General features: G+C 48.8%; 1 protein-coding gene across 1 annotated transcript; it reads left to right on the top strand.

The window, feature by feature from the left end:
• Positions 1-43,872: 43,872 nt before the first annotated feature.
• On the top strand, positions 43,873-138,318 carry LOC141077387 (uncharacterized). The gene is made up of 12 exons (XM_073564287.1): positions 43,873-44,046; positions 64,857-65,195; positions 69,208-69,534; positions 107,094-107,201; positions 107,899-108,396; positions 109,109-109,465; positions 113,225-113,533; positions 120,953-121,264; positions 125,772-126,080; positions 128,766-129,080; positions 129,210-129,260; positions 137,196-138,318. Exons 1-12 carry the CDS (start codon positions 43,992-43,994, stop codon positions 137,477-137,479), a joined length of 3,264 nt encoding a protein of 1,087 aa, XP_073420388.1. The 5' UTR covers positions 43,873-43,991; the 3' UTR covers positions 137,480-138,318.
• The last annotated feature ends 5,861 nt before the right edge of the window (positions 138,319-144,179 follow it).

Genomic DNA, 144,179 nt, shown 5'->3' with positions numbered 1-144,179 from the left:
CAAGAGCTGACAATCTGAGGAGACAGCAATGCTGAATAACAGTCTACACTGCGTCACTAGATCCTTATACAGGGGTATAATGAGGCCTCACTGTACAGGAGAGACCGGAGCGAGGAGCAGGGGCCTGATCACAAGAGCTGACAATCTGAGGAGACAGCAATGCTGAATAACAGTCTACACTGCGTCACTAGATCCTTATACAGGGGTATAATGAGGCCTCACTGTACAGGAGAGACCGGAGCGAGGAGCGGGGGCCTGATCACAAGAGCTGACAATCTGAGGAGACAGCAATGCTGAATAACAGTCTACACTGCGTCACTAGATCCTTATACAGGGGTATAATGAGGCCTCACTGTACAGGAGAGACCGGAGCGAGGAGCAGGGGCCTGATCACAAGAGCTGACAATCTGAGGACACAGCAATGCTGAATAACAGTCTACACTGCGTCACTAGATCCTTATACAGGAGTATAATGAGGCCTCACTGTACAGGAGAGACCGGAGCGAGGAGCAGGGGCCTGATCACAAGAGCTGACAATCTGAGGAGACAGCAATGCTGAATAACAGTCTACACTGCGTCACTAGATCCTTATACAGGAGTATAATGAGACCTCACTGTACAGGAGAGACCGGAACGAGGAGCAGGGGCCTGATCACAAGAGCTGACAATCTGAGGACACAGCAATGCTGAATAACAGTCTACACTGCGTCACTAGATCCTTATACAGGGGTATAATGAGGCCTCACTGTACAGGAGAGACCGGAGCGAGGAGCAGAGGCCTGATCACAAGAGCTGACAATCTGAGGACACAGCAATGCTGAATAACAGTCTACACTGCGTCACTAGATCCTTATACAGGGGTATAATGAGGCCTCACTGTACAGGAGAGACTGGAGCGAGGAGCAGGGGCCTGATCACAAGAGCTGACAATCTGAGGAGACAGCAATGCTGAATAACAGTCTACACTGCGTCACTAGATCCTTATACAGGGGTATAATGAGGCCTCACTGTACAGGAGAGACCGGAGCGAGGAGCAGGGGCCTGATCACAAGAGCTGACAATCTGAGGAAGCAGCAATGCTGAATAACAGTCTACACTGCGTCACTAGATCCTTATACAGGGGTATAATGAGGCCTCACTGTACAGGAGAGACCGGAGCGAGGAGCAGGGGCCTGATCACAAGAGCTGACAATCTGAGGAGACAGCAATGCTGAATAACAGTCTACACTGCGTCACTAGATCCTTATACAGGGGTATAATGAGGCCTCACTGTACAGGAGAGACCGGAGCGAGGAGCAGGGGCCTGATCACAAGAGCTGACAATCTGAGGAAGCAGCAATGCTGAATAACAGTCTACACTGCGTCACTAGATCCTTATACAGGGGTATAATGAGACCTCACTGTACAGGAGAGACCGGAGCGAGGAGCAGAGGCCTGATCACAAGAGCTGACAATCTGAGGACACAGCATTGCTGAATAACAGTCTACACTGCGTCACTAGATCCTTATACAGGGGTATAATGAGGCCTCACTGTACAGGAGAGACCGGAGCGAGGAGCAGAGGCCTGATCACAAGAGCTGACAATCTGAGGACACAGCATTGCTGAATAACAGTCTACACTGCGTCACTAGATCCTTATACAGGGGTATAATGAGGCCCTCACTGTACAGGAGAGACCGGAGCGAGGAGCCGGGGCCTGATCACAAGAGCTGACAATCTGAGGAGACAGCAATGCTGAATAAAAGTCTACACTGCGTCACTAGATCCTTATACAGGGGTATAATGAGGCCTCACTGTACAGGAGAGACCGGAGCGAGGAGCAGAGGCCTGATCACAAGAGCTGACAATCTGAGGACACAGCAATGCTGAATAACAGTCTACACTGCGTCACTAGATCCTTATACAGGGGTATAATGAGGCCTCACTGTACAGGAGAGACCGGAGCGAGGAGCAGGGGCCTGATCACAAGAGCTGACAATCTGAGGAGACAGCAATGCTGAATAACAGTCTACACTGCGTCACTAGATCCTTATACAGGGGTATAATGAGGCCTCACTGTACAGGAGAGACCGGAGCGAGGAGCAGGGGCCTGATCACAAGAGCTGACAATCTGAGGACACAGCAATGCTGAATAACAGTCTACACTGCGTCACTAGATCCTTATACAGGGGTATAATGAGGCCTCACTGTACAGGAGAGACCGGAGCGAGGAGCAGTGGCCTGATCACAAGAGCTGACAATCTGAGGAGACAGCAATGCTGAATAACAGTCTACACTGCGTCACTAGATCCTTATACAGGGGTATAATGAGGCCTCACTGTACAGGAGAGACCGGAGCGAGGAGCAGGGGCCTGATCACAAGAGCTGACAATCTGAGGAAGCAGCAATGCTGAATAACAGTCTACACTGCGTCACTAGATCCTTATACAGGGGTATAATGAGGCCTCACTGTACAGGAGAGACCGGAGCGAGGAGCAGGGGCCTGATCACAAGAGCTGACAATCTGAGGACACAGCAATGCTGAATAACAGTCTACACTGCATCACTAGATCCTTATACAGGGGTATAATGAGACCTCACTGTACAGGAGAGACCGGAGCGAGGAGCAGGGGCATGATCACAAGAGCTGACAATCTGAGGAGACTGCAATGCTGAATAACAGTCTACACTGCGTCACTAGATCCTTATACAGGGGTATAATGAGACCTCACTGTACAGGAGAGACCGGAGCGAGGAGCAGGGGCCTGATCACAAGAGCTGACAATCTGAGGAGACAGCAATGCTGAATAACAGTCTACACTGCGTCACTAGATCCTTATACAGGGGTATAATGAGGCCTCACTGTACAGGAGAGACCGGAGCGAGGAGCAGGGGCCTGATCACAAGAGCTGACAATCTGAGGAGACAGCAATGCTGAATAACAGTCTACACTGCGTCACTAGATCCTTATACAGGAGTATAATGAGACCTCACTATACAGGAGAGACCGGAGCGAGGAGCAGGGGCCTGATCACAAGAGCTGACAATCTGAGGAAACAGCAATGCTGAATAACAGTCTACACTGCGTCACTAGATCCTTATACAGGGGTATAATGAGACCTCACTGTACAGGAGAGACCGGAGCGAGGAGCAGGGGCATGATCACAAGAGCTGACAATCTGAGGAGACAGCAATGCTGAATAACAGTCTACACTGCATCACTAGATCCTTATACAGGGGTATAATGAGGCCTCACTGTACAGGAGAGACCGGAGCGAGGAGCAGGGGCCTGATCACAAGAGCTGACAATCTGAGGAGACAGCAATGCTGAATAACAGTCTACACTGTGTCACTAGATCCTTATACAGGAGTATAATGAGACCTCACTATACAGGAGAGACCGGAGCGAGGAGCAGGGGCCTGATCACAAGAGCTGACAATCTGAGGAAACAGCAATGCTGAATAACAGTCTACACTGCATCACTAGATCCTTATACAGGGGTATAATGAGACCTCACTGTACAGGAGAGACCGGAGCGAGGAGCCGGGGCCTGATCACAAGAGCTGACAATCTGAGGAGACAGCAATGCTGAATAACAGTCTACACTGCGTCACTAGATCCTTATACAGGGGTATAATGAGACCTCACTGTACAGGAGAGACCGGAGCGAGGAGCAGAGGCCTGATCACAAGAGCTGACAATCTGAGGAGACAGCAATGCTAAATAACAGTCTACACTGCGTCACTAGATCCTTATACAGGTGGAGAATGAGGCCCTCACTGTACAGGAGAGACCGGAGCGAGGAGCAGAGGCCTGATCACAAGAGCTGACAATCTGAGGAGACAGCAATGCTGAATAACAGTCTACACTGCGTCACTAGATCCTTATACAGGGGTATAATGAGGCCTCACTGTACAGGAGAGACCGGAGCGAGGAGCAGGGGCCTGATTACAAGAGCTGACAATCTGAGGAGACAGCAATGCTGAATAACAGTCTACACTGCGTCACTAGATCCTTATACAGGGGTATAATGAGGCCTCACTGTACAGGAGAGACCGGAGCGAGGAGCTGGGGCCTGATCACAAGAGCTGACAATCTGAGGAGACAGCAATGCTGAATAACAGTCTACACTGCGTCACTAGATCCTTATACAGGGGTATAATGAGACCTCACTGTACAGGAGAGACCGGAGCGAGGAGCAGGGGCCTGATCACAAGAGCTGACAATCTGAGGAGACAGCAATGCTGATAACAGTCTACACTGTGTCACTAGATCCTTATACAGGGGTATAATGAGACCTCACTGTACAGGAGAGACCGGAGCGAGGAGCAGGGGCCTGATCACAAGAGCTGACAATCTGAGGAGACAGCAATGCTGAATAACAGTCTACACTGCGTCACTAGATCCTTATACAGGAGTATAATGAGGCCTCACTGTACAGGAGAGACCGGAGCGAGGAGCAGGGGTCTGATCACAAGAGCTGACAATCTGAGGAGACAGCAATGCTGAATAACAGTCTACACTGCGTCACTAGATCCTTATACAGGAGTATAATGAGGCCTCACTGTACAGGAGAGACCGGAGCGAGGAGCAGGGGTCTGATCACAAGAGCTGACAATCTGAGGAGACAGCAATGCTGAATAACAGTCTACACTGCGTCACTAGATCCTTATACAGGGGTATAATGAGGCCTCACTGTACAGGAGAGACCGGAGCGAGGAGCTGGGGCCTGATCACAAGAGCTGACAACCTGAGGACACAGCAATGCTGAATAACAGTCTACACTGTGTCACTAGCTCCTTATACAGGGGTATAATGAGGCCTCACTGTACAGGAGAGAGCGGAGCGAGGAGCAGGGGCCTGATCACAAGAGCTGACAATCTGAGGACACAGCAATGCTGAATAACAGTCTACACTGCATCACTAGATCCTTATACAGGGGTATAATGAGGCCTCACTGTACAGGAGAGAGCGGAGCGAGGAGCAGGGGCCTGATCACAAGAGCTGACAATCTGAGGACACAGCAATGCTGAATAACAGTCTACACTGCATCACTAGATCCTTATACAGGGGTATAATGAGGCCTCACTGTACAGGAGAGACCGGAGCGAGGAGCAGGGGCCTGATCACAAGAGCTGACAATCTGAGGAGACAGCAATGCTGAATAACAGTCTACACTGCGTCACTAGATCCTTATACAGGGGTATAATGAGGCCTCACTGTACAGGAGAGACTGGAGCGAGGAGCAGAGGCCTGATCACAAGAGCTGACAATCTGAGGAGACAGCAATGCTGTATAACAGTCTACACTGCGTCACTAGATCCTTATACAGAGGTATAATGAGACCTCACTGTACAGGAGAGACCGGAGCGAGGAGCAGGGGCCTGATCACAAGAGCTGACAATCTGAGGACACAGCAATGCTGAATAACAGTCTACACTGCGTCACTAGATCCTTATACAGGGGTATAATGAGGCCTCACTGTACAGGAGAGACCGGAGCGAGGAGCAGGGGCCTGATCACAAGAGCTGACAATCTGAGGAGACAGCAATGCTGAATAACAGTCTACACTGCGTCACTAGATCCTTATACAGGGGTATAATGAGGCCTCACTGTACAGGAGAGACTGGAGCGAGGAGCAGAGGCCTGATCACAAGAGCTGACAATCTGAGGAGACAGCAATGCTGAATAACAGTCTACACTGCGTCACTAGATCCTTATACAGAGGTATAATGAGACCTCACTGTACAGGAGAGACCGGAGCGAGGAGCAGGGGCCTGATCACAAGAGCTGACAATCTGAGGACACAGCAATGCTGAATAACAGTCTACACTGCGTCACTAGATCCTTATACAGGGGTATAATGAGGCCTCACTGTACAGGAGAGACCGGAGCGAGGAGCAGGGGCCTGATCACAAGAGCTGACAATCTGAGGACACAGCAATGCTGAATAACAGTCTACACTGCATCACTAGATCCTTATACAGGGGTATAATGAGGCCTCACTGTACAGGAGAGACCGGAGCGAGGAGCAGGGGCCTGATCACAAGAGCTGACAATCTGAGGAGACAGCAATGCTGAATAACAGTCTACACTGCGTCACTAGATCCTTATACAGGGGTATAATGAGGCCTCACTGTACAGGAGAGACCGGAGCGAGGAGCAGGGGCCTGATCACAAGAGCTGACAATCTGAGGAAACAGCAATGCTGAATAACAGTCTACACTGCGTCACTAGATCCTTATACAGGAGTATAATGAGGCCTCACTGTACAGGAGAGACCGGAGCGAGGAGCAGGGGCCTGATCACAAGAGCTGACAATCTGAGGAAACAGCAATGCTGAATAACAGTCTACACTGCGTCACTAGATCCTTATACAGGAGTATAATGAGACCTCACTGTACAGGAGAGACCGGAGCGAGGAGCAGGGGCCTGATCACAAGAGCTGACAATCTGAGGAAACAGCAATGCTGAATAACAGTCTACACTGCGTCACTAGATCCTTATACTGGGGTATAATGAGGCCTCACTGTACAGGAGAGACCGGAGCGAGGAGAAGAGGCCTGATCACAAGAGCTGACAATCTGAGGAAACAGCAATGATGAATAACAGTCTACACTGCGTCACTAGATCCTTATACAGGAGTATAATGAGACCTCACTGTACAGGAGAGACCGGAGCGAGGAGAAGAGGCCTGATCACAAGAGCTGACAATCTGAGGAAACAGCAATGCTGAATAACAGTCTACACTGCGTCACTAGATCCTTATACAGGAGTATAATGAGACCTCACTGTACAGGAGAGACCGGAGCGAGGAGCAGGGGCCTGATCACAAGAGCTGACAATCTGAGGACACAGCAATGCTGAATAACAGTCTACACTGCGTCACTAGATCCTTATACAGGGGTATAATGAGGCCTCACTGTACAGGAGAGACCGGAGCGAGGAGCCGGGGCCTGATCACAAGAGCTGACAATCTGAGGAGACAGCAATGCTGAATAACAGTCTACACTGCGTCACTAGATCCTTATACAGGGGTATAATGAGACCTCACTGTACAGGAGAGACCGGAGCGAGGAGCCGGGGCCTGATCACAAGAGCTGACAATCTGAGGACACAGCAATGCTGAATAACAGTCTACACTGCGTCACTAGATCCTTATACAGGGATATAATGAGGCCTCACTGTACAGGAAAGACCGGAGCGAGGAGCAGGGGCCTGATCACAAGAGCTGACAATCTGAAGAGACAGCAATGCTGAATAAGAGTCTACACTGCGTCACTAGATCCTTATACAGGGGTATAATGAGGCCTCACTGTACAGGAGAGACCGGAGCGAGGATCCGGGCCTGATCACAAGAACTGACAATCTGAGGACACAGCAATGCTGAATAACAGTCTACACTGCGTCACTAGATCCTTATACAGGGGTATAATGAGGCCTCACTGTGCAGGAGAGACCGGAGCGAGGAGCAGGGGCCTGATCACAAGAGCTGACAATCTGAGGAGACAGCAATGCTGAATAACAGTCTACACTGCGTCACTAGATCCTTATACAGGAGTATAATGAGGCCTCACTGTACAGGAGAGACCGGAGCGAGGAGCCGGGGCCTGATCACAAGAGCTGACAATCTGAGGACACAGCAATGCTGAATAACAGTCTACACTGCGTCACTAGATCCTTATACAGGAGTATAATGAGGCCTCACTGTACAGGAGAGACCGGAGCGAGGAGCCGGGGCCTGATCACAAGAGCTGACAATCTGAGGACACAGCAATGCTGAATAACAGTCTACACTGCATCACTAGATCCTTATACAGGGGTATAATGAGGCCTCACTGTACAGGAGAGACCGGAGCGAGGATCCGGGCCTGATCACAAGAGCTGACAATCTGAGGAGACAGCAATGCTGAATAACAGTCTACACTGCGTCACTAGATCCTTATACAGGAGTATAATGAGGCCTCACTGTACAGGAGAGACCGGAGCGAGGAGCAGGGGCCTGATCACAAGAGCTGACAATCTGAGGACACAGCAATGCTGAATAACAGTCTACACTGCGTCACTAGATCCTTATACAGGAGTATAATGAGGCCTCACTGTACAGGAGAGACCGGAGCGAGGAGCAGAGGCCTGATCACAAGAGCTGACAATCTGAGGACACAGCAATGCTGAATAACAGTCTACACTGCGTCACTAGATCCTTATACAGGGGTATAATGAGGCCTCACTGTACAGGAGAGACCGGAGCGAGGAGCAGGGGCCTGATCACAAGAGCTGACAATCTGAGGACACAGCAATGCTGAATAACAGTCTACACTGTGTCACTAGATCCTTATACAGGGGTATAATGAGGCCTCACTGTACAGGAGAGACCGGAGCGAGGATCCGGGCCTGATCACAAGAGCTGAAAATCTGAGGAGACAGCAATGCTGAATAACAGTCTACACTGCGTCACTAGATCCTTATACAGGGGTATAATGAGGCCTCACTGTACAGGAGAGACCGGAGCGAGGATCCGGGCCTGATCACAAGAGCTGACAATCTGAGGAGACAGCAATGCTGAATAACAGTCTACACTGCGTCACTAGATCCTTATACAGGGGTATAATGAGGCCTCACTGTACAGGAGAGACCGGAGCGAGGAGCAGGGACCTGATCACAAGAGCTGACAATCTGAGGACACAGCAATGCTGAATAACAGTCTACACTGCGTCACTAGATCCTTATACAGGGGTATAATGAGGCCTCACTGTACAGGAGAGACCGGAGCGAGGATCCGGGCCTGATCACAAGAGCTGAAAATCTGAGGACACAGCAATGCTGAATAACAGTCTACACTGCATCACTAGATCCTTATACAGGGGTATAATGAGGCCTCACTGTACAGGAGAGACCGGAGCGAGGAGCAGGGGCCTGATCACAAGAGCTGACAATCTGAGGAGACAGCAATGCTGAATAACAGTCTACACTGCATCACTAGATCCTTATACAGGGGTATAATGAGGCCTCACTGTACAGGAGAGACCGGAGCGAGGAGCAGGGGCCTGATCACAAGAACTGACAATCTGAGGAGACAGCAATGCTGAATAACAGTCTACACTGCGTCACTAGATCCTTATACAGGAGTATAATGAGGCCTCACTGTACAGGAGAGACCGGAGCGAGGAGCAGGGGCCTGATCACAAGAGCTGACAATCTGAGGAGACAGCAATGCTGAATAACAGTCTACACTGCGTCACTAGATCCTTATACAGGGGTATAATGAGGCCTCACTGTACAGGAGAGACCGGAGCGAGGAGCAGGGGCCTGATCACAAGAGCTGACAATCTGAGGAGACAGCAATGCTGAATAACAGTCTACACTGCATCACTAGATCCTTATACAGGGGTATAATGAGGCCTCACTGTACAGGAGAGACCGGAGCGAGGAGCAGGGGCCTGATCACAAGAACTGACAATCTGAGGAGACAGCAATGCTGAATAACAGTCTACACTGCGTCACTAGATCCTTATACAGGAGTATAATGAGGCCTCACTGTACAGGAGAGACCGGAGCGAGGAGCAGGGGCCTGATCACAAGAGCTGACAATCTGAGGAGACAGCAATGCTGAATAACAGTCTACACTGCGTCACTAGATCCTTATACAGGGGTATAATGAGACCTCACTGTACAGGAGAGACTGGAGCGAGGAGCAGGGGCCTGATCACAAGAGCTGACAATCTGAGGAGACAGCAATGCTGAATAACAGTCTACACTGCGTCACTAGATCCTTATACAGGGGTATAATGAGGCCTCACTGTACAGGAGAGACCGGAGCGAGGAGCAGAGGCCTGATCACAAGAGCTGACAATCTGAGGACACAGCAATGCTGAATAACAGTCTACACTGCGTCACTAGATCCTTATACAGGGGTATAATGAGGCCTCACTGTACAGGAGAGACCGGAGCGAGGAGCAGGGGCCTGATCACAAGAGCTGACAATCTGAGGACACAGCAATGCTGAATAACAGTCTACACTGCGTCACTAGATCCTTATACAGGGGTATAATGAGGCCTCACTGTACAGGAGAGACCGGAGCGAGGAGCAGGGGCCTGATCACAAGAGCTGACAATCTGAGGAGACAGCAATGCTGAATAACAGTCTACACTGCATCACTAGATCCTTATACAGGGGTATAATGAGGCCTCACTGTACAGGAGAGACCGGAGCGAGGAGCAGGGGCCTGATCACAAGAGCTGACAATCTGAGGACACAGCAATGCTGAATAACAGTCTACACTGCGTCACTAGATCCTTATACAGGGGTATAATGAGGCCTCACTGTACAGGAGAGACCGGAGCGAGGAGCAGGGGCCTGATCACAAGAGCTGACAATCTGAGGAGACAGCAATGCTGAATAACAGTCTACACTGCATCACTAGATCCTTATACAGGGGTATAATGAGGCCTCACTGTACAGGAGAGACCGGAGCGAGGAGCAGGGGCCTGATCACAAGAGCTGAAAATCTGAGGACACAGCAATGCTGAATAACAGTCTACACTGCGTCACTAGATCCTTATACAGGGGTATAATGAGGCCTCACTGTACAGGAGAGACCGGAGCGAGGAGCAGGGGCCTGATCACAAGAGCTGACAATCTGAGGAGACAGCAATGCTGAATAACAGTCTACACTGCATCACTAGATCCTTATACAGGGGTATAATGAGGCCTCACTGTACAGGAGAGACCGGAGCGAGGAGCAGGGGCCTGATCACAAGAGCTGACAATCTGAGGAGACAGCAATGCTGAATAACAGTCTACACTGCGTCACTAGATCCTTATACAGGGGTATAATGAGGCCTCACTGTACAGGAGAGACCGGAGCGAGGAGCAGGGGCCTGATCACAAGAGCTGACAATCTGAGGACACAGCAATGCTGAATAACAGTCTACACTGCGTCACTAGATCCTTATACAGGGGTATAATGAGGCCTCACTGTACAGGAGAGACCGGAGCGAGGAGCAGGGGCCTGATCACAAGAGCTGACAATCTGAGGAGACAGCAATGCTGAATAACAGTCTACACTGCGTCACTAGATCCTTATACAGGGGTATAATGAGGCCTCACTGTACAGGAGAGACCGGAGCGAGGAGCAGAGGCCAGATCACAAGAGCTGACAATCTGAGGAGACAGCAATGCTGAATAACAGTCTACACTGCGTCACTAGATCCTTATACAGGGGTATAATGAGGCCTCACTGTACAGGAGAGAGCGGAGCGAGGAGCAGGGTCCTGATCACAAGAGCTGACAATCTGAGGAGACAGCAATGCTGAATAACAGTCTACACTGCGTCACTAGATCCTTATACAGGGGTATAATGAGGCATCACTGTACAGGAGAGACCGGAGCGAGGAGCAGAGGCCAGATCACAAGAGCTGACAATCTGAGGAGACAGCAATGCTGAATAACAGTCTACACTGCGTCACTAGATCCTTATACAGGGGTATAATGAGGCCTCACTGTACAGGAGAGAGCGGAGCGAGGAGCAGGGTCCTGATCACAAGAGCTGACAATCTGAGGAGACAGCAATGCTGAATAACAGTCTACACTGCGTCACTAGATCCTTATACAGGGGTATAATGAGGCCTCACTGTACAGGAGAGAGCGGAGCGAGGAGCAGGGGCCTGATCACAGGAGCTGACAATCTGAGGAGACAGCAATGCTGAATAACAGTCTACACTGTGTCACTAGATCCTTATACAGGGGTATAATGAGGCATCACTGTACAGGAGAGACCGGAGCGAGGAGCAGAGGCCAGATCACAAGAGCTGACAATCTGAGGAGACAGCAATGCTGAATAACAGTCTACACTGCGTCACTAGATCCTTATACAGGAGAATAATGAGGCCTCACTGTACAGGAGAGACCGGAGCGAGGAGCAGAGGCCAGATCACAAGAGCTGACAATCTGAGGAGACAGCAATGCTGAATAACAGTCTACACTGCGTCACTAGATCCTTATACAGGGGTATAATGAGGCCTCACTGTACAGGAGAGAGCGGAGCGAGGAGCAGGGTCCTGATCACAAGAGCTGACAATCTGAGGAGACAGCAATGCTGAATAACAGTCTACACTGCGTCACTAGATCCTTATACAGGGGTATAATGAGGCCTCACTGTACAGGAGAGAGCGGAGCGAGGAGCAGGGGCCTGATCACAGGAGCTGACAATCTGAGGAGACAGCAATGCTGAATAACAGTCTACACTGTGTCACTAGATCCTTATACAGGGGTATAATGAGGCCTCACTGTACAGGAGAGAGCGGAGCGAGGAGCAGGGGCCTGATCACAAGAGCTGACAATCTGAGGACACAGCAATGCTGAATAACAGTCTACACTGCGTCACTAGATCCTTATACAGGGGTATAATGAGGCCTCACTGTACAGGAGAGACCGGAGCGAGGAGCAGGAGCCTGATCACAAGAGCTGACAATCTGAGGACACAGCAATGCTGAATAACAGTCTACACTGCGTCACTAGATCCTTATACAGGGGTATAATGAGGCCTCACTGTACAGGAGAGAGCGGAGCGAGGAGCAGGGGCCTGATCACAAGAGCTGACAATCTGAGGACACAGCAATGCTGAATAACAGTCTACACTGCGTCACTAGATCCTTATACAGGGGTATAATGAGGCCTCACTGTACAGGAGAGACCGGAGCGAGGAGCAGGAGCCTGATCACAAGAGCTGACAATCTGAGGACACAGCAATGCTGAATAACAGTCTACACTGCGTCACTAGATCCTTATACAGGGGTATAATGAGGCCTCACTGTACAGGAGAGAGCGGAGCGAGGAGCAGGGACCTGATCACAAGAGCTGACAATCTGAGGAGACAGCAATGCTGAATAACAGTCTACACTGCGTCACTAGATCCTTATACAGGGGTATAATGAGGCCTCACTGTACAGGAGAGAGCGGAGCGAGGAGCAGGGGCCTGATCACAAGAGCTGACAATCTGAGGACACAGCAATGCTGAATAACAGTCTACACTGCGTCACTAGATCCTTATACAGGGGTATAATGAGGCCTCACTGTACAGGAGAGAGCGGAGCGAGGAGCAGGGGCCTGATCACAGGAGCTGACAATCTGAGGAGACAGCAATGCTGAATAACAGTCTACACTGCGTCACTAGATCCTTATACAGGGGTATAATGAGGCCTCACTGTACAGGAGAGAGCGGAGCGAGGAGCAGGGGCCTGATCACAAGAGCTGACAATCTGAGGACACAGCAATGCTGAATAACAGTCTACACTGCGTCACTAGATCCTTATACAGGGGTATAATGAGGCCTCACTGTACAGGAGAGACCGGAGCGAGGAGTAGGAGCCTGATCACAAGAGCTGACAATCTGAGGACACAGCAATGCTGAATAACAGTCTACACTGCGTCACTAGATCCTTATACAGGGGTATAATGAGGCCTCACTGTACAGGAGAGACCGGAGCGAGGAGCAGGGGCCTGATCACAAGAGCTGACAATCTGAGGACACAGCAATGCTGAATAACAGTCTACACTGCGTCACTAGATCCTTATACAGGGGTATAATGAGGCCTCACTGTACAGGAGAGACCGGAGCGAGGAGCAGGAGCCTGATCACAAGAGCTGACAATCTGAGGACACAGCAATGCTGAATAACAGTCTACACTGCGTCACTAGATCCTTATACAGGGGTATAATGAGGCCTCACTGTACAGGAGAGAGCGGAGCGAGGAGCAGGGGCCTGATCACAAGAGCTGACAATCTGAGGACACAGCAATGCTGAATAACAGTCTACACTGCGTCACTAGATCCTTATACAGGGGTATAATGAGGCCTCACTGTACAGGAGAGAGCGGAGCGAGGAGCAGGGGCCTGATCACAGGAGCTGACAATCTGAGGACACAGCAATGCTGAATAACAGTCTACACTGCGTCACTAGATCCTTATACAGGGGTATAATGAGGCCTCACTGTACAGGAGAGACCGGAGCGAGGAGCAGGGGCCTGATCACAAGAGCTGACAATCTGAGGACACAGCAATGCTGAATAACAGTCTACACTGCGTCACTAGATCCTTATACAGGGGTATAATGAGGCCTCACTGTACAGGAGAGACCGGAGCGAGGAGCAGAGGCCTGATCACAAGAGCTGACAATCTGAGGACACAGCAATGCTGAATAACAGTCTACACTGCATCACTAGATCCTTATACAGGGGTATAATGAGGCCTCACTGTACAGGAGAGACCGGAGCGAGGAGCAGGGGCCTGATCACAAGAGCTGACAATCTGAGGAGACAGCAATGCTGAATAACAGTCTACACTGCGTCACTAGATCCTTATACAGGGGTATAATGAGGCCTCACTGTACAGGAGAGACCGGAGCGAGGAGCGGGGGCCTGATCACAAGAGCTGACAATCTGAGGAGACAGCAATGCTGAATAACAGTCTACACTGCGTCACTAGATCCTTATACAGGGGTATAATGAGGCCTCACTGTACAGGAGAGACCGGAGCGAGGAGCAGAGGCCTGATCACAAGAGCTGACAATCTGAGGACACAGCAATGCTGAATAACAGTCTACACTGCATCACTAGATCCTTATACAGGGTTATAATGAGGCCTCACTGTACAGGAGAGAGCGGAGCGAGGAGCAGGGGCCTGATCACAGGAGCTGACAATCTGAGGAGACAGCAATGCTGAATAACAGTCTACACTGCGTCACTAGATCCTTATACAGGGGTATAATGAGGCCTCACTGTACAGGAGAGAGCGGAGCGAGGAGCAGGGGCCTGATTACAAGAGCTGACAATCTGAGGACACAGCAATGCTGAATAACAGTCTACACTGCGTCACTAGATCCTTATACAGGGGTATAATGAGGCCTCACTGTACAGGAGAGACCGGAGCGAGGAGCAGAGGCCTGATCACAAGAGCTGACAATCTGAGGACACAGCAATGCTGAATAACAGTCTACACTGCGTCACTAGATCCTTATACAGGGGTATAATGAGGCCTCACTGTACAGGAGAGACCGGAGCGAGGAGCAGGGGCCTGATCACAAGAGCTGACAATCTGAGGACACAGCAATGCTGAATAACAGTCTACACTGCGTCACTAGATCCTTATACAGGGGTATAATGAGGCCTCACTGTACAGGAGAGACCGGAGCGAGGAGCAGGAGCCTGATCACAAGAGCTGACAATCTGAGGACACAGCAATGCTGAATAACAGTCTACACTGCGTCACTAGATCCTTATACAGGGGTATAATGAGGCCTCACTGTACAGGAGAGAGCGGAGCGAGGAGCAGGGGCCTGATCACAAGAGCTGACAATCTGAGGACACAGCAATGCTGAATAACAGTCTACACTGCGTCACTAGATCCTTATACAGGGGTATAATGAGGCCTCACTGTACAGGAGAGAGCGGAGCGAGGAGCAGGGGCCTGATCACAGGAGCTGACAATCTGAGGACACAGCAATGCTGAATAACAGTCTACACTGCGTCACTAGATCCTTATACAGGGGTATAATGAGGCCTCACTGTACAGGAGAGACCGGAGCGAGGAGCAGGGGCCTGATCACAAGAGCTGACAATCTGAGGACACAGCAATGCTGAATAACAGTCTACACTGCGTCACTAGATCCTTATACAGGGGTATAATGAGGCCTCACTGTACAGGAGAGACCGGAGCGAGGAGCAGAGGCCTGATCACAAGAGCTGACAATCTGAGGAGACAGCAATGCTGAATAACAGTCTACACTGCATCACTAGATCCTTATACAGGGGTATAATGAGGCCTCACTGTACAGGAGAGACAGGAGCGATGAGCGGGGGCCTGATCACAAGAGCTGACAATCTGAGGACACAGCAATGCTGAATAACAGTCTACACTGCGTCACTAGATCCTTATACAGGGGTATAATGAGGCCTCACTGTACAGGAGAGACCGGAGCGAGGAGCGGGGGCCTGATCACAAGAGCTGACAATCTGAGGACACAGCAATGCTGAATAACAGTCTACACTGCGTCACTAGATCCTTATACAGGGGTATAATGAGACCTCACTGTACAGGAGAGACCGGAGCGAGGAGCAGGGGCCTGATCACAAGAGCTGACAATCTGAGGAGACAGCAATGCTGAATAACAGTCTACACTGCGTCACTAGAGCCTTATACAGGGGTATAATGAGGCCTCACTGTACAGGAGAGACCGGAGCGAGGTGCGGGGGCCTGATCACAAGAGCTAACAATCTGAGGACACAGCAATGCTGAATAACAGTCTACACTCCATCACTAGATCCTTATACAGAGGTATAATGAGGCCTCACTGTACAGGAGAGACCGGAGCGAGGAGCAGGGGCCTGATCACAAGAGCTGACAATCTGAGGAGACAGCAATGCTGAATAACAGTCTACACTGCGTCACTAGAGCCTTATACAGGGGTATAATGAGGCCTCACTGTACAGGAGAGACCGGAGCGAGGAGCAGGGGCCTGATCACAAGAGCTGACAATCTGAGGAGACAGCAATGCTGAATAACAGTCTACACTGCGTCACTAGAGCCTTATACAGGGGTATAATGAGGCCTCACTGTACAGGAAAGACCGGAGCGAGGAGCGGGGGCCTGATCACAAGAGCTGACAATCTGAGGAGACAGCAATGCTGAATAACAGTCTACACTGCGTCACTAGAGCCTTATACAGGGGTATAATGAGGCCTCACTGTACAGGAGAGACCGGAGCGAGGAGCGGGGGCCTGATCACAAGAGCTGACAATCTGAGGACACAGCAATGCTGAATAACAGTCTACACTGCGTCACTAGAGCCTTATACAGGGGTATAATAAGGCCTCACTGTACAGGAGAGACCGGAGCGAGGAGCAGGGGCCTGATCACAAGAGCTGACAATCTGAGGACACAGCAATGCTGAATAACAGTCTACACTGCGTCACTAGAGCCTTATACAGGGGTATAATGAGGCCTCACTGTACAGGAGAGACCGGAGCGAGGAGCAGGGGCCTGATCACAAGAGCTGACAATCTGAGGACACAGCAATGCTGAATAACAGTCTACACTGCATCACTAGATCCTTATACAGGGGTATAATGAGACCTCACTGTACAGGAGAGACCGGAGCGAGGAGCAGAGGCCTGATCACAAGAGCTGACAATCTGAGGAGACAGCAATGCTGAATAACAGTCTACACTGCGTCACTAGATCCTTATACAGGGGTATAATGCGGCCTCACTGTACAGGAGAGACCGGAGCGAGGAGCAGAGGCCTGATCACAAGAGCTGACAATCTGAGGAGACAGCAATGCTGAATAACAGTCTACACTGCGTCACTAGATCCTTATACAGGGGTATAATGAGGCCTCACTGTACAGGAGAGACCGGAGCGAGGAGCAGAGGCCTGATCACAAGAGCTGACAATCTGAGGACACAGCAATGCTGAATAACAGTCTACACTGCGTCACTAGATCCTTATACAGGAGTATAATGAGGCCTCACTGTACAGGAGAGACCGGAGCGAGGAGCAGAGGCCTGATCACAAGAGCTGACAATCTGAGGAGACAGCAATGCTGAATAACAGTCTACACTGCGTCACTAGATCCTTATACAGGGGTATAATGCGGCCTCACTGTACAGGAGAGACCGGAGCGAGGAGCAGAGGCCTGATCACAAGAGCTGACAATCTGAGGAGACAGCAATGCTGAATAACAGTCTACACTGCGTCACTAGATCCTTATACAGGGGTATAATGAGGCCTCACTGTACAGGAGAGACCGGAGCGAGGAGCAGAGGCCTGATCACAAGAGCTGACAATCTGAGGACACAGCAATGCTGAATAACAGTCTACACTGCGTCACTAGATCCTTATACAGGGGTATAATGAGGCCTCACTGTACAGGAGAGACCGGAGCGAGGAGCAGGGGCCTGATCACAAGAGCTGACAATCTGAGGACACAGCAATGCTGAATAACAGTCTACACTGCGTCACTAGATCCTTATACAGGGGTATAATGAGGCCTCACTGTACAGGAGAGACCGGAGCGAGGAGCAGGGGCCTGATCACAAGAGCTGACAATCTGAGGAGACAGCAATGCTGAATAACAGTCTACACTGCGTCACTAGATCCTTATACAGGGGTATAATGAGGCCTCACTGTACAGGAGAGACCGGAGCGAGGAGCAGGGGCCTGATCACAAGAGCTGACAATCTGAGGAGACAGCAATGCTGAATAACAGTCTACACTGCGTCACTAGATCCTTATACAGGGGTATAATGAGACCTCACTGTACAGGAGAGACCGGAGCGAGGAGCAGGGGCCTGATCACAAGAGCTGACAATCTGAGGACACAGCAATGCTGAATAACAGTCTACACTGCATCACTAGATCCTTATACAGGGGTATAATGAGACCTCACTGTACAGGAGAGACCGGAGCGAGGAGCAGAGGCCTGATCACAAGAGCTGACAATCTGAGGAGACAGCAATGCTGAATAACAGTCTACACTGCGTCACTAGATCCTTATACAGGGGTATAATGCGGCCTCACTGTACAGGAGAGACCGGAGCGAGGAGCAGAGGCCTGATCACAAGAGCTGACAATCTGAGGAGACAGCAATGCTGAATAACAGTCTACACTGCGTCACTAGATCCTTATACAGGGGTATAATGAGACCTCACTGTACAGGAGAGACCGGAGCGAGGAGCAGAGGCCTGATCACAAGAGCTGACAATCTGAGGACACAGCAATGCTGAATAACAGTCTACACTGCGTCACTAGATCCTTATACAGGAGTATAATGAGGCCTCACTGTACAGGAGAGACCGGAGCGAGGAGCAGGGGACTGATCACAAGAGCTGACAATCTGAGGACACAGCAATGCTGAATAACAGTCTACACTGCGTCACTAGATCCTTATACAGGGGTATAATGAGACCTCACTGTACAGGAGAGACCGGAGCGAGGAGCAGAGGCCTGATCACAAGAGCTGACAATCTGAGGACACAGCAATGCTGAATAACAGTCTACACTGCGTCACTAGATCCTTATACAGGAGTATAATGAGGCCTCACTGTACAGGAGAGACCGGAGCGAGGAGCAGAGGCCTGATCACAAGAGCTGACAATCTGAGGAGACAGCAATGCTGAATAACAGTCTACACTGCGTCACTAGATCCTTATACAGGGGTATAATGAGACCTCACTGTACAGGAGAGACCGGAGCGAGGAGCAGAGGCCTGATCGCAAGAGCTGACAATCTGAGGAGACAGCAATGCTGAATAACAGTCTACACTGCGTCACTAGATCCTTATACAGGGGTATAATGAGGCCTCACTGTACAGGAGAGACCGGAGCGAGGAGCAGGGGCCTGATCACAAGAGCTGACAATCTGAGGACACAGCAATGCTGAATAACAGTCTACACTGCGTCACTAGAGCCTTATACAGGGGTATAATGAGGACTCACTGTACAGGAGAGACCGGAGCGAGGAGCAGGGGCCTGATCACAAGAGCTGACAATCTGAGGACACAGCAATGCTGAATAACAGTCTACACTGCGTCACTAGATCCTTATACAGGGGTATAATGAGGCCTCACTGTACAGGAGAGACCGGAGCGAGGAGCAGGGGCCTGATCACAAGAGCTGACAATCTGAGGAGACAGCAATGCTGAATAACAGTCTACACTGCGTCACTAGATCCTTATACAGGGGTATAATGAGGCCTCACTGTACAGGAGAGACCGGAGCGAGGAGCAGGGGCCTGATCACAAGAGCTGACAATCTGAGGACAGAGCAATGCTGAATAACAGTCTACACTGCGTCACTAGATCCTTATACAGGGGAATAATGAGGCCTCACTATACAGGAGAGACCGGAGCGAGGAGCAGGGGCCTGATCACAAGAGCTGACAATCTGAGGACAGAGCAATGCTGAATAACAGTCTACACTGCGTCACTAGAGCCTTATACAGGGGTATAATGAGGACTCACTGTACAGGAGAGACCGGAGCGAGGAGCAGGGGCCTGATCACAAGAGCTGACAATCTGAGGACACAGCAATGCTGAATAACAGTCTACACTGCGTCACTAGATCCTTATACAGGGGTATAATGAGGCCTCACTGTACAGGAGAGACCGGAGCGAGGAGCAGGGGCCTGATCACAAGAGCTGACAATCTGAGGAGACAGCAATGCTGAATAACAGTCTACACTGCGTCACTAGATCCTTATACAGGGGTATAATGAGGCCTCACTGTACAGGAGAGACCGGAGCGAGGAGCAGGGGCCTGATCACAAGAGCTGACAATCTGAGGACACAGCAATGCTGAATAACAGTCTACACTGCGTCACTAGATCCTTATACAGGGGTATAATGAGGCCTCACTGTACAGGAGAGACCGGAGCGAGGAGCAGGGGCCTGATCACAAGAGCTGACAATCTGAGGAGACAGCAATGCTGAATAACAGTCTACACTGCGTCACTAGATCCTTATACAGGAGTATAATGAGGCCTCACTGTACAGGAGAGACCGGAGCGAGGAGCAGGGGCCTGATCACAAGAGCTGACAATCTGAGGAGACAGCAATGCTGAATAACAGTCTACACTGCGTCACTAGATCCTTATACAGGGGTATAATGAGGCCTCACTGTACAGGAGAGACCGGAGCGAGGAGCAGAGGCCTGATCACAAGAGCTGATAATCTGAGGAGACAGCAATGCTGAATAACAGTCTACACTGCGTCACTAGATCCTTATACAGGGGTATAATGAGGCCTCACTGTACAGGAGAGACCGGAGCGAGGAGCAGGGGCCTGATCACAAGAGCTGACAATCTGAGGAGACAGCAATGCTGAATAACAGTCTACACTGCGTCACTAGATCCTTATACAGGGGTATAATGAGACCTCACTGTACAGGAGAGACCGGAGCGAGGAGCAGGGGCCTGATCACAAGAGCTGACAATCTGAGGAGACAGCAATGCTGAATAACAGTCTACACTGCGTCACTAGATCCTTATACAGGGGTATAATGAGGCCTCACTGTACAGGAGAGACCGGAGCGAGGAGCAGAGGCCTGATCACAAGAGCTGACAATCTGAGGAGACAGCAATGCTGAATAACAGTCTACACTGCGTCACTAGATCCTTATACAGGGGTATAATGAGGCCTCACTGTACAGGAGAGACCGGAGCGAGGAGCAGAGGCCTGATCACAAGAGCTGACAATCTGAGGACACAGCAATGCTGAATAACAGTCTACACTGTGTCACTAGATCCTTATACAGAGGTATAATGAGGCCTCACTGTACAGGAGAGACCGGAGCGAGGAGCAGAGGCCTGATCACAAGAGCTGACAATCTGAGGAGACAGCAATGCTGAATAACAGTCTACACTGCGTCACTAGATCCTTATACAGGGGTATAATGAGGCCTCACTGTACAGGAGAGACCGGAGCGAGGAGCAGAGGCCTGATCACAAGAGCTGACAATCTGAGGAGACAGCAATGCTGAATAACAGTCTACACTGCGTCACTAGATCCTTATACAGGGGTATAATGAGGCCTCACTGTACAGGAGAGACCGGAGCGAGGAGCAGGGGCCTGATCACAAGAGCTGACAATCTGAGGAGACAGCAATGCTGAATAACAGTCTACACTGCGTCACTAGATCCTTATACAGGGGTATAATGAGACCTCACTGTACAGGAGAGACCGGAGCGTGGAGCAGGGGCCTGATCACAAGAGCTGACAATCTGAGGAGACAACAATGCTGAATAACAGTCTACACTGCGTCACTAGAGACTTATACAGGAGTATAATGAGGCCTCACTGTACAGGAGAGACCGGAGCGAGGAGCAGGGGCCTGATCACAAGAGCTGACAATCTGAGGAGACAACAATGCTGAATAACAGTCTACACTGCGTCACTAGAGACTTATACAGGAGTATAATGAGGCCTCACTGTACAGGAGAGACCGGAGCGAGGAGCAGGGGCCTGATCACAAGAGCTGACAATCTGAGGAGACAGCAATGCTGAATAACAGTCTACACTGCGTCACTAGATCCTTATACAGGGGTATAATGAGGCCTCACTGTACAGGAGAGACCGGAGCGAGGAGCAGAGGCCTGATCACAAGAGCTGACAATCTGAGGAGACAACAATGCTGAATAACAGTCTACACTGCGTCACTAGAGACTTATACAGGGGTATAATGAGGCCTCACTGTACAGGAGAGACCGGAGCGAGGAGCAGGGGTCTGATCACAAGAGCTGACAATCTGAGGAGACAGCAATGCTGAATAACAGTCTACACTGCGTCACTAGATCCTTATACAGGGGTATAATGAGGCCTCACTGTACAGGAGAGACCGGAGCGAGGAGCAGAGGCCTGATCACAAGAGCTGACAATCTGAGGAGACAACAATGCTGAATAACAGTCTACACTGCGTCACTAGAGACTTATACAGGAGTATAATGAGGCCTCACTGTACAGGAGAGACCGGAGCGTGGAGCAGAGGCCTGATCACAAGAGCTGACAATCTGAGGAGACAGCAATGCTGAATAACAGTCTACACTGCGTCACTAGAGACTTATACAGGAGTATAATGAGACCTCACTGTACAGGAGAGACCGGAGCGAGGAGCAGTGGCCTGATCACAAGAGCTGACAATCTGAGGAGACAGCAATGCTGAATAACAGTCTACACTGCGTCACTAGATCCTTATACAGGGGTATAATGAGACCTCACTGTACAGGAGAGACCGGAGCGAGGAGCAGGGGCCTGATCACAAGAGCTGACAATCTGAGGAGACAACAATGCTGAATAACAGTCTACACTGCGTCACTAGAGACTTATACAGGGGTATAATGAGGACTCACTGTACAGGAGAGACCGGAGCGAGGAGCGGGGGCCTGATCACAAGAGCTGACAATCTGAGGAGACAACAATGCTGAATAACAGTCTACACTGCGTCACTAGAGACTTATACAGGGGTATAATGAGGCCTCACTGTACAGGAGAGACCGGAGCGTGGAGCAGAGGCCTGATCACAAGAGCTGACAATCTGAGGAGACAACAATGCTGAATAACAGTCTACACTGCGTCACTAGAGACTTATACAGGGGTATAATGAGGCCTCACTGTACAGGAGAGACCGGAGCGAGGAGCAGGGGCCTGATCACAAGAGCTGACAATCTGAGGAGACAACAATGCTGAATAACAGTCTACACTGCGTCACTAGAGACTTATACAGGGGTATAATGAGGCCTCACTGTACAGGAGAGACCGGAGCGTGGAGCAGAGGCCTGATCACAAGAGCTGACAATCTGAGGAGACAACAATGCTGAATAACAGTCTACACTGCGTCACTAGAGACTTATACAGGGGTATAATGAGGCCTCACTGTACAGGAGAGACCGGAGCGAGGAGCAGGGGCCTGATCACAAGAGCTGACAATCTGAGGAGACAGCAATGCTGAATAACAGTCTACACTGCGTCACTAGATCCTTATACAGGGGTATAATGAGGCCTCACTGTACAGGAGAGACCGGAGCGAGGTGCAGGGGCCTGATCACAAGAGCTGACAATCTGAGGAGACAGCAATGCTGAATAACAGTCTACACTGCGTCACTAGATCCTTATACAGGGGTATAATGAGGCCTCACTGTACAGGAGAGACCGGAGCGAGGAGCAGGGGCCTGATCACAAGAGCTGACAATCTGAGGAGACAGCAATGCTGAATAACAGTCTACACTGCGTCACTAGATCCTTATACAGGGGTATAATGAGGCCTCACTGTACAGGAGAGACCGGAGCGAGGAGCCGGGGCCTGATCACAAGAGCTGACAATCTGAGGAGACAGCAATGCTGAATAACAGTCTACACTGCGTCACTAGATCCTTATACAGGGGTATAATGAGGCCTCACTGTACAGGAGAGACCGGAGCGAGGAGCAGAGGCCTGATCACAAGAGCTGACAATCTGAGGACACAGCAATGCTGAATAACAGTCTACACTGCGTCACTAGATCCTTATACAGGGGTATAATGAGGCCTCACTGTACAGGAGAGACCGGAGCGAGGAGCAGAGGCCTGATCACAAGGGCTGACAATCTGAGGAGACAGCAATGCTGAATAACAGTCTACACTGCGTCACTAGATCCTTATACAGGGGTATAATGAGGCCTCACTGTACAGGAGAGACCGGAGCGAGGAGCAGGGGCCTGATCACAAGAGCTGACAATCTGAGGAGACAAAAATGCTGAATAACAGTCTACACTGCGTCACTAGATCCTTATACAGGAGTATAATGAGGCCTCACTGTACAGGAGAGACCGGAGCGAGGAGCAGGGGCCTGATCACAAGAGCTGACAATCTGAGGACACAGCAATGCTGAATAACAGTCTACACTGCGTCACTAGATCCTTATACAGGGGTATAATGAGGCCTCACTGTACAGGAGAGACCGGAGCCAGGAGCAGGAGCCTGATCACAAGAGCTGACAATCTGAGGAGACAACAATGCTGAATAACAGTCTACACTGCGTCACTAGATCCTTATACAGGGGTATAATGAGGCCTCACTGTACAGGAGAGACCGGAGCGAGGAGCAGAGGCCTGATCACAAGAGCTGACAATCTGAGGAGACAGCAATGCTGAATAACAGTCTACACTGCGTCACTAGATCCTTATACAGGGGTATAATGAGGCCTCACTGTACAGGAGAGACCGGAGCGAGGAGCAGGGGCCTGATCACAAGAGCTGACAATCTGAGGAGACAGCAATGCTGAATAACAGTCTACACTGCGTCACTAGATCCTTATACAGGGGTATAATGAGGCCTCACTGTACAGGAGAGACCGGAGCCAGGAGCAGGAGCCTGATCACAAGAGCTGACAATCTGAGGACACAGCAATGCTGAATAACAGTCTACACTGCGTCACTAGATCCTTATACAGGGGTATAATGAGGCCTCACTGTACAGGAGAGACCGGAGCGAGGAGCAGAGGCCTGATCACAAGAGCTGACAATCTGAGGAGACAGCAATGCTGAATAACAGTCTACACTGCGTCACTAGATCCTTATACAGGGGTATAATGAGACCTCACTGTACAGGAGAGAGCGGAGCGAGGAGCTGGGGCCTGATCACAAGAGCTGACAATCTGAGGACACAGCAATGCTGAATAACAGTCTACACTGCATCACTAGATCCTTATACAGGGGTATAATGAGGCCTCACTGTACAGGAGAGACCGGAGCGAGGAGCAGGGGCCTGATCACAAGAGCTGACAATCTGAGGACACAGCAATGCTGAATAACAGTCTACACTGCGTCACTAGATCCTTATACAGGGGTATAATGAGGCCTCACTGTACAGGAGAGACCGGAGCGAGGAGCAGGGGCCTGATCACAAGAGCTGACAATCTGAGGAGACAACAATGCTGAATAACAGTCTACACTGCGTCACTAGATCCTTATACAGGAGTATAATGAGGCCTCACTGTACAGGAGAGACCGGAGCGAGGAGCAGGGGCCTGATCACAAGAGCTGACAATCTGAGGACACAGCAATGCTGAATAACAGTCTACACTGCGTCACTAGATCCTTATACAGGGGTATAATGAGGCCTCACTGTACAGGAGAGACCGGAGCCAGGAGCAGGAGCCTGATCACAAGAGCTGACAATCTGAGGAGACAGCAATGCTGAATAACAGTCTACACTGCGTCACTAGATCCTTATACAGGGGTATAATGAGGCCTCACTGTACAGGAGAGACCGGAGCGAGGAGCAGAGGCCTGATCACAAGAGCTGACAATCTGAGGAGACAGCAATGCTGAATAACAGTCTACACTGCGTCACTAGATCCTTATACAGGGGTATAATGAGGCCTCACTGTACAGGAGAGACCGGAGCGAGGAGCAGGGGCCTGATCACAAGAGCTGACAATCTGAGGAGACAGCAATGCTGAATAACAGTCTACACTGCGTCACTAGATCCTTATACAGGGGTATAATGAGGCCTCACTGTACAGGAGAGACCGGAGCCAGGAGCAGGAGCCTGATCACAAGAGCTGACAATCTGAGGACACAGCAATGCTGAATAACAGTCTACACTGCGTCACTAGATCCTTATACAGGGGTATAATGAGGCCTCACTGTACAGGAGAGTCCGGAGCGAGGAGCAGAGGCCTGATCACAAGAGCTGACAATCTGAGGAGACAGCAATGCTGAATAACAGTCTACACTGCGTCACTAGATCCTTATACAGGGGTATAATGAGACCTCACTGTACAGGAGAGAGCGGAGCGAGGAGCTGGGGCCTGATCACAAGAGCTGACAATCTGAGGACACAGCAATGCTGAATAACAGTCTACACTGCATCACTAGATCCTTATACAGGGGTATAATGAGGCCTCACTGTACAGGAGAGACCGGAGCGAGGAGCAGGGGCCTGATCACAAGAGCTGACAATCTGAGGACACAGCAATGCTGAATAACAGTCTACACTGCGTCACTAGATCCTTATACAGGGGTATAATGAGGCCTCACTGTACAGGAGAGACCGGAGCGAGGAGCGGGGGCCTGATCACAAGAGCTGACAATCTGAGGACACAGCAATGCTGAATAACAGTCTACACTGCGTCACTAGATCCTTATACAGGGGTATAATGAGGCCTCACTGTACAGGAGAGACCGGAGCGAGGAGCAGGGGCCTGATCACAAGAGCTGACAATCTGAGGAGACAGCAATGCTGAATAACAGTCTACACTGCGTCACTAGATCCTTATACAGGAGTATAATGAGGCCTCACTGTACAGGAGAGACCGGAGCGAGGAGCAGGGGCCTGATCACAAGAGCTGACAATCTGAGGAGACAGCAATGCTGAATAACAGTCTACACTGCGTCACTAGATCCTTATACAGGAGTATAATGAGGCCTCACTGTACAGGAGAGACCGGAGCGAGGAGCGGGGGCCTGATCACAAGAGCTGACAATCTGAGGACACAGCAATGCTGAATAACAGTCTACACTGCGTCACTAGATCCTTATACAGGGGTATAATGAGGCCTCACTGTACAGGAGAGACCGGAGCGAGGAGCCGGGGCCTGATCACAAGAGCTGACAATCTGAGGACACAGCAATGCTGAATAACAGTCTACACTGCGTCACTAGATCCTTATACAGGAGTATAATGAGGCCTCACTGTACAGGAGAGACTGGAGCGAGGAGCAGGGGCCTGATCACAAGAGCTGACAATCTGAGGAGACAGCAATGCTGAATAACAGTCTACACTGCGTCACTAGATCCTTATACAGGGGTATAATGAGACCTCACTGTACAGGAGAGACCGGAGCGAGGAGCAGGGGCCTGATCACAAGAGCTGACAATCTGAGGACACAGCAATGCTGAATAACAGTCTACACTGCGTCACTAGATCCTTATACAGGGGTATAATGAGGCCTCACTGTACAGGAGAGACCGGAGCGAGGAGCAGGGGCCTGATCACAAGAGCTGACAATCTGAGGACACAGCAATGCTGAATAACAGTCTACACTGCGTCACTAGATCCTTATACAGGGGTATAATGAGGCCTCACTGTACAGGAGAGACCGGAGCGAGGAGCCGGGGCCTGATCACAAGAGCTGACAATCTGAGGAGACAGCAATGCTGAATAACAGTCTACACTGCGTCACTAGATCCTTATACAGGGGTATAATGAGGCCTCACTGTACAGGAGAGACCGGAGCGAGGAGCAGAGGCCTGATCACAAGAGCTGACAATCTGAGGAGACAGCAATGCTGAATAACAGTCTACACTGCGTCACTAGATCCTTATACAGGGGTATAATGCGGCCTCACTGTACAGGAGAGACCGGAGCGAGGAGCAGGGGCCTGATCACAAGAGCTGACAATCTGAAGAAACAGCAATGCTGAATAACAGTCTACACTGCGTCACTAGATCCTTATACAGGGGTATAATGAGGCCTCACTGTATAGGAGAGACCGGAGCGAGGAGCAGGGACCTGATCACAAGAGCTGACAATCTGAGGAGACAGCAATGCTGAATAACAGTCTACACTGCGTCACTAGATCCTTATACAGGGGTATAATGAGGCCTCACTGTACAGGAGAGACCGGAGCGAGGAGCCGGGGCCTGATCACAAGAGCTGACAATCTGAGGACACAGCAATGCTGAATAACAGTCTACACTGCGTCACTAGATCCTTATACAGGGGTATAATGAGGCCTCACTGTACAGGAGAGACCGGAGCGAGGAGCAGGGGCCTGATCACAAGAGCTGACAATCTGAGGACACAGCAATGCTGAATAACAGTCTACACTGCGTCACTAGATCCTTATACAGGGGTATAATGAGGCCTCACTGTATAGGAGAGACCGGAGCGAGGAGCAGAGGCCTGATCACAAGAGCTGACAATCTGAGGAAACAGCAATGCTGAATAACAGTCTACACTGCGTCACTAGATCCTTATACAGGAGTATAATGAGGCCTCACTGTACAGGAGAGACCGGAGCGAGGAGCAGAGGCCTGATCACAAGAGCTGACAATCTGAGGAGACAGCAATGCTGAATAACAGTCTACACTGCGTCACTAGATCCTTATACAGGGGTATAATGAGACCTCACTGTACAGGAGAGACCGGAGCGAGGAGCAGGGGCCTGATCACAGGAGCTGACAATCTGAGGAGACAGCAATGCTGAATAACAGTCTACACTGCGTCACTAGATCCTTATACAGGGGTATAATGAGGCCTCACTGTACAGGAGAGACCGGAGCGAGGAGCAGGGGCCTGATCACAAGAGCTGACAATCTGAGGAGACAGCAATGCTGAATAACAGTCTACACTGCGTCACTAGATCCTTATACAGGGGTATAATGAGGCCTCACTGTACAGGAGAGACCGGAGCGAGGAGCAGGGGACTGATCACAAGAGCTGACAATCTGAGGACACAGCAATGCTGAATAACAGTCTACACTGCGTCACTAGATCCTTATACAGGGGTATAATGAGACCTCACTGTACAGGAGAGACCGGAGCGAGGAGCAGGGGCCTGATCACAAGAGCTGACAATCTGAGGAGACAGCAATGCTGAATAACAGTCTACACTGCGTCACTAGATCCTTATACAGGGGTATAATGAGGCCTCACTGTACAGGAGAGACCGGAGCCAGGAGCAGGAGCCTGATCACAAGAGCTGACAATCTGAGGAGACAGCAATGCTGAATAACAGTCTACACTGCGTCACTAGATCCTTATACAGGGGTATAATGAGACCTCACTGTACAGGAGAGACCGGAGCGAGGAGCAGGGGCCTGATCACAAGAGCTGACAATCTGAGGAGACAGCAATGCTGAATAACAGTCTACACTGCGTCACTAGATCCTTATACAGGGGTATAATGAGGCCTCACTGTACAGGAGAGACCGGAGCGAGGAGCAGGGGCCTGATCACAAGAGCTGACAATCTGAGGAGACAGCAATGCTGAATAACAGTCTACACTGCGTCACTAGATCCTTATACAGGGGTATAATGAGGCCTCACTGTACAGGAGAGACCGGAGCGAGGAGCAGAGGCCTGATCACAAGAGCTGACAATCTGAGGAGACAGCAATGCTGAATAACAGTCTACACTGCGTCACTAGATCCTTATACAGGGGTATAATGAGGCCTCACTGTACAGGAGAGACCGGAGCGAGGAGCAGAGGCCTGATCACAAGAGCTGACAATCTGAGGAGACAGCAATGCTGAATAACAGTCTACACTGCGTCACTAGATCCTTATACAGGGGTATAATGAGGCCTCACTGTACAGGAGAGACCGGAGCGAGGAGCAGGGGCCTGATCACAAGAGCTGACAATCTGAGGAGACCGTAATGCTGAATAACAGACTACACTGCGTCACTAGAGCCTTATACAGGGGTATAATGAGGCCTCACTGTACAGGAGAGACCGGAGCGAGGAGCAGGGGCCTGATCACAAGAGCTGACAATCTGAGGAGACAGCAATGCTGAATAACAGTCTACACTGCATCACTAGATCCTTATACAGAGGTATAATGAGGCCTCACTGTACAGGAGAGATCGGAGCGAGGAGCAGGGGCCTGATCACAAGAGCTGACAATCTGAGGAGACAGCAATGCTGAATAACAGTCTACACTGCGTCACTAGATCCTTATACAGGGGTATAATGAGGCCTCACTGTACAGTAGAGACCGGAGCGAGGAGCCGGGGCCTGATCACAAGAGCTGACAATCTGAGGAGACAGCAATGCTGAATAACAGTCTACACTGCGTCACTAGCTCCTTATACAGGGGTATAATGAGGCCTCACTGTACAGTAGAGACCGGAGCGAGGAGCCGGGGCCTGATCACAAGAGCTGACAATCTGAGGAGACAGCAATGCTGAATAACAGTCTACACTGCGTCACTAGCTCCTTATACAGGGGTATAATGAGGCCTCACTGTACAGGAGAGACCGGAGCGAGGAGCAGGGGACTGATCACAAGAGCTGACAATCTGAGGAGACAGCAATGCTGAATAACAGTCTACACTGCATCACTAGATCCTTATACAGGGGTATAATGAGGCCTCACTGTACAGGAGAGACCGGAGCGAGGAGCAGGGGCCTGATCACAAGAGCTGACAATCTGAGGACACAGCAATGCTGAATAACAGTCTACACTGCGTCACTAGATCCTTATACAGGGGTATAATGAGGCCTCACTGTACAGGAGAGACCGGAGCGAGGAGCAGGGGCCTGATCACAAGAGCTGACAATCTGAGGAGACAGCAATGCTGAATAACAGTCTACACTGTGTCACTAGATCCTTATACAGGGGTATAATGAGGCCTCACTGTACAGGAGAGACCGGAGCGAGGAGCAGGGCCCTGATCACAAGAGCTGACAATCTGAGGAGACAGCAATGCTGAATAACAGTCTACACTGCGTCACTAGATCCTTATACAGGGGTATAATGAGGCCTCACTGTACAGGAGAGACCGGAGCGAGGAGCAGGGGCCTGATCACAAGAGCTGACAATCTGAGGACACAGCAATGCTGAATAACAGTCTACACTGCGTCACTAGATCCTTATACAGGGGTATAATGAGGCCTCACTGTACAGGAGAGACCGGAGCGAGGAGCAGAGGCCTGATCACAAGAGCTGACAATCTGAGGACACAGCAATGCTGAATAACAGTCTACACTGCGTCACTAGATCCTTATACAGGGGTATAATGAGGCCTCACTGTACAGGAGAGACCGGAGCGAGGAGCAGGGGCCTGATCACAAGAGCTGACAATCTGAGGACACAGCAATGCTGAATAACAGTCTACACTGCGTCACTAGATCCTTATACAGGGGTATAATGAGGCCTCACTGTACAGGAGAGACCGGAGCGAGGAGCAGGGGCCTGATCACAAGAGCTGACAATCTGAGGACACAGCAATGCTGAATAACAGTCTACACTGCGTCACTAGATCCTTATACAGGAGTATAATGAGACCTCACTGTACAGGATAGACCGGAGCGAGGAGCAGGGGCCTGATCACAAGAGCTGACAATCTGAGGAAACAGCAATGCTGAATAACAGTCTACACTGCGTCACTAGATCCTTATACAGGGGTATAATGAGACCTCACTGTACAGGAGAGACCGGAGCGAGGAGCAGGGGCCTGATCACAAGAGCTGACAATCTGAGGAGACTGCAATGCTGAATAACAGTCTACACTGCGTCACTAGATCCTTATACAGGGGTATAATGAGACCTCACTGTACAGGAGAGACTGGAGCGAGGAGCAGGGGCCTGATCACAAGAGCTGACAATCTGAGGAGACAGCAATGCTGAATAACAGTCTACACTGCGTCACTAGATCCTTATACAGGGGTATAATGAGGCCTCACTGTACCGGAGAGACCGGAGCGAGGAGCAGGGGCCTGATCACAAGAGCTGACAATCTGAGGACACAGCAATGCTGAATAACAGTCTACACTGCGTCACTAGATCCTTATACAGGGGTATAATGAGGCCTCACTGTACAGGAGAGACCGGAGCGAGGAGCAGGGGCCTGATCACAAGAGCTGACAATCTGAGGACACAGCAATGCTGAATAACAGTCTACACTGCGTCACTAGATCCTTATACAGGGGTATAATGAGACCTCACTGTACAGGAGAGACCGGAGCGAGGAGCAGGGGCCTGATCACAAGAGCTGACAATCTGAGGAGACAGCAATGCTGAATAACAGTCTACACTGCGTCACTAGATCCTTATACAGGGGTATAATGAGACCTCACTGTACAGGAGAGACCGGAGCGAGGAGCAGGGGCCTGATCACAAGAGCTGACAATCTGAGGAGACTGCAATGCTGAATAACAGTCTACACTGCGTCACTAGATCCTTATACAGGGGTATAATGAGGCCTCACTGTACAGGAGAGACCGGAGCGAGGAGCAGGGGCCTGATCACAAGAGCTGACAATCTGAGGACACAGCAATGCTGAATAACAGTCTACACTGCGTCACTAGATCCTTATACAGGGGTATAATGAGGCCTCACTGTACAGGAGAGACCGGAGCGAGGAGCAGGGGCCTGATCACAAGAGCTGACAATCTGAGGACACAGCAATGCTGAATAACAGTCTACACTGCGTCACTAGATCCTTATACAGGGGTATAATGAGGCCTCACTGTACAGGAGAGAGCGGAGCGAGGAGCAGGGGCCTGATCACAAGAGCTGACAATCTGAGGAGACAGCAATGCTGAATAACAGTCTACACTGCGTCACTAGATCCTTATACAGGGGTATAATGAGGCCTCACTGTACAGGAGAGACCGGAGCGAGGAGCAGGAGCCTGATCACAAGAGCTGACAATCTGAGGAGACAGCAATGCTGAATAACAGTCTACACTGCGTCACTAGATCCTTATACAGGGGTATAATGAGGCCTCACTGTACAGGAGAGACCGGAGCGAGGAGCAGAGGCCTGATCACAAGAGCTGACAATCTGAGGAGACAGCAATGCTGAATAACTGTCTACACTGCGTCACTAGCTCCTTATACAGGGGTATAATGAGGCCTCACTGTACAGGAGAGACCGGAGCGAGGAGCAGAGGCCTGATCACAAGAGCTGACAATCTGAGGACACAGCAATGCTGAATAACAGTCTACACTGCATCACTAGATCCTTATACAGGAGTATAATGAGGCCTCACTGTACAGGAGAGACCGGAGCGAGGAGCAGGGGCCTGATCACAAGAGCTGACAATCTGAGGAGACAGCAATGCTGAATAACAGTCTACACTGCGTCACTAGATCCTTATACAGGGGTATAATGAGGCCTCACTGTACAGGAGAGAACGGAGCGAGGAGCAGAGGCCTGATCACAAGAGCTGACAATCTGAGGAAACAGCAATGCTGAATAACAGTCTACACTGCGTCACTAGATCCTTATACAGGGGTATAATGAGGCCTCACTGTACAGGAGAGACCGGAGCGAGGAGCAGGGGCCTGATCACAAGAGCTGACAATCTGAGGAGACAGCAATGCTGAATAACAGTCTACACTGCGTCACTAGATCTTTATACAGGGGTATAATGAGGCCTCACTGTACAGGAGAGACCGGAGCGAGGAGCAGGGGCCTGATCACAAGAGTTGACAATCTGAGGACACAGCAATGCTGAATAACAGTCTACACTGCGTCACTAGATCCTTATACAGGGGTATAATGAGGCCTCACTGTACAGGAGAGACCGGAGCGAGGAGCAGAGGCCTGATCACAAGAGCTGACAATCTGAGGAAGCAGCAATGCTGAATAACAGTCTACCCTCATCACTAGATCCTTATACAGGGGTATAATGAGGCCTCACTGTACAGGAGAGACCGGAGCGAGGAGCAGAGGCCTGATCACAAGAGCTGACAATCTGAGGAGACAGCAATGCTGAATAACAGTCTACACTGCGTCACTAGATCCTTATACAGGGGTATAATGAGGCCTCACTGTACAGGAGAGACCGGAGCGAGGAGCAGGGGCCTGATCACAAGAGCTGACAATCTGAGGAGACAGCAATGCTGAATAACAGTCTACACTGCGTCACTAGATCCTTATACAGGGGTATAATGAGGCCTCACTGTACAGGAGAGACCGGAGCGAGGAGCAGGGGCCTGATCACAAGAGCTGACAATCTGAGGACACAGCAATGCTGAATAACAGTCTACACTGCGTCACTAGATCCTTATACAGGGGTATAATGAGGCCTCACTGTACAGGAGAGACCGGAGCGAGGAGCAGAGGCCTGATCACAAGAGCTGACAATCTGAGGACACAGCAATGCTGAATAACAGTCTACACTGCATCACTAGATCCTTATACAGGGGTATAATGAGACCTCACTGTACAGGAGAGACCGGAGCGAGGAGCAGGGGCCTGATCACAAGAGCTGACAATCTGAGCAGACAGCAATGCTGAATAACAGTCTACACTGCGTCACTAGATCCTTATACAGGGGTATAATGAGGCCTCACTGTACAGGAGAGACCGGAGCGAGGAGCAGAGGCCTGATCACAAGAGCTGACAATCTGAGGACACAGCAATGCTGAATAACAGTCTACACTGCGTCACTAGATCCTTATACAGGGGTATAATGAGGCCTCACTGTACAGGAGAGACCGGAGCGAGGAGCAGGGGCCTGATCACAAGAGCTGACAATCTGAGGAGACAGCAATGCTGAATAACAGTCTACACTGCGTCACTAGATCCTTATACAGGAGTATAATGAGACCTCACTGTACAGGAGAGACCGGAGCGAGGAGCAGGGGCCTGATCACAAGAGCTGACAATCTGAGGAGACTGCAATGCTGAATAACAGTCTACACTGCGTCACTAGATCCTTATACAGGGGTATAATGAGGCCTCACTGTACAGGAGAGACCGGAGCGAGGAGCAGAGGCCTGATCACAAGAGCTGACAATCTGAGGAGACAGCAATACTGAATAACAGTCTACACTGCGTCACTAGATCCTTATACAGGGGTATAATGAGGCCTCACTGTACAGGAGAGACCGGAGCGAGGAGCAGAGGCCTGATCACAAGAGCTGACAATCTGAGGAGACAGCAATGCTGAATAACAGTCTACACTGCGTCACTAGATCCTTATACAGGGGTATAATGAGGCCTCACTGTACAGGAGAGACCGGAGCGAGGAGCAGAGGCCTGATCACAAGAGCTGACAATCTGAGGAGACAGCAATGCTGAATAACAGTCTACACTGCGTCACTAGATCCTTATACAGGGGTATAATGAGGCCTCACTGTACAGGAGAGACCGGAGCGAGGAGCAGGGGCCTGATCACAAGAGCTGACAATCTGAGGAGACAGCAATACTGAATAACAGTCTACACTGCGTCACTAGATCCTTATACAGGGGTATAATGAGGCCTCACTGTACAGGAGAGACCGGAGCGAGGAGCAGAGGCCTGATCACAAGAGCTGACAATCTGAGGACACAGCAATGCTGAATAACAGTCTACACTGCGTCACTAGATCCTTATACAGGGGTATAATGAGGCGTCACTGTACACGAGAGACCGGAGCGAGGAGCAGAGGCCTGATCACAAGAGCTGACAATCTGAGGACACAGCAATGCTGAATAACAGTCTACACTGCGTCACTAGATCCTTATACAGGGGTATAATGAGGCGTCACTGTACAGGAGAGACCGGAGCGAGGAGCAGAGGCCTGATCACAAGAGCTGACAATCTGAGGACACAGCAATGCTGAATAACAGTCTACACTGCCTCACTAGATCCTTATACAGGGGTATAATGAGGCGTCACTGTACAGGAGAGACCGGAGCGAGGAGCAGAGGCCTGATCACAAGAGCTGACAATCTGAGGAGACAGCAATGCTGAATAACAGTCTACACTGCGTCACTAGATCCTTATACAGGGGTATAATGAGGCCTCACTGTACAGGAGAGACCGGAGCGAGGAGCAGAGGCCTGATCACAAGAGCTGACAATCTGAGGAGACAGCAATGCTGAATAACAGTCTACACTGCGTCACTAGATCCTTATACAGGTGTATAATGAGGCCTCACTGTACAGGAGAGAGCGGAGCGAGGAGCAGGGGCCTGATCACAAGAGCTGACAATCTGAGGAGACAGCAATGCTGAATAACAGTCTACACTGCGTCACTAGATCCTTATACAGGTGTATAATGAGGCCTCACTGTACAGGAGAGACCGGAGCGAGGAGCAGGGGCCTGATCACAAGAGCTGACAATCTGAGGAGACAGCAATGCTGAATAACAGTCTACACTGCGTCACTAGATCCTTATACAGGGGTATAATGAGGCCTCACTGTACAGGAGAGACCGGAGCGAGGAGCAGAGGCCTGATCACAAGAGCTGACAATCTGAGGAGACAGCAATGCTGAATAACAGTCTACACTGCGTCACTAGATCCTTATACAGGGGTATAATGAGGCCTCACTGTACAGGAGAGACCGGAGCGAGGAGCAGGGGCCTGATCACAAGAGCTGACAATCTGAGGACACAGCAATGCTGAATAACAGTCTACACTGCGTCACTAGATCCTTATACAGGGGTATAATGAGACCTCACTGTACAGGAGAGACCGGAGCGAGGAGCAGAGGCCTGATCACAAGAGCTGACAATCTGAGGAGACAGCAATGCTGAATAACAGTCTACACTGCGTCACTAGATCCTTATACAGGGGTATAATGAGGCCTCACTGTACAGGAGAGATCGGAGCGAGGAGCAGGGGCCTGATCACAAGAGCTGACAATCTGAGGACACAGCAATGCTGAATAACAGTCTACACTGCGTCACTAGATCCTTATACAGGGGTATAATGAGGCCTCACTGTACAGGAGAGACCGGAGCGAGGAGCAGAGGCCTGATCACAAGAGCTGACAATCTGAGGAGACAGCAATGCTGAATAACAGTCTACACTGCGTCACTAGATCCTTATACAGGGGAATAATGAGGCCTCACTGTACAGGAGAGACCGGAGCGAGGAGCAGAGGCCTGATCACAAGAGCTGACAATCTGAGGAGACAGCAATGCTGAATAACAGTCTACACTGCGTCACTAGATCCTTATACAGGGGTATAATGAGGCCTCACTGTACAGGAGAGACCGGAGCGAGGAGCAGAGGCCTGATCACAAGAGCTGACAATCTGAGGACACAGCAATGCTGAATAACAGTCTACACTGCGTCACTAGATCCTTATACAGGGGTATAATGAGGCCTCACTGTACAGGAGAGACCGGAGCGAGGAGCAGAGGCCTGATCACAAGAGCTGACAATCTGAGGAGACAGCAATGCTGAATAACAGTCTACACTGCGTCACTAGATCCTTATACAGGGGTATAATGAGGCCTCACTGTACAGGAGAGACCGGAGCGAGGAGCAGGGGCCTGATCACAAGAGCTGACAATCTGAGGACACAGCAATGCTGAATAACAGTCTACACTGCGTCACTAGATCCTTATACAGGGGTATAATGAGGCCTCACTGTACAGGAGAGACCGGAGCGAGGAGCAGAGGCCTGATCACAAGAGCTGACAATCTGAGGAGACAGCAATGCTGAATAACAGTCTACACTGCGTCACTAGATCCTTATACAGGGGTATAATGAGGCCTCACTGTACAGGAGAGACCGGAGCGAGGAGCAGAGGCCTGATCACAAGAGCTGACAATCTGAGGAGACAGCAATGCTGAATAACAGTCTACACTGCGTCACTAGATCCTTATACAGGAGTATAATGAGGCCTCACTGTACAGGAGAGACCGGAGCGAGGAGCAGGGGCCTGATCACAAGAGCTGACAATCTGAGGACACAGCAATGCTGAATAACAGTCTACACTGCGTCACTAGATCCTTATACAGGGGTATAATGAGGCCTCACTGTACAGGAGAGACCGGAGCGAGGAGCAGAGGCCTGATCACAAGAGCTGACAATCTGAGGAGACAGCAATGCTGAATAACAGTCCACACTGCGTCACTAGATCCTTATACAGGGGTATAATGAGGCCTCACTGTACAGGAGAGACCGGAGCGAGGAGCAGGGGCCTGATCACAAGAGCTGACAATCTGAGGACACAGCAATGCTGAATAACAGTCTACACTGCGTCACTAGATCCTTATACAGGGGTATAATGAGGCCTCACTGTACAGGAGAGACCGGAGCGAGGAGCAGGGGCCTGATCACAAGAGCTGACAATCTGAGGACACAGCAATGCTGAATAACAGTCTACACTGCGTCACTAGATCCTTATACAGGGGAATAATGAGGCCTCACTGTACAGGAGAGACCGGAGCGAGGAGCAGAGGCCTGATCACAAGAGCTGACAATCTGAGGAGACAGCAATGCTGAATAACAGTCTACACTGCATCACTAGATCCTTATACAGGGGAATAATGAGGCCTCACTGTACAGGAGAGACCGGAGCGAGGAGCAGAGGCCTGATCACAAGAGCTGACAATCTGAGGACACAGCAATGCTGAATAACAGTCCACACTGCGTCACTAGATCCTTATACAGGGGTATAATGAGGCCTCACTGTACAGGAGAGACCGGAGCGAGGAGCAGGGGCCTGATCACAAGAGCTGACAATCTGAGGACACAGCAATGCTGAATAACAGTCTACACTGCGTCACTAGATCCTTATACAGGGGTATAATGAGGCCTCACTGTACAGGAGAGACCGGAGCGAGGAGCAGGGGCCTGATCACAAGAGCTGACAATCTGAGGACACAGCAATGCTGAATAACAGTCTACACTGCGTCACTAGATCCTTATACAGGGGAATAATGAGGCCTCACTGTACAGGAGAGACCGGAGCGAGGAGCAGAGGCCTGATCACAAGAGCTGACAATCTGAGGAGACAGCAATGCTGAATAACAGTCTACACTGCATCACTAGATCCTTATACAGGGGTATAATGAGGCCTCACTGTACAGGAGAGACCGGAGCGAGGAGCAGAGGCCTGATCACAAGAGCTGACAATCTGAGGACACAGCAATGCTGAATAACAGTCTACACTGCGTCACTAGATCCTTATACAGGGGTATAATGAGGCCTCACTGTACAGGAGAGACCGGAGCGAGGAGCAGAGGCCTGATCACAAGAGCTGACAATCTGAGGAGACAGCAATGCTGAATAACAGTCTACACTGCGTCACTAGATCCTTATACAGGGGAATAATGAGGCCTCACTGTACAGGAGAGAGCGGAGCGAGGAGCAGAGGCCTGATCACAAGAGCTGACAATCTGAGGAGACAGCAATGCTGAATAACAGTCTACACTGCGTCACTAGATCCTTATACAGGGGTATAATGAGGCCTCACTGTACAGGAGAGACCGGAGCGAGGAGCAGGGACCTGATCACAAGAGCTGACAATCTGAGGAGACAGCAATGCTGAATAACAGTCTACACTGCGTCACTAGATCCTTATACAGGGGAATAATGAGGCCTCACTGTACAGGAGAGAGCGGAGCGAGGAGCAGAGGCCTGATCACAAGAGCTGACAATCTGAGGAGACAGCAATGCTGAATAACAGTCTACACTGCGTCACTAGATCCTTATACAGGGGTATAATGAGGCCTCACTGTACAGGAGAGACCGGAGCGAGGAGCAGGGACCTGATCACAAGAGCTGACAATCTGAGGAGACAGCAATGCTGAATAACAGTCTACACTGCGTCACTAGATCCTTATACAGGGGTATAATGAGGCCTCACTGTACAGGAGAGACCGGAGCGAGGAGCAGGGACCTGATCACAAGAGCTGACAATCTGAGGAGACAGCAATGCTGAATAACAGTCTACACTGCGTCACTAGATCCTTATACAGGGGTATAATGAGGCCTCACTGTACAGGAGAGACCGGAGCGAGGAGCAGGGGCCTGATCACAAGAGCTGACAATCTGAGGACACAGCAATGCTGAATAACAGTCTACACTGCGTCACTAGAGCCTTATACAGGGGTATAATGAGGCCTCACTGTACAGGAGAGACCGGAGCGAGGAGCAGAGGCCTGATCACAAGAGCTGACAATCTGAGGAGACAGCAATGCTGAATAACAGTCTACACTGCGTCACTAGATCCTTATACAGGGGTATAATGAGGCCTCACTGTACAGGAGAGACCGGAGCGAGGAGCGGGGGCCTGATCACAAGAGCTGACAATCTGAGGACACAGCAATGCTGAATAACAGTCTACACTGCGTCACTAGATCCTTATACAGGGGTATAATGAGGCCTCACTGTACAGGAGAGACCGGAGCGAGGAGCAGGGGCCTGATCACAAGAGCTGACAATCTGAGGAGACAGCAATGCTGAATAACAGTCTACACTGCGTCACTAGATCCTTATACAGAGGTATAATGAGGCCTCACTGTACAGGAGAGACCGGAGCGAGGAGCAGAGGCCTGATCACAAGAGCTGACAATCTGAGGAGACAGCAATGCTGAATAACAGTCTACACTGCGTCACTAGATCCTTATACAGGGGTATAATGAGGCCTCACTGTACAGGAGAGACCGGAGCGAGGAGCGGGGGCCTGATCACAAGAGCTGACAATCTGAGGACACAGCAATGCTGAATAACAGTCTACACTGCGTCACTAGATCCTTATACAGGGGTATAATGAGGCCTCACTGTACAGGAGAGACCGGAGCGAGGAGCAGGGACCTGATCACAAGAGCTGACAATCTGAGGACACAGCAATGCTGAATAACAGTCTACACTGCGTCACTAGATCCTTATACAGGGGTATAATGAGGCCTCACTGTACAGGAGAGACCGGAGCGAGGAGCAGGGACCTGATCACAAGAGCTGACAATCTGAGGAGACAGCAATGCTGAATAACAGTCTACACTGCGTCACTAGATCCTTATACAGGGGTATAATGAGGCCTCACTGTACAGGAGAGACCGGAGCGAGGAGCAGGGGCCTGATCACAAGAGCTGACAATCTGAGGAGACAGCAATGCTGAATAACAGTCTACACTGCGTCACTAGAGCCTTATACAGGGGTATAATGAGGCCTCACTGTACAGGAGAGACCGGAGCGAGGAGCAGAGGCCTGATCACAAGAGCTGACAATCTGAGGAGACAGCAATGCTGAATAACAGTCTACACTGCGTCACTAGATCCTTATACAGGGGTATAATGAGGCCTCACTGTACAGGAGAGACCGGAGCGAGGAGCGGGGGCCTGATCACAAGAGCTGACAATCTGAGGACACAGCAATGCTGAATAACAGTCTACACTGCGTCACTAGATCCTTATACAGGGGTATAATGAGGCCTCACTGTACAGGAGAGACCGGAGCGAGGAGCAGGGGCCTGATCACAAGAGCTGACAATCTGAGGAGACAGCAATGCTGAATAACAGTCTACACTGCGTCACTAGATCCTTATACAGAGGTATAATGAGGCCTCACTGTACAGGAGAGACCGGAGCGAGGAGCAGAGGCCTGATCACAAGAGCTGACAATCTGAGGAGACAGCAATGCTGAATAACAGTCTACACTGCGTCACTAGATCCTTATACAGGGGTATAATGAGGCCTCACTGTACAGGAGAGACCGGAGCGAGGAGCAGGGGCCTGATCACAAGAGCTGACAATCTGAGGACACAGCAATGCTGAATAACAGTCTACACTGCGTCACTAGATCCTTATACAGGGGTATAATGAGGCCTCACTGTACAGGAGAGACCGGAGCGAGGAGCGGGGGCCTGATCACAAGAGCTGACAATCTGAGGACACAGCAATGCTGAATAACAGTCTACACTGCGTCACTAGATCCTTATACAGGGGTATAATGAGGCCTCACTGTACAGGAGAGACCGGAGCGAGGAGCAGGGGCCTGATCACAAGAGCTGACAATCTGAGGACACAGCAATGCTGAATAACAGTCTACACTGCGTCACTAGATCCTTATACAGGGGTATAATGGGGCCTCACTGTACAGGAGAGACCGGAGCGAGGAGCGGGGGCCTGATCACAAGAGCTGACAATCTGAGGACACAGCAATGCTGAATAACAGTCTACACTGCGTCACTAGATCCTTATACAGGGGTATAATGAGGCCTCACTGTACAGGAGAGACCGGAGCGAGGAGCGGGGGCCTGATCACAAGAGCTGACAATCTGAGGACACAGCAATGCTGAATAACAGTCTACACTGCGTCACTAGATCCTTATACAGGGGTATAATGAGGCCTCACTGTACAGGAGAGACCGGAGCGAGGAGCAGGGGCCTGATCACAAGAGCTGACAATCTGAGGACACAGCAATGCTGAATAACAGTCTACACTGCGTCACTAGATCCTTATACAGGGGTATAATGAGGCCTCACTGTACAGGAGAGACCGGAGCGAGGAGCAGGGGCCTGATCACAAGAGCTGACAATCTGAGGAGACAGCAATGCTGAATAACAGTCTACACTGCGTCACTAGATCCTTATACAGGGGTATAATGAGGCCTCACTGTACAGGAGAGACCGGAGCGAGGAGCAGAGGCCTGATCACAAGAGCTGACAATCTGAGGAGACAGCAATGCTGAATAACAGTCTACACTGCGTCACTAGATCCTTATACAGGGGTATAATGAGGCCTCACTGTACAGGAGAGACCGGAGCGAGGAGCAGGGGCCTGATCACAAGAGCTGACAATCTGAGGACACAGCAATGCTGAATAACAGTCTACACTGCGTCACTAGATCCTTATACAGGGGTATAATGAGGCCTCACTGTACAGGAGAGACCGGAGCGAGGAGCAGAGGCCTGATCACAAGAGCTGACAATCTGAGGAGACAGCAATGCTGAATAACAGTCTACACTGCGTCACTAGATCCTTATACAGGGGTATAATGAGGCCTCACTGTACAGGAGAGACCGGAGCGAGGAGCAGAGGCCTGATCACAAGAGCTGACAATCTGAGGACACAGCAATGCTGAATAACAGTCTACACTGCGTCACTAGATCCTTATACAGGGGTATAATGAGGCCTCACTGTACAGGAGAGACCGGAGCGAGGAGCAGAGGCCTGATCACAAGAGCTGACAATCTGAGGAGACAGCAATGCTGAATAACAGTCTACACTGCGTCACTAGATCCTTATACAGGGGTATAATGAGACCTCACTGTACAGGATAGACCGGAGCGAGGAGCAGGGGCCTGATCACAAGAGCTGACAATCTGAGGAAACAGCAATGCTGAATAACAGTCTACACTGCGTCACTAGATCCTTATACAGGGGTATAATGAGGCCTCACTGTACAGGAGAGACCGGAGCGAGGAGCAGGGGCCTGATCACAAGAGCTGACAATCTGAGGAGACAGCAATGCTGAATAACAGTCTACACTGCGTCACTAGAGCCTTATACAGGGGTATAATGAGGCCTCACTGTACAGGAGAGACCGGAGCGAGGAGCAGAGGCCTGATCACAAGAGCTGACAATCTGAGGACACAGCAATGCTGAATAACAGTCTACACTGCGTCACTAGATCCTTATACAGGGGTATAATGAGGCCTCACTGTACAGGAGAGACCGGAGCGAGGAGCAGGGGCCTGATCACAAGAGCTGACAATCTGAGGACACAGCAATGCTGAATAACAGTCTACACTGCGTCACTAGATCCTTATACAGGGGTATAATGAGGCCTCACTGTACAGGAGAGACCGGAGCGAGGAGCAGGGGCCTGATCACAAGAGCTGACAATCTGAGGACTGTGGCAAACGGATTAATATTAAAAAAAGAGCCGGCTCTTTATGGTGAGCGGAGCCGAATGAGCCGGATCGACAAAAAGAGCCGAACTTCCCATCACATACCAGTAGGTGTCAGACTTATTCTTATATTTAGAAGTGAAAGTGAAACCGCAGCGTGTGAGGGAGGAGTGTGCACAGCGGCCATTACGGGAGGAACCTGCTGCTCTCCGGACTACAGAGTTATGAACGGTCTCCTAAATCCCCTCTGTATACTGCTGTCATCACTGGTGACCTCAGGTTAGTGTCAGTGTCGGGTCATCACCGGTGACCTCAGGTTAGTGTCAGTGTCGGGTCATCACCGGTGACCTCAGGTTAGTGTCAGTGTCGGGTCATCACCGGTGACCTCAGGTTAGTGTCAGTGTCGGGTCATCACCGGTGACCTCAGGTTAGTGTCAGTGCCGGGTCATCACCGGTGACCTCAGGTTAGTGTCAGTGTCGGGTCATCACTGGTGACCTCAGGTTAGTGTCAGTGTCGGGTCATCACTGGTGACCTCAGGTTAGTGTCAGTGTCGGGTCATCACTGGTGACCTCAGGTTAGTGTCAGTGTCGGGTCATCACTGGTGACCTCAGGTTAGTGTCAGTGTCGGGTCATCACTGGTGACCTCAGGTTAGTGTCAGTGTCGGGTCATCACTGGTGACCTCAGGTTAGTGTCAGTGTCGGGTCATCACCGGTGACCTCAGGTTAGTGTCAGTGCCGGGTCATCACTGGTGACCTCAGGTTAGTGTCAGTGTCGGGTCATCACCGGTGACCTCAGGTTAGTGTCAGTGCCGGGTCATCACTGGTGACCTCAGGTTAGTGTCAGTGTCGGGTCATCACCGGTGACCTCAGGTTAGTGTCAGTGTCGGGTCATCACTGGTGACCTCAGGTTAGTGTCAGTGCCGGGTCATCACTGGTGACCTCAGGTTAGTGTCAGTGCCGGGTCATCACTGGTGACCTCAGGTTAGTGTCATTGCCGGGTCATCACTGGTGACCTCAGGTTAGTGTCATTGCCGGGTCATCACTGGTGACCTCAGGTTAGTGTCAGTGTCGGGTCATCACTGGTGACCTCAGGTTAGTGTCAGTGTCGGGTCATCACTGGTGACCTCAGGTTAGTGTCAGTGCCGGGTCATCACTGGTGACCTCAGGTTAGTGTCAGTGTCGGGTCATCACTGGTGACCTCAGGTTAGTGTCAGTGTCGGGTCATCACTGGTGACCTCAGGTTAGTGTCAGTGATGGGTCATCACCGGTGACCTCAGGTTAGTGTCAGTGATGGGTCATCACCGGTGACCTCAGGTTAGTGTCGGTGTCGGCTCATCACCGGTGACCTCAGGTTAGTGTCGGTGTCGGCTCATCACCGGTGACCTCAGGTTAGTGTCGGTGTCGGCTCATCACCGGTGACCTCAGGTTAGTGTCGGTGTCGGCTCATCACCGGTGACCTCAGGTTAGTGTCGGTGTCGGCTCATCACCGGTGACCTCAGGTTAGTGTCGGTGTCGGCTCATCACCGGTGACCTCAGGTTAGTGTCAGTGCCGGGTCATCACCGGTGACCTCAGGTTAGTGTCAGTGACGGGTCATCACTGGTGACCTCAGGTTAGTGTCAGTGATGGGTCATCACTGGTGACCTCAGGTTAGGGTCAGTGCCGGGTCATCACTGGTGACCTCAGGTTAGGGTCAGTGCCGGGTCATCAATGGTGACCTCAGGTTAGTTTCTGTGCCGGGTCATCACCGGTGACCTCAGGTTAGTGTCAGTGCCGGGTCATCACCGGTGACCTCAGGTTAGTGTCAGTGCCGGATCATCATTGGTGGCCTCAGGTTAGTGTCAGTGCCGGCTCATCACTGGTGACCTCAGGTTAGTGTCAGTGCCGTGTCATCACTGGTGACCTCAGGTTAGTGTCAGTGCCGTGTCATCACTGGTGACCTCAGGTTAGTGTCAGTGCCGGGTCATCACTGGTGACCTCAGGTTAGTGTCAGTGCTGGGTCATCACTGGTGACCTCAGGTTAGTGTCAGTGTCGGCTCATCACTGGTGACCTCAGGTTAGTGTCAGTGTCGGGTCATCACTGGTGACCTCAGGTTAGTGTCAGTGTCATCACTGGTGACCTCAGGTTAGTGTCAGTGTCGGCTCATCACTGGTGACCTCAGGTTAGTGTCAGTGGCGGCTTATCACTGGTGACCTCAGATTAGTGTCAGCTCATCACTGGTGACCTCAGGTTAGTGTCAGTGCCGGATCATCATTGGTGGCCTCAGGTTAGTGTCAGTGCCGGCTCATCACTGGTGACCTCAGGTTAGTGTCAGTGCCGTGTCATCACTGGTGACCTCAGGTTAGTGTCAGTGCCGGGTCATCACTGGTGACCTCAGGTTAGTGTCAGTGCTGGGTCATCACTGGTGACCTCAGGTTAGTGTCAGTGTCGGCTCATCACTGGTGACCTCAGGTTAGTGTCAGTGTCGGGTCATCACTGGTGACCTCAGGTTAGTGTCAGTGTCATCACTGGTGACCTCAGGTTAGTGTCAGTGTCGGCTCATCACTGGTGACCTCAGGTTAGTGTCAGTGGCGGCTTATCACTGGTGACCTCAGATTAGTGTCAGCTCATCACTGGTGACCTCAGGTTAGTGTCAGTGCCGGGTCATCACCGGTGACCTCAGGTTAGTGTCAGTGCCGGGTCATCACCGGTGACCTCAGGTTAGTGTCAGTGCCGGGTCATCACCGTTGACCTCAGGTTAGTGTCAGTGCTGGGTCATCACTGGTGATCTCAGGTTAGTGTCTGTGCTGGGTCATCACTGATGACCTCAGATTATTGTCTGTGCTGGGTCATCACTGGTGACCTCAGGTTATGACACTGTGTGTCACAACCAGGGGGCAACGAGGGGTCCGTATGACACAATGTGGCCCACAACCAGGGGGCAACGAGGGGTCCATATGACACAATGTGGGCCATAACCAGGAGGCAATGAGGGGTCCGTATGACACAATGTGGGCCACAACCAGGGGGCAACGAGGGGTCACCTGTTGTGAGTTCATTCTCTGGTTCACCAGTTGTGAGTTCTCCTTCCAGACTCCCTCTGGTGGTAACAGGAGGTAGTGAGGTTGGTTTGATCGGTGGAGATCTGCCACCTGAGAATGAGGATGACGATTGGACCTCGGGAGTCTCAGATTGGATTTAAGACAGCCGACGCCCTATTCAGTTGCTGGTGACTCCTTCTGGCTTGTCAGCTCTTGGTTTTCAGCTCTGTTCCAGTCATCTAAAGCTAAGTTTTTCTGCTAATGTTCACACTTGATTTTGTTGGTCTACTCAGTTTTTTGTGTGGTCTGTCAGCCCCGGCGGGGGGCTGTGCTGATTTTCCACTCTTATTTATCAGTATTTTGCCAATTGGCTTTTGCTCCCTTACTAGTTCGGTCTCTTTTTGCTCTGTCTCAGAATATTTCAGAGTGCTGATATAGTGGGAGAAGTCTAGTGCCTTCAAGGTTAATTTTGCTATCAGAAGTGTTGGACATTATTTTGTAGGGTTTTTTGCAGGTTGCAGACGGTGTCTTCCCTTCCCTTTCCTGTCTGGTTGGTTTGGGCCCCATCGTTTGCTCAGCCTGTTTTCCTGCCTGTGTTTGTGCCTTCATCTTGTTTCACCGTCAATACATGTGTGCTGGCTGTCTATTCCTTTGGGGTCTGCTCTGGGGCAGTTAGTTTTCCCTTTTCTTGCTTTAGGCTTATTTATCCCTCCGTGTTATGAATGAGTCACCGAAGGAGGAAAAAACAAAAATACAAGCTAAGTCCAGAAAACCGGAGAGGTTGGTAGCTATCTGATTGCAGACCCCTGATCCTATCCACAACAACTAACAGTAGCCGTGGGGGGTTCCTACGATGCCCTAGACCCTTCGATCACAGCCGGAGAACTAAATAGGCCTAAAGAATGAAAGGGGAAATCTAAACTGCCCCAGAGCAGACCCCAAAGCAATAGGCAGCCCCCAACATATAATGACGGTGAAGCAAGATGAAAACACTAACACAGATAGAAAGATAGGTTGAGCAAACGATGGGGCCCAAGCTAACTAAAAAGGACAGGATAGAAAAGCTGCTGTCTGCAATCCGTAAAAACCCTACCAAAAAATGTCCCAACCGTCTGATAGGAAAAACAGGCCCTGAAGTCGCTAGGACTTCAAAATGACTATATCAGCACTCAGGTAAATTCTGAAGACAAAGCAAAGAGACAAACTGATCAGAGACAAAAATGGAACTCAGCACACCCCCGACCGGGGATGGCTGAACTCCAAAAAACAAAGTAAACAAAACTAATAAGTTCAATAGCAGAGCAAAAAATTATCTTTGGGAAGCAGGAACCAGACTGGTCTCCAAGAATCCAGCAGAGAAATCACCAGCGACTCAGAAGGGCGTCGGCTGCCTTATATCCAGTCAGAAGTTCCTGTTACCCAGTCATCATCTACCAGCTCAGGTGTTTGGTAATCAGCATCACTACCTTCCTTCACCAGAAGAGGGAGTTCATCAGACATCGACGGTGAAGGGGAAAATGAACTCACAACAGTACCTCCCCCTTGAGGAGGGGTCACCGAACGCTCATCCACGCCACCAGGGCGATCAGGATGGGCCCGATGAAAGGCACGAACCAATCTTTCGGCATGAATATCGGATGCAGAGACCCAAGAATTATCCTCCTGGCCATAACCCTTCCATTTAACCAAATACTGGAGTCTCCGTCTAGCCAGGCGAGAATCCAGTATCTTCTCAACCTCATATTCCACATTACCTTCAACCAATACCGGGTCAGGAGGTGCCACCCCAGGAACTACTGGCTTAACAAACCTCTTTAACAGAGACTTATGAAACGCGTTATGGATCTTAAATGTAACAGGAAGAGCCAATCGAAAAGAGACTGGATTAAGAATCTCCTAAATCTTGTAAGGTTTAAACTTTGGAGAAGCCACCTTCATAGCGATATTCTTTGATGACAACCAAACCATATCATTCACCTTAAACTGGGGACCAATAGTCCTATGCCGGTTGGAAAACCGCTGGGCCTTTTCCTGAGAGAGAGAACTTATCCACCACTTGGTCCCAGATCTGGTGCATTCTCTCCACCACAGTGTCAACACCTGGGCAGGCAGAAGGCTCCACCTGCCCTGAAGAGAATCGAGGATGAAACCCAAAGTTACAAAAAAAAGGTGACATCAAAGTGGCAGAACTAGCTCTATTATTTAAAGCAAATTCGGCCAAGGACAAAAATGAAACCCAATCATCCTGATCAGCAGAGATAAAACATCTCAAATATGACTCCAAGGTCTGGTTTGTTCTCTCCGTCTGCCCATTGGTCTGAGGGTGAAACGTAGAGGAGAAGGACAACTGAATTCCCAGCTTGGAACAGAAAGTCTTCCAAAATCTAGACACAAACTGAACTCCTCTGTCAGATACAATGTTCTCAGGAATCCCGTGCAAGCAAACCACCTGTTGCAAAAACAGGGGCACCAACTCTGAGGAAGATGGCAACTTAGGGAGTGGTACAAGATGGACCATCTTAGAGAATCTATCACAAATCACCCAAATAACAGTCATTCTGTGAGAGACAGGCATATCAGAGATAAAATCCATTGAAATATGGGTCCATGGCCTCCTGGGCACCGGCAAAGGCATCAACAACCCACTAGAGTGAGATCAAGATTTAGACCGAGAGCAAGTCCCACAGGACTGCACAAAATTCCTGACATCACGAGACAAGGCGGGCCACCAAAAAGACCGACGCACAAATCTCTAGTACCAAAAATACCTGGATGACCAGCCAATGCAGAGCAATGAACTTCAGACATCACTCTCTTCCTCCACTGGTCAGGAACATACAATTTTCCAATGGGACAACGCTCAGGTTTGTCCTCCTGAAACTCTTCCAGAGCACGTCTCAAATCGGGCGAGATGGCAGAAAGAACTACCCCCTCACCTAAGATGGTAGCAGGCTTGGTCACAACAGGAGAATCAGCAAAGAAACTCCTAGAGAGGGCGTCTGCCTTGACATTCTTAGTGCCCGGAAGAAAAGAGACCACAAAATCAAAACGTGTGGAAAACAAGGCCCACCTAGGCTGTCTAGAATTCAAGCGTTTGGCCGACTCCAGGTAAATCAAATTCTTGTGGTCAGTGAGGACCACGACTTGATGCTTAGCTCCCTCCAACCAAATGTCTCCACTCCTCAAATGCCCATTTCATGGCCAACAGTTCCCTATTCCCCACATCATAGTTACTTTCGGATGGGGAGAACTTTCAGGAAAAGAAAGCACAGGGATTCATTTTAGATGTTACAGGATCTTTTTGGGACAAAACAGCTCCTGCACCAATCTCAGAAGCGTCCACCTCTACCTGAAACGGGAGTGAGACATCAGGTTGCCGCAAAACCGGAGCAGAAGTAAATCCCAAAAATGAAATCCTCTGTACACCAAAAAGGCATTTTGATCCTTTGACATACAGGGAATTCTCCCTCAAAGTCCGGAACACAGTCCGAACATGTTCCACATGAGAGTCCAATCCTTGGAAAAGATCAAAATATCATCCAGATAGATGATCAAAAATTTATCCACCAAGTCTCGGAAAATATGATTCATGAAGCACTGGAAGACAGAAGGGGCATTAGTGAGCCCAAAAGGCATCACCAGGTACTCAAAATGTCCCTCCGGAGTATTAAACGCCGTCTTCCATTCATCCCCTTGCTTAATGCGAATAAGATTATACGCCCCCTGAGGTCAAGCTTGGTAAACCAGCAAGCACCTTTAACTCTGGAGAACAGATCAGAAATCAGGGGTCACGGATACTGATATTTAACAGTAATTTTGTTGATGGAACGATAGTCAATACAAGGCCTTATTGACCCATCTTTCTTAGCCACGAAAAAAAACCCAGCACCTAAGGGTGAAGAGGATGGTCTAATATGACCCTTTTCCAACGACTCCTTAATATAGGATCGCATAGCCTCGTGCTCGGGTACAGATAAATTGAAAAGTCGACCCTTGGGAAATTTACACCCAGGGCTCAGCTCAATTGCACAGTCATAACTCCTATGAGGAGGCAAAGACGCAGACTCATTCTCACTAAATACATCATAAAAATCATCCAAATAGTCAGGAACATCATGCGACTGGGGAGAGGTGGAGAAAACAGGAGCATCACTAAGGGCACACCGACAACCCCAACTCACCACAGACACAGATTTCCAATCCAAAACTGGATTATGGATTTGCAACCAGGGAAACCCCAGAACAATGGTATCATGCAAATTATGCAACACCAAAAATCTGCAATTCTCTTGATGGTCTGGGGCGACCCGCATTACCACCTGGGTCCAAAACTGAGGTTTATTCTTCGCCAAAGGAGTAGCATCAATACCCCTCAAAGGGATAGGCGTCCGCAGAGGTGTCATAGGAAATCCACAACGCTTAGCAAAATCCAAGTCCATTAGGTTCAGAGCTGCTGCCGAATCCACAAAAGCCTTAGCGGAAAATGTGGACAGGGAGCAGATCAGAGTAATTGCCAGAAGAAACTTAGGTTGAACACCACCCACAGCAAATGTGTGTGCAAAACGTTTCTCTCGTTTAGGGCAGACAGAAATAATATGCGAGGCATCACCACAGAAGAAACACAGCTTATTATGCCTTCTGAACTCCCGAAGTTGCGCCCCAGACAAAACTATCACATTGCATAGGTTCAGACATTTGTTCAACAGGTGGCAACACCTCTCGTGCGGTTTTGCGTTCACGCAAACGCCGATCAACCTGAATGGCTAATGACATAGAATCGTCAAGACCAGAGGGAACAGGAAATCCCACCATAGTATCTTTTACGGTTTCTGACAAACCCTTCCGAAAGAGAGCTGCCAAGGCACCATCATTCCAGGTAGTAAAGACCGCCCACTTTCTGAATTTTTGACAGTACAACTGTGCAGAATCCCGACCCTGGCTCAATGCCAATAGGGCCTTTTCAGCCTGATCAATAGCATTAGGTTTGTCACACAACAACCCCAAGGCTTGAAAAAATGCGTTCACATTAGTAAGAATAGGATCATCAGGTTTCAAAGAAAACGCCCAATCCTGGGGATCGCCGCGCAGCAAAGAGATGACAATTTTAACCTGCTGCGCGGAGCTCCCCAACGAGTTAGGCTTCAAGGCAAAAAATAATTTACAATTATTCTTATAATTCAAAAATTTAGACCGATCCCCAAAAAACACATCAGGAGTAGGGATCTTTGGTTCAGCAGCATGTGAATGAGCAAGATAGGCGGAAATTCCCCGCACTTCATCAGTGAGCTGCTCCACACGATCAGACAATTGCTTCATCTCCATTGAGCAAGAAAAAAAAAAAATTCCCCCCATGGCCTCAGAGACAGAGGAAAAAATATACACACAAAAAAAAAAATAATTCTGACAAACTCTTTTTTCTTTTTTTTTTTTACAATTCTTTCCTGCTATTGAGTACCCTAGGATCTGCGGTATGGCTGGTGATTCTGTTATGAATGAGTCACCGAAGGAGGAAAAACAAAAATACAAGCTAAGTCCAGAAAACCGGAGAGGTTGGTAGCTATCGGATTACAGACCCCTGATCCTATCACAACAACTAACAGTAGCCGTGGGGGGTTCCTACGATGCCCTAGACCCCTCGATCACAGCCGGAGAACTAAATAGGCCTAAAGAAAGAAAGGGGAGATCTAAACTGCCCCAGAGCAGACCCCAAAGCAATAGACAGCCCCCAACATATAATGACGGTGAAGCAAGATGAAAATACTAACACAGATAGAAAGATAGGTTGAGGAAACGATGGGGCCCAAGCTAACTAAAAAGGACAGGATAGAAAAGCTGCAATCCGTAAAAAACCCTACCAAAAAATGTCCCAACCGTCTGATAGGAAAAACAGGCCCTGAAGTCGCTAGGACTTCAAAATGACTATATCAGCACTCAGGTAAATTCTGAAGACAAAGCAAAGAGACAAACTGATCAGAGACAAAAATGGAACTCAGCACACCCCCGACCGGGGATGGCTGAACTCCTAAAAACAAAGTAAATAAAACAAAACTAATAAGTTCAATAGCAGAGCAAAAACTTATCTTTGGGAAGCAGGAATCAGACTGGTCTCCAAGAATCCAGCAGAGAAATCACCAGCGACTCAGAAGGGCGTCGGCTGCCTTATATCCAGTCAGAAGTTCCTGTTACCCAGTCATCATTTACCAGCTCAGGTGTTTGGTAATCAGCCTCACTACCTTCCTTCACCAGAAGAGGGAGTTCATCAGACATCGACGGTGAAGGGGAAAATGAACTGACAACACCTCCGGCCGTGACGAGGCATCTAGGAACATCGTAGGAACGCTCCACTGCTACTGCTAGTTGTGTGGTAAGATCAGGGATCTGCAATTTGCATAGTTACCAACCTCTCCGGTTTTCTGTGGCTTAGCTTGTTTTGCCTTTTTCTCCTCGGTGACCCATACATAACAGAATCACCAGCCATACCGCAGGTTCTAGGGTACTCAAAAGCAGGAGGGAGTTGTTAAAAAAAAAAAAAAAAAAAAAGTGTCAGAATTTTTTTAATATATTTTTTCCTCTTTTTTCTCTGGGGCCGTAGGAGGATTTTTTTTTTCTTTTCCTAATGGAGATTAAGCAATTGTCTGATCGTGTGGAGCAGCTCACTGCTGAAGTGCAGGGAATTTCCACCTACCTCGCTCATTCACATGCTGCTGAACCTAAGATCCCTACTCCTGATGTGTTTTCTGGGGATCGGTCTAAATTTCCGAATTTTAAGAATAATTGTAAATTATTTCTTGCTTTGAAGCCTAACTCATCGGGGAGCTCTGTGCAGCAGGTTAAAATTGTCATCTCCTTGCTGCGTGGTGATCCCCAGGATTGGGCTTTTTCTCTGACACCTGAAAATCCTATTCTGACTAATGTGGATGCATTTTTTCAGGCCTTGGGGTTGTTGTATGATGAACCTAATGCTGTTGATCAAGCTGAGAGAACCCTGCTGGCATTAAACCAGGGTAAGGATCCTGCAGAGTTATACTGTCAAAAATTCCGAAAGTGGGCGGTCCTTACTACATGGAATGATAGTGCATTGGCAGCTCTCTTTCGGAAAGGTTTATCAGAGACCGTAAATGATATTATGATGGGATTTCCTGTTCCCTCTGGTCTGGATGGCTCTATGTCATTAGCCATTCAAGTTGGTCGGCGTTTACGTGAACGTAAAAGTACACGGGAGGCGCTGTCACCTTTTGAACAAATGTCTGAACCTATGCAATGTGATGGGGTTTTGTCTAGGGCGCAATGTCAGGAGTTTAGAAGGCGTAATAAGCTGTGCTTTTTCTGTGGAGATGCCTCGCATATTATTTCTGTCTGTCCTAAATGAGAGAAACGTTTTGCACACACATTTGCTGTGGGCAGTATACAACCTAAGTTCCTTTTGGCAATTACTCTGATCTGCTCCTTATCCACGTTTTCCACAAAGGCTTTTGTGGATTCAGGAGCAGCTCTGAATCTGATGGATTTGGACTTTGCTAAACATTGTGGTTTGTCCATGACGCCTCTGCGGACGCCTATCCCTTTGAGGGGTGTTGATGCCACTCCTTTGGCGGAGAATAAACCTCAGTTTTGGACCCAGGTGATAATGCGAGTTGCCCCAGACCACCAAGAAAATTGTAAATATTTGGTGTTGCATAATTTGCATGATACCATTGTACTGGGGTTCCCCTGTTTGCAAACTCATAATCCAGTTTTGGATTGGAAATCTGGGACTGTGGTGAGTTGGGGTTGTCAGTGTGTTCTTAGGGACGCTCCTGTTTTCTCCACCTCTCCTCAGTCGCATGATGTTCCTGACTATTTGGCTGATTTCTCTGATGTATTTAGTGAGAGTAAGTCTGCGTCTTTGCCTCCTCATAGGAGTTATGACTGTGCAATTGAGTTGATGCCTGGGTGTAAATTTCCCAAGGGTCGGCTTTTCAACTTATCTGTACCCGAACATGATGCTATGCGATCCTATATTAAGGAGTCGTTGGAGAAGGGTCATATTAGACCATCCTCTTCACCTTTAGGTGCTGGTTTTTATTTGTGGCCAAGAAAGATGGTTCAATAAGACCGTGTGTTGTGAGTTCATTTTCCCCTTCATTACTGAGGCCCGAGGAACTCCCTCTTCTGGTAAAGAAAGGTAGTGAGCCTGATTATCAAACACCTGAGGCTGATGATGATGACTGGCTGAGTGGAGTTACTGACTGGATATAAGGCTGCCGACGCCCTTCTGCCCTGCGGGTGATTTCTCTGTGGGATCCTTGGAGACCAATCTGAATTCCTGCTCCTCTAAAGCTACGTTTGCTGCTCGGCCTTTTGCATTGGTGCTTTGACTTTGTTTTGCTTTGTTTTTCTGGATTTCTGCCATTCCCTGCTGGGGTGTGCTGAATTCCTTTATCTCTGTCTTCTGAAAATACCTGAGTGCTGATTTAGTTTTTGAAGCCTAGCTGCTTCAGGGCCTTTTTCATATCAGCTTGTTGGCTTATGTCTTTGATAGGGTTTTGCAAGATTGCAGGCAGCAGCCTTCCTGTCCTTTCCTATCTAGGTAGTTTTGGGCCCCGTCTTTGCTCAGTCTATCTTTCTGTCTGTGTTAGTGTTTTCATCTTGCTTCACCGTCATTATATGTTGGGGGCTGCCTATTGCTTTGGGGTCTGCTCTGGGGCAGTTTAGATTTCCCCTTTCTTTCTTTAGGCCTATTTAATTCTCCGGCTGTGATCGAGGGGTCTAGGGCATCGTAGGAACCCCCCACGGCTACTGCTAGTTGTGTTGATAGGTTCAGGGGTCTGCAATCTGATAGTTGCCAACTTTTCTGGTTTTCTGGACTTAGCTTGTATTTCTGTTTTTGCCTCCTACGGTGACTCATTCATAACAGAATCACCCGCCATACCGCAGATCCTAGGGTACGCAATAGCAGGAAAGAATTGTAAAAAAAAAAAAAAGTGTGTATATTTTTTCCTCTATATCTCTGAGGCCGTAGGGGGAATTTTTTTTTCTCTCAATGGAGATAAAGCAATTGTCTGATCGTGTGGAGCAGCTCGCTGCGGAAGTGCGAGGAATTTCCGCCTATCTTGCTCATTCACATGCTGCTGAACCAAAGATTCCTACACCTGATGTATTTTTTGGGGATCGGTCTAAATTTTTGAATTTCAAAAATAATTGTAAATTATTTTTTGCCTTGAAGCCTAACTCGTCAGGGAGCTCCGCGCAGCAGGTTAAAATTGTCATCTCTTTGCTGTGTGGCGATCCCCAGGATTGGGCGTTTTCTTTGAAACCAGATGATCCTATTCTGACTAATGTGAACGCATTTTTTCAGGCCTTGGGGTTGTTGTATGACGAACCTAATGCCATTGATCAGGCTGAAAAGACCCTGTTGGCATTGAACCAGGGTCGTGATTCTGCAGAATTGTACTGTCAAAAATTCCGAAAGTGGGCAGTACTTACTACCTGGAATGATAATGCCTTGGCTGCTCTCTTTTGGAAGGGGTTGTCAGAAACCGTAAAAGATACTATGGTGGGATTTCCTGTTCCCTCTGGTCTTGACGATTCTATGTCATTAGCCATTCAGGTTGATCGGCGTTTGCGCGAACGCAAAGCTGCACCAGAGGTGTTGCCACCTGTTGAACAAATGTCTGAACCTATGCAATGTGATAGAGTTTTGTCTAGGGCGCAACGTCAGGAGTTCAGAAGGCGTAATAAGTTGTGTTTTTTCTGTGGAGATGCCTCGCATATTATTTCTGTCTGTCCTAAACGAGAGAAACGCTTTGCACACACGTTTTCTGTTGGGGGTGTTCAACCTAAGTTTGTTCTGGCTATTACTCTGATTTGCTCCCTGTCCACATTTTCCGCCAAGGCTTTTGTGGATTCGGGAGCAGCCCTAAACCTAATGGACTTGGATTTTGCTAAACGTTGTGGATTTCCGATGACACCTCTGCAGACGCCTATCCCTTTGAGGGGGATTGATGCTACTCCTTTGGCTAAAAATAAACCTCAGTTTTGGACCCAGGTGGTAATGCGGGTCGCCCCAGACCATCAAGAAAATTGCAGATTTTTGGTGTTGCATAATCTGCATGATACCATTGTTCTGGCGTTTCCCTGGTTACAAATTCATAATCCAGTTTTGGATTGGAAATCTGTGTCTGTGGTGAGTTGGGGTTGTCGGTGTGCCTTTAGTGAGGCTCCGGTGTTTTCCACCTCTCCTCAGTCGCATGATGTTCCTGATTATTTGGCGGACTTTTATGATGTATTTAGTGAGAATGAGTCTGCGTCTTTGCCTCCTCATAGGAGTTATGACTGTGCAATTGAACTGAGCCCGGGGTGTAAATTTCCCAAGGGTCGGCTCTTCAATTTATCTGTACCCGAGCACGAGGCTATGCGATCCTATATTAAGGAGGCGTTGGAGAAGAGTCATATTAGACCATCCTCGTCACCCTTAGGTGCCGTTTTTTTTTTTTTTTGTAGCCAAAAAGGATGGATCATTAAGACCTTGTATTGATTATCGTGCCCTCAACAAAATTACTGTTAAGTATCAGTATCCGTTACCCCTGATTTCTGATCTATTCTCCAGAGTTAAAGGTGCTTGCTGGTTTACCAAGCTTGACCTCAGGGGGGCGTATAATCTTATTCGCATTAAGCATGGTGATGAATGGAAGACGGCGTTTAATACTCCGGAGGGACATTTTGAGTACCTGGTGATGCCTTTTGGGCTCACTAATGCCCCTTCTGTCTTCCAGTGCTTCATGAACGATATTTTCCGAGATTTTGTCGATAAATTTTTGATTATCTATCTGGATGATATTTTGATCTTCTCCAAGGATTGGGATTCTCATGTGGAACATATTCGGACTGTGTTCCGGATCTTGAGGGAGAATTCCCTGTATGTCAAAGGATCTAAATGCCTTTTTGGAGTACAGAGGATTTCTTTTTTGGGATTTATTTTGTCCCCGTCAACTATTGAAATGGACCCGGCCAAGGTACAGGCCATTTACGTTTGGATTCAGCCCACTTCTTTGAAGGCCCTCCAGAAGTTTTTGGGTTTTGCTAATTTTTATCGGAAGTTTATAGCAAAATTTTCTAGTATTGCCAAGCCATTGACTGATTTGACTAAGAAAGGTGCTGATGTGTTAAATTGGTCTCCGGAGGCTGTTTCTTCCTTTCAGGAGCTGAAGCGAAGATTCACCTCCGCCCCGGTTTTGCGGCAACCTGATGTCTCACTTCCATTCCAGGTAGAGGTGGATGCTTCTGAGATTGGTGCAGGAGCTGTTTTGTCCCAAAAGGATCCTGTAACATCTAAAATGAATCCCTGTGCTTTCTTTTCCCGAAAGTTCTCTCCATCTGAACGTAACTATGATGTGGGGAATAGGGAACTGTTGGCCATGAAATGGGCATTTGAGGAGTGGAGACATTGGTTGGAGGGAGCTAAGCATCAAGTCGTGGTCCTCACTGACCACAAGAATTTGATTTACCTAGAGTCGGCTAAGCGCTTGAACCCTAGACAGGCTAGGTGGGCCTTGTTTTTTTACACACGTTTTGATTTTGTGGTTTCTTTTCTTCCTGGAACGAAGAATGTCAAGGCAGACACCGTCTCTAGGAGCTTCTTTGATGATTCTCCTGTGGTGACCAAGCCTGCTACCATCTTAGGCGAAGGGGTAGTTCTTTCTGCCATCTCGCCCGATTTGAGACGTGCTCTGGAAGAGTTCCAGGAGGACAAACCTGAGCGTTGTCCCAGTGGAAAGTTGTATGTTCCTGACCAGTGGAAGAAGAGAGTGATGTCTGAAGTTCATTGCTCTGCTTTCGCTGGTCATCCAGGTATTTTTGGTACTAGAGATCTGGTGAGTCGTTTTTTTTGGTGGCCCTCCTTGTCTCGTGATGTCAGGAATTTTGTGCAGTCCTGTGGGACGTGCTCCCGGTCTAAATCGTGTTCTCGCTCTAGTGGGTTGTTGATGCCTTTGCCTGTCCCCAAGAGGCCATGGACCCATATTTCAATGGATTTCATCTCTGATATGCCTGTCTCTCAAAGGATGACTGTTATTTGGGTGATTTGTGATAGGTTCTCTAAGATGGTTCATCTTGTACCACTCCCTAAGTTGCCGTCTTCCTCTGAGTTGGTGCCCCTGTTTTTACAACAGGTGGTTCGTTTGCACGGGATTCCTGAGAACATTGTATCTGACAGAGGAGTCCAGTTTGTGTCTAGATTTTGGAGAACTTTCTGTTCCAGGCTGAGAATTCAGTTGTCCTTCTCCTCTGCTTTTCACCCTCAGACCAATGGGCAGACAGGGAGAACAAACCAGACCTTGGAGTCATATTTGAGATGTTTTATTTCTGCTGATCAGGATGATTGGGTTTCATTTTTGCCCTTGGCCGAATTTGCTTTAAATAATAGAGCTAGTTCTGCCACTTTGATGTCACCTTTTTTTTGTAACTTTGGGTTTCATCCTCGATTTTCTTCAGGGCAGGTGGAGCCCTCTGCCTGCCCAGGTGTTGACACTGTGGTGGAGAGAATGCACCAGATCTGGGACCAAGTGGTGGATAAGTTATCTCTCTCCCAGGAAAAGGCCCAGCGGTCTTCCAACCGACATAGGACCATTGGTCCCCAGTTTAAGGTTGGTGATATGGTGTGGTTATCATCAAAAAATATTGCTATGAAGGTGGCTTCTCCTAAGTTTAAGCCTAGATTTATTGGACCTTACAAGATTGTGGAGATTATTAATCCGGTCTCTTTTCGTTTGGCTCTTCCTGTCACATTTAAAATCCATAATGTGTTCCATAAATCTTTGTTGAAGAGGTTTGTTGAACCTGTTGTTCCGGGGGTGGCACCTCCAGACCCTGTATTGGTTGAAGGTAACATGGAATATGAGGTAGAGAAAGTACTGGATTCCCGTCTGGCTAGACGGAGACTCCAGTATTTGGTTAAGTGGAAGGGTTATGGTCAGGAGGATAATTCCTGGGTCTCTGCCTCTGATATTCACGCCAAAAGATTGGTGCGTGCCTTTCATCGGGCTCACACTGATCGCCCTGGTGGCGTAGTGTAAGGTTCAGTGACCCCTCCTCAAGGGGGAGGTACTGTTGTGAGTTCATTTTCCCCTTCATTACTGAGGCCCGAGGAACTCCCTCTTCTGGTAAAGAAAGGTAGTGAGCCTGATTATCAAACACCTGAGTCTGATGATGATGACTGGCTGAGTGGAGTTACTGACTGGATATAAGGCTGCCGACGCCCTTCTGCCCTGCGGGTGATTTCTCTGTGGGATCCTTGGAGACCAGTCTGAATTCCTGCTCCTCTAAAGCTAAGTTTGCTGCTCGGCCTTTTGCATTGGTGCTTTGACTTTGTTTTGCTTTGTTTTTCTGGATTTCTGCCATTCCCTGCTGGGGTGTGCTGAATTCCTTTAGCTCTGTCTTCTGAAAATACCTGAGTGCTGATTTAGTTTTTGAAGCCTAGCTGCTTCAGGGCCTTTTTCATATCAGCTTGTTGGCTTATGTCTTTGATAGGGTTTTGGCAGATTGCAGACAGCAGCCTTCCTGTCCTTTCCTATCTAGGTAGTTTTGGGCCCCGTCTTTGCTCAGTCTATCTTTCTGTCTGTGTTAGTGTTTTCATCTTGCTTCACCGTCATTATATGTTGGGGGCTGCCTATTGCTTTGGGGTCTGCTCTGGGGCAGTTTAGATTTCCCCTTTCTTTCTTTAGGCCTATTTAATTCTCCGGCTGTGATCGAGGGGTCTAGGGCATCGTAGGAACCCCCCACGGCTACTGCTAGTTGTGTTGATAGGTTCAGGGGTCTGCAATCTGATAGTTGCCAACTTCTCTGGTTTTCTGGACTTAGCTTGTATTTCTGTTTTTTGCCTCCTACGGTGACTCATTCATAACAACCGTGTATTGATTATCGTTCCCTTAACAAGATGACGGTTAAATATCAGTACCCGTTACCTCTGATGTCTGATTTATTCTCCAGAGCTAAGAGTGCCTGCTGGTTTACTAAGCTTGACCTCAGGGGGGCGTATAATCTTATTCGCATCAAGCACGGGGATGAATGGAAGACGGCGTTTAATACTCCGGAGGGACATTTTGAGTACCTGGTGATGCCTTTTGGGCTCACTAATGCCCCTTCTGTCTTCCAGTCCTTTATGAATGATATTTTCCGAGACTTTGTGGATAAGTTTTTGATCATCTATCTGGATGATATTTTGATCTTTTCAGTGATTGGGATTCTCATGTGGAACACGTCTGGTCTGTGTTCCGTATTTTGAGGGAGAATTCCCTGTTTGTTAAGGGATCGAAATGCCTCTTTGGTGTACAGAGGATTTCATTTTTGGGATTTATCTTGTCTCCATCGACTATTGAAATGGACCCGGCCAAGGTACAGGCTATTTATGATTGGGTTCAGCCTACTTCTTTGAAGGTCCTCCAGAAGTTTTTGGGTTTTGCTAATTTCTATCGTAAATTTATAGGTAATTTTTCTGGTATTGTCAAACCACTGACTGATCTGACCAAGAAGGGAGCTGATGTGCTGAATTGGTCTCCTGAGGCTGTCTCAGCATTTCAGGAGCATAAGCGGAGATTTACTTCAGCTCCAGTTTTACGGCAACCTGATGTCTCACTTCCATTTCAGGTGGAGGTAGATGCTTCTGACATTGGTGCAGGAGCTGTTTTGTCCCAAAAAGACCCTGTGACTTCTAAGATGAATCCCTGTGCCTTCTTTTCTTGAAAGTTCTCCCCTTCTGAATGCAACTATGACTTGGGGAATCAGGAATTGTTGGCCATGAAGTGGGCATTTGAGGAGTGGAGACATTGGTTGGAGGGAGCTAGACATCAATTTGTGGTCCTCACTGATCACAAGAATCTGATTTATCTGGAGTCGGCCAAACGCTTGAATCCTAGACAGGCTGGGTGTGCCTTGTTTTTCACGCGTTTTAATTTTGTGGTCTCTTTTCTTCCGGGCACTGAGAATGTTAAGGCAGACGCCCTTTCTAGGAGTTTCTTTGCCGATTCTCTTAGTGTGACCGAGCCTACTACTATCCTAGGTGAGGGGGTAGTTCTTTCTGCCATTTCGGCTGTTTTGAGACACGCCTTGGAGGAATTTCAGGAGGATAAACTTGAGCGTTGCCCTATGGGAAAATTGTATGTTCCTGACCAGTGGAGAAAGAGAGTGATGTCTGAAATTCATTGCTCCGCATTGGCTGGTCATCTAGGTATTTTTGGTACCAGAGATTTGGTGAGTCGGTCGTTTTGGTGGCCTGCCTTATCTCGTGATGTCAGGAATTTTGTACAGTCCTGTGCGACTTGTTCTCGGTCTAAACCCTGTTCTCGTTCTAGTGGGTTGCTGATGCCCTTGCCGGTGCCCAAGAGGCCATGGACCCATATCTCAATGGATTTTATTTCTGATCTTCCTGTCTCTCAGAGAATGACTGTTATCTGGGTGATCTGTGATAGATTTTCGAAGATGGTCCATCTTGTACCACTCCCAAAGTTGCCATCTTCCGCTGAGTTGGTGCCCTTGTTTTTACAACAGGTGTTTCGGTTACATGGGATTCCTGAGAACATTGTGTCCGACAGAGGAGTCCAGTTTGTTTCCAGATTCTGGAAAGCCTTTTGTTCCAATCTGGGAATTCAGTTATCCTTCTCCTCCGCGTTTCATCCCCAGACCAATGGGCAGACTGAGCGAACAAACCAGACCTTGGAGTCTTATTTAAGATGTTTTATATCTGCTGATCAGGATGATTGGGTCTCATTTTTGCCCTTGGCCGAATTCGCACTAAACAATAGAGCTAGTTCTGCCACTTTGATGTCACCCTTTTCCTGTAATTTTGGGTTTCATCCTCGATTCTCTTCAGGGCAAGTGGAATCTTCGTTCTGCCCAGGTGTGGACACTGTGGTTAAGTGAATGCAGCAGATATGGGACCAAGAGGTGGATAAATTGTCTCTCTATCAGGAAAAGGCCCAGCATTTTTCCAATCGGCATAGGACCATTGGTCCCCGGTTTAAAGTGGGTGATATGGTTTGGTTGTCGTCTAAGAATATTCCTATGAAAGTTGCATCTCCAGAATTTAAGCCAAGATTTATTGGTCCTTATAAGATTTTGGAAATTCTTAATCCTGTTTCGTTTCGATTGGCTCTTCCAGTTACGTTCAAGATCCATAACGTATTTCACAAATCTCTGTTGAAGAGGTTTGTTGAGCCAGTGGTTCCTGTGGCAGCACCTCCTGACCCTGTGTTAGTCAAAGGCAATGTGGAATATGAGGTAGAGAAAATATTGGGTTCTCATTTGGTTAGACGGAGACTCCAGTATTTGGTCAAATGGAAGGGTTATGGTCAGGAGGATAATTCTTGGGTCTCTGCCTCCGATATTCATGCCAATAGATTGGTTTGTGCTTTTCACCGGGCACATCCTGATCGGCCTGGTGGCGTGGATGAGGGTTCGGTGACCCCTCCTCAAGGGGGGGGTACTGTTGTGAGTTCTTTCTCTGGTTCACCAGTTGTGAGTTCTCCTTCCAGGCTCCCTCTGGTGGTAACAGCAGGTAGAGAGGCTGATTTGATCGGTGGAGATCTGCCACCTGAGAATGAGGATGACGATTGGATCTCAGGATTCTCAGATTGGATTTAAGACAGCCGACGCCCTATTCAGTTGCTGGTGATTCCTTCTGGCTTGTCAGCTCTTGGTTTTCCGCTCTGTTCCAGTCATCTAAAGCTAAGTTTTTCTGCTAATGTTCACACTTGATTTTGTTGCTCTATTCAGTTTTTTGTGTGGTCAGCCAGCCCCGGCTGGGGGCTGTGCTGAATTTCCACTCTTATTTATCAGTATTTTGCCAATTGGCTTTTTGTCCCTTACTAGTTCGGTCTCTTTTTGCTCTGTCTCAGAATATTTCAGAGTGCTGATATAGTGGGAGAAGTCTAGTGACTTCAGGGTTAATTTTGCTATCAGAAGTGTTGGACATTATTTTTGTAGGATTTTTTGCAGGTTGCAGACAGTGTCTTCCCTTTCCTGTCCTTTCTAGTTAGTTTGGGCCCCATCATTTGCTCAGCCTATTTTCCTGCCTGTGTTTGTGCCTTCATCTTGTTTCACCGTCAATACATGTGTGGGGGCTGTCTATTCCTTTGGGGTCTGCTCTGGGGCAGTTAGTTTTCCCTTTTCTTGCTTTAGGCTTATGTAGTCCTCCGGTTGTGACGAGGCATCTAGGTTCATCGTAGGCGCGCTCCACGGCTAGTTGTGTGGTAGGATCAGGGATCTGCAATCTGCATAGTTACCAACCTCTCTGGTTTTCTGTGACTTAGCTTGTTTTGCCTTTTTCTCCTCGGTGACCCATTCATAACAGTCACCCCTTCCTCCTGTACAATGGCTGATCACAAACCATTCATAATACATTATGTCACAGCTCACCTCCTCCTCCTGTACAATGACTGATCACACACCATTCAGAATACATTATGTCACAGCTCACCTTCTTTCACAGTTACCTTTTGTCCAGTAGTTTGTATGTTACATGTTGGGGTAGGTATCGGATCAATGGGGGTGCACTCAGCTGTTGTCGGGTGTCCTCCTGGGTGGGTCTGCAGTGCCCCACTATAAAGGTGACTGATCTGGGTAGGTCGGCCCCAGGACTGAGCACATCCGGCTGCCGCCACCAGCACCGCTCACGGCTGATCGGCACCCACTGATCTGACATAACTTTCCGGGTCTTAGACCTTCTGTACATAGAACCAGACAAACCGTTTGGTGGACAATCTTCTGCCCGTCCCCTAGAGACCAGCGAGGAAGGAGATGGCTCTGCTCAGTTGCTTCCACTCTATAAAGCAAAGCTGAGTAGTTAGCTGTGAAAACCAGGAGACGCACGGGCAGAGAGCCTGATTGTTGTCACGTGTGTGGCCTCTGACATGTTCTGGTCCCTGTGGACGGTGAGCCCTCGCGGGCAGGGTCCCCGCTCCTCCTGTACTCGTGTGTCCCTCGTCTTACACATGTTTATTATACTTGTCTATGTTCCCCCTTTTCACATGTAAAGCGCCATGGAATAAATGGCGCTATAGAAATGCATAATAATAATAATAATTTCTTCTTCTGTAGATTGCCTGATTGTCACCATGAAGAAGACGCAGATCTCAGCGATCAGAGGGGACCATGTCACCATCCCATGTGAATTCTCCGAATTTTCTCCTAATAGAATCATTAATGTGCATTGGACAAAATCGGAGAATGGAAAATCTGTGGGAGTTTACAACTTCATCCCCGGGAAACCTGAGGCCTTCAGAGAAGGATGTTACATGGAGCAGGAGCGCGACATAGAGCGAGGCAACGCCGCACTGCACGTCCCACGGGCGCAGTTCAGTGATGACGGAGAGTACACATGTACTGTTATAGTGACCCCGGAGTCCAAGGAAGGGAGAAGCATCCTGCAGGTGTCAGGTGAGCCACGTGCCGGTGTCAGGGGAGCAATGTGTGTGTGGGTGTCAGGGTAGCCACGTGCTGGTGTGAGGGGAGTCATGTGTGTGGGGGTGTCAGGGGAGCCACATGCTGGTGTGAGGGCAGTCATTTGTGTGGGGGTGTCAGGTGAGCCACGTTCTGGTGTCAGGGGAGCCATGTGTGTGGGGGTGTCAGAGGAGCCACGTGCTGGTGTGAGGGGAGTCGTGTGTGGGGGTGTCAGGGGAGCCACGTGCTGGTGTGAGGGGAGTCGTGTGTGGGGGTGTCAGGGGAGCCACGTACTGGTGTGAGGGGAGTCGTGTGTGGGGGTGTCAGGGGAGCCACGTACTGGTGTGAGGGGAGTCATGTGTGTGGGGGTGTCAGGGGAGCCACGTGCTGGTGTGAGGGGAGTCATGTGTGTGGGGGTGTCAGGGGAGCCACGTGCTGGTGTGAGGGCAGTCATTTCTGTGGGGGTGTCAGGTGAGCCACGTGCTGGTGTCAGGGGAGCCATGTGTGTGGGGGTGTCAGGGGAACCACGCGCTGGTGTGAGGGCAGTCATTTGTGTGGGGGTGTCAGGGGAGCCACGTGCTGGTGTCAGGGGAGTCATGTGTGGGGGTGTCAGGGGAGCCTGTCAGGTGAGCCATGTGTGTGGGGGTGTCAGGGGAGCAACGTGGGTGGCAGGGGAGCCATGTGTGCAGTGGTATCAGGGGAGCCATATGTGCACGGGTGTCAGGGAACCACACAAGGGTCAGGGGAGCCGTGTGTGGGGGGTGTCAGGGGAGTCACACAAGTGTCATGAACTCAGGATCAGTAATGTAAGGTATGTACACAGTGACTGCACCAGCAGAATAGTGAGTGCAGCTCTGGGGTATAATACAGGAGGTAACTCAGGATCAATAATGTATGTCCACAGTGACTGCACCAGCAGAATAGTGAGTGCAGCTCTGGGGTATAATACAAGATGTAACTCCGCATCAGTAATGTAATGTATGCACACAGTGACCGCTTCAGCAGAATAGTGAGTGCAGCTCTGGAGTATAATACAGGATGTGACTCAGGATCAGTAATGTAATGTATGTACACAGTGACTGCACCAGCAGAATAGTGAGTGCAGCTCTGGAGTATAATACAGGAGGTAACTCGGGATCAGTAATGTAATGTATGTACACAGTGACTGCACCAGCAGAATAGTGAGTGCAGCTCTGGAGTATAATACAGGAGGTAACTCGGGATCAGTAATGTAATGTACACAGTGACTGCACCAGCAGAATAGTGAGTGCAGCTCTGGAGTATAATACAGGAGGTAACTCAGGATCAGTAATGTATGTACACAGTGTGTGCACCAGCAGAATAGTGAGTGCAGCTCTGGAGTATAATGCAGGATGTAACTCAGGATCAGTAATGTAATGTATGTACACAGTGACTGCACCAGCAGAATAGTGAGTGCAGCTCTGGAGTATAATACAGGAGGTAACGCACGATCAGTAATGTAATGTATGTACACAGTGACTGCACCAGCAGAATAGTGAGTGCAGCTCTGGAGTATAATACAGGAGGTAACTCGGGATCAGTAATGTATGTACACAGCGACTGCACCAGCAGAATAGTGAGTGCAGCTCTGGAGTATAATACAGGAGGTAACTCAGGATTGGTAATGTAATGTATGTACACAGTGTCTGCACCAGCAGAATAGCGAGTGCAGCTCTGGAGTATAATACAGGAGGTAACTCACGATCAGTAATGTAATGTATGTACACAGTGACTGCACCAGCAGAATAGTGAGTGCAGCTCTGGGGTATAATACAGGAGGTAACTCACGATCAGTAATGTAATGTATGTACACAGTGACTGCACCAGCAGAATAGTGAGTGCAGCTCTGGAGTATAATACAGGAGGTAACTCGGGATCAGTAATGTATGTACACAGCGACTGCACCAGCAGAATAGTGAGTGCAGCTCTGGAGTATAATACAGGAGGTAACTCAGGATCAGTAATGTAATGTATGTACACAGTGACTGCACCAGCAGAATAGTGAGTGCAGCTCTGGAGTATAATACAGGAGGTAACTCAGGATCAGTAATGTATGTACATAGTGACTGCACCAGCAGAATAGTGAGTGCAGCTCTGGGGTATGATACAGGAGGTAACTCGGGATCAGTAATGTATTTACACAGCGACTGCACCAGCAGAATAGTGAGTGCAGCTCTGATGTATAATACAGGAGGTAACTCAGGATCGGTAATGTAATGTATGTACACAGTGTCTGCACCAGCAGAATAGTGAGTGCAGCTCTGTGGGGTATAATACAGGAGGTAACTCACGATCAGTAATGTAATGTATGTACACAGTGACTGCACCAGCAGAATAGTGAGTGCAGCTCTGGAGTATAATACAGGAGGTAACTCAGGATCAGTAATGTATGTACACAGTGACTGCACCAGCAGAATAGTGAGTGCAGTTCTGGAGTATAATACAGGAGGTAACTCAGGATCAGTAATGTATGTACACAGTGACTGCACCAGCAGAATAGTGAGTGAAGCTCTGGAGTATAATACAGGATGTAACTCAGGATCAGTAATGTAATGTTTGTACACAGTGACTGTACCAGCAGAATAGTGAGTGCAGCTCTGGGGTATGATACAGGAGGTAACTCAGGATCAGTAATGTAATGTATGTACACAGTGACTGCACCAGCAGAATAGTGAGTGCAGCTCTGGAGTATAATACAGGAGGTAACTCAGGATCAGTAATGTAATGTATGTACACAGTGACTGCACCAGCAGAATAGTGAGTGCAGCTCTGGAGTATAATACAGGATGTAACTCAGGATCAGTAATGTAATGTATGTACACAGTGACTGTACCAGCAGAATAGTGAGTGCAGCTCTGGGGTATGATACAGGAGGTAACTCAGGATCAGTAATGTAATGTGTGTACACAGTGACTGCACCAGCAGAATAGTGAGTGCAGCTCTGGAGTATAATACAGGAGGTAACTCAGGATCAGTAATGTAATGTATGTACACAGTGACTGCACCAGCAGAATAGTGAGTGCAGCTCTGGGGTATGATACAGGATGTAACTCAGGATCAGTAATGTAATGTATGTACACAGTGACTGTACCAGCAGAATAGTGAGTGCAGCTCTGGGGTATAATACAGGAGGTAACTCAGGATCAGTAATGTAATGTAATGTATGTACACAGTGACTGCACCAGCAGAATAGTGAGTGCAGCTCTGGGGTATGATACAGGATGTAACTCAGGATCAGTAATGTAATGTATGTACACAGTGACTGCACCAGCAGAATAGTGAGTGCAGCTCTGGGGTATGATACAGGAGGTAACTCAGGATCAGTAATGTAATGTGTGTACACAGTGACTGCACCAGCAGAATAGTGAGTGCAGCTCTGGAGTATAATACAGGAGGTAACTCAGGATCAGTAATGTAATGTATGTACACAGTGACTGCACCAGCAGAATAGTGAGTGCAGCTCTGGAGTATAATGCAGAATGTAACTCAGGATCAGTAATGTAATGTATGTACACAGTGACTGCACCAGCAGAATAGTGAGTGCAGCTCTGTGGTATAATGCAGAATGTAACTCAGGATCAGTAATGTAATGTATGTACACAGTGACTGCACCAGCAGAATAGTGAGTGCAGCTCTGGGGTATAATACAGGAGGTAACTCAGGATCAGTAATGTAATGTATGTACACAGTGACTGCACCAGCAGAATAGTGAGTGAAGCTCTGGAGTATAATACAGGAGGTAACTCAGGATCAGTAATGTAATGTATGTACAGTGACTGCACCAGCAGAATAGTGAGTGCAGCTCTGGGGTATGATACAGGAGGTAACTCAGGATCAGTAATTTATACCGTGACTCTGCCTTACACTCTGTATAACAGATAATATGGGGCAAGACATGGACAAGTCAAACACTAGTGGGAACTACGCTGACGTAGTGTTGTGTGAATGGAGATGCTGTGATATTACTGTTGGCTGGTCTCTTTTCCAGCTGCGCCCTCCGCTGTCCTGACGCCTGGAGATGCTGTTACTGTGGAGCTGGGAAGTGAGAAAGTCGTGTCGTGTGAAGTCACCAACTTTTATCCTAAAGATGTTACTATTCGTTGGGTGCGACATGAGAAAGATTCGAGATGCGTGGCCCTGGAGCGAGGAACCTGCACCGGTGACGCCGTCAGTAACCCGGACGGGACGTTCAATGTCACCAGTCACCTGACCCTGTATCCCACCCTGCAGGATGCCGGCTACAAATATTCATGTCTGGTGACGCACCGGTCTCTGCACCAGGAGCTGATGACGAACTTCACCCTGACGGTCACAGGTGAGTCCTAAATCCTCCCCAAAATGTAGAAATGTAATGTGTGTCAGGTGTGGGCAGAGGCTCCGGAGACCTCACCAGCATCGGCTTCTGTGGCCGATATTCTAGGTCATCTCCAATAGTAACTGCAAAATGTCCTGAACTCCAGGGACTGAAGACCGAGGGTAGACATAAGGAGAGAAGAGATGAGCGAATATTTCAATGTTCGGTTCGGATTATGATCTCCGAATTTGCAATATTCGCCGAACATAACCGACCGGCATTCACATCAATGAGAGGCAAATACAAACGCAGCACAACACCTTATAACGGCCCCAAATGCTGCCAAAACCCATCAGATGAGGGGCAGGCACCGGGAAAGTGGCCTCAGTTCACCCACAGTACAGACTGTAGCATGAGGGATCGGGGTCTGGGACGCAGCTTTCCAAGGTGGGTGAGGGATCGGTGTACGGCCCCTGTGCTGGGAGCCCTGATACCACATGCAGCACCTCGACCTGCTGTCATGCTCAGCTGCACTCAGGTGGCACAAATATCAGTTTTGTAGACTGCAATTGTCAGAAAAAAGTAACGATAGTAACACGGGTAGTTGAGTTCAAGGAAGTGGAGGCCTGGTGGTGTCGGAGGCCAACTGCTGCAGGCAACACGCATGAAGGAGACCCAACCAGGAGTCTACACATTTACAAAAATTATTGGCAGACACCAACAAAGTGGCATCAATTTCACCACAGTAGACACCAGGGCTGTGGAGTCGGAGTCGTGGAGTCGGAGTCGGTGCTCATTTTGGTGGAGTTGGAGTCGGTGCTCATTTTGGTGGAGTCGGTATAAAATGGACCGACTCCGACTCCTAAAATATATAATAAATTGGGTACAGTAATTCAATGCAGGATGTGCTGAATATTTTTTCATAGGAATTTGGGAAAGTAATGAAATGTCCTATAAATGACTGTTCTATTCCTGATCTAAGGCTACATTCACACACAGCATTTTTTGAGGATACGTTTTTCAGCTGCTAAAGCCGATCAGCTTTTTAAAAAACCGCATCACCTGAAAGGTTTTTCATAGAATCATAGAATCATAGAATCGTAGAGTTGGAAGGGACCTCCTGGGCCATCTGGTCCAACCCCCTGCTCAAAGCACGATTCGCTAAATCATCCCAGTCAGATGTCTGTCCAGCCTCTGTTTGAAGACTTCCATTGAAGGAGAACTCACCACTTCTCGTGGCAGCCTGTTCCACTCATTGATCACTCTAACTGTCAAAAAGTTTTTTCTAATATCTAATCTGTGTCTCTTCCCATTCAGTTTCATCCCATTGCTTCTAGTCTTTCCTTGTGCAAATGAGAATAAAGTTGATCCTTCTACAATGTGACAGCCCTTTAGATATTTGTAGACAGCTATTAAGTCTCCTCTCAGTCTTCTCTTTTGCAAACTAAACATCCCCAAATCCTGCAACCTTTCCTCATAAGACAGGGTTTGCAGACCGGTCACCATTCTGGTCGCTCTTTTCTGAACTTGCTCCAGTTTGTTGATGTCTTTTTTAAAATGTGGCGTCCAAAACTGGACACAGTATTCCAGATGAGGTCTGACCAAAGAGGAGTAGAGGGAAATAATGACTTCACGTGATCTAGACTGTATGCTTCTGTTAATACATCCTAGAATTGCATTTGCCTTTTTTGCTGCTGCATCACACTGTTGACTCATATTCAGTCTGTGATCTATTAGTATACCCAAGTCTTTTTCACATGTGCTGTCACTTAGCCCTATTCCTCCCATTCTATATATGCTTTTTTCATTTTTATTGCCCAGATGTAGTACTTTGCATTTCTCCCTGTTAAAAACCATTCTGTTAGTTGCTGCCCACTTCTCCAGTTTATTTAAATCTTTTTGAATCCTCTCTCTCTCTTCTCTAGTATTAGCTATCCCTCCTAGCTTTGTGTCATCAGCAAATTTAATCAGTTTACCCTCAATTCCTTCATCTAAATCGTTGATAAAGATGTTGAACAATACAGGGCCCAGGACAGAGCCCTGTGGTACCCCACTTGAGACATTCTTCCAACTGGATGTACAGCCATTTACGACCACTCTTTGGGTCCGATCACTAAGACAGTTATGAATCCACCTAACAGTTGCCTTGTCCATTCCATACTTAGTCATTTTTTTAATAAGGATTGTGTGAGAGACTTTGTCAAATGCTTTGCTGAAGTCAAGATATACTATATCTACAGCATTTCCTTGATCCACCCAATCAGTGATACCATCATAGAAGGAAATTAAGTTAGTCTGACATGACTTATTAGTTAGAAACCCATGCTGACTCTGTTTAATCACTTCATTCTTATCCAGGTATTGACATACATGTTGTTTAATAATTTGTTCAAAGATCTTTCCTGGTATAGAAGTCAGACTCACCGGCCTATAGTTGCCTGGGTCCACCTTCTTCCCCTTTTTGAAGATAGGAACAACATTTGCTCTTCTCCAGTCTTCTGGCACTTCTCCTGTTCTCCAAGAATTTTCAAAGATTATGGAGAGGGGTTCAAAAAATTTCTTCTGCTATCTCCTTCAGTACTCTGGGGTGTAATTCATCTGGACCTGGAGACTTGAATTCATTTAGGTTAGCTAAGTGTTTCCTCACTATCTTTCTGTTTATAGATATCCTGGATTCTTCTATTCCCTTAATAGGACAGTGAATAACAGTTTTGAGCTCATAATGTTTTCAATAGCAAAAGCAGATTAGAAATCTGCTCTATCTATATATCCATTTATCCATCTCTGTCTCCATATCTTATCTGTACCAAAAAGAATGAAAGCCGGATAGCACACAGACTAACACTCCCTTTTTTTAGCACCAGTCAGGTGAACCTCATAGCTGCCCAAAAGGACGCCCAGGACAGGCATTGCTCGTCTTCAGTAACATCAACATCAACTGATAGTTGGAATAAATAGACTGCATTCACCACCACATCTTCTTAAGGTGCAGGCTTTATTTTCAAGTGTAGGGGTGGGAAGTATGAGGTTCTGCAGCAGCTGAGGTGTGCAGTATGCGATTCTGCAGAACAGTATGAGATTCTGCCCCCCCCCCCCCCAGGTTTGATCCTGGCTACGCCCATAGTGTGAATGTAGCCTGAGGATCTAGGCTTTATCTTAGCCGAGATAAGTCATAGTGTGTGTATATATATATATATATATATATATATATATATATAATATATATATATACACACACACACACACACACATTCACACACACACAGTACAGACCAAAAGTTTGGACACACCTTCTCAATCAAAGCGTTTTCTTTATTTTCATGACTATGAAAATTGTAGCTTCACTCTGAAGGCATCAAAACTATGAATTACCACATGTGGAATTATAGAATTAACAAAAAAGTGTGAAACAACTGAAAATATGTCTTATATTCTAGGTTCTTCAAAGTAGCCACCTTTTGCTTTGATTTCTGCTTTGCACACTCTTGGCATTCTCTTGATGAGCTTCAAGAGGTAGTCACCGGAAATGGTTTTCACTTCACAGGTGTGCCCTGTCAGGTTTAATAAGTGGGATTTCTTGCCTTATAAATGGGGTTGGGACCATCAGTTGTGTTGTGCAGAAGTCTGGTGGATACACAGCTGATAGTCCTACTGAATAGACTGTTAGAATTTTATTATGGCAAGAAAAAAGCAGCTCAGTAAAGAAAAACGAGTGGCCATCATTACTTTAAGAAATGAAGGTCAGTCAGTCCGAAAAATTAGGAAAACTTTGAAAGTGCCCTCAAGTGCAGTGGCAAAAACCATCAAGCGCTACAAAGAAACTGGCTCACATGAGGACTGCCCCAGGAGAGGAAGACCAAGAGTCACCTCTGCTGCGGAGGATAAGTTCATCCGAGTCACCAGCCTCAGAAATCGCAGGTTAACAGCAGCTCAGATTAGAGACCAGGTCAATGCCACACAGAGTTCTAGCAGCAGACGCATCTCTACAACAACTGTTAAGAGGAGACTTTGTGCAGCAGGCCTTCATGGTAAATAGCTGCTGGAAACCACTGCTAAGGACAGGCTACAAGCAGAAGAGACTTGTTTGGGCTAAAGAACACAAGGAATGGACATTAGACCAGTGGAAATCTGTGCTTTGGCCTGATGAGTCCAAATTTGAGATCTTTGGTTCCAACCACCATGTCTTTGTGCGACGCAGAAAAGGTGAACTGTTGGACTCTACATGCCTGGTTCCCACCGTGAAGCATGGAGGAGGAGGAGGTGTGATGGTGTGGGGGTGCTTTGCTGGTGACACTGTTGGGGATTTATTCAAAATTGAAGGCATACTGAACCAGCATGGCTACCACAGCATCTTGCAGCGGCATGCTATTCCATCCGGTTTGTGTTTAGCTGGACCATCATTTATTTTTCAACATGGCAATGGCCTCAAACACACCTCCAGGCTGTGTAAGGGCTATCTGATCTGACCAAGAAGGAGAGTGATGGGGTGCTACGCCAGATGACCTGGCCTCCACAGTCACCAGACCTGAACCCAATCGAGATGGTTTTGGGGTGAGCTGGACCGCAGAGTAAACGCAAAAGGGCCGACAAGTCCTAAGCATCTCTGGGAACTCCTTCAAGACTGTTGGAAGACCATTTCTGGTGACAACCTCTTGAAGCTCATCAAGAGAATGCCAAGAGGGTGCAAAGTAGAAATCAAAGCAAAAGGTGGCTACTCTGAAGAACCTAGAATATAAGACATATTTTCAGTTGTTTCACACTTTAGTTATATAATTCCACATGTGGTAATTCATAGTTTTGATGCCTTCAGAGTGAATCTACAATTTTCGTAGTCATGAAAATAAAGAAAACTCTTTGAATGAGAAGGTGTGTCCAAACTTTGGTCTGTACTGTATACATGTACATGTATACAGTGTATTACATATTTACAATTTATTGCAGTTTTTTGTGTTCTAAAGTTGTATTCCAATAAATAGATATTATGTTCTATCTAAATATCTTGATTATTGGATCATAGAAATGATTAAATGTCTGATGTTCACATTGTACTGCAATACATATATGTCGGAGTCATGGAGTCGGAGTCGGTGTAAGGGAAATTGAGGAGTCGGAGTTGGAGTCGCAGGTTTGGCTTACCGACTCCACAGCCCTGGTAGACACAGTGTAATAGGGACCAACAGGGCTATCACTGCACCCAATTCGGCAGATGGACGCCCAAACAGGAGTGTTAATATTTCCAAAAATTATTGGCTGACACCACAGAAGTGAAATACCTGTCACGAGAATAGAAATGTCATGGCTAAGGACGGGATTCCCTTCCCCATCCTGGACTTGTTGGGGTTAACTCTGTATGGCCTCCCTTTGGTTTGGGAGTCCACTGTGCTGGACTCTTTGTCAGTGATACTTCCGTTCTCGGCTGAGCAGCTGACCTAAGTGATACTTGTGTATACCACTTGTTCGAAAACCTCAAAAAAGAATGACTAAGGGGTTCCAAAATCAAATATTAAACCAGAGAGCACAGCAAGGAAAAACCCCTAAAATATAACTTTTAATTCAATAATTAAAAAGAAACACACACATGTAGAATCGCACACAATACCAGGGGTCCAAAAGAGAAATCTACATGTATTCCAAATATGGTTGAATATAAATCGCAGAAGGGGCAATAAAAAACTATAATGCCCGAGACAGCCCTAATGAGGCCCTTCCTGACCGCGGAGGTGGGCACCCTAGTTGTTGACGACATGGCGCCCCCGCTCAACGCCGGCGTCCCTAGTAATGCCCTAGACCACCCTGCGTATACAAAAAGGGGGACACAAAAAACAAAAACACACACATACACCACAATTCCGAAAAAACTAATGTAAAGTGCTGTAAACTTATCTCGTAGTAAGCACACTCAGAAAAATTTCTTCTTATCTCGGAGTAATACCAGAAAAATGAGCGGTAAGGGCAGCTTATCGACACTTATCTCGTAGTCAAAGCCATATTGAATGCTGCTACCGGGCAGATGTGTGATTCGGTATGCCTCAAAAAAAACGTCTACAGCAAAAGATGTGGCAATAAAGCACTCAATGAAACCTCAGGACAAGCCTGTGTCATCAAGCACACTGTGAGAGCCAGAGATATGCAGAGTATGTAAGTAACCCACCTAGAAAATCGGGGTATGTCCCAGTCATACATTTTGGGACAGGGGTGATGAGACCGCTTTGTTCTGACCCCTGATGAACCCTCAGCTATCCAGAGGGGAAACGCGTTGGGCTGCGCGATCATCAATGGCTGATAAGTATAGTTACTTTTTGCACACTGTATGTGGCAGACTGTGATATTATACCTTGTAGCACCATGGAGGTTAATGGAGGGACCGTATGAGACGGTCTTTTCAAGCATTTGCTATGTTCATGTGGAAACTGTGCATATATAGTCCACTGGGAAAGATTATATGCTGCTGTGGACCTAGCCTCTTGCTACATAGGGTCATTGGTACCCCTGTCCCTAAATTTATGACTGGGACATAAACGCTGTACCCCCAGGTGGAGGACGTGAGCCATGCAAGGCATGTGTGTGAGCTTTCCTTGCCGTAGCGCTGCCACTAGGCTCGCACCTTTATCGGACACGGCCTTCCCTGGATGCAGGTTCAGCGGAGACAGCCATTGATCAAACTCAACCTGGAGAGCTGTCTACAACTCTTGAAATGTACGACTGCAAACTCCAAGGCATATCAATTTTAACACTGCCTGATTGCGGTGAGCCCTGGCTGCGCAGTACGGAGGTGGTGGGGGTTCACTCTGCACTGTTGGAACTCGTGTCTCATTAAGGCAGGAGTTGAGGGCGCAGGTGGAGGCCCTAGAGGAGATAGAGGGGGCAGAAGCAGTGGAGGAAGTGTTAAATGTAGAGGTTTGTCCTGCAAGCCTTTGGGATTTCAGTCCCCACAGACACCAGAGTCACCCAGTGCTCAGTCAGCGAGATGTAACGCTCTTGGCCGTGCTTACTCGTCCAAGTGTCTGGGGTGAAATGCACCCTGGCAGACAGAGATTTAGTCAAGGAGCGGGTGATGATGTCTGCTACATGCTGGTGTAGCGCAGGCACAGCTTTCTTAGAAAAGTAATGGAGATTGGGTAATTGGTACTGGGGGACTGCGACGGCTATCAGCTTTCGGAAACCATCTGTATCTACCAGGCGGAAAGGCAGCATTTCCGTGGCCGACAGATTGGAGATGGGGGAGTTCAACCTCTTAGGTTTGTCATGTGTAGAAGGAAACAATCTTTTCAATGACCACAACTGTTGAACCGTGGGCTGGCTGTAGTGCTGAGATAGGGTGGAGTACGGTGAACCGGACAACCTGCGGGACCGTGAGAGAGGTGCAGGCGGAGATGTTACGGTTGATTGAGAAACTTGTGGTGTCCTCGTTTTCTGAGATCGTTCAAAAACAGCAGGCATGTCAGCTTCCTTTACAGCTGAAGGCGGCCTCTCAGTCAGCGTGACTGGAGCGGGTAAAATACCTGAGGTTATGCGGTCGAAGACCTGCGTCACAAAACTTGACACTGGAAGAGGAGGAGGAAGGAGCAGCAGATGTGATTGATGGGGTGGCTGATGGTGGTTGAGGTCCGCTGGTCCACATTTTTGCGCAGTGGGATTCCCACAGTAATGCATGTTGCTTGCACATTTGAAGGTTCATGCACGTAGTAGTCAAATTATTGCACTTTTTTCCTCTACTCAATTTTTTTGCAAAGTTGGCAGATTGTGAGTTGGCTCATCCTCTGCAGTGTCAAAAAAAGCCCAGGCTAGGCAACCCTTACCACCTCTGCGAGCTGCAGACCCGCGGACGCTGCTGGTCACAGGCACAGTTGTGGCTGAGGATGCATTGCTCGTCGTGGCTGCATCACTACATGTCTGCGATGTACAGTGCAATGTAACCTCCTCGTCTTACTCCTCAGGTAGACCTACTCAGCTGTGTGCCTCTATGTTCACGCATACTGGGATCTATCACCTCATCATCATCCTCTGTGTTATCACATTCCTCGCCCTTGGAGTTACCCTCCTCCTCTTCTTGCCCTGACAGCACAGTACAGTCCACATGAGCCTCAGATATGAGTCTCATCAGGATCTCCTCCCCTTCCCCAGTGGTTAACGTCTGATGATGAGGGTCTGGATGCTGCTTGGACCCGACTTCGTCCTGCCCCGTATCCAAGCTAAAAAATTTGGGTATCTGTGAAGATTTCCTCCTCTTGACTCTGTGAAGCTTTTGAGTACACTTCTGATGACCAAGGCATAGAATGTGTGAACAGCTCTTCAGAATCACCCATCTGTGTTTCCGTACAGTCAGTTGTACGGTTGTAGAGTTGGGATGAGGGGGGAAGCAAGAGGAATTTGGGTACCACCTCTGTGGACTGTACTGGGTGTGATGTTGAGACGGAGGAAGAGAAGAGGCCACTTGAAGCTGTACTTGCCATCCACTCGAGCACATGCTCTTTCTTTGCCTCATCAACAAGGCATAACACTGTGCATCTGCCAAAAAAAAGTAGCCCGTCCAGTAACATAAGTTGTCTTTGCATAGGACGTGACGTTGCTTCACTAGTGTTTTCACAAACATTACCACCTACCTCTCATCCACCTTGAACACCAAGCCTAATTTTCCTTCCACCACGACCTCGCTTTTTCCCGGGCATGTTGCTCAGATAGTGTGGTAGGAGCATTTAACTGCACCACCTCTCCAAACAGCTGAATTTCAGCAGCAGTAAATGACAAGGTCAAATATGGCGTGCTGTATCATGTTAGTCACAGAAGAATTATTTGAGTATGGATGAGGCCGGTATGACAAAGAATAGATGTATAACATCCCTGCCGGCATCATTGCATGGCTTCCCATCTTACTCACCACTCCGGGCCGTGCTGTGAGTTCAGTCCTCTGCATGCTCCATGTTGTGGGCCTCATGTCCTTGCTTGCTGCATACTTAGTGCTCACCCCTAATTTGGTCCTAGCCTATTGCCAAGAGGTATCGGGTACTTAAGGCATCTCCACCCATAGGGACGTGCCGGAGCAACAAACTCTCCCAGTCTGTATTCTGCTATTGAGTTGCCAGGTCCTGTCCTGTTTTCCGCCTCCCCCGAGGGCTGCATATTCAGGCCCGTGTTTGTGCTCGTTGTGTCTTGTTTTCTGCCTCCCTGGGGGCTGCATATCCAGGCCTGAATCCTTTGTCATGAACTTGTTCCCGTGTCCATCCTTGTCTGTACTAAGTCCATTTGTACCTGTTAGTATCCTTATCTGTGTGTAGCCTTGTGTCTACTCCTTCGCTCCGCACCCTGCAGCTCTGCTCTTCGCTCTGCACCCTGCGGCTCTGCTCTGCACCCTGTGGCACTGCTCTGCTCTTCGCTCTGCACCCTGCGGCACTGCTCTGCTCTTCGCTCTGCACCCTGCGGCTCTGCTCTGCTCTTCGCTCTGCACCCTGCGGCTCTGCTCTGCTCTGCTCTTCGCTCTGCACCCTGCGGCTGTCATGATCACGTGTGTCAGGACGCAGATGTTTCCGCAAGGCGAACCCATGTGACACACGTGACCCTGGATACACCGCCTCCAGTGGGGCGCATTTAAATAATAAAACGTGCAGGTGGATACGCCGCCTCCACCTGGCGAATTTGGGTATTACACGTTATATACAAAATCTGGAAACCCCGCCTCCAGTAGGGCGAATTTAAATAATAAAGGGGAACCTGGGAAACTTTAACAATGGTGGGCCCTGCGATAGGGAATGGGGGACGTGGAGACCTCCTAAGCTCCCCTGAGCCAGTGTCCCTGCACTCCTTACATTCCCTATACAGGCTCCGAACCTGTCGCCGCACGCGTACCTTAACGCCCTTGCTCACCCTGACCCTAAACCCTCACTAGGGAATGGGTCGGTGCGGAGACTAATCCCACCACTGCACTAATAACACACATGAGGAAAGTGACAATACAGGGGAAACACCACTTAGCTTTGCTCTGTTGCGTGCGCTCCTAGCAACAGAGCCCACCACCTGCGTGCGTCTTCTCCTCCACCTGGATCCATCACCATAACAGGATCCTTCACCTTAGTGCAGCCTTGGAGCAGAGTTCACCACCAGTTGCAGCTGCTTAGTACCAGAGTCCCAAGGAAGTGTTCAGCTTCTGCCACGAAGTCAAGCATGCTTGAGTCCAGCTCAGCAACCAAGTCCCACATGGTGAGTGCCACTCTCCATAGTCGCCACTCCACCAGCCCATGCAGACACTTCCCGCTGACACCATTACTGCGACCCCACCACGCCATGCCAGCCCTTCGTCCAGACACCATAGCTGCAACACGTCCCCCCTGGCTAAGCTGCGCAGGACTCCTCACCAGCTCCATCCTTCCTCCAGGCTCTCCAACTCAAAGTGAACACAATCTCACAATATCACAGGCAGTGATTGCACACCCCTAGTACACCTTTATAGGGTGTCACACCTGATCCCTAATTAAGTGCACAAAAACCTAAAGTGCAATACACCTACCCACCACCGGGGACAGTCAAGAGACCTTGGAACTTTCCAAAGTAAAAAAAGTTCACCCAGTGCAATTTAAAACTGTCAGATCATGACAGTGGCTCTGCTCTTCGCTATGCATCCTGCGGCTCTGCTCTTCGCTCTGCACCCTGCAGCTCTGCTCTGCTCTTCGCTCTGCACCCTGCGGCTCTGCTCTGCACCCTGCGGCTCTGCTCTTCGCTCTGCACCCTGCAGCTCTGCTCTGCTCTTCGCTCTGCACCCTGCAGCTCTGCTCTGCACCCTGCGGCTCTGCTCTGCACCCTGCGGCTCTGCTCTGCTCTTTGCTCCGCACCCTGCCGCTCTGCTCTTCGCTCCGCACCCTGCTGCTCTGCTCTTTGCTCCGCACCCTGCGGCTCTTTGTCCTTCTAGCCTGAACTGGATCCTAACAGTTCCTGTCCCTCCAGTCTGAACTGGTTCCTACCTGCTCCCTTGTCCTACTCGTACCTGCCTGTGTTCCTGCCCTACCCGTGACGGTTCCGATTCCTCCAGTCTGAGCCGTGCCCCCCTGCCTGAGTGCTAGCCGTGCCCGCCTGCCTTCCAGAGTGCCAGTCTTGCCCATCTGTACTTGCCCGCACCTGTCATTAGTGTTCCGTCCCACTGTGGAATCAGCTGCTACAGCCAGACACCGCCCTGGAGTGGTACCTGGCAGCTACCTGCCGCACAAGCCTGACCTCACCACTAGAGGCTCCACTGAACACCAAGGTAGCTGCAATAGTTACTCCCCTTCCAGGATAGTCTGGTTTGTGGCACAGTGGGGCCACAATCTGCGCTCGCGCCAACCAGTCAGGGAGTGAGCGTTACAAGATGCGTTAAGCAATTTGAAAGTGAGATCTCCCCCAACTGTATGATGTTAGTGTAGGATCGGTGGGCCGGGCTGGGGGGGTGCTCCCTTGATATACCACGCAATGACGTACAGACACAAGGTGAGGCAGGTTTCGGGTACAACAGGTCCAAGTTTATTCTCTTGCCATCCGCCTGACGGCCTCCGAAGTACACCGCACTTCAATGCACTTCACTTCACTTATCGGCCCTCCGTTTCCAGGGCCGCTTCCCGCACACCGTACTTTACAATGGGGACGTACATATACGCACCGTCCCCTCTTCACTCTTCTACGCTCCTGTCAGGTCCCTCACTGTGGCCGCCTTAGGCCCGTAAACCAACAGCACTTCTACTGATCAGTCGTCTCTCCCTCAGTACTGTATGCTTTACCTCAGTGCCTCGTCTATACTGCGGTACTTTGTGTCAGGACCACCCCCCTGACTTTCTCTCCTCAGTCCCCCTGGTTTGGTTTTCCTCACAGTGCACAAACTGTCGTAGTCCTGTTACTGGAGCTCCCCCTGGGGACTGGAACTTTCTGGAACCCTCCTGTCAAATTTATATCATTTCCGGATCCCTGTAACTCTGCCCCCCATGACCAACAGTTTCCTAAGCCCTAAGCTGATGTCAAGTCCTTTGCTCACACTCCTCCCTGCCCTCAAATGGTCAACCTAAGGTACTGCACGTCCACTACACTTTCTCAGCTGTTTCCCCACTATAGTAACTGACACCTGTCTAAACTGTGCAAACCTTCCTTTCCTTATTCTGACAAGTCCGTCCGTCCGGTCACCTTCCCTACACTCCCCCTTCCTTTGTCTATTGTCGTCCTCGACAATCGTAATCCCTGCCTTCGTTGTTCTGAAGCTTCACCTACACTCTGTTGTCGGACCAGTTGTTAGGCCAAACCCACTACCCGCGGGGGCCGAACCATACTGGGAGCACCATGCTCCGAGCAGCCTACTGCTACTCGCCAGCGCGCACGCCACATGACAACTTCTTTCAAATTGGGCTAGGTACACCCATATTCTCTCTATGGCGTGTACCTTCCCCTACTCTCCCCTTCTGTCACCTTCCACTGTCCGGTACGCCATGATCGAGGCCTCACACCTACCAAATCATTGCCGGCGTTCATCTTTCTCCTTCAGGGGTGTCCGTGGTGTCGGGGACCTGACCTAGGATGGCTGTCTTTCTCACGTCTTCCATCTCTTTTACCTTTCTTTCAGTTACAGGTCATGGTCGGCGTCTCGGTCTCCCAGACCTTCTCCACACATAGACCCCTTTCGGATCTCACACTTCCCTTTGGTCACACAGACCTTCCCTTACCCGGACCTGTTGCATTTTTCTTGTGCATATTATACCACAAAACAACTTTATAATATCACAAATACCCCATTTTCATATTTTTTTTTTCTTTTCTATTGCTTCAAAAATCAACATACAACAATTAAAACATCACATGTTCTCCTCCCCCCTTCCTTGGACATGGACACTCTCTCTTCTTGACATCCCCGCTTTGCCAGGCTTAATACCAAAAAGAAAAACCCAAACTTCTATATTAAAATCTTTCTTTCTTTTTTTTTTTTAAACTCGGACGCAAACTGTCCTTGTAATTTGCACAACGGTGCAACGAAATTTCGAAATTTCAAACCACTTCCTAGTGGCCGGCAGCGAGGGGCCCCACAGCCATGGAGCTCCCGGGATGTATGGAGTGTCCGCAACAGTCCTCTTTACGGGGGCTCGTGTTCTTCTGGCTCAGCAATCACAGCTACTGCGTAGTAGCCGCGGGGACAGTACTCTTTGTAGTGCGACACCAAGTCCCCCTCTTGTAGAGCCCAGCCGTGGCGAATAGAGGCCACATTAATATAGACCTTCTGGCTGGTAGCTAGATCGCGTATAAACCCATACCCTTTGGCAATGTTCGTATACACAAGCCGCCCCAAAGATCTCGTAGCCGCCATACCAGCCTCTCCCTTTGCATGGAGCAGGTTCCATATCTCCTGCTCCCGGGTCTTCTTTTTCTTGATAACCTCCGCGACCCAGACGGAGGGTACAGCACAGGCTCTGGAGTCCGGTGGGCGGGGCTTCGCCGAAGAAGAGAGCGGGGCAGAGGAGGTCGATGATGTCAGTGGCCCAGCAGCCGCTGGGGCCGGGTGGCGGATGGGAGCGGCCATGTTCTTAGGAGATTGGGCCACAGGGTCTGTCACACAGGCCGCAGTCGATTCCAGTGCCGGCATAGCAGCTGCGGCCGCACCTGAAATTTCATCTGGAGCCGGGGCAGCGGCCGCCTTTGAAGATGTGGTCGCTAGCGGCAGAGGGGATGCAACAGTGTCGCCTACGGTCAGATTCCGCACCGGCGACACCGGGCGTGGCACCACCGGGTGGAGTGGTTCGGGACCAGGAGCGGAGGCCCTGCTCAATTCTGCGTATATGGTAGGGCCCTCCTTGGCCGGGCTCTCGGGGACACAGGATGCCGCGCGCTGTGGCCGAATGGTAGGGGCCGCTTGCGTAGCCACTGTCGGGGCCGGGGGAACTCTCACCTTTCCCGGCGCAGTGGCCTCCGTTTCCTCATCACGTGGCTCCTCCCGCAGTCTCCGCTCTTCATCCTGCCTTCTGGCGGGGCTAGCCTCCAGGCTCAGGGACTCCACAGGGAGGCTCTCCGCTGGTAACTTAGGTGGCTGCTCCCAGTGGTTCCGCACAGGCTCCGCTCCTTCACTCAACATCCAGCCGCCTGCCCGTGGCCCTGAGGGGAACGTTTCCTGGCGTGACTCGACCTCCCGGCGCCACCACCACTCTAGGCGCCCGATGCCCCGACCTCCACAGCGTCTCATATTGTCCGGTGGGCAGCACTCGAATGGCGCCAGACAGCCGCAGCCAAACTTTTTCCCTGTGCCACTCCCTCTGCTGGGTGGGGTGATGGCAGACCTTTCCACCCACTTGTCAGGGTCCAGTACATGGGGGCGCCGGCCTCCTGGTACATATCTCTGGCTCCAGGGGTACGTAGGAGGGGGCCTCAGTCCAACGGGAACAACAGCAAACACCTGGAACCGCCATCTTGCACCAGTCCTGGTACCTTCCCGGATCTTCTACTGGCGACGCAGATACGCCACAGCGCTCCCAATTTGTATTCCACAGGTGTTTGTAATCCAAGCAGTGTAGTCCAAGTCTTTAGGGCAGGCCTGCCGCAGAAGATGACGTATTAGCGGCGGCGATCCTGCCGACTACGCCAAGTGTAGGGTCGGTGGGCCGGGCTGGGGGGTGGTCCCTCGATATACCGCGCAGTAACGTACAGACACAAGGTGAGGCAGGTTTTGGGTACAACAGGTCCAAGTTTATTCTCTTGCCGTCCGCCTGACGGCCTCCGGAGTACACCGCACTTCACTTCACTTATCGGCCCTCCGTTTCCAGGGCCGCTTCCTGCACACTCTACTTTACACCGGGGACGTACATGTACGCACCGTCCCCTCTTCACTCTTCGACGCTCCCGTCAGGTCCGTCACTGTGGCCGCCTTAGGCCCGTAACCAACAGCACTTCTACTGATCAGTCGTCTCTCCCTCAGTACTGTATGCTTTACCTCAGTGCCTCGTCTATACTGCGGTACTCTGGTGTCAGGACCACCCCCCTGACTTTCTCTCCTCAGTCCCCCTGGTTCGGTTTTCCTCACAGTGCACAAACTGTCGTAGTCCTCATCACTGGAGCTCCCCCTGGGGACTGGAACTTTCTGGAACCCTCCTGTCAAATTTATATCATTCCCGGATCCCTGTAACTCCGCCCCCATGACCAATGGTTTCTTAAGCCCTAAGCTGATGTCAAGACCTTTGCTCACACTCCACCCTGCCCTCAAATGGTCAACCCAAGGTACTGCACGTCCACTACACTTTCTCAGCTGTTTCCCCACTGTAGTAACTGACACCTGTCTACACTGTGCAAACCTTCCTTTCTCTATTCTAACAAGTCCGTCCGTCAGGTCACCTTCCCTACACTAGTAACAGAACAGATTTGTTTTTAGGGTGGATGAGGCCTGTATAACCTAGAAGATTTGCTCCAAACAATTTCAAACTCGGATTTAGCTAGCTGTATCACGTTTGTAAAAACTAAAAAAAAAAATTTCATGTGCAAAAGCTCCGTGGTATGGCATGCTGCAACACGTTTACGCTATGTGCCCACGTTACGTGTTAAAACGCACACTGAAAACCGGACTCCTTCCCAGAAATCGCGTTTTTTTCCAGCGATTTCACAGCGATTCTGTTAGCGATTTTCTCAAGCACTTTCCTAAGATTTGAAGCATCGCTTGGAAAGTGATTGACAGGTTGGTCACACGTCATACATAGTGTTTGACAAGTGTGACCCGGTTTTTACTATTGAGGCCGCCTATGCAGCATCAATAGTGAAAGATAAAATGTTAAAAATGATGAAACAAAAAAAAAAAAAAAAAATCGGGGTATATTTACCTTCCAGCGTCCCGCGCTGCCATCCCGGCCTCAGCGTTCCCAGCGATGCCTTGCGAGACCTGTGATGACGTAGTCTCGCGTTACTATAGCGATCTCACGAGACTACGTCATCACCGGACTTGCCGCAAGGCATTACTGGGAACGCTGAGGCCGGGAATGCAGCGCGGGACGTCGGAAGGTAAATATACCCCGATTTTTTTATTCTTTTTTTTACAGGGGTATGGTGCCCAGGACCTGGAGGACAGTCTCCTCTCCTCCACACCGTGGGTACCAACCGGACATGAGACGCTTAACTTCGCGCATGTTGGGCATAGCCACATGCGGGAAGTAAGCGATTCTCATGCATTCCTATGGGTGCGGAATCACGGCAATTCTTTGCAATTCCGCACAAAAGAATGATCCTGCTGTGATTTTTTCTGCGATGCGATTCCGCCGCGGAAAAAAGCGCAGCATTAGCACAGCATGTGCTGAATGCCATAGGAATGCATGGGGGGCGTTCTGTACACGATTTTTAAACATTTTTGCAGCGTTTTTGCGCCGAAAATCACAACAAAAACTCTTAAAAATCGCATCGTGGGCACACAGCCTTAGCAAGAGAAAAATATTTTTTTTTTTACTTTGCAATTCTGCATGAGCTCTGCAGGCCGTTAGATTTCACCGCCACTAAATAACAAGGTGAGACATGGCGTGCTGAATCACGGTAGCAATTGGCAAAAAAAATATTTCTTCATGCGCAACAGCTGAAATCACAAAACAATGTCACCACAGCACTAAATGACAAGGTGGGATCCAGCCAGCGGCCTCACATTCACCTACTGAGGTAATATTAGAGTGCTATACTCGTGCAGGGAGCACTATAGAAGCCGCACACAGCACACTTGTAGGACATGTGCCCTGCTGACTGTCTGTGCACCTCAGTATGGCCAGAAAATAACATTATTAAGGTAAATGTTACAGCCACACTGGGCAGTAGCTGCCTACAGGATCTGACTGATATACAACCTCCTATCTAACTAGCTACAAGGTGGGATCCAGCCGGCGGCCTCACATTCACCTACTGAGGTAATATTAGAGTGCTATACTCGTGCAGGGAGCACTATAGAAGCCGCACACAGCACACTTGTAGGACATGTGTCCTGCTGACTGTCTGTACACCTCAGTATGGGCAGAAAATAACATTATTAAGGTAAATGTTACAGCCACACTGGGCAGTAGCTGCCTACAGGATCTGACTGATATACAACCTCCTATCTAACTAGCTACAAGGTGGGATCCAGCCGGCGGCCTCACATTCACCTACTGAGGTAATATTAGAGTGCTATACTCGTGCAGGGAGCGCTATAGAAGCCGCACACAGCACACTTGTAGGACATGTGTCCTGCTGACTGTCTGTACACCTCAGTATGGCCAGAAAATAACATTATTAAGGTAAATGTTACAGTCACACTGGGCAGTAGCTGCCTACAGGATCTGACTGATATACAACCTCCTATCTAACTAGCTACAAGGTGGGATCCAGCCGGCGGCCTCACATTCACCTACTGAGGTAATATTAGAGTGCTATACACGTGCAGGGAGCACTATAGAAGCCGCACACAGCACACTTGTAGGACATGTGCCCTGCTGACTGTCTGTGCACCTCAGTATGGCCAGAAAATAACATTATTAAGGTAAATGTTACAGCCACACTGGGCAGTAGCTGCCTACAGGATCTGACTGATATACAACCTCCTATCTAACTAGCTACAAGGTGGGATCCAGCCGGCGGCCTCACATTCACCTACTGAGGTAATATTAGAGTGCTATACTCGTGCAGGGAGCACTATAGAAGCCGCACACAGCACACTTGTAGGTCATGTGCCCTGCTGACTGTCTGTGCACCTCAGTATGGCCAGAAAATAACATTATTAAGGTAAATGTTACAGCCACACTGGGCAGTAGCTGCCTACAGGATCTGACTGATATACAACCTCCTATCTAACTAGCTACAAGGTGGGATCCAGCCGGCGGCCTCACATTCACCTACTGAGGTAGTATTAGAGTGCTATACTCGTGCAGGGAGCACTATAGAAGCCGCACACAGCACACTTGTAGGACATGTGCCCTGCTGACTGTCTGTACACCTCAGTATGGCCAGAAAATAACATTATTAAGGTAAATGTTACAGCCACACTGGGCAGTAGCTGCCTACAGGATCTGACTGATATACAACCTCCTATCTAACTAGTTACAAGGTGGGATCCAGCCGGCGGCCTCACATTCACCTACTGAGGTAATATTAGAGTGCTATACTCGTGCAGGGAGCGCTATAGAAGCCGCACACAGCACACTTGTAGGACATGTGTCCTGCTGACTGTCTGTACACCTCAGTATGGCCAGAAAATAACATTATTAAGGTAAATGTTACAGCCACACTGGGCAGTAGCTGCCTACAGGATCTGACTGATATACAACCTCCTATCTAACTAGTTACAAGGTGGGATCCAGCCGGCGGCCTCACATTCACCTACTGAGGTAATATTAGAGTGCTATACTCGTGGAGGGAGCACTATAGAAGCCGCACACAGCACACTTGTAGGACATGTGCCCTGCTGACTGTCTGTACACCTCAGTATGGCCAGAAAATAACATTATTAAGGTAAATGTTACAGCCACACTGGGCAGTAGCTGCCTACAGGATCTGACTGATATACAACCTCCTATCTAACTAGCTACAAGGTGGGATCCAGCCGGCGGCCTCACATTCACCTACTGAGGTAATATTAGAGTGCTATACTCGTGCAGGGAGCGCTATAGAAGCCGCACACAGCACACTTGTAGGACATGTGTCCCGCTGACTGTCTGTACACCTCAGTATGGCCAGAAAATAACATTATTAAGGTAAATGTTACAGCCACACTGGGCAGTAGCTGCCTACAGGATCTGACTGATATACAACCTCCTATCTAACTAGCTACAAGGTGGGATCCAGCCGGCGGCCTCACATTCACCTACTGAGGTAATATTAGAGTGCTATACTCGTGCAGGGAGCGCTATAGAAGCCGCACACAGCACACTTGTAGGACATGTGTCCCGCTGACTGTCTGTACACCTCAGTATGGCCAGAAAATAACATTATTAAGGTAAATGTTACAGCCACACTGGGCAGTAGCTGCCTACAGGATCTGACTGATATACAACCTCCTATCTAACTAGTTACAAGGTGGGATCCAGCCGGCGGCCTCACATTCACCTACTGAGGTAATATTAGAGTGCTATACTCGTGCAGGGAGCACTATAGAAGCCGCACACAGCACACTTGTAGGACATGTGCCCTGCTGACTGTCTGTACACCTCAGTATGGCCAGAAAATAACATTATTAAGGTAAATGTTACAGCCACACTGGGCAGTAGCTGCCTACAGGATCTGACTGATATACAACCTCCTATCTAACTAGTTACAAGGTGGGATCCAGCCGGCGGCCTCACATTCACCTACTGAGGTAATATTAGAGTGCTATACTCGTGCAGGGAGCGCTATAGAAGCCGCACACAGCACACTTGTAGGACATGTGCCCTGCTGACTGTCTGTACACCTCAGTATGGCCAGAAAATAACATTATTAAGGTAAATGTTACAGCCACACTGGGCAGTAGCTGCCTACAGGATCTGACTGATATACAACCTCCTATCTAACTAGCTACAAGGTGGGATCCAGCCGGCGGCCTCACATTCACCTACTGAGGTAATATTAGAGTGCTATACTCGTGCAGGGAGCACTATAGAAGCCGCACACAGCACACTTGTAGGACATGTGTCCCGCTGACTGTCTGTACACCTCAGTATGACCAGAAAATATCATTATTAAGGTAAATGTTACAGCCACACTGGGCAGTAGCTGCCTACAGGATCTGACTGATATACAACCTCCTATCTAACTAGTTACAAGGTGGGATCCAGCCGGCGGCCTCACATTCACCTACTGAGGTAATATTAGAGTGCTATACTCGTGCAGGGAGCACTATAGAAGCCGCACACAGCACACTTGTAGGACATGTGCCCTGCTGACTGTCTGTGCACCTCAGTATGACCAGAAAATAACATTATTAAGGTAAATGTTACAGCCACACTGGGCAGTAGCTGCCTACAGGATCTGACTGATATACAACCTCCTATCTAACTAGCTACAAGGTGGGATCCAGCCGGCGGCCTCACATTCACCTACTGAGGTAATATTAGAGTGCTATACTCGTGCAGGGAGCACTATAGCAGCCGCACACAGCACACTTGTAGGACATGTGTCCCGCTGACTGTCTGTACACCTCAGTATGACCAGAAAATAACATTATTAAGGTAAATGTTACAGCCACACTGGGCAGTAGCTGCCTACAGGATCTGACTGATATACAACCTCCTATCTAACTAGTTACAAGGTGGGATCCAGCCGGCGGCCTCACATTCACCTACTGAGGTAATATTAGAGTGCTATACTCGTGCAGGGAGCACTATAGAAGCCGCACACAGCACACTTGTAGGACATGTGTCCCGCTGACTGTCTGTGCACCTCAGTATGACCAGAAAATAACATTATTAAGGTAAATGTTACAGCCACACTGGGCAGTAGCTGCCTACAGGATCTGACTGATATACAACCTCCTATCTAACTAGTTACAAGGTGGGATCCAGCCGGCGGCCTCACATTCACCTACTGAGGTAATATTAGAGTGCTATACTCGTGCAGGGAGCACTATAGAAGCCGCACACAGCACACTTGTAGGACATGTGCCCTGCTGACTGTCTGTGCACCTCAGTATGACCAGAAAATAACATTATTAAGGTAAATGTTACAGCCACACTGGGCAGTAGCTGCCTACAGGATCTGACTGATATACAACCTCCTATCTAACTAGTTACAAGGTGGGATCCAGCCGGCGGCCTCACATTCACCTACTGAGGTAATATTAGAGTGCTATACTCGTGCAGGGAGCACTATAGCAGCCGCACACAGCACACTTGTAGGACATGTGTCCCGCTGACTGTCTGTACACCTCAGTATGACCAGAAAATAACATTATTAAGGTAAATGTTACAGCCACACTGGGCAGTAGCTGCCTACAGGATCTGACTGATATACAACCTCCTATCTAACTAGTTACAAGGTGGGATCCAGCCGGCGGCCTCACATTCACCTACTGAGGTAATATTAGAGTGCTATACTCGTGCAGGGAGCACTATAGAAGCCGCACACAGCACACTTGTAGGACATGTGTCCCGCTGACTGTCTGTGCACCTCAGTATGACCAGAAAATAACATTATTAAGGTAAATGTTACAGCCACACTGGGCAGTAGCTGCCTACAGGATCTGACTGATATACAACCTCCTATCTAACTAGTTACAAGGTGGGATCCAGCCGGCGGCCTCACATTCACCTACTGAGGTAATATTAGAGTGCTATACTCGTGCAGGGAGCACTATAGAAGCCGCACACAGCACACTTGTAGGACATGTGCCCTGCTGACTGTCTGTGCACCTCAGTATGACCAGAAAATAACATTATTAAGGTAAATGTTACAGCCACACTGGGCAGTAGCTGCCTACAGGATCTGACTGATATACAACCTCCTATCTAACTAGTTACAAGGTGGGATCCAGCCGGCGGCCTCACATTCACCTACTGAGGTAATATTAGAGTGCTATACTCGTGCAGGGAGCACTATAGAAGCCGCACACAGCACACTTGTAGGACATGTGCCCTGCTGACTGTCTGTACACCTCAGTATGACCAGAAAATAACATTATTAAGGTAAATGTTACAGCCACACTGGGCAGTAGCTGCCTACAGGATCTGACTGATATACAACCTCCTATCTAACTAGCTACAAGGTGGGATCCAGCCGGCGGCCTCACATTCACCTACTGAGGTAATATTAGAGTGCTATACTCGTGCAGGGAGCACTATAGAAGCCGCACACAGCACACTTGTAGGACATGTGTCCTGCTGACTGTCTGTACACCTCAGTATGACCAGAAAATAACATTATTAAGGTAAATGTTACAGCCACACTGGGCAGTAGCTGCCTACAGGATCTGACTGATATACAACCTCCTATCTAACTAGCTACAAGGTGGGATCCAGCCGGCGGCCTCACATTCACCTACTGAGGTAATATTAGAGTGCTATACTCGTGCAGAGAGCACTATAGAAGCCGCACACAGCACACTTGTAGGACATGTGTCCTGCTGACTGTCTGTACACCTCAGTATGACCAGAAAATAACATTATTAAGGTAAATGTTACAGTCACACTGGGCAGTAGCTGCCTACAGGATCTGACTGATATACAACCTCCTATCTAACTAGCTACAAGGTGGGATCCAGCCGGCGGCCTCACATTCACCTACTGAGGTAATATTAGAGTGCTATACTCGTGCAGGGAGCGCTATAGAAGCCGCACACAGCACACTTGTAGGACATGTGCCCTGCTGACTGTCTGTGCACCTCAGTATGGCCAGAAAATAACATTATTAAGGTAAATGTTACAGCCACACTGGGCAGTAGCTGCCTACAGGATCTGACTGATATACAACCTCCTATCTAACTAGCTACAAGGTGGGATCCAGCCGGCGGCCTCACATTCACCTACTGAGGTAATATTAGAGTGCTCTACTCGTGCAGGGAGCACTATAGAAGCCGCACACAGCACACTTGTAGGACATGTGTCCTGCTGACTGTCTGTGCACCTCAGTATGGCCAGAAAATAACATTATTAAGGTAAATGTTACAGCCACACTGGGCAGTAGCTGCCTACAGGATCTGACTGATATACAACCTCCTATCTAACTAGCTACAAGGTGGGATCCAGCCGGCGGCCTCACATTCACCTACTGAGGTAATATTAGAGTGCTATACTCGTGCAGGGAGCGCTATAGAAGCCGCACACAGCACACTTGTAGGACATGTGCCCTGCTGACTGTCTGTACACCTCAGTATGGCCAGAAAATAACATTATTAAGGTAAATGTTACAGTCACACTAGGCAGTAGCTGCCTACAGGATCTGACTGATATACAACCTCCTATCTAACTAGTTACAAGGTGGGATCCAGCCGGCGGCCTCACATTCACCTACTGAGGTAATATTAGAGTGCTATACTCGTGCAGGGAGCACTATAGAAGCCGCACACAGCACACTTGTAGGACATGTGCCCTGCTGACTGTCTGTACACCTCAGTATGGCCAGAAAATAACATTATTAAGGTAAATGTTACAGTCACACTGGGCAGTAGCTGCCTACAGGATCTGACTGATATACAACCTCCTATCTAACTAGTTACAAGGTGGGATCCAGCCGGCGGCCTCACATTCACCTACTGAGGTAATATTAGAGTGCTATACTCGTGCAGGGAGCGCTATAGAAGCCGCACACAGCACACTTGTAGGACATGTGCCCTGCTGACTGTCTGTACACCTCAGTATGGCCAGAAAATAACATTATTAAGGTAAATGTTACAGCCACACTGGGCAGTAGCTGCCTACAGGATCTGACTGATATACAACCTCCTATCTAACTAGCTACAAGGTGGGATCCAGCCGGCGGCCTCACATTCACCTACTGAGGTAATATTAGAGTGCTATACTCGTGCAGGGAGCACTATAGAAGCTGCACACAGCACACTTGTAGGACATGTGCCCTGCTGACTGTCTGTGCACCTCAGTATGGCCAGAAAATAACATTATTAAGGTAAATGTTACAGCCACACTGGGCAGTAGCTGCCTACAGGATCTGACTGATATACAACCTCCTATCTAACTAGTTACAAGGTGGGATCCAGCCGGCGGCCTCACATTCACCTACTGAGGTAATATTAGAGTGCTATACTCGTGGAGGGAGCGCTATAGAAGCCGCACACAGCACACTTGTAGGACATGTGCCCTGCTGACTGTCTGTGCACCTCAGTATGGCCAGAAAATAACATTATTAAGGTAAATGTTACAGCCACACTGGGCAGTAGCTGCCTACAGGATCTGACTGATATACAACCTCCTATCTAACTAGTTACAAGGTGGGATCCAGCCGGCGGCCTCACATTCACCTACTGAGGTAATATTAGAGTGCTATACTGGTGCAGGGAGCACTATAGAAGCCGCACACAGCACACTTGTAGGACATGTGCCCTGCTGACTGTCTGTACACCTCAGTATGGGCAGAAAATAACATTATTAAGGTAAATGTTACAGCCACACTGGGCAGTAGCTGCCTACAGGATCTGACTGATATACAACCTCCTATCTAACTAGTTACAAGGTGGGATCCAGCCGGCGGCCTCACATTCACCTACTGAGGTAATATTAGAGTGCTATACTCGTGGAGGGAGCGCTATAGAAGCCGCACACAGCACACTTGTAGGACATGTGCCCTGCTGACTGTCTGTACACCTCAGTATGGCCAGAAAATAACATTATTAAGGTAAATGTTACAGCCACACTGGGCAGTAGCTGCCTACAGGATCTGACTGATATACAACCTCCTATCTAACTAGCTACAAGGTGGGATCCAGCCGGCGGCCTCACATTCACCTACTGAGGTAATATTAGAGTGCTATACTCGTGCAGGGAGCACTATAGAAGCTGCACACAGCACACTTGTAGGACATGTGCCCTGCTGACTGTCTGTGCACCTCAGTATGGCCAGAAAATAACATTATTAAGGTAAATGTTACAGCCACACTGGGCAGTAGCTGCCTACAGGATCTGACTGATATACAACCTCCTATCTAACTAGCTACAAGGTGGGATCCAGCCGGCGGCCTCACATTCACCTACTGAGGTAATATTAGAGTGCTATACTCGTGCAGGGAGCACTATAGAAGCTGCACACAGCACACTTGTAGGACATGTGCCCTGCTGACTGTCTGTACACCTCAGTATGACCAGAAAATAACATTATTAAGGTAAATGTTACAGCCACACTGGGCAGTAGCTGCCTACAGGATCTGACTGATATACAACCTCCTATCTAACTAGCTACAAGGTGGGATCCAGCCGGCGGCCTCACATTCACCTACTGAGGTAATATTAGAGTGCTATACTCGTGCAGGGAGCACTATAGAAGCCGCACACAGCACACTTGTAGGACATGTGCCCTGCTGACTGTCTGTACACCTCAGTATGACCAGAAAATAACATTATTAAGGTAAATGTTACAGCCACACTGGGCAGTAGCTGCCTACAGGATCTGACTGATATACAACCTCCTATCTAACTAGCTACAAGGTGGGATCCAGCCGGCGGCCTCACATTCACCTACTGAGGTAATATTAGAGTGCTATACTCGTGCAGGGAGCACTATAGAAGCCGCACACAGCACACTTGTAGGACATGTGCCCTGCTGACTGTCTGTGCACCTCAGTATGACCAGAAAATAACATTATTAAGGTAAATGTTACAGCCACACTGGGCAGTAGCTGCCTACAGGATCTGACTGATATACAACCTCCTATCTAACTAGTTACAAGGTGGGATCCAGCCGGCGGCCTCACATTCACCTACTGAGGTAATATTAGAGTGCTATACTCGTGCAGGGAGCACTATAGCAGCCGCACACAGCACACTTGTAGGACATGTGTCCCGCTGACTGTCTGTACACCTCAGTATGACCAGAAAATAACATTATTAAGGTAAATGTTACAGCCACACTGGGCAGTAGCTGTCTACAGGATCTGACTGATATACAACCTCCTATCTAACTAGTTACAAGGTGGGATCCAGCCGGCGGCCTCACATTCACCTACTGAGGTAATATTAGAGTGCTATACTCGTGCAGGGAGCACTATAGAAGCCGCACACAGCACACTTGTAGGACATGTGTCCCGCTGACTGTCTGTGCACCTCAGTATGACCAGAAAATAACATTATTAAGGTAAATGTTACAGCCACACTGGGCAGTAGCTGCCTACAGGATCTGACTGATATACAACCTCCTATCTAACTAGTTACAAGGTGGGATCCAGCCGGCGGCCTCACATTCACCTACTGAGGTAATATTAGAGTGCTATACTCGTGCAGGGAGCACTATAGAAGCCGCACACAGCACACTTGTAGGACATGTGTCCTGCTGACTGTCTGTACACCTCAGTATGGGCAGAAAATAACATTATTAAGGTAAATGTTACAGTCACACTGGGCAGTAGCTGCCTACAGGATCTGACTGATATACAACCTCCTATCTAACTAGTTACAAGGTGGGATCCAGCCGGCGGCCTCACATTCACCTACTGAGGTAATATTAGAGTGCTATACTCGTGCAGGGAGCACTATAGAAGCCGCACACAGCACACTTGTAGGACATGTGCCCTGCTGACTGTCTGTACACCTCAGTATGGCCAGAAAATAACATTATTAAGGTAAATGTTACAGCCACACTGGGCAGTAGCTGCCTACAGGATCTGACTGATATACAACCTCCTATCTAACTAGTTACAAGGTGGGATCCAGCCGGCGGCCTCACATTCACCTACTGAGGTAATATTAGAGTGCTATACTCGTGCAGGGAGCACTATAGAAGCCGCACACAGCACACTTGTAGGACATGTGCCCTGCTGACTGTCTGTACACCTCAGTATGGCCAGAAAATAACATTATTAAGGTAAATGTTACAGTCACACTGGGCAGTAGCTGCCTACAGGATCTGACTGATATACAACCTCCTATCTAACTAGTTACAAGGTGGGATCCAGCCGGCGGCCTCACATTCACCTACTGAGGTAATATTAGAGTGCTATACTCGTGCAGGGAGCACTATAGAAGCCGCACACAGCACACTTGTAGGACATGTGCCCTGCTGACTGTCTGTACACCTCAGTATGGCCAGAAAATAACATTATTAAGGTAAATGTTACAGCCACACTAGGCAGTAGCTGCCTACAGGATCTGACTGATATACAACCTCCTATCTAACTAGTTACAAGGTGGGATCCAGCCGGCGGCCTCACATTCACCTACTGAGGTAATATTAGAGTGCTATACTCGTGCAGGGAGCACTATAGAAGCCGCACACAGCACACTTGTAGGACATGTGCCCTGCTGACTGTCTGTACACCTCAGTATGGGCAGAAAATAACATTATTAAGGTAAATGTTACAGCCACACTGGGCAGTAGCTGCCTACAGGATCTGACTGATATACAACCTCCTATCTAACTAGTTACAAGGTGGGATCCAGCCGGCGGCCTCACATTCACCTACTGAGGTAATATTAGAGTGCTATACTCGTGCAGGGAGCACTATAGAAGCCGCACACAGCACACTTGTAGGACATGTGCCCTGCTGACTGTCTGTACACCTCAGTATGGCCAGAAAATAACATTATTAAGGTAAATGTTACAGCCACACTGGGCAGTAGCTGCCTACAGGATCTGACTGATATACAACCTCCTATCTAACTAGCTACAAGGTGGGATCCAGCCGGCGGCCTCACATTCACCTACTGAGGTAATATTAGAGTGCTATACTCGTGCAGGGAGCACTATAGAAGCCGCGCACAGCACACTTGTAGGACATGTGCCCTGCTGACTGTCTGTACACCTCAGTATGGATAAATATATAGCAGGGGTATCTCAAACCAATGTCAGATATTTAGAGGTAGCAAATTGGTATATCATGAACTATAAAACATAACCTTTAATGATTCCTTAAAAACCATACATCAAATCTAGACAAACATGTGCCAAAGTGCAATTGTGTAGTGCTCTATTTAAAAACAAACCGTTATGTACTTTATGAGGTACCATATGGCCCTAGACATTATCGTATTTCTTGTCCAAATATTTACCTGGACTCTCCGACCATATGGGCCTTATACATATATATTCATATGCCAAAGGGCCTTTATGTCATCAGAATTATTACTTGTTAGACATATACTCAGCCCGTATACAAATAGCATAGCGTATGTACAGCACCGGTCAAATGCATAAACATAAAATCACCTCATCAGCAATTTATATCTATTTATGATACCACTGTAGAAACTGAAACCGCTGTACTTATCTTTGGACGCTTCTATAAATAACGGATGATCAGGTAAGGTCCATCTGAAAACCCCAGAATCATGACCCGATCTCCAGAATTGTCACCCAACGCGTTTCATCAATGTCTGACTCATCAGGGGTATTGTGACATCTTTTTCTGGCGCATAGCTCGCCCATTGTGAGATAGCTGCCTTTTATAAATCGCGGCATACCGCGGCTTATTGCCGTTTCCGGTTGCCCCGTTCAGTACTTCCGGTTTGCGCATGACGCCGGCATCTGCTCAGGAAACTTGCCCCACTTCCTGGGTTTTCCTAAACAGGCGCCGCGCGTCATGTTGGGACAGGAACCGACCCTACCCTGCCCCACTTCCTGGGCGTAACCGGGCCTGTCGGTCTGCATATCAAAATATTGCGTGATTGGTCTAAGCAGTCACCTGACCATCACGTACCATTAGGAGCCGCTCACTTTGTTTTACTACATCAATCTAATAGTGCGGCTTCATTTACTCAATCACAAAATGTTGATTGCGTCCCCCTATCATTATTTATACGGGATCTGAATTATTAAGTCATTTTATGATTGCATAGGCGTTATGAATCAGTACAGAACGCCAACACCCATATTATGGACATTGTCAAGGATTATCTTGTGAATAAAAACAAATTCTTTACACCCCATCCTAGGGAAAGAAACAGAAAAAAGAAAAAGAAAAATAATCAGGGTACCGTCTGCAAATTATGTATAATGTGGAATTTGTTCAATTATTTTGTTGCATGCATAATAGGGGATACCACCAACCTCCATGTATCTGTAGGAATTATAGAAAGGGTGCCCACTAGATCTGGCCCTAAATGTCCCTAACTGACTGTTCCCTACCTCACGCGGAGGTTGGCACCCTAAATTCCTGCGCAATGGCGCCCCCACTCCTCGTCGGCTCTCCCTGAGCTAAAAAGCCCTATTAAAATCTACGGTAGAGAAGGAAAGAAAAGAACTACTTATACCCAAACAGCAAACCAATGAAGACAATATCATAAGGTTCATCACCACTTTTTCCAATGGGGCAAATGAGCTGAGAGCCATTATGAACCGACATTGGCCAATTCTATGTATGGACAAAGATCTTGGAGGCTTGATCTCGGATAATCCACAAATTACATTTAGGAGGGGCCGCTCCTTGAGGGATAGGTTGGTCCGCAGTCATTATACCCAGAGAACCTCATACAGCCCAACATGGTTAGGTACACAGCCGAAAGGCTGTTACAGATGTGGTAGCTGTAAATATTGTACCTCTATTCACCAAAGTAAAGAATTTCAGAGCAATGTCACAGGAAAGATCTATCGTATTGGTCAATTCATTAATTGCAGATCAATAGGAGTGGTATATAAAATCACCTGTAGTTGTGGCCTTGAATACATCGGCAAGACCAAGAGGGAGTTGAGGGTGAGGGTAGGTGAACACCATAGAGATATAATTCTTAAACGTGATACACCGGTAGCCACTCATGTCAATCAAAGACATAAGGGTGATGTGAAGGCGGTCAGTTTCATGGGCATAGAAAAGGTCCCCCAAAATCCAAGAGGAGGTGATTGGGATAAACGTATACTCCAAAGAGAAGCATATTGGATTTTCTCATTACAATCTGTATATCCCAAAGGACTTAATGAGACACTATCCTTTTCTTCCTTCTTGTAGGGAGTTTTAATAGGGCTTTTTAGCTCAGGGAGAGCCGACGAGGAGTGGGGGCGCCATTGCGCAGGAATTTAGGGTGCCAACCTCCGCGTGAGGTAGGGAACAGTCAGTTAGGGACATTTAGGGCCAGATCTAGTGGGCACCCTTTCTATAATTCCTACAGATACATGGAGGTTGGTGGTATCCCCTATTATGCATGCAACAAAATAATTGAACAAATTCCACATTATACATAATTTGCAGACGGTACCCTGATTATTTTTCTTTTTCTTTTTTCTGTTTCTTTCCCTAGGATGGGGTGTAAAGAATTTGTTTTTATTCACAAGATAATCTTTGACAATGTCCATAATATGGGTGTTGGCGTTCTGTACTGATTCATAACGCCTATGCAATCATAAAATGACTTAATAATTCAGATCCCGTATAAATAATGATAGGGGGACGCAATCAACATTTTGTGATTGAGTAAATGAAGCCGCACTATTAGATTGATGTAGTAAAACAAAGTGAGCGGCTCCTAATGGTACGTGATGGTCAGGTGACTGCTTAGACCAATCACGCAATATTTTGATATGCAGACCGACAGGCCCGGTTACGCCCAGGAAGTGGGGCAGGGTAGGGTCGGTTCCTGTCCCAACATGACGCGCGGCGCCTGTTTAGGAAAACCCAGGAAGTGGGGCAAGTTTCCTGAGCAGATGCCGGCGTCATGCGCAAACCGGAAGTACTGAACGGGGCAACCGGAAACGGCAATAAGCCGCGGTATGCCGCGATTTATAAAAGGCAGCTATCTCACAATGGGCGAGCTATGCGCCAGAAAAAGATGTCACAATACCCCTGATGAGTCAGACATTGATGAAACGCGTTGGGTGACAATTCTGGAGATCGGGTCATGATTCTGGGGTTTTCAGATGGACCTTACCTGATCATCCGTTATTTATAGAAGCGTCCAAAGATAAGTACAGCGGTTTCAGTTTCTACAGTGGTATCATAAATAGATATAAATTGCTGATGAGGTGATTTTATGTTTATGCATTTGACCGGTGCTGTACATACGCTATGCTATTTGTATACGGGCTGAGTATATGTCTAACAAGTAATAATTCTGATGACATAAAGGCCCTTTGGCATATGAATATATATGTATAAGGCCCATATGGTCGGAGAGTCCAGGTAAATATTTGGACAAGAAATACGATAATGTCTAGGGCCATATGGTACCTCATAAAGTACATAACGGTTTGTTTTTAAATAGAGCACTACACAATTGCACTTTGGCACATGTTTGTCTAGATTTGATGTATGGTTTTTAAGGAATCATTAAAGGTTATGTTTTATAGTTCATGATACACCTCAGTATGGCCAGAAAATAACATTATTAAGGTAAATGTTACAGCCACACTGGGCAGTAGCTGCCTACAGGATCTGACTGATATACAACCTCCTATCTAACTAGTTACAAGGTGGGATCCAGCCGGCGGCCTCACATTCACCTACTGAGGTAATATTAGAGTGCTATACTCGTGCAGGGAGCACTATAGAAGCCGCACACAGCACACTTGTAGGACATGTGCCCTGCTGACTGTCTGTACACCTCAGTATGGCCAGAAAATAACATTATTAAGGTAAATGTTACAGCCACACTGGGCAGTAGCTGCCTACAGGATCTGACTGATATACAACCTCCTATCTAACTAGCTACAATGTGGGATCCAGCCGGCGGCCTCACATTCACCTACTGAGGTAATATTAGAGTGCTATACTCGTGCAGGGAGCACTATAGAAGCCGCACACAGCACACTTGTAGGACATGTGTCCTGCTGACTGTCTGTACACCTCAGTATGACCAGAAAATAACATTATTAAGGTAAATGTTACAGCCACACTGGGCAGTAGCTGCCTACAGGATCTGACTGATATACAACCTCTTATCTAACTAGCTACAAGGTGGGATCCAGCCGGCGGCCTCACATTCACCTACTGAGGTAATATTAGAGTGCTATACTCGTGCAGGGAGCACTATAGAAGCCGCACACAGCACACTTGTAGGACATGTGCCCTGCTGACTGTCTGTACACCTCAGTATGACCAGAAAATATCATTATTAAGGTAAATGTTACAGCCACACTGGGCAGTAGCTGCCTACAGGATCTGACTGATATACAACCTCCTATCTAACTAGTTACAAGGTGGGATCCAGCCGGCGGCCTCACATTCACCTACTGAGGTAATATTAGAGTGCTATACTCGTGCAGGGAGCACTATAGAAGCCGCACACAGCACACTTGTAGGACATGTGCCCTGCTGACTGTCTGTGCACCTCAGTATGACCAGAAAATATCATTATTAAGGTAAATGTTACAGCCACACTGGGCAGTAGCTGCCTACAGGATCTGACTGATATACAACCTCCTATCTAACTAGTTACAAGGTGGGATCCAGCCGGCGGCCTCACATTCACCTACTGAGGTAATATTAGAGTGCTATACTCGTGCAGGGAGCACTATAGAAGCCGCACACAGCACACTTGTAGGACATGTGCCCTGCTGACTGTCTGTACACCTCAGTATGGGCAGAAAATAACATTATTAAGGTAAATGTTACAGTCACACTAGGCAGTAGCTGCCTACAGGATCTGACTGATATACAACCTCCTATCTAACTAGCTACAAGGTGGGATCCAGCCGGCGGCCTCACATTCACCTACTGAGGTAATATTAGAGTGCTATACTCGTGCAGGGAGCACTATAGAAGCCGCACACAGCACACTTGTAGGACATGTGCCCTGCTGACTGTCTGTACACCTCAGTATGGGCAGAAAATAACATTATTAAGGTAAATGTTACAGCCACACTGGGCAGTAGCTGCCTACAGGATCTGACTGATATACAACCTCCTATCTAACTAGTTACAAGGTGGGATCCAGCCGGCGGCCTCACATTCACCTACTGAGGTAATATTAGAGTGCTATACTCGTGCAGGGAGCACTATAGAAGCCGCACACAGCACACTTGTAGGACATGTGTCCTGCTGACTGTCTGTACACCTCAGTATGGGCAGAAAATAACATTATTAAGGTAAATGTTACAGTCACACTAGGCAGTAGCTGCCTACAGGATCTGACTGATATACAACCTCCTATCTAACTAGCTACAAGGTGGGATCCAGCCGGCGGCCTCACATTCACCTACTGAGGTAATATTAGAGTGCTATACTCGTGCAGGGAGCACTATAGAAGCCGCACACAGCACACTTGTAGGACATGTGCCCTGCTGACTGTCTGTACACCTCAGTATGGGCAGAAAATAACATTATTAAGGTAAATGTTACAGCCACACTGGGCAGTAGCTGCCTACAGGATCTGACTGATATACAACCTCCTATCTAACTAGTTACAAGGTGGGATCCAGCCGGCGGCCTCACATTCACCTACTGAGGTAATATTAGAGTGCTATACTCGTGCAGGGAGCACTATAGAAGCCGCACACAGCACACTTGTAGGACATGTGCCCTGCTGACTGTCTGTACACCTCAGTATGGGCAGAAAATAACATTATTAAGGTAAATGTTACAGCCACACTGGGCAGTAGCTGCCTACAGGATCTGACTGATATACAACCTCCTATCTAACTAGCTGAATTCTTGCCACTAACAGTGGCAGCGTCAGGAGCAGCCTCTCTGCGCTGTATCAGTGTCAAAATGGCGCTGAAACAAGATGTCCGCTCTTTATATGGAGAGGTACATGTGATTTTAGCAGCCAATGACACAAGCCGTAGTGTGTGTGTCCTGCGCCCTGATTGGCTAGCTGCAATGTGCACACATATAGTTAGAAAAATAAAACCGCTGTGCTTCCAAGAACGCGGCGTCTCTGAGCTCTGTGAACCCCCCCCCTCATCAAACACGTGCCATTATCAATGCTGAACTGCGGAAAATATTTTGGTGGCAAAGCAAAGACTTCCGCACTTTTACCGAATGTTACAGATTTTTTTCTTTTTCCGATTTTTATACAATTTTACTCGTGTGTCAGATCACGCATCTGAATGTGCCATATTCGTGCCGTATTTATGTTTGGCGATCATGTTCAGAACAAATTCAGTAACGTTTAATTATTATAACTGCACATAACACATCGTAATGAAGACTCTGCCCTAAAGCCCCCAAATCGGCAATCCCCAACATTTACCTATACTGATGAGGGACGCGTCCTCCATGATCAGCCTCCTTACAGGACCCAAAAATCCTTAGATTTGTCAGTGTCTACAGTCATGTGCCTACTGCTGAGCTGCCTCATATATCAGAATTACTAGACACGCTGCCGGAGCCAACCCAGGAACCGGAGTGTGCAGTATGCTCACAACTACGGGCTATGGGCGTAGCTAGAGGTAAGGGCTATGGGCGTAGCTAGAGGTAAGGGCTATGGGCGTAGCTAGAGGTAAGGGCTATGGGCGTAGCTAGAGGTAAGGGCTATGGGCGTAGCTAGAGGTAAGGGCTATGGGCGCACTAGAGGTACGGGCTATGGGCGCACTAGAGGTACGGGCTATGGGCGCACTAGAGGTAAGGGCTATGGGCGTAGCTAGAGGTAAGGGCTATGGGCGTAGCTAGAGGTAAGGGCTATGGGCGTAGCTAGAGGTAAGGGCTATGGGCGTAGCTAGAGGTAAGGGCTATGGGCGTAGCTAGAGGTAAGGGCTATGGGCGTAGCTAGAGGTAAGGGCTATGGGCGTAGCTAGAGGTAAGGGCTATGGGCGTAGCTAGAGGTAAGGGCTATGGGCGTAGCTAGAGGTAAGGGCTATGGGTGTAGCTAGAGGTAAGGGCTATGGGCGTAGCTAGAGGTAAGGGCTATGGGCGTAGCTAGAGGTAAGGGCTATGGGCGTAGCTAGAGGTAAGGGCTATGGGCGTAGCTAGAGGTAAGGGCTATGGGCGTAGCTAGAGGTAAGGGCTATGGGCGTAGCTAGAGGTAAGGGCTATGGGCGTAGCTAGAGGTAAGGGCTATGGGTGTAGCTAGAGGTACGGGCTATGGGCGAAGCTTGACGTATGGGCTGTGGGCGCACTACACCAACAGTCAGTCCCAGTGCTTTGTTAGTTATGGACTGCAACTCACATAGTTCATTTGGTGGCTCATCAGAGGACTATTCAGCAGGTCTTCAGGAAATTCATCCCCCAAAAATGTAAACGCATACAAGGTATTTATCCACATGTAGAGCAGATGGAAGGCGGCCATGTGCCCCAGAATGACATCTTCATTCCAATCAATTGAGTAATTTTCTGTTTTTAGAACTGAAGTCTCCGATACGAGACAGTGAGGATTGATTTCAGCTAGAGAAACTGAGAAGGAAGAGTAGTGAGTCCAAAAGAGAGAACCAGACACCTGTCCATTGCAGCACGCTGCTCCATCTTTTTACTCTGCAGGGCGCTAGTGTACAATGGGCTCCATCAGGTCAGGTTTACTTCATATTTACCAGTGACCACATGAAATAGACAAGCAGAAGCCCACACGACGAGGAACAGACAGTCACCGAGGGCTTTTGTATGAGAACATCCTGCGCTTCGACTGGTGCAGAACGCGGAATAAATACTGTCCCAAGATGAGTGTGAGGAAATTAATGGCGCCCCGAGAGTCCAAGTAGTTTCAAAATTGCTGCCCGGATGTCAACAGGAGGGAAATACAGTTGTGCTCAAAAGTTTTCATACTCTGGCAGAATTTTTGCTTTCTTGGCCTTTTTTCAGAGAATATGAATGATAACACCAAAACTTTTTTTCCACTCTTGGCTAGTGGTTGGGTGAAGCCATTTACTGTCAAACTACTGTGTTTTCTCATAATGACAACCCAAAACATCCAAATTACCCTGATCAAAACTTCACATAGCCTGGTGATTTTGGCCTGATAATATGCGCAAAAGTTGGCACAAATCAGTTTGAATGGCTACTAAAGGTAACATCCTCACCTGTGACCTGTGACAAATGCCAGGAAAAGTGTTCGGGATGCTAAGAAAAGCCCACAAATAACATCAGCCGAAATACTGGACTCTCTGAAAACTAGCGGTGTGGCTGTTTCAAGATGCACAATAAGGTGGCACTTGAAGAAAAATTGGCTGCATGATCGAGTCGCCAGAAGAAAGCCATTACTGCACAAATGCCACAATGTATCTCGCCTACAATGCGCAATACAGCATAGAGACAAGCCTCAAAACTTCAGGAACAAGGTTATTTGGAGTGATGAGACCAAAAACTGAACTTTTTGGCCACAACCATAAAGGTTACTGTTGTGAGTTCATTTTCCCCTCCGTCACTGAGGCCTGGTGAACTCCCTATTCTAGTGAAGGAAGGTAGTGAGCCTGATTATCAGGCACCTGGGACTAATGAGGACGATTGGCTGAGTGGAGTCACTGACTGGATTTAAGGCAGCCTACGCCCTTTCTGCCCTGCGGGTGATTTCTCTGTGGACACTTGGACACCAGTCTGATTCCTGCTCTCCTAAAGCTAAGTTTTCTATTTTGCCTTTTTGCATTTAAGATTTGTTTTTGTTTTTCTTGCTTTTTGGATTCTGCCACTCCCTGCTGGAGTGTGCAGTGTTCTGTTAGCTCTGTCTTCTGAAAGTACCTGAGTGCTGATTTAGTTTTTGAAGCTTAGTTGCTTCAGGGCCATTTTTATATCAGCTTGTTGGCTTTTGTCTCTGATAGGGTTTTGGCAGATTGCAGACAGCAGCCTTCCTATCCGTTCCTATCTAGGTAGTTTTTGGGCCCCGTCTTTGCTCAGCCTGTCTTTCTGTCTGTGTAAGTGTTTTCATCTTGCTTCACCGTCATTATATGTGGGGGGCTGCCTATTGCTTTGGGGTCTGCTCTGGGGCAGTTAGATTTCCCCTTTCCTTCTTTAGGCCTATGTATCTCTCCGGCTGTGATCGAGGGGTCTAGGGCATCGTAGGAACCCCCCACGGCTACTGCTAGTTGTGTTGATAGGTTCAGGGGTCTGCAATATGATAGTTGCCAACTTCTCTGGTTTTCTGGACTTAGCTAGCATTTCTGTTTTTGCCTCCTACGGTGACTCAATCATAACAGGTTACATTTGGAGAGAGGTCAACAAGGCCTATGATGTAAGAAACACCATTCCTACTGTAAAGCACGGAGGTGGATCGCTGATGTTTTGGGGATGTGTGAGCTACAAAGGCACGGAAAACTTGGTCAAAGTTGAGGAAAATATTAATACACCACGTTATCAGCAAACACTGGAGGCAAATTTGCAATCTTCAGCCCGGAAGCTGTGCATTGGACGTATGTGAACGTTCCAACATGACAATGATCTTAAACACAAGGCCAAGTCAACCTGTCATTGGCTACAACAGAACAAAGTGAAGGTTCTGGAGTGGCCATCTCAGTCTCCTGACCTCAATATCATTGAGCCACTCTGGGGAGATCTCATGCACGCAGTTCATGGTAGACAGCCTAGGAATTTACAGGAACTGGAGGACTTTAACCAAGAAGAGTGTGCAGCTTTACCATCTGAGAAAATGAAGAACCTCATCCACAACTACCTCAAAAGACTTCAAGCTGTCATTGATGTTAGAGGGGGCAACACACAGTATTAAGAAATGGGGTATATGAACTTTTGACCAGGGTCATTTGGATGTTTGGGTTGTCATTATGATTTAAAAAGAGAAAACACAGTAGATTGACAATAAATGGCTTCACCCAACCACTAACCCATGAGTGGGGAAAACGGTTTGGTGTTATCAATCATATTCTCTGAAAAAAGGCCAAGAAAGCAAAAATTCTTCCGGGGTATGTAAACTTTTGAGCACAACTGTAGGCCACGTATAGGAAGGACAGCAGAGGGTTAATATGAAGCTTCACAATATGCAGTGGATAACATCATTATAACACCATATTGTGCTGATGGAGCACCGGCGTATCCCACAGCTGTATGTCAGACATACACAGATTGTATACCCAACTAGCTCCAGCCTGGACCCTCATCAGTGACAGACCATGGCCGGTGCAGACCCCCCTCACCCTCCAGGCCATGTACAGGCTCCTGATCCTCCATGCTGGTGCTGGATACATCGACCACGGATGAACATTGTTCCTTGTGATTACAGAGAGAGAAGATAACACGGGGACGGTAGTCGCTGCCGTGATCGGAACCGTGGCCGCCATGACTCTTCTAATATTTGGTGGTCTCCTTTACCATCAGGTGGTAAAGAAAGGTGAGGCGCCTGTATGTTCCTGTCAGCAGGGGTGGTCATGTCAGCAGGGGTGGATGTGTCCTGGCATCCTGTAAAGTCTGGTTATACTGGGATGGATTATTGTGCAGGTTTCCCAGTCAGGATATGGTCACTGGTTATGCTGTGATGGATTAGCGGGCAGGTTTTCCAGTCAGGATGTGGTCACTGGTTATACTGGGATGGATTATCTGCAGGTTTCCCAGTCAGGATATGGTCACTAGTTATACTGGGATGGATTATCTGCAGGTTTCCCAGTCAGGATGTGGTCACTGGTTATACTGGGATGGATTATCGGCAGATTTCCCAGTCAGGATGTGGTCACTGGTTACACTGGGATGGAATATCGGCAGGTGTCCCAGTCAGGAGGTGTTCACTGGTTACACTGGGATGGATTATCTGCAGGTTTCCCAGTCAGGATGTGGTCACTAGTTATACTGGGATGGATTAGCGGCAGATTTCCCAGTCAGGATGTGATCACTGGTTACACTGGGATGGAATATCGGCAGGTGTCCCAGTCAGGATGTGGTCACTGGTTACACTGGGATGGATTATCGGCAGGTTTCCCAGTCAGGAGGTGGTCACTGGTTACATTGGGATGGATTATCGGCAGGTTTCTCAGTCAGGGTTGTGGTCATTGGTTGTCATGGCTCCTGATCTCGATTGTGTCTCCTTCTTGTAGATCCTCCTGTCCTTTCTGAGATCACCGGCAGCGATCTGCTGACTGACATGACCAGGACCACGTTGACTTTTTATGTTCAGAACTTCAAGCCTAACGACCTGGAGATCTCTGTACGTCTGAGGAGACGAGGAGAGGAGATGAAGACCATCCACAGCTGGAGATCCAGAGCTACGGGTGCCTCAGCCCAAGCCATGAGGGATGAGGATGCTGGGGGCAGTAGTGTGAATATAGACGTAGAGCGTCAGAGTCTGGTGAATGGGGCCGTCAGTCGCACACAGGCGCCCCTACACTTGGACATGGCGGCAGTGGTGGCCTCCAGTAGACCCGGTCTGCTCCGCTTCATTCGCTGGCAGAGACTTTACACTTACAGCTGTCAATGTTCTGCTCACATCACTCCCAGCTATGGTGAGGACAACGGAGCAGAACTGTCCGTCCATGTGTCACACCCGGCTCTGACAGAAGCCGCCTCCAACAGCAGGACCCTGCGGGTCACCGGAGGTAAGACCACCTGGCAGAGTTACATGGGGTCACTCAGGATGGGTTCCTCCTTCCGATTATATCTTCATTACTTCTCCTGCAGACTTCCACTGTCTTTCAGGATAGACACCAGTCAATGTCATTTATGGTGGAATATTTTCGGGCACATGCTGTGTATCTCCTTCATGTATTATTTCATTGGCACCTTGGGCCCCTCAAGACTTTTCTATAAAGGTTCTAGAGAAAGGTTTCATTGGTCTCCCTGCATTGTTCAGCTGACTTCCCCTTGCTCCCTGATCATTGTGTCTGACGTCCCCGTGCTCCCTGATCATTGTGTCTGACGTCCCCGGGCTCCCTGATCATCGTTTCTGACGTCCCCGGGTTCACTGATCATTGTGTCTGATGTCCCCGGGCTCCCTGATCATTGTGTCTGACGTCCCCGGGTTCCCTGATCATTGTGTCTGACATGTCTGGGCGTTATATTCCCACATACTGAATTCACTGTTTTCAGTTCCTGTATCATGATCTTTTCCATTGCAAACTTTGAAGTGTGATGAACCTGCTGCATCTCCACCAGGGAATCTGCGCAGATGATTTCCACAGTGGCAGAATCCCATGGGAATGTATTATCAGTCACTGATAACATTCCCAAGTCTGAGCCCCCGGATAGAGTTTAATCTGTACTTGAGCTTTTATGGTTTCATCAGAAAATTCTCCTTTTTTCCTCTTGTAGTTGCTCCGACTTTACTAGAGATTGTCCGTCCAGCGCATGTGACCCACGAGGAGCAGACCACCCTGACTTGTCCAATTATGGGGTTTAAACCCAGGACTTTGCAGGTAACATGGCTGAAGGTGGATGGGGGAGGGCGAGAGACAGAAATCGTAACCTGGAATTCTACTGATGAGAAAAACACCAGCCGAAACCACGAAATAACCGAGCATGAGCTTGAGGACAAGTCCTACTGTAACCTAAGTGCCTTAATGATGAGACCAAGTGTCCAGAAAGATGACGGCGTCACGTACATCTGTAGAGCCTATCACCCGGCCACCGAGAAGAGGGCAGAACAAGCGATGGTCATGGAGGTTACAGGTGAGAGCACTGGGGTCCGGACATTATGGGACCCCACACACCGCCATCTCACAGACATCCAGAATGGACAGTCAGACAATAGATGTAAGATGAGTGGTTGCACTAATAGAGCTGACAATCTGCACCATCAACCACAGGGCCACACTCATTAAATCCTATTAACCATGAAAAGCAAAAGGTGGAGGAGACCATGTAAGGGCCACACGCATCTGGGGACTATACCGGCACACAGTACGGTAGGAAAAAGACACATGTCCTTCAAGTTTAGCTGAGGGATGGGAGAAGATAAAGGGGAAAGACGAGGACCTCCTCACTCTCCCATCTCCGCCACCCACCTTTAATCCTTATTACCACCAATGGTCCACTTTCAGGATGTAGAAGGCAGAGAGTCCTGGTAGCCGGTTCTCACTGATGGTCAGAAGGAGAAAGGTGTCCAAAGTCAGTGTCAACATGTCTCCTCTATGGCAGGGTTCCCCAACTCCGGTCCTCAAGGCCCACCAACAGATCATGTATTCAGGATTTCCTTTGTATTGCACAGGTGAAGCAATTATCACCGAGCAATACTAAGGAAATCCTGAAAACATGTTCTGTTGGTGGGCCTTGAGGACCGGAGTTGGGGAACCTTGCTCTATGGGGCAATGACAAAAATGGTTTGATCTGTAGTTTTGTGAGAAAACATTCAATATAACTTGTGTTTTCATCATTTCCTTCTGGGATCCTTCGTCCAGTGGGCGGTCCTGTCAGTAATTGACATCTCTCGCTATAAGCACACTTCTAGAAAGGAAGCAGCCAGTCACTGACAGGACCACCCACTGGACCATCAGTGATTGACAGCTCTATATAAGCACACTTATACAAAAGGAAGCAGCAAGTCACTGACAGAACCACCCACTGGACCATCAGTGATTGACAGCTCTCTCTATAAGCACACTTCTAGAAAAGAAGCAGCCAGTCACTGACAGGACAACCCACTGGACCATCCGTGATTGACAGCTCTCTCTATAAGCACACTTCTAGAAAGGAAGCAGCCAGTCACTGACAGGACCGCCCACTGGACCATCAGTGATTGACAGCTCTCTCTATAAGCACACCTATAGGAAGGAAGCAGCCAGTCACTGACAGGACCGCACACTGGATCATCCGTGATTGACAGCTCTCTATAAGCACACCTATAGGAAGGAAGCAGCCAGTCACTGACAGGACCGCACACTGGATCATCCGTGACTGACAGCTCTCTCTATAAGCACACCTATAGAAAGGAAGCAGCCAGTCACTGACAGGACCACCCACTGGATTATCCGTGATTGACGGCTCTCTATAAGCACACTTCTAGAACGGAAGCAGCCAGTCACGGAAAGGACCACCCACTGGATCATCAGTGATTGACAGCTCTCTATAAGCACACTTATATAAAGGAAGCAGCCAGTCACGGAAAGGACCACCCACTGGATCATCAGTGATTGACAGCTCTATATAAGCACACTTATAGAAAGGAAGCAGCAAGTCACTGACAGGACCGCACACTGGACCATCCGTGATTGACAGCTCTCTCTATAAGCACACTTCTAGAAAGGAAGCAGCAAGTCACTGACAGGACCACCCACTGGATTATCCGTGATTGACGGCTCTCTATAAGCACACTTCTAGAACGGAAGCAGCCAGTCACGGAAAGGACCACCCACTGGATCATCAGTGATTGACAGCTCTCTATAAGCACACTTATATAAAGGAAGCAGCCAGTCACGGAAAGGACCACCCACTGGATCATCAGTGATTGACCGCTCTCTATAAGCACACATATAAAGGAAGCAGCCAGTCACTGACAAGACCGCACACTGGATCATCAGTGATCGACAGCTCTCCCTATAAGCACACTTCTAGAAAGGAAGCAGCCAGTCACTGACAGGACCACACACTGGACCATCAGTGATTGACAGCGCTCTATAAGCACACTTCTAGAAAGGAAGCAGCCAGTCACTGACAGGACCACCCACTGGACCATCAGTGATTGACAGCTCTCTATAAGCACACTTCTAGAAAGGAAGCAGCCAGTCACTGACAGGACCACACACTGGACCATCAGTGATTGACATCTCTCTATAAGCACACTTCTAGAAAGGAAGCAGCCAGTCACTGACAGGACCACCCACTGGACCATCAGTGATTGACAGCTCTCTATAAGCACACTTCTAGAAAGGAAGCAGCCAGTCACTGTCAGGACCACACACTGGACCATCCGTGATTGACAGCTCTCTATAAGCACACTTCTAGAAAGGAAGCAGCCAGTCACTGACAGGACCGCCCACTGGATCAGCACACTTCTAGAAAGGAAGCAGCCAGTCACTGACAGGACCACACACTGGACCATCCGTGATTGACAGCTCTCTATAAGCACACTTCTAGAAAGGAAGCAGCCAGTCACTGACAGGACCACACACTGGATCATCCGTGATTGACAGCTCTCTATAAGCACACTTCTAGAAAGGAAGCAGCCAGTCACTGACAGGACCACACACTGGACCATCAGTGATTGACAGCTCTCTATAAGCACACTTATATAAAGGGAGCACCCAGTCACTGACAGGACCGCACACTGGATCATCAGTGATTGACAGCTCTATATAAGCACACTTATATAAAGGGAGCACCCAGTCACTGACAGGACCGCACACTGGATCATCAGTGATTGACAGCTCTCTATAAGCACACTTCTAGAAAGGAAGCAGCCAGTCACTGACAGGACCGCACACTGGATCATCAGTGATTGACAGCTCTCTCTATAAGCACACTTCTAGAAAGGAAGCACCCAGTCACTGACAGGACCACCCACTGGACCATCCGTGATTGACAGCTCTCTCTATAAGCACACTTCTAGAAAGGAAGCAGCCAGTCACTGACAGGACAACACACTGGACCATCAGTGATTGACAGCTCTCTCTGTAAGCACACTTCTAGAAAGGAAGCAGCCAGTCACTGACAGGACCACACACTGGACCATCCGTGATTGACAGCTCTCTATAAGCACACTTCTAGAAAGGAAGCAGCCAGTCACTGACAGGACCACACACTGGATCGTCAGTGATTGACAGCTCTCTCTGTAAGCACACTTCTAGAAAGGAAGCAGCCAGTCACTGACAGGACCACACACTGGACCATCAGTGATTGACAGCTCTCTCTATAAGCACACTTCTAGAAAGGAAGCAGCCAGTCACTGACAGGACCACCCACTGGACCATCCGTGATTGACAGCTCTCTCTATAAGCACACTTCTAGAAAGGAAGCAGCCAGTCACTGACAGGACCACCCACTGGACCATCCGTGAGTCTACCCCCTCACCCCCCGCTTTATAACATGGGCCTGCAGATTGCATGGCACTTCATGGTGGCATGTTCTCTTTAACGTCAAACGTTTCCGGCCCGTGACACTTTTTTTTTTAGGACAAATTAGAAAGACAAAGTACAAGACAGATGCAAAGCTTCACGTCGGTAGATTAGAAATATCAATGTGTGGTATTTATTGTCCATCGTAAGTAAAAACCACCACACACCCATAAACTTTCACAAGACGCTCAGGAAAAACGTCTCCATGTTTACGGGGCTGTGCAGGGACTTGGACATCACTAATCCAGGGGCCACAAACCCCCTGGGCCACCCTGGTTTTCTCCCGCAGTCTATAAGCTCATTGACTGGTCACATTGCTGATCCCAGGAAGAGTCTTGGGAAGTGTAGGTGACGTGTCTGATGTGTGATGTTCCCTCAGCTGCTCCTGTGCTGGACGCCATAAAGCAGAACGAGGAGACGGTCCATGTGGGGGGCACCATGAAGCTGTCCTGTAAGATCCATTCGTTTTACCCGGCCCCCATAGAGGCTACCTGGCACACAGACGACGGACGTTCCCTGCCCTCGGTCACCACTGACGTCCTCCCTGACCAGTTGGGTCTGTTCCATGCCACCAGCTCCATGAGTTACACCCCAGCACTGAAGGATCGTAGAAGGACTTTCAGGTGTGAGGTGAAACATCAAAGTTCTGGAGCCCTGAAGATGGAGACATGGCACCTGGAGCATCTGGGTAAGTTGTGGAAATGCACAAGTGGGACCTATGGTCTGTAATGGGTGAATGTAGATGGAGGCGAAACATTTCTGCTTCAGATCTGGAGCTGTCCTAGTATCAGCTCCACTTTCCCTCCGGGGCCCATTACCCGAAGTACATAAACATTTGTACAGTTCAAGGCCCAGAACACCGAAGCTCGTGGCTCTGAATTACTGTAGTCAAGGCTCTGATGTAAAAACACCGGAGCTTAGTATTTGCAAATGGCATCAGTAACACCTCGCTACAGAGTGTGATGGCCCCACAGCCTCCCTACACAGAGTGTGATGGCCCCACAGCCTCCCTACACAGAGTGTGATGGCCCCACAGCCTCCCTACACAGAGTGTGATGGCCCCACAGCCTCCCTACACAGAGTGTGATGGCCCCACAGCCTCCCTACACAGAGTGTGATGGCCCCACAGCCTCCCTACACAGAGTGTGATGGCCCCACAGCCTCCCTACACAGAGTGTGATGGCCCCACAGCCTCCCTACACAGAGTGTGATGGCCCCACAGCCTCCCTACACAGAGTGTGATGGCCCCACAGCCTCCCTACACAGTGTGATGGCCCCACAGCCTCCCTACACAGTGTGATGGCCCCACAGTGATGGCCACAATGTGATGGCCCCACATCCTCCCTACACCGAGTGTGATGGCCCCACAGCCTCCCTACACAGTGTGATGAGCCCACAGCCTCCTTACACAGTGTGATGGCCCCACAGCCTCCCTACACAGTGTGATGGCCCCACAGCCTCCCTACACAGTGTGATGGGCCCACAGCCTCCTTACACAGTGTGATGGCCCCACAGCCTCCCTGAACGCAGTGTGATGAAGGAATTGAGGGTAAACTGATTAAATTTGCTGATGACACAAAGTTAGGAGGGATAGCTAATACTAGAGAAGAGAGAGAGAGGATTCAAAAAGATATAAATAAACTGGAGCAGTGGGCAGCAACTAACAGAATGGTTTTTAACAGGGAAAAATGCAAAGTACTACATCTGGGCAATAAAAATGAAAAAAGCATATACAGAATGAGAGGAATAGGGCTAAGTGACAGCACATGTGAAAAAGACTTGGGTATACTAATAGATCACAGACTGAATATGAGTCAACAGTGTGATGCAGCAGCAAAAAAGGCAAATGCAATTCTAGGATGTATTAACAGAAGCATACAGTCTAGATCACGTGAAGTCATTATTTCCCTCTACTCCTCTTTGGTCAGACCTCATCTGGAATATTGTGTCCAGTTTTGGGCCCCACATTTTAAAAAAGACATCAACAAACTGGAGCAAGTTCAGAAAATAGCAACCAGAATGGTGACCGGTCTGCAAACCCTGTCTTATGAGGAAAGGTTGCAGGATTTGGGAATGTTAAGCTTGCAAAAGAGAAGACTGAGAGGAGACTTAATAGCTGTCTACAAATATCTCAAGGGCTGTCACATTGTAGAAGGATCATCTTTATTCTCATTTGCACGAGGAAAGACTAGAAGCAATGGGATGAAACTGAATGGGAGGAGACACAGATTAGATATTAGAAAAAACTTTTTGACAGTTAGAGTGATCAATGAGTGGAACAGGCTGCCACGAGAAGTGGTGAGTTCTCCTTCAATGGAAGTCTTCAAACAGAGGCTGGACAGATATCTGACTGGGATGATTTAGCGAATCCTGCTTTGAGCAGGGGGTTGGACCATATGGCCCAAGAGGTCCCTTCCAACTCTACGATTCTATGATTCTATGAGTGTGATGGCCCCACAGCCTCCCTGAACACAGTGTGATGGCCCCACAGCCTCCCTGAACACAGTGGGATGGCCCCACAGCCTCCCTGAACACAGTGGGATGGCCCCACAGCCTCCCTGAACACAGTGGGATGGCCCCACAGCCTCCCTGAACACAGTGGGATGGCCCCACAGCCTCCCTGAACACAGTGGGATGGCCCCACAGCCTCCCTGAACACAGTGGGATGGCCCCACAGCCTCCCTGAACACAGTGGGATGGCCCCACAGCCTCCCTGAACACAGTGGGATGGCCCCACAGCCTCCCTGAACACAGTGGGATGGCCCCACAGCCTCCCTGAACACAGTGGGATGGCCCCACAGCCTCCCTGAACACAGTGGGATGGCCCCACAGCCTCCCTGAACACAGTGGGATGGCCCCACAGCCTCCTGTCACTTCCTTGTACTGTATACTATGACACGTCCTTGTACTGTATACGATGTTGCTGGCTCTATTCTGTATACGCCATGTCCTTGTACTGTATACGACGTCGCTGGCTCTACTGTACACTATGACATGTACTTGTACTATATACCACACGTCCGTGTACTGTATATATGACATGTCCCTGTACTGTACACTATGACACGTCCTTGTACTGCATACGACGTCGCTGGCTCTGTACTGTATACACCACGTCCTTGTACTATATACGACACTTCCCTGTACTGTACACTATGACATGTCCTTGTACTATATATGACACGTCCCTGTACTGTATACGCCACGCCCTTGTACTATATACGACACGTCCCTGTACTGTACACTATGACATGTCCTTGTACTATATATATGACACGTCCCTGTACTGTATACGCCACGCCCTTGTACAATATACGACACGTCCCTGTACTGTACACTATGACATGTCCTTGTACTATAAATGACACGTCCCTGTACTGTATACGCCACGCCCTTGTATTATATACGACACGTCCCTGTACTGTACACTGACACGTCCTTGTACTGTATATGAAGCTGCTGGCTCTACTGTACACCGACACGTCCCTGTACTGTATACACCACGCCCTTGTACTATATACGACACGTCCCTGTACTGTACACTGACACGTCCTTGTACTGTATATGACACATCCCTGTACTGTATACGCCACGCCCTTGTACTATATACGACACGTCCCTGTACTGTACACTATGACACGTCCTTGTACTGTATATGAAGCTGCTAGCTCTACTGTACACCGACACGTCCCTGTACTGTATACGCCACGCCCTTGTACTATATACGACACGTCCCTGTACTGTACACTATGACATGTCCTTGTACTATATATGACACGTCCCTGTACTGTATACGCCACGCCCTTGTACTATACACTATGACATGTCCTTGTACTATATATGACACGTCCCTGTACTGTATACGCCACGCCCTTGTATTATATACGACACGTCCCTGTACTGTACACTATGACACGTCCTTGTACTGTATATGAAGCTGCTGGCTCTACTGTACACCGACACGTCCCTGTACTATATACGACACGTCCCTGTACTGTACACTATGACATGTCCTTGTACTATATATGACACGTCCCTGTACTGTATACACCACGCCCTTGTACTATATAGACACGTCCCTGTACTGTACACTATGACATGTCCTTGTACTATATATGACACGTCCCTGTACTGTATACACCACGTCCTTGTACTATATACGACACGTCCCTGTACTGTACACTATGACACGTCCTTGTACTATATATGACACGTCCCTGTACTGTATACGCCACGCCCTTGTACTATATACGACACGTCCCTGTACTGTACACTATGACATGTCCTTGTACTATATATGACACGTCCCTGTACTGTATACACCACGTCCTTGTACTATATACGACACGTCCCTGTACTGTACACTATGACATGTCCTTGTACTATATATGACACGTCCCTGTACTGTATACGCCACGCCCTTGTACTATATACGACACGTCCCTGTACTGTACACTATGACATGTCCTTGTACTATATATGACACGTCCCTGTACTGTATACGCCACGCCCTTGTATTATATACGACACGTCCCTGTACTGTACACTATGACACGTCCTTGTACTGTATATGAAGCTGCTGGCTCTACTGTACACCGACACGTCCCTGTACTATATACGACACGTCCCTGTACTGTACACTATGACATGTCCTTGTACTATATATGACACGTCCCTGTACTGTATACACCACGCCCTTGTACTATATAGACACGTCCCTGTACTGTACACTATGACATGTCCTTGTACTATATATGACACGTCCCTGTACTGTATACACCACGTCCTTGTACTATATACGACACGTCCCTGTACTGTACACTATGACACGTCCTTGTACTGTATATGAAGCTGCTGGCTCTACTGTACACCGACACGTCCCTGTACTGTATACGCCACGCCCTTGTACTATATACGACACGTCCCTGTACTGTACACTATGACACGTCCTTGTACTGTATATGAAGCTGCTAGCTCTACTGTACACCGACACGTCCCTGTACTGTATACGCCACGCCCTTGTACTATATACGACACGTCCCTGTACTGTACACTATGACACGTCCTTGTACTGTATATGAAGCTGCTGGCTCTACTGTACACCGACACGTCCCTGTACTGTATACACCACGTCCTTGTACTATATACGACACTTCCCTGTACTGTACACTATGACACGTCCTTGTACTGTATATGACACGTCCCTGTACTGTATACGCCACGCCCTTGTACTATATACGACACTTCCCTGTACTGTACACTATGACACGTCCTTGTACTGTATATGACACGTCCCTGTACTGTATACGCCACGCCCTTGTACTATATACGACACGTCCCTGTACTGTACACTATGACACGTCCTTGTACTGTATACGACGTCGCTTGCTCTGTACTGTATATGCCACGTCCTTGTATTGTGTACGCCTCCCTAAGGACGTGTGGCACACGGTGATCCATTAGCCTTTCAGGTAATTACAATCTGTAGGTGCCTTACTCTTTGCTGCAGCAGCTTTACCAGCGCACATTGCACTTTGCTCTCAGTTAACCCTTATAGATTGGACACTGCACCAATTTCACTTCCTTAGTTATATATAACTAGCTGAAGAGCCCGGCGCTGCCTGGGCATAGTAACTAACTGTGGTTATAGAAAATTATAATTATCCTCCATCCCATAGTCCAGTGCCCATATACCCATCATACATATCCACAATCCCATAGGCCCGTGCCCATATTCCATCATACATATCCTCCATCCCATAGTCCCGTGCCCATATACCCATCATACATATCTGCTATCTCATAGTCCCGTGCCCATATTCCATCATACATATCCTCCATCCCATAGTCCAGTGCCCATATACCCATCACACATCCTCCATCCCATAGTCCCGTGCCCATATACCCATCACACATCCTCCATCCCAGAGTCCTGTGCCCATATACATATCCGCCATCCCATAGTCTCGTGCCCATATACTCGTCATACATATCCTCCATCCCATAGTCCAGTGCCCATATACCCATCACACATCCTCCATCCCATAGTCCCGTGCCCATATACCCATCATACATATACTCCATCCCATAGTCCCGTGCCCATATACCCATCACACATCCTCCATCCCATAGTCTCGTGCCCATATACCCGTCATACATATCCTCCATCCCATAGTCCAGTGCCCATACACCCATCACACATCCTCCATCTCATAGTCCCGTGCCCATATACATATCCGCCATCCCATAGTCCAGTGCCCATATACCCATCATAGATATCCTCCATCCCATAGTCCGGTGCCCATATACCCATCACACATCCTCCATCCCATAGTCAACCATTATGACATCATAATGAGCGGCGGCAGGGCTTGCAACCTATGATGACATCAGCGTCGCCATGGCAACCATTGTGACATCATAATGAGGGGCGGGGCTTGATACGCACACACTGCTTCCCCAGTATGCAAATAGGGGCATTATGACATCATAATGATGGGCGGGGCTTGACGCGCACACACTTTTTCCCCATTATGTAGATAGGGGCAAAATTGTTTGGTGAATTGGAACGTGCGGGGGTAAAATTTCGCCTCACAACATAGCTTAGGACGCTCTCGGGGTCCAGACGTGTGACTGTGCCAAATTTTGTGGCTGTAGCTGCGACGGTGCGGATGCCTATCCCGGACATACACACATACATACATACACACACATATACATACACACACATACATACATACACATACATACATACTTTGAGCTTTATATATTAGATGAGTTGTAATTAGCCATGTCACCTGACCTATTAATTAATGGCTAACATATGATATTTGAGTCAATTATGTATTTCCCTATAATGGTTCATGTTGTGGTTCACTTTATTATTGCACACAGCACTTTTCGTTTTTCCCAGGTATCTCCTATAGGTCTGGCTCAGCAGCAATAATTCTTTCACCACCTGGTCACTTTCCTATGTGATATTTGAGATAACTGTGTATTTTGCATCAGTTGATACAATGCGGGATAATAATTTTGATTTGGCATAATTCTATTTAGTACTTATATGTAATTAGCGTGATACATATTTCACCTGCTGGCTTTTCTGACCATTTATACTTTATAATATTTATACTGAATTTTACTTTTAACCGTGTGTGCACCTGTGTGTATGGTTGCCACGTCCTTGGACTGTGTACGCCACGTCCTTGGACTGTGTACGCCACGTCCTTGGACTGTGTACGCCACGTCCTTGGACTGGACTGTGTACGCCACGTCCTTGGACTGGACTGTGTACCCCACGTCCTCGTACTGTGTATGCCACGTCCTTGTACTGTGTATGCCATGTCCTTGTACTGTGTATGCCACGTCCTTACACTGTACTGTGTGCGCCACGTCCTTGTACTGTACTGTGTACGCCACGTCCTTGGACTGTACTGTGTACGCCACGTCCTTGGACTGTGTATGCCACGTCCCTGTACTGTGTATGCCATGTCCCTGTACTGTGTATGCCATGTTCTTGTACTGTGTACGCCACGTCCTTGGACTGTACTGTGTACGCCACGTCCTTGGACTGTACTGTGTACGCCACGTCCCTGTGCTGTGTACACCACGTCCCTGTACTGTGTACGCCACGTCCCTGTACTGTGTACGCCACGTCCTTGTGCTGTGTACGCCACGTCCTTGTGCTGTGTACGCCACGTCCTTGTGCTGTGTACGCCACGTCCTTGTGCTGTGTACGCCACGTCCTTGTGCTGTGTACGCCACGTCCTTGTGCTGTGTACGCCACGTCCTTGTGCTGTGTACGCCACGTCCTTGTGCTGTGTACGCCACGTCCTTGTGCTGTGTACGCCACGTCCTTGTGCTGTGTACGCCACGTCCTTGTGCTGTGTACGCCACGTCCTTGTGCTGTGTACGCCACGTCCTTGTGCTGTGTACGCCACGTCCTTGTGCTGTGTACGCCACGTCCTTGTGCTGTGTACGCCACGTCCTTGTGCTGTGTACGCCACGTCCTTGTGCTGTGTACGCCACGTCCTTGTGCTGTGTATGCCATGTCCTTGTACTGTGTATGCCATGTCCTTGTACTGTATCTTTACCTTCTTTCTTACAGTGTCTGAACCTCAGGTCTCTGATATTCGCTGTCATCCTGCTACTCCGGAGTCCGGCTCGGCAGTGACCTTATCCTGTGACGTCGACCACTTGTACCCTAGAGAGTGCACCGTTCAGTGGTATAAAGGTCAGACTAAGCTGCCATCAGACAAGTGGAGCGAGACTTTTCAGGAAGATCCGGAGTTAGCGACGTTTAGGGGAACCATAGAGCTGCACTTCACAGCAGATCACACCTGTCATCAGGAGGACTTCTCTATAACGCTGAATCACTGCGGAAAAATTATTGAAAAAAAAATAAAATTGATCCTGGGAGGTAAGTATTTATCTTACTTATATAGCGCCATCATAAACACAGCGCTGTACAGACATCATCACTGTCACCGTTGGGGCTCACAGTCTTCATCCCTCATCACTAGGTATGTGAAGTGTGAGAGGAAACCCAGGCAAACACAAGGACAACATACAAATTCTGGAGATGTCATACTTGTTCGGTTTTAAACCCAGGTCCCAACCGCTGCAAAGCAACAGTCCTAACCACTGAGCCACCTTGCTTCTCTATATTAAGTGCAGGGCTAACTACTGAGCTGCCCTGTGATGAAACGAGAGCCGAGGAAATACAGATATCCCCCCGCCGTCACCAAACTGTGACGGAGCTTACACAGTTATAGCTCTCCACTTCCCTCACCCTCAGGTCAGTTTATATATATATATATATATATCTCCAATCCGTCACTGCCAGGATCCCCCAATAACACCAGGAGAGTATGCTGCCGCCAATTCCTCGTTAGATAGAAGCCCAGTCCATTACCAAGCTTATATCAGGTCAGACACCAACCCCAGGTAGCGTATAAGTACTAGCCGGACTCACGGACGTGGGGAATCGGGTTTCGAGATAAAAGAGCAGCCCAAAATTAATGGATGTTTAAATTGCCGAAAGGCGCACTAGATAATACAAATATATGCAGAGTCATATACAGAGGCACAGATACAGGGAGGGCACAGGTATGGAATAGCAGTCAGCTGTATGTGTCACATTACCATTCCTTATAGCATGTGGGCCCATGGAAGCGCTCCAGACCACAGGTATTTTTTTAGTTTCTGGTCCATCTCCACGCTTGACGCGGCTTCCGTGGCAGAACAATGACACTGGCTAAAGGTGTGTAGCTAGCTTTTAACCCCTAGATTGCCTCCTCCCATATCTGTCACCGCTCCTCTGGGTTGGAATGCATTCTCCTCCCTTGACCTCTTAGCTGAAATAATGGGACAATTGACATCTCGAAGGGTTCTTTGGGGCTAGACCGATGTGGAGAGTCCAAACTTGGGTCAGCTGAGTGGTTCAGGCGAGCCAGTCTCGATAGTTCAGTATCTGGGACAGCTAGAGAACGATGAAGCACAGGTATGTGTGCGGAGGGCTCCCAGGATTCTGGTGGTATATTGGTCTAAACCCTGAGGTTCACATTACGCTCATAATTCATCTCTGTTTTGGTGCCTAATCGTCTATGCCTTCCATTGATAGCTGGCCGCCTTGCACAAAAGACTGCAGGGGGTCCCAGCTCTGTTCCTCTTCGTATTAATTAACATGTGGCCTTTAATTCTCCAGCCATATGGAATGTTCCTGTTCTTTTGGGAATTTGTGTACTTATCCCATAGCTGGGTTCATGATTCAGGAGTGGAGGGAGATCTCTGCATAATATATTGGGCCTGAAATTAATAATTCAAAATGGAGTCTCCCTTGTCCCTCACACCTCCCCGCTTTAGAAGCTGCTATGGGATATCACATTCCTGTGTTCACCCGCGCGCTATTCCGCAACCTTCAATTGCCAGGATAACCCGTCAGCGTTACCGTGGTCACGGCCTTTTTTGTGACGAATGGTAAAGAGGTATGGTATTGCTGGAGCTCAAGGCTCCAGCGTAGCAACCTCCCATTCGTCCTGGAGACCATGCATAACCAGCTGAGGGGAGTTGTGGTCCGTCTCCTCGGTGAAGTGGCACCTGTATAAGTAAGTCTGCAGACGCTGCATGGCTTGTACGTTTGCCAGGTATTCCTTTTCCATCTTGGAGTAGGCCAACTCCCTTGGCAATAGCTTCCTGCTCAGATACAAGACGGGATGTTCCTGGCCTGTCTAGTTAACCTGACTGAGCACGACACCGAGGCCAAAGTCACTGGTGTCGGTCAGTACTACAAACGGCCGTTCAAAGTCAGCAGCTTGTAGTACTGGGAAGCGAGAGAGGTCTTGAGAGCCTGGAAAGCTGTCTTGCAGGGGACTGTCCAGTCTACTGTGATGGGCAGCTTCTTCTTAGTGAGAGCCGTCATGGGTTTTTCCAGGGTACTATAGTGTGGAACTAACCTCCTAAATACCCGGCGGTCCCCAAGAAGGACATGATCTGCTTCTTGGTCCTGGGGCGGGACCAGGATGCAATGGCATCCACTTTCCCAGGTTCTGGCTTCAGAACCCCCATCTACCTGGTAACCCAGGTAGAAGACCTCGCTCATGGCCAGCTGGCACTTTTCCAGCTTGATGGTCAGACCTGCCTGGTGGATCCGCCCAAGCACCTACACCAGATTCTCTAGGTGATCCTCCTAGGTGGGACTGAAGATGGCAGTATCATTCAGGTACGCAGCCGTGTACCCTTCAAGTCCCTTGAGCAGTGTGTTGACCATCCGCTGAAAAGCGGCAGGGGCATTCTTCACGCTGAACGGCATCACGGTGCACTCGTATAGTCCAAAAGGGGTAATAAAGGCAGAGCATTCCCATCCCTCGTGGTTCAAGGGAATCTGCCAATATCCCCGGCTCAGATCTCTGATGGCCAGGTACTTAACCCCGGCCAGTTCGTCAAGCAGGTCATCGATGCTTGGTATGGAGAACGCATCAATGACCGCCACAGCACTGAGCTCCCTGTAGTCCATGCAGAACTGGGTTGTTTGGCCCTTTTTGGGAATGAGGATTACGGGGCGAAGCCCACGTGCTGCTGGACTCTTGGATCACCATAGCTTCAGCATTTCGTCAATCTCCTGGTGCATGTTCTGCTACACCTCGAGAGAGACCTGATATGCTGAACGCCGGATCGAGGGGTGATTCCCTTGTGTTCATGTCATGGACAGCTGTCTCAGTCCTTCCTGGAAGGCTGTTGAACAGCTCCCGGAAGGTGTGTAGGGTGACCCTCAGCTGGGACCGTTGGTCCTCCGAGAGCTGGTTGCCAACCTCCACATCCTCGATGAATGCATCCGCCTTGGCTTGGGTGAGCAGATCCAGGAGGGTTTCTGCCTCTTGTTCCTCAGCAAGGTTGCACATGAGGTGGGCAGAGGCCTCCTGCTCATTATGTGCTTTCATCATGTTCACTTTAAAGGCCTTCCTCCTTCCACGGAAGTCGTCCTGGGTGACCAGGTACGTGTCTGCATTGAACTGATTGTGCACGAGGTATGGGCCCTCCCAGGCTGCCTGAAGCTTGTTCTTTGGTACAGGGACCAGTACCCACACCTTTTGACCCACCTGGTAGGTCATCTCACAAGCATTCTAGTCGTACCAGCACGTCTGGGCTTGGGCCATATTGTCACACACCAGCTGCGTCAAGGCCATCATCTTGTCCCGGAAGGGCACAACATACTTGATGGCCGACACCCCAGGGTCCCCTTCCCATGCCTCTTTCACCAGAGCCAGGGGCCCCGCACATGTTGCCCATACAGGAGCTCAAAGGGGGAGAACCCCGTTGAGGCCTGTGGAACCTCCCGGTAGGCAAATAACAGGTGTGGGAGGTATCACTCCCAATCTCTCCCGTGGGAATCGACCAACATTTTAATCATCTGCTTCAAGGTACCATAGACCTTTAGTCTATGGGTGGTACGGGCTGGCCACCAGATGTTGCACATGTATTTGCTTACAGAGGGACTCCATCAGCTACAACATGAATTGGGTTTCTCGATCGGTGAGTATTTCCTGGGGAAACTCCACTCGGGAGAAACTCTCCAGTAAGGCAATAGCTACCTTGTCGGTCTGAATGGACGACAAAGCTACTGCTTCCGAGTACCAGGTGGCATAATCTACTACCATCAGTATGAAGCATTTCCCAGAGCGGCTGGGAATGGACAGCGGTCCAGTGAGATCCGCAGCTACCCTCTTGAAAGTCTCTTCAATGATGGGCAGAGTTACCAGTGATTCCCCACCCTCTAACAGGTGTCACACAAACTGCAGTATATGTGTATATATATATATATATATATATATTTCAGTGGTCACCACTGAGCTGCCCTATATACAGTACAGTGGTCACCACTGAGCTGCCCTATATACAGTACAGTGGTCACCACTGAGCTGCCCTATATACAGTACAGTGGTCACCACTGAGCTGCCCTATATACAGTACAGTGGTCACGTGCTGCTCATTAGATGTTATAATTGGCACATTCTGGTATAATTCTATATGTCACAGTTCACACTCGCAATGGTGGACCTGGTGGTCTTATTTTGCTGGCTCCGCAGCCCCCGGTCCCGGCTGTGATTGTTACATTTTATCTCATACCTACCGTCCCCACCCTTGCTGCAGCTTCCCCAACATCCCCGCTGCCGTGTCTCCTGGGGACAATGTCCGTCTCACTGGAGCCCGTCAGTAAGAAGGGGCCACGTGATGGGACCAGACGAGGAGCGGCAGCCATGTCACATCCGGGATCCCTCCTAGTTACATCGAGTCCCACCTTCCTCCTACACGTTATCACTCATTTATCTGTGACCCCCAATGTTCTGTCCTGAGGAATCACCGCCCTTATATAACACTCCTCCATGTTTCATGCCGTCGTCCCATTGTGACATGAAGTGTCTTCTCAGCCTCCTCAGGGCTCCCCGTCCTTGGTGACCTCCTCAGCGAGCCCCATGTCCTCCGCTATGGACAGCCTGTGACTCTGCGCTGCCAGGTGACCAACGCTCATCCTCAACATATAACGGTGACATGGCTGAAGGGGGAGAAACCGCTGGAGAAGAGAGAAGGACTCCAGAAGCAAATCACCGAGACGGACGGGTCAATATCCTGCTCCCTCCAGATAACCGCCACAGCTCTGGACTATGGGAAAGCCTACAGCTGCTCCGTGACCCACCAGAACGTGACCCTGAAGAAGAGCCATTACCTCCCGCTCCCAGGTAAGAAGCCGCTCCGAGATGGCATCTAATGCATGATAGAACAATGGACGTAGCCCCTTCCCATCATAGACAGGGTAAAGGGCGCCATGCCCGCGCTCAGCCGGTGTATGATCTCACCAGACGTGGCGTGGCTCAGATTGGGACATGCAATGGATTTTGGCGCCAAAATGACTGGAAATCGCCCTCCACCTTCAATAGACATATGGCAGTTAATATAAATTACAAGATTCCAAGAAAGACAACTAGGCGCAAAAGAGAATAGTGAGTCAGCCGACCTGTTACTCCCCGACAAAGGCGGAAAAGATCTGCGCATGCGTTGGGCTGCGAGAAAATATTGCTTAGCGACCAGACGCCATCTTCAGCCATCAGTGCGCGTCTTCCACGGTGAGTCCTGAGTGACCGGACATCGGGTGGAAAGGAGACGTGTAGTGGAGGAAACACATATGCTTGGGGTACAAAACAGTGTTGTCATAGTAACCATACCACCATAAGAGCTCATGTGCCACGGTGAGTCCTAGGTGACCGAATGCCGGGTGGAAAGGAGACGTGTAGTGTAGGAAACACGTGTGCTGAGGGTATGACACAGTGTTGTCACAGCACAGTAACCATACCACCATAAGAGCGCGTGTGCCACGGTGAGTCCTAGGTGACCGGATGTTGAGTGGAAAGGAGACATGTAGTGGAGGAAACGCGTGTGCTGGGGTTACGAGACAGTGTCGTCATAGTAACTATACCGCCATAAGAGCGCTTGGGCCTCGGTGAGTCCTGGGTGACCGGATGCTGAGTGGAAAGGGGAGGTGTAGTGGAGGAAACGTGTGTGCTGGGGGTACGAGACAGTGTCGTCATAGTAACTATACCGCCATAAGAGCGCTTGGGCCTCGGTGAGTCCTGGGTGACCGGATGCTGAGTGGAAAGAGGAGGTGTAGTGGAGGAAACGCGTGTGCTGGGGGTACGAGACAGTGTCGTCATAGTAACTATACCGCCATAAGAGCGCTTGGGCCTCGGTGAGTCCTGGGTGACCGGACGGCGAGTGGAAAGGAGACGTGTAGTGGAGGAAACGCGTGTGCTGGGGGTACGAGACAGTGTCGTCATAGTAACTATACCGCCACAAGAGCGCTTGGGCCTTGGTGAGTCCTGGGTGACCGGTCGCCGAGTGGAAAGAAGACGTGTAGTGGAGGAAACGCGTGTGCTGGGGTTACGAGACAGTGTCGTCATAGTAACTATACCGCCATAAGAGCGCTTGGGCCTCGGTGAGTCCTGGGTGACCGGATGCTGAGTGGAAAGAGGAGGTGTAGTGGAGGAAACGCGTGTGCTGGGGGTACGAGACAGTGTCGTCATAGTAACTATACCGCCATAAGAGCGCTTGGGCCTCGGTGAGTCCTAGGTGACCGAATGCTGAGTGGAAAGGAGAGGTGTAGTGGAGGAAACCCGTGTGCTGGGGGTACGAGACAGTGTCGTCATAGTAACCATACCACCATAAGAGCACATGTGCCACGGTGAGTCCTAGGTGACCGAATGCCGGGTGGAAAGGATACGTGTAGTGGAGGAAACACGTGTGCTGAGGGTATGACACAGTGTTGTCACGGTAACCATACCACCATAAGAGCGCGTGTGCCACGGTGAGTCCTGGGTGACCGGACGCCAAGTGGAAAGGAGACGTGTAGTGGAGGAAACGCGTGTGCTGGGGTTACGAGACAGTGTTGTCATAGTAACTATACCGCCACAAGAGCGCTTGGGCCTCGGTGAGTCCTTGGTGACCGGACGCCGAGTGGAAAGGAGACGTGTAGTGGAGGAAACGCGTGTGCTGGGGTTACGAGACAGTGTTGTCATAGTAACTATACTGCCATAAGAGCGCTTGGTGCTCGGTGAGTCCTGGGTGACAGGATGCTGAGTGGAAAGGGGAGGTGTAGTGGAGGAAACGCGTGTGCTGAGGTTATGAGACAGTGTTGTCATAGTAACTATACCGCCATAAGAGCGCTTGGGCCTCGGTGAGTCCTGGGTGACCGGATGCTGAGTGGAAAGGGGAGGTGTTGTGGAGGAAACGCGTGTGCTGGGGTTACGAGACAGTGTCGTCATAGTAACTATACCGCCATAAGAGCGCTTGGTGCTCGGTGAGTCCTGGGTGACCGGATGCTGAGTGGAAAGAGGAGGTGTAGTGGAGGAAACGCGTGTGCTGGGGGTACGAGACAGTGTCGTCATAGTAACTATACCGCCACAAGAGCGCTTGGGCCTCGGTGAGTCCTGGGTGACCGGATGCTGAGTGGAAAGGGGAGGTGTAGTGGAGGAAACGCGTGTGCTGGGGGTACGAGACAGTGTCGTCATAGTAACTATACCGCCATAAGAGCGCTTGGGCCTCGGTGAGTCCTGGGTGACCGGATGCTGAGTGGAAAGAGGAGGTGTAGTGGAGGAAACGCGTGTGCTGGGGGTACGAGACAGTGTCGTCATAGTAACTATACCGCCACAAGAGCGCTTGGGCCTCGGTGAGTCCTGGGTGACCGGATGCTGAGTGGAAAGGAGACGTGTAGTGGAGGAAACGCGTGTGCTGGGGTTACGAGACAGTGTCGTCATAGTAACTATACCGCCATAAGAGCGCTTGGGCCTCGGTGAGTCCTGGGTGATCGGACGCCGCTCTGCAGGGTGCGCAGGGATCGGAGTAATTTCCCTCTTTTCTGGTTTCTCCTGCAGATAAAGCTCCGGCATTTTCAGACATAACGGTGCTGCCGGAGAGACTTGTCGCAGGGAAGGAAGCCATATTTACAACGATGATATCCGGATTCACACCAGACATTCGCGTGAAATGGTATAAAGACTTCAACCCGTTTCCGAGTGATGTCGTGATTACGAGAGATCCCGAGATTGGGAAGGACTTTCTATGCTGTTGTGCCAGCAGCCTGAAGTTCACTCCGCAGGACAGTGACCATCTGACGTCCATCCGCTGCGAGGCGACACATTCTGTCACTAAGAAAGTGTATGAGCAGCTGTACACCCTGCGCCTGTCAGGTACGAGACGCCCTCACAAGACATTCATGAGGTGCAGGAGAGCGCTGTCTGGTCACAGTGTCTCTGTGCAGCCACCGACTGACTCTGCTCAGGTACAATAACACTTCTCACACATTGCTCTGTTATTAGGAAGGACCTCTGAGCATGAACGACGTCCTCCCGCCAGACCTCCAGGCTCCGGTAAGTGACGGGCATCTGGGCACAATGACAGGGCCGCCACTGGTCAGAAGGCGCCATCACCATCAGTCACTGGACATGGTGGTGTTATGGGATTTAGCTGCTTTTGGGTGGAAGAAAACAATAGAGATCTACAGTGATGGACGTGCTCGGCCATACATATAGTCCTGCCGTGGCCCTTGCGGGGCAGTTGCCCACCTGTAACATGATGCGGGACCTGTGTCATGGCTTTGTACTTACTGGGGATATTTTGATCCTCAGGATGAAGCCTTTTAATAATGTCATGTAATAATGACTTCTTTGTCGAGAAAATACAAAATAAACTCCATTTTTTTCTACCCACAATTGCAATAACCCTAGTTATCACATAAAACTTCTCAGAAGGAACAGCAGGAACATAAAATGAAGATCAATAGTCCGGTCATAAAAACAGTGAAAAAAACGAGACCACCCACCTTGAATAATAGACTCTGAGTCCATCAGTCGGTGCACGGACCCATTGGATCAAACCATGGGGCTAAACCATGTGGAAGATAGCTGTGCGTGTGACTAATTGAGCTGTGTGTGTGAGCCCTGACAAGAGAATGCCCACGTGGGTAACTAACAAAGCCGTCCTGCTCTCAGGTTGGGGCACGGACGGGTAGAGTCTTGGGGTGACCCCTGTGCCACAGGTTACATTGTGAGCCTCGTATCACTGGGATTTCCCATCCTCCTGGGCCATTCGGCCACCTATCCACCTTCCATCCTGATTGCTTAGTCCTCAAGCCTTCACCTCACGTACGTACCCAACGCGCTTCGGTCTCCGCGCCCTATTACTGCGGATGTTTCTGCTTTTATATGGGCAATAGCAATAGAGATGATGATTTTCTGAGGGTATTTATACTTCATACTACCAACTTAACTCCGAAAAAGTTGTGCTGCTGTGTAAAATGTAGAGAAAAGAAGAATGTGATGATCTGGAAATCTTATATTTGAGAACAGAGAACAGATTAGATCTTGAACTTTGGCCATTATTCCATCTTGTTGTGACGGCCGTCTGCGAATCTGGGCTGCAGTGGGGACAGCACCCCGAGTAACCCCGAGACCCTTAACCCCTATACAGGGATCTGGAATTGTAGCAAGGCCCAGGAGGTAGCTGTCTAGATTAGCAGTGGACCAGAGCAGGACGGCCACCAAGGGGTCAAAACTAAAACCCGTAATCAAGGTCAGGATGCAGGAGTCTGAGACCAGGGCGCCTCAGAGGCACGAAATCAGCAGACAGAAGGAGAGTCAAAAGTCCAGGCCAGGGTCAGTAAAACCAGGAGGGCAGCGAGGTACAGAATCAGCAGGCAGAAGGAGAGTCAGGAATCCAAGCAAAGGTCAGCGTCAAAAAGTCGGAAGAGAGGCTGAGGTACAAAAACGGCAGGCAATAGAATGGTCAAGAATCCAGGCTGAGGTCAGAGTATACACTATAGCAATTCACACAGTAACACGCAGGGGAACCAAGAATATATCCGGCGGCTTGCAAGACCAGTCCCCAGGTATTTGAGGGATCAGGTCCTCCCTCAGAGCTTCCCGGCCCGATGATGTAACCAGGACCGCCCCCGGACCAGGCCAGATGGACATGCAGTAAGCCCTACATGACTGACAGAGGGGCGGAGCCTGCGCCCACCAGATGCCTGCGCAGGAGCCCCCTCTCTGCCACCACCCTCACCCTGGAGCGAACCACGGCGCCTCCCAGTGGCTGAGGCAGGAATAGCCGTCCCTGAGTCTGACGGCGACGTGACGGTCCGGCGCCCCCGAGTGGCCGAGACCGGAACTGCAGGCCCTGAGTCTGGCAGTGACGTCCGGCGCCTCCTAGTGGCCGACGCCGGAACAGCAGGCCCTGAGTCTGGCTGCGACGTGACAGTACCCCCCCTTCTAAGAGGGGCCTCCGGACCCTCAAAACCCGGTTTGTCAGGGTGAAGGAGGTGAAATCTTCTAATTAACCCCTTGGCATGGATGTCACCAGCGGGGACCCAGGACCTCTCCTCTGGGCCGTAGCCCTTCCAATGCACTAAGTATTGCACGGACCCTCTCACTAAACGGGAATCAAGGATACCTTGGACTTCGTACTCCAAGGTACCCTTGACCAAAACTGGAGGAGGAGGGGACTGGACAGGTTGAATTGGGGAGCGGTACGTTTTTAGGAGGGATTTGTGGAAAACGTTGGGTATTTTGAAGGACTGAGGGAGCTTTAAGCGAAAGGCTACTGGGTTAATTACCTCCAAAATCTCATAGGGACCAATAAATCTGGGGCCCAGTTTGGCAGACGGTACCTTAAGTTTAATGTTCTTGGTAGACAGCCAAACTTTGTCCCCAACTCCCAGGTGCGGCCCCTTGGACCGCCGTTTATTTGCCGCCGAAGCCTGTCTGACTTGGGAGCCTTTCAAGTTTGAGTTCACCTCTGACCAGATGGTCTTTAAGTGATGTATGGATTTCTCTACCCCCGGGAGGTCCGACATCTTAGCCGAAAATGAACCAAAACGTGGGTGTAAACCAAGATTACAGAAGAACGGGGTGGTTTTGATGGATTCTTGGTATTGGTTATTTAGGGCGAATTCGGCTAACGGGAGATGTTCCACCCAATCAGATTGATGTTCCGAAACATAACAGCGGAGATACTGCTCTAGGCCCTGGTTAGTGCGCTCAGTTTGACCATTGGTCTCAGGGTGGTAAGCGGAGGAGAAGGATAATTCAACGCCAATCCGTTTGCAGAACGCCCTCCAGAATTTAGAAACGAACTGGGTTCCTCGGTCGGACACGATATTCACCGGGGCGCCATGCAGTCGTATTACATGAATAACGAACAATTTACTCAGCGTTTCTGCATTAGTTAGTCCAGACAGGGGAACAAAATGGCACTGCTTACTGAACGTGTCTACCACCACCCAGATACATGTCTTCCCTTCTGAGGGTGGCAGGTCAGTAATGAAGTCCATGGAGATGTGGGTCCATGGACTCTCTGGGGCAGGCAAGGACTGGAGCCAGCCGGCAGGCCGATTATGGGGGGACTTAGCACGAGCACAAGTTTCGCAAGCCAGTACGTAATCCTTGCAGTCCTTAACCACCGTCGGCCACCAAAAATTCCTGGTCACTAGTCTGGCTGTATTATTAACACCAGGATGGCCTGCCAGGACAGAGTCATGCGACTCTTTCATAACTTGTAGACGCAACGGGGCCGGAACGAACAATTTCTGGGGGGGCGTCGTGTCCGGGACTTGTTCTGAGGACCTACGGATCTCCTCCAGAAGGTCCAGAGACACGGCCGACATGACGATCCCATTGGCCAGTATTGGGACTGGTTCCGAGTCCTCAGCCTGTGAGGGGCAGAAACTTCGAGAGAGGGCATCAGCCCTTACATTTTTCGTCCCTGGACGAAACGTGATCACAAAGTTAAACCTTGAGAAGAATAAGGCCCACCTGGCCTGCCTAGGATTCAGTCTTTTAGCTGACTCCAAGTAGGTCAGGTTCTTGTGATCTGTGATCACAGTAACCTTGTGTTTAGCACCTTCGAGAAAGTGGCGCCATTCTTCGAAGGCTCACTTTATGGCCAACAATTCCCGATTCCCTATATCATAATTTTTCTCAGTAGGGGAGAATTTTCGGGAAAAGAAGGCACATGGACGGAGTTGAGTGAGAGAGGCAGTGCCTTGGGAAAGCACTGCACCTACCCCAACCTCAGAGGCATCAACCTCTACCACAAAGGGGCGATCTAGATCAGGCTGAATTAATATTGGGTTGGCAGAAAAACACTCCTTTAAAACAGAAAATGCCTGAAGTGCCTCAGGCTTCCAATTAACCACATCAGCCCCCTTCCGGGTCAGATCCGTGAGCGGTTTGGCGATCTCAGAGAAGCCTTTGATGAATTTACGGTAGTAATTAGTAAATCCCAAGAATCGCTGCAGCGCTTTTAGAGTTTTAGGTTGTACCCATTCTCTAATGGGTCGGATCTTGGCAGGATCCATGCGAAACCCCTTAGCAGAAATCATGTACCCCAAAAATTGTACCTCCTCAGCCATAAAAACACATTTCTCCAACTTGGCGTATAGAGAATGTTCTCTAAGTCTCTGGAGTACAGAACGGACATGTTGCACGTGTGTAAGAACATCAGCGGAGTAAATCAGGATGTCATCCAAATAAACCACTACATATACCCCACAAATATCCCTGAATATATCATTCACAAAGTGTTGGAACACGGCGGGCGCGTTACTCAACCCAAACGGCATCACAAGGTACTCAAAATGACCAAGAGGTGTGTTAAAGGCCGTTTTCCACTCATCTCATTTCTTATGCGAACCAGATTGTAAGCCCCCCGGAGATCAAGCTTAGTGAACCAACGGGCTCCTAGTAGCTGATTAAACAGATCAGGGATGAGTGGGAGCGGATACTGATTTTTCACAGTAATCGCGTTCAGCTCACGATAATCAATACAAGGTCTGAGTCCACCATCTTTTTTTTCTACAAAGAAAAACCCAGCCCCTACAGGTGAGGTGGAGGGTCTAATAAAAACTTTTTGCAAGCTGTCCGCTATGTAGTCCTTCATCGCTTCATGCTCAGGACCAGAGAGGTTAAATATTCTCCCCTTAGGGAGACGAGCACTTGGGACCAAGTCTATAGGACAGTCGTACTCTCTATGAGGAGGTAATTTCTCAGACTCCACTATGGAAAAGACGTCCTCATAGTCCCTTAATGCGTATGGTATAAAGGGGGTTTTAATTTTAATTTGGCTCACTGACAGCAACATACAGTGATTCTGACACTGTGGACTCCAGCGCACGATATCCCCTTGGTGCCAGTCAATAATAGGATTATGCTGGTGCAGCCATGGCATACCTAACACAACTGCATGTGATAAATTGGGAATAACAAAAAATGACATATGTTCTGTGTGTAATGCCCCCACTGACATAACAATCTCTGTAGTAACAAATTCCACTCCCCCTGGATAATGGATGTACCATTAATCGCCGTGGTTTGAATAGCGGCATTAAGCTTTAAAAGAGGTACACCAAGTTTCCTTGCAAGCAAAAAATCTATGAAGTTGCCTGCGGAACCACAATCCACATAGGCCTTCACACACAGAGATTTCTTTGAAAATAAGAGAGAAACGGGTAACAAAAGTTTAGCCGCATTTGCGAGCAATACCTGAGCCTCTGGGACAGCACGACCAGAGCTGCCCAGAGGCCGATGTCCCAGGAATGTGGATCTCTGACGCTCAGCATTTCCCTTGAAGCCTCCAGACTGCAGCATGATGGTGTAGAGAGATGGGAGTATTCCTTCAGGCTGTGCACTGGAGCAGGTGTAGGCCAGGTAATCAGCTCAGGGGAAAAAAAAATCAGGAGACTGCTTTTATATATGATGGAAATATACACAAAAAGCAGTTCTTTAATGGGCCGGATATAATGTGACGGCCGTCTGCGAATCTGGGCTGCAGTGGGGACAGCACCCCGAGTAACCCCGAGACCCTTAACCCCTATACAGGGATCTGGAATTGTAGCAAGGCCCAGGAGGTAGCTGTCTAGATTAGCAGTGGACCAGAGCAGGACGGCCACCAAGGGGTCAAAACTAAAACCCGTAATCAAGGTCAGGATGCAGGAGTCTGAGACCAGGGCGCCTCAGAGGCACGAAATCAGCAGACAGAAGGAGAGTCAAAAGTCCAGGCCAGGGTCAGTAAAACCAGGAGGGCAGCGAGGTACAGAATCAGCAGGCAGAAGGAGAGTCAGGAATCCAAGCAAAGGTCAGCGTCAAAAAGTCAGAAGAGAGGCGGAGGTACAAAAACGGCAGGCAATAGAATGGTCAAGAATCCAGGCTGAGGTCAGAGTATACACTATAGCAATTCACACAGTAACACGCAGGGGAACCAAGAATATATCCGGCGGCTTGCAAGACCAGTCCCCAGGTATTTGAGGGATCAGGTCCTCCCTCAGAGCTTCCCGGCCCGATGATGTAACCAGGACCGCCCCCGGACCAGGCCAGATGGACATGCAGTAAGCCCTACATGACTGACAGAGGGGCGGAGCCTGCGCCCACCAGATGCCTGCGCAGGAGCCCCCTCTCTGCCACCACCCTCACCCTGGAGCGAACCACGGCGCCTCCCAGTGGCTGAGGCAGGAATAGCCGTCCCTGAGTCTGACGGCGACGTGACGGTCCGGCGCCCCCGAGTGGCCGAGACCAGAACTGCAGGCCCTGAGTCTAGCAGTGACGTCCGGCACCTCCTAGTGGCCGACGCCGGAACAGCAGGCCCTGAGTCTGGCTGCGACGTGACACTTGTTTGTAAAAAGTATATTTAGAAATTGATGGCAGAGACCCATCTCAGAAGAGTTGAGATGAGGTTAAGGCACTCCTCCTCCTTCTCCTTTCCCTCCTTCTCTTCCTCCTCCCATCAAGGTTTTTACTTTCTTAATATATTGCAGTCATCATATTATACAGCACTGTGCACTTACACACTTACAATTGCTCATTTTCCCTTTCTACCCAGATAATTCTTCTCTTTTGTTTGCTCTATGTAGAAACAACTGCATTTATCATCCCCCTCTTCACCTCCTGACCCAGCTGCTCCTCCTGGGCACTTCCTCCTTGCTGTTCCTTTTCAGCTGCTCCTCCTGGGTTGCTCCTCTTCAGGCTGTTCCTCCTCCTTTGCTCAGTGATTTTTGTAGTGATGACTCATGCAGGGAAGAGAAACTTCCTGTTTCTACTTAGAGTTTAGAAGATTTAGCTGGTCAGTTCTTAATCACGCGATGTCATAGACCTAATGGAAAACAGAAGAATTAGCTGGGTTGAAAGGGAAAATGAGCAATTGTGAGTGTACAGTGCTGTGTAATATGATGACTGCAATATATTGAGAGGATGTACATTTGATTGGAGTGCTTCTATAACAAAAGACAGGAAAGTAAGTGGTACTAATGACTCATTTCTGTCCAGGCCGATTTCATGAGGTTTATTTTTTATAAATTCTGTAGAAGCATGGCTGAAAAGCAATGTCTGACTTTCATTGTTCATTTTCATAGATTTTTGATTTATTATTACTTTTGTCAGATTCAAGTTATTTCTGTGATCATTGTGGGTTTTTCTGTCATTAAACGAGGGGTACCAACAATTTTGACCACGTGCGTATGTGTATATGTGTATTATGTATATGTATGTGTGTATGTATGTGTGTGTATGTATATATATATGTGTATGTATGTATATGTACACATATATGTATACACAATCCAGAAGTGCTGCCATCTTCTCTAGGTAAAATATAATTTATTATGGACTGAGACAAAATAGAAAGCTATTCTGTGGTCAGAGGAATCAAAATAGAAACCCAGGACGCTGTGCCTTGGGGACCATCCAGCTGGTTAGTGAGAATAGGGACAATCCAACTTGTTATCAAGGAGAGGGAGTGGGACCATCCATTTTATCAATGAGGGGCAGGCACCATCTTACTTGTTGTTAAGGAGAGGGACCATCCACCATGATATTAAGGAGAGGGACCATCCACCATGATATTAAGGAGAGGGACCATCCAGCTTGTTATCGAGGAGAGGGAGAATCCAGCTTGTTATCGAGGAGAGGGACCATCCAGCTTGTTATCGAGGAGAGGGACCATCCAGCTTGTTATCGAGGAGAGGGACCATCTAGCTTGTTGTCGGGGAGAGGGACCATCCAGCTTGTTATCGAGGAGAGGGACCATCAGTTTCTAAATGAGAAAAGTTTTTGAAATGAAATGGACAAATGTCCATTGTTCACCTCACGATCTGTTCTGTGTGATTAAAATAAGGTGGGAAGAGATTCCTAGATCATCATATTCTGGATTTTTGCACATTTTACTCAGCAGCACAACTTTTGGGGAATTAGAGTTATATATGTGTTAGTGCAATGAGGACATGAAGCAGCAGTTTATTGTCCATTATCTTCTTTCCACAGTGAAGACCAGAGGCATCCAGTGCCTGCCGGAGAGTCCCCAGGTGGGAGAGAACGTTACACTCACATGCTATGTGGATGGATGTGACGCGGCAGATTCTGTATTCTCCTGGAGTAAAGGGATGTTTCCTATTGATGGTGAGATCCAGAACATGACGACGGGATCCGGCAGCTCCTCCACAGTCACCTTCACTGCACAGGATACAGACAGAGACTGCACAATCACATGTGAGGTGACCTATAATCTACAGACACAAGAGGAACATTTCACCCTGAAGCTTCAATGAGATCTGCTGGACTCAGTGGAGAGCGAGTCTTCAATGTCTAAACTCCTGGGGACAATGGCACTGAGCACAGACTCATCAGTGTCTATGGTCCTAGGATAATATGGAGAGATCATCGATGTCTATGGTCCTGGGGTAATATGGAGAGAGCACGGATTCATCGACGTCTATGGTCCTGGGGTAATATGGAGAGAGCACGGACTCATCGACGTCTATGGTCCTGGGGTTAATTTGGAGAGAGCACGGACTCATCGACGTCTATGGTCCTGGGGTAATATGGAGAGAGCGTGGACTCATCGACGTCTATGGTCCTGGGATAATATGGAGAGAGCATGGACTGATCGATGTCTATGGTCCTGGGGTAATATGGTGAGAGCACGGACTGTCACGGTGGTTAATGGAGGACTCATACAGAGGCGTCGTGGCACCATTTGGGGGACAGACGGCCTGAAGTTCTAGGGGAGCACAGGATTAGAAATAAAGAGACTGCAGTCACCAGGAATTGGAACTGGTCCATCTGCCCTAAAATGGAGATGACAGGAAGACTGCTGGGTTGTAGTGGAGAATCAGTGGTCAGGAGATGACGGTACAGCCGGAGGAGCTGTGGCACGATGTCCAGTTAACAGCTTTTAGTTATCGAGATAACAGTTTGGAAACATTTGCAATAATAATGAATCCCTTCCTGCATTATGAGTTCTATGTACAGTGAAGGAAATAAGTATTTGACCCCTTGCTGATTGTGTAAGTTTGCCCACTGACAGACATGAACAACCTATAATTTTAAGGGTCGGTTAGTTTTAACAACGAGAGATAGAATATCAAAAATAAAATCCAGAAAATCACATTGTATAAATTATATACATTTATTTGCATTTTACAGTGAGAAATAAGTATTTGATCCCTCTGGCAAACAAGACTTAATACTTGGTGGTGTCAGGATCCTGTCTGCGCCGGCGTGCAGCCTCTGCTGAGCAGGGACTCACCCGCACTGTAGGGGTACCGGGGTCAGGTACAGCCAGAAAGTACCGATACACAGGACCTGTGGACGCTGACGTTTAACAAGCAGGCACAGGACCGACGGTCATGTGACTGCAAGGGTGCGGGGCTTAGCGTCCTGCTTAGTGAGATGGCAGGACACTATACAGAAATACTCAGAGTCAGGCAAAACGGAGGTCATGCACAGAGATAGCAGTAACGTACCAAGGATGAGACAGAGCGGATAGTCAGGGCCAAGCAGAAGTCAAAACCAAACAGACATAGAAGGTACCAAGCAGAATCCAAAGCGATATCCAGAGAACAGACCGAGTCATACACAGAGAATCAAGTAACCAGAACACAGCACTAACACACTCAGGGGTCACCACACAATGCCAAGGGCGAAAGTATAACTGACGGGGATGGCAGTGTCCTGAGGCTATAAGAAGCTTTCCCAGAATCAATGAGAGGCCACCATAATAGGTCCCAGGTGAGCAGGTGAGAGTCTGCACTGAGATCAAAACATTAACTCCAGAAGTGCCGGTCCACCAGCACTTGTATCATGACAGGTGGTAAAACCCTTGTTGGCAAGCCCAGCAGTCAGACGTATCTTGTAGTTGATGATGAGGTTTGTGCACATGTCAGGAGGAATTTTGCTTCTCTCCTCTTTGCAGATCATCTCTAAATCATGAAGATTTTGTGGCTGTCGCTTGGCCACTCAGAGCTTCACCTCCCTCCCTAAGTTTTCTGTGGGATTAATGTCTGCAGACTGGCTAGGCCACTCTATGACCTTAATGTGCTTCTTTTTGAGCCACTCCTTTGTTGCTGTATGTTTTGGGTGATTGGACGGGTGAAAGTTATCTTGCAAAGACTTGCGTCTCCGCCATGTAAATAGATATGCCGCGGTCTGGAAGATGTGCCGTGCCGCATGTACGTCTCCACGGGCACCGGTGCACACATAATAGGATTTCATGAACTGCCATCCTCTATGCTGTAACATCTGGCCGCTGCGGGTTGGACATTGAGGATGCACGGATTGTCCACCCGGCAGCGTTTACGGACCGTGGGAACATACCGTTACTCTTACTGTATATTGAACCCCCTTTATGTAACCAAGAACTAATCCTAGTGTCAGTCATGGTCTGTTGCATTATTCTCAGATAAATATTTTCTTGTGAGGTTAACGCCTGCGTCAAGGTGCAGTGAAGAATGGGGCGCAGTTTTAACCCCATATAGTATAATAACTATAATGCTACAGGGTATATACACCAGTTTCCTTGATAGGACGTTGATCCAGGGAGCTAGTCTGATTGCCGTATGTGGAGTCGGGAAGGAATTTTTTCCCCAATGTGAAGCTTACTGTTTGCCACATGGGGGTTTTTTTTGCCTTCCTCTGGATCAACATGTTAGGGCAAGTTAGGACAGGATATGGGGTGAACTAGATGGACTTAAAGTCTCCCTTCAACCTTAATAACTATATTGGCTGGTAATCACAAAAGAATAAGAAAGCAAAATAGATCTGTAAAAAATAAGTCGGTCTAGCACCCCCCTTGTGTGGCACTGAATACACATCGGCTGTCTTACCCTCTGCCCTCACCTCTCCCTCCTGTGCCGACCGGTGAGGAGGCCGTGGTTGGGCTCTTATTGCCTTGTGTGACCGCAGTATATCCAGTGAAGAGCCGACCGCCATCTTGGTATCTGGATCCATCTACAAAACAGCTCAAAATCTTCAATAAAAATTGGCTCCTGTGAGACGTGGTCGAACCGCGACGTTTCATCAGAGTGATGCGGTGACGAGGTGTCTGCATGTGAACATAAATCATTTTCCGCATCTTTCCAACTTTTTGATTTCTGTGACCCGAGCGCAGCTGGATTCAAGCGTCACTTCAGTCCTACAGGTGGGGCTGAGAAGGGCACATTGTAATGTATCTAGGTGCCATTGTGTAAAGTGTAACATGGCAACCAAGAACCATGCCTGGGCCCTTTAACCCCTTCGCCACCTTGGGCATATAGGTACATCCAAGGTCGTGTACCTGCCTTCAATGCAGGCTCTGGCGCTGAGCCCGCATCTTACATTTACAGCTGATCTGATCAGATGCCACGTGCCTTTAACAGGTGCAGGTAGATCCGAGAATCACCCTGGCTTTTAACCAGTTAAATACCGCTATATGTGTCTGATGTAAAGAAGACCTAAATGCTGCTGTAAGTCGACGACGTAAAGAAGGCATAAACAAGGCATAAAAATGGTGTAAAGAAGGCATAAAGACTGCATTCTCCAAGGAAATCCAAAAATGCTTTGATGATTCAAAAAGAAGACCATTATGGACAGGCATCAGGACGCCCCTGCGCCAACATTAACCCTTTCTAGATGTGTACTGAGCACCTTGAACTCACAGATGATTCACAGAAGTGTATGACCTTGAATTGTGAAAATTAAAATTATATCACATTTTTCCAACAAAAATGTTATTTTACCCCCTATTTAATTTCTTGTGTGTAACTGGACAGAAAGCAAATATTGTTGTGCAATTTCACCTGAGTACACAGATACCCCATAAGTGACCTCATTTTACAGACACCTCCATAAATGAATTCATCTCGGGGTGCAGTGAATATATTGACACCACAGGTGTGTCACAGGATTTTATACAGTTGGGCAGTGAAGAAAAAATAATTGCCGTACATTTTTGCCACAAAAATTTAGTTTTAGCACCAAGTTTCCTAATTTTCACAACATTAACAAGGGAAAATGGACCTGAATATTTGTTGTGCAATTTCTCCTGAGTACGCAGATACCCCGTATGTGGGGGAGTACTACTTTTGAGCCACAGTGCAAAGCTCAGAAGGGAAGAGGCGCCAGATTTTGCTGCACTTGTCGGAGGGTGCCATGTTACACTGACAGCTCCTGAGGTGCCAGAACGGCAGAACCCCCCTTAAGTGACCCCATTTTACGAACTACACTCCCCAATTAATCTATGGGTGCAGTGATTAAATTGACATCACATGGGCCTTACAGAATTTTATACCATTGGGCAGTGAAGAAAAAATAATTCAATTTTTACCAGCAAAATTTAGTTTTAGCTCCAAATTTTACATTTTCATACAGGGAAATGGGTAAAAATGGCACCAAAATTTGTCCTACAATTTCTACTTCATGGGTGTTTTCGAGAAACAGGCAGCAGTTGCTGAGTGAAAATTGCAAACTGCCATTGTAGTGACCAGTACGCTGTAGTGACCAGTACATTATGCCCAGCTCATGATTCTGGAGACATGCACCTGTAAATTAGGCGGGGCTTTAATCACTACAGAAATGCCAAACGTGGACGCTATATGTGGTTTAGGCCACACTGGGGCTCAGAAGGGAGGAGTGGGGCATTTGGATTTGGGTGCGGAGAATTTGCTGAATTTCTTTTGGCAGGTGAGAAGCCATTTCACTTTTCCAGAGCCTTTGTGCTACTAGTAACGTGGAAGCCCTCTATATTTCTGTTAACAGATGACAGATCTGAGTGGGGACATGCTTGTTTGTGGATTGAGTTGAAGCTTTTATTGGGAACATTTTACATATCATTTGGGATCACATTTATCCTGCACTCTACGCTGAGCACTTACATCGGGGTTTCCATCTAAACCTCTGAATGACGTGACAGATGAAACCCCTGATGGATCCACTCACTATAATGAGGCAGCAGAGTTACTTTGGACTCCGTTTGGCCTCTGTTCTACGGTTTCTTTCTTTTCAGAAGTGGACAAAACTGAGGCCGATGGCACTTTTATGCAATCCTAAAAAGACTGACACCCCCAAATCACAGGTCCTATGGCATCCACAGTGCCTCCATCTGCCTCATTATAGGGAATCTTCTGCCCGAATCAAGTATTTCAGAGATTTACACGAAAACCCCTGTGTGAGCGCAGGATAAATGTGCGCCGAGCTTTACTGCGATCTTTGGGAGGCAGAATGAAAAAAAAATCAACATCATGTGAAGAATTGGTTTTATTTATCTTTTTATGCCGTTCCTCATGCGGTATTAGTGATTAGGAGACTTTATTCTTCGGGTCGGCGCGATAACAGCTTTATATCGGGTTTTCATGTTTGGCAGCTGTCACACACTATAAGACGCTTTTTATTGCGTAAACTAGTTATTGCATCACCACATGTTGAAAGCTATAATTTTTCCTTATTTCGGCCCATAGAGCCATGTGAGGTCTTGTTTTTTGCGGGACAACCTGACATTTTTATTAGTACCATTTTCGGACACATGACATTTTTTGATCGCTTTCTCTTCCAATTTTTGAGGATTTTTTGTATATACCGTTCCACGTGTGGTAAAATTGATAAGGCAGCTTTATTATTACCATATTTATATCGGGTTTTTATATTTTGGTGCTTTTACACAATAAAAACTATTTTATAGGAAAAGTAATTATTTTTGCATCGCTTTATTATGAGCTGTTACTTTATTTCCCCGCTGATGGAGCTGTATGGCGGCTTGTTTTTTGGCAGGACACGATGACGTTTTCATAGCTACAACTTTTTTACCTCTTCCCACTATGGGCCTTTCACTTTCTGCAGGCTGATGTAATGCACTTCCATGCAGGGCATTGCTCTACCTTGTAGCCTGTCAGCTCTGCAGACACAAGTTAGTTAGATCATGCACTGCGCATTATGTCACTAACTTGCTAGAACCTGGTGTCAGGGACGCAAATATTTGTCAGGAATTTTCTGACCCCACAAACCCCTGATATCAGAGGCCGGGAAGGTCACGAGTACCACCCGCTGACATCTTTGGAGCAAACAGCTCTCTGCCTCCCCCTATTGTCCAGACAATCACACGATTGGCCGATGATAAACGGAGAAGACCACAGCCTGTTCACACCACTTGGCCGGGTATCGGAAAATTAGCGCTGAGCGTACGGCATATACACCTCCAGATTCCAACACATGGAATATGTGTACACGCCCCGGTACTGTCACAGCCAACTCTCGGATAACCCCAGACTGCCCGCTGCCACCAATAATCTGTACGGCAGCTTATGGTTTTGAGGCGTAGTTTACAGAACAGAAGGAACAGAACTATTAAACTTTATATTTAATTCAAAGGTAAGCCTGTCAGGAACACCGCACTGCACTTGCTCACTGTGCCAGTGCGGGTGTCCTGAGTACAAAGACAGTACTCACAGATACCTGTGGAGCAGGGCAGCAGCGGTGACGATGCGTGCTTCAGAGTATCAGGACCTGAATCACGTGACTGCTGGGGGCGTGGCCTAAGCTCCACAGATCTAGGAGCTGCAGGGAAACTCCTAGAAAGGTAACTATGGGGCAATGTTACCAAGGGGCATAGACAGAGACAGAAACCAGACGAAGCCAGGGTCAAAGAACAAGATAGAAATACAGTACCACGGGGTTTAGACAGAAAGGATAGTCAGGACGTAGCAATAGGTCAGAAAACCAGAACGGGCAATAGACGGTACAATAGGGACAAACTGTAACGGAGTAACGATAGCCAAGCCAGGAGGTCAGAACCGGAGAAGACAGTAGTACCAAAGCGAGAGACGGAGTACAGAGTGAGGGAACAGGCCGGGTCATACACGGGAAGCAAACAAGCAACGCAGCATACACGCACACCAGGGGTCAGACACACCAGAACAGCAGTATATCTGACAGAGAACCCTGGTAAAGAGTGAGTATAAATACCCCTCCCAGATCCAGAAAGAGGCCACGAACACTTAA

Source organism: Dendrobates tinctorius, unplaced genomic scaffold (genome assembly GCF_039654945.1).
Source record: "Dendrobates tinctorius isolate UK_male_01 unplaced genomic scaffold, ASM3965494v1 ptg000445l, whole genome shotgun sequence".
In the NCBI taxonomy this organism is placed as follows: Eukaryota; Metazoa; Chordata; class Amphibia; order Anura; family Dendrobatidae; genus Dendrobates; species Dendrobates tinctorius.
Note: the sequence above shows the minus strand (reverse complement) of the source record. Positions and strands in the feature narration are given on the sequence as shown.

Coding starts and splice junctions, on each gene's coding strand:
- LOC141077387 (XM_073564287.1), top strand. CDS start 43,992: ATGAACGGTCTCCTAAATCCCCTCTGTATACTGCTGTCATCACTGGTG. Junction 109,466..113,224: donor GATGGTCATGGAGGTTACAG/GTGAGAGCACTG, acceptor ATGTTCCCTCAG/CTGCTCCTGTGCTGGACGCC. Junction 121,265..125,771: donor AATAAAATTGATCCTGGGAG/GTAAGTATTTAT, acceptor GTGTCTTCTCAG/CCTCCTCAGGGCTCCCCGTC.